Source organism: Lepisma saccharinum, chromosome 10 (assembly GCF_977018435.1).
Source record: "Lepisma saccharinum chromosome 10, izLepSacc3.1, whole genome shotgun sequence".
In the NCBI taxonomy this organism is placed as follows: Eukaryota; Metazoa; Arthropoda; class Insecta; order Zygentoma; family Lepismatidae; genus Lepisma; species Lepisma saccharinum.
Genome location: NC_139238.1, coordinates 87,824,969 through 87,969,147, shown reverse-complemented (window position 1 = coordinate 87,969,147; position 144,179 = coordinate 87,824,969). Strand labels below are relative to the sequence as shown.

Below are 144,179 nucleotides of genomic sequence, written 5' to 3'. Positions count from 1 at the left end.
CGTCGCCGACCTTCACACGCAGTTTACAGAGATGCGAAGGATCGTGAACGATCTTACCGAGAAGAGCTCGAAATTGAATCAAGTCGAGAACCTTCAGAACATTGTCGTCAACATCAGAGATCAAGTTGGAGTGCTGGAATCCACGCAGGAATCGACGCTGGCCTCTTTCGGTGCCAAGTTGCAAGAACTCAACGAAAACTACAAGCAGTTGAACGTGGAAGTGAAAATCAAACCGTCGTTTTCTGCCGTAACGGATACCATAATCGAGCATTTGCTGCCCATCGAAAATAAACTCGGACAAGTTCACAGTAATCTGCTCGGCGTCGACACTAAATTCGCTAAACTGCATTCTCTGCAAGCCATCGAAATCAACAGCGTACCCAATCAACAGAGAATCTCCACGTTCGTCGAAGGTAACAAACTGTACATGTTGCATCCTTATCATCCGTACTACAAGTTTCTCCTCGATGGCACGATTCAGATAAACGAATTTTCGTACTGGTCTCACGGTAGAAAAGCTAGCGTTCCCACCATGACTTTGATATCGAATCGTGGTGTCCAGAAAGCAGGAAACATTCCTCTGGCACGTTGGAACGAAACGCGCAACATATATGAAATACACGAAGACGAAGATCTTACCGTTTTCGACGTGAGTGCCGGCGATAAGCTGATCATTCAAAACACGAGCGAAGTGCCACCCTCTTTGAATCCCATCACGCTTGTGCTTCTCTTGAAACGTAATCTCTAAAAAAAATGTCTAGGCAAGCCATCGTCGAAGAATTGCATAAACCTGCACGCCGTAACTACGAACGTTTGGCTGTGGTAACCAAGGGCATCGACGACCTCTGGCAAGGCGACCTCGTGGAGACGAGTAGCGGCAATTTGAAAAACGTACATAAATTGAACAAGGGCAACAAGTACCTCCTCACCGTCATAGACACATTTTCGAAATTCGCATGGGCTCTACCTTTGAAGGCGAAAACGGGAACATGCGTCACGGAAGCATTCAAATTAATTTTTCGCGAAAGTGGCGGCAGACAACCACGGTTTCTGCAAACGGACAACGGTAAAGAATTTTACAACGCCGTATTCCAAAAGTTTATTCAAAAACACAAGATTCAACATTATTCGACCTTCAGTCACATCAAAGCCAGCATCGTGGAAAGATTCAATCGAACCTTGAAAACACACATGTGGAAACGATTCACGCTTCGGGGAAATTACAAATGGGTCGACATCCTGCCGGAACTCGTCGACACCTATAATGATACGGTACACAGAACAATAGGCATGAAGCCAGCCGACGTTACCAAGTCCGACGAGCAGCGTTTAATTTCTACAGTTTACTGTCCAAAGTACACACCCACGACAAAAAAAGCTAAATACAAAATTGGAGACCAGGTGAGGATCAGCAAATTCAAACGCACCTTCGAGAAGGGATTCACAAAAAATTGGAGCACGGAACTCTTTACGGTGGTTCGAGTTCTACCCGGAAACCGACACACGTATATAATAAAAGATAGTAGCGGCGAGATTTTGAAAGGAAGATTTTACGAAGAGGAACTCTCTAAAACAAAACACCCCGACACGTACCTCATCGAGAAAGTATTGCGTAGGAAAGGTGACAAACTGTTTGTCAAATGGCTGGGACTTCCGGAAAAGAGTTGGATCGACGCGGACGAAGTGATCTTGTGAGTACGTGGAACGTGGTGAAGCGTCTACCGGATCCGGAAAGTCAAACGAGAAAAAAAAAGAACGGCAAGTTGCTTCCCGACAGCATCCGCTGTCTGATCGTAGGTCCTTCGGGGTGTGGGAAAACGACACTGCTCGTGGACAATTTTCTCCTCGCACCGAATTGGTTAGATTGGAAGGACAGGCACCTGTACGTGTTCTCGAAAAGTTTGGAGCAATCCAAATACCAGCAACTGATGAAACTGTACGATGGTCTGGACATTGCAACGTTCGCCTCGGAAATAAAGCCACTCGACGATTGTCGTGAAAATTCAGTCGTTGTGTTCGACGACGCCATCCTGGAAAATCAAAATGAAATTCGCAACTTTTTCACGCAAGGTCGTCACAAAGGAATGGATTGCTTCTACCTAGCTCAAACGTTTTCCAAAATTCCAAAACAGTTAGTACGCGACAACGCTAATTTCATATGTTTGTTTCGTCAAGATCACACCAACCTCAAGCACGCGTACGATGACTACGTAGGCGGAAACATGAACTACAATCAATTTTCGGAACGCTGCTGCTCTACTTGCTGGAACGGTGACGATTTCGGATTCGCGACGATTGACATGACGAGGAAACCCAACGACGGAAAATACAGAAACAAAATCAACGACTTTCTAAACGTTGCAACGTTGTGAGAAACGACGTGTATAAATAACGTCATGACGAAACGAAAAATCGAAGACGAAAATCTCAAGCTTCGCGATTACCTCGCGAAACGCTTCAAAGGTTGGAAATCCGAGAATCGCGGATTCTACGAAGAGAAGAAACGTCAGGATCAACCCGTGATCGATGCCATCAGCAGTCTAGGTAAAGAAATTAAAAGTGTCACGGAACAAAATAAAAATTTGATCAACGAACTCGTACCGCTCGCAGCTAAAAGTTACGCCGTACCCACGCCTATTTCGAGCATTCCTTCGACGCCGTTCGAACTGAAGGATGCACCGGCACGACGTCGAGCCATAGGCAGCACGTCTTCGGATAAAATCGAGTTGGGACCTTTGGCACGAGACTACCTGAGCACGGGGAAATTCGACAAGGATGAAGTGTTCGGATTGTATCCCAGCATGGAAACCAGCGAAGGCGGCGGTGTGGTGTGGAAGATTGGGAAATCGAAGGTGACCTTCGAAGGCAACGACATTAAAGTCAATTTAGGCGACAAGGATAGTTGGAACAGGTATCCGGGTACGGTGGGACTGTGGGAACTCGTTGCCAAAAAGCAGCCGAAAGATTACACCGACGAAGATTACCAAAGTTACAAGGAAATTCTGATCATGACGGATGCTTTGTACCAGAACAACGACGCCTCGCAGAATAGGGTGAAATCGAGCAGCGGCGAGAAGTACAGGAATCTCATCAAACCGATTTGGAACCAAGTCAAAACAGTCAAACGCTACAACACGTTACCCAAAGAATTCGTTTGGGTGGACGACGTTAGGAAACTCGTGGACCGATTGTTGGTGATAGCCGGCGAAGAGAATGCAGGCAATCGTAATTTCTACAACGAGAAGGTTGGCATCGTGGACATGATCAGCACGAAACTTTCCAACTTCATCGTGAACGACGACAAGGGCATAGGTTACCTGATCAAAATCATCAACACGCTGCCTCCGAAATTTTGGAACGTGGCCGAAGGAAAGGGACTCGTGAACGACATCATCAACAAGTTACCTTTCGAGATGCATCTACCTGGCTACCAGTACTGCGGACCGGGTACCAAACTCGAGAAAAGATTGGAGAGAGGAGACAAGGGTGTGAATCCGTTGGACGCGGCATGCAAAGATCACGACATCGCCTACAACACCACGCAGACGGATCTGGACGCACGTCACGAAGCAGACAAAAAATTGGAACATGCAGCTTTCGAAAGGTTCGTGAGCAGAGACGCATCGCTGGGTGAACGGGTCGCCGCACTGGGTACCACCATCGCCATGAACACGAAACAAAAATTGGGGTGGGGTATATAAATAACATACCGTAAAAAAACTACACAAGAAAAAATCTCAGAATATATATATAAATAACATACCGTTAAAATAACACATAGAGCATCAACATGAAGCCCAAGGGTGTCGTGTACCAGATACCATACTCCAATCTAAAAAATCTAGGTGCTCTCGATGGGTTACTCACCAAGAAACAACGCGAGAAGAAACGTTCTTGCTTGTCGAAAGGACACGGAATGAAATTATTGCTCAGCACACCTCAATTGAAAAGATTGCAGCGTTCGCGGAAACAGCAAAAGATCGGAGGTTTCATATTCAGCATCCCCGCCATCCTGGCAGCATTGGGGGCCGTGGGAAGTTTGGCCGGCGGAAGTGCCGCCATCGCGAAAACCGTCATCGACTCGAAGAAGAACAAAGCGGAATTGGAAGAACAGAAACGTCACAACCTGGCCATGGAGAAGAAAGGGGGGAAGGGCGTGATGAAGAAGTTTAAAAAAAAAGAAACAACAGCACTCACCAACCGAGACATTGAATCTCTGATCGGACCGTTACGAATCAAACACTTCAGAGGAGTTTTCATGTCCGACTCGTTACCTTCAAGCGTTAAAAGAAGAGAATGCGGAGTAGTCAACTTGGACGGTCAAGAAAATCCAGGCACGCATTGGATATGTTACCACAAAAATGATGATAAAGCATTCGTTTTCGATTCTTTCGGAGGTGTTCCACCTACAAATTTAATTTATTATCTGAAAACGAACAAAACCTCTATATACTACAACGACGAACGCATTCAAAATTTCGGAGACGTGAACTGCGGCCATCTCTGCCTCTCCGTGCTCGCGTTTCTCTCTAAAATAAATAACCCTACGATCGAGGATTTCCAGAAAGCATTGTGGAACCTCAAACAGCATCACTAGGATGGGCGTGTTCCATCTCACGAGCGAATCTTCAATCTTGAAACTCACGCTGCACGACGACATCGTCTATCCTAAATCCGTGGCTCTGCGTGCATTCTACAGCATGTACCTTATACCTAACGTCACGCAGCACAACAACAAAATTAGCGTCGGAAGCGAACACATCGTCGTCACGCCAGGACAATACAATCTTTCCACTTTGCAAGCTCAATTACCCAAAGGCACATACCTTTCTCAAAATTCGGTCACGCAAAGAGTGGAAATCCTATCCGCGACGGAGACCGTGGACCTGGGCACCATGGGAGAACTTTTAGGTTTCGAGAACAACCACCCAAAACTCGAAGCTGGCATCAAGCACGTAGCAACCAACATTCCTAAATTCTTGGCCATAGAGACTCTGAACGTACACTGCAACGTGGCGGAAGGTATGATCACGAAATCTTCGGACGGATTATTAGGAAGTCACAAGCAGACGGGAATCATAGCCACTTTCAAACCAAGTTCCGAGTTCATGGAACCGATCATCTACACGCCCTCTTCGCCGATCTATTTTCCAGTATGTCGCAACCGCATAGACGACATAGAGTTGGTGGTGACGAACGAGAAAGGAGACGTGGTGGATTTCGCAGGTGCCACTACGACGGCCATCGTGGAGATCAACGTATAATAAATAACACACATAGTGAAATGGAGCAAATCGAAAGTTACGAATTGCAATCTTTCCCTCCCAACCGTCGCACGTTCGCCAATCTGAACGAAGTGAACAGGGAGATCGAATACGACGTGGACGTAGGCGACGGGTTCATTCATCCTCACAGAGCGGACCTCTACCTTCAATTCGACGTGGTGAAGAAGGAAAGCGGAGACGCGTTTCCTGCAGCAGCAAACTTGATACTCGTGGACAACTTCGTGCCTCACCTGTTCTCGCAGGTGGAGGTGAGGAAACACAACACCGTCATCGACAGAATAGATTATCCAGGCATCACGTCGACGGCAGTGGGAACGTTGAAATTATCCAAAACGGACGCAGCGTACTACCAGGCCGGGGGATTCGAAGCCGGGACCAAAATATCGACGAGAAGTCACACGGTGCTCTTTCCCATGCGTCTGCTGCCTGGTTTCTTCTCGGACTACAAGGAGATCATGTGGAAGGGAGGACTGAGGGTCACGTTTCGAAGAGCGGCCAACGACAACGACGCACTAATGCGATACGCTACTTTGGGTCCGGACGGCACCACGCCGATAGCCAACACTTTACCCGAAGCAGCGAAATGCGTCATCCGGAGCATGGAATTGAGAATGCCGGTGGTGGAATACGAAACGAACTACGCCCTCAAGTACAAAGCGGAGATCTTGAAAAGTCCGCAGGTGCCGATTCACTTTCACGGTTACCAGTGCGTGCAGAAGATGGCGTCGGGAAGTCACATGGAATTCGACGTGACGACACAGTTCAACAACATACAGTTCGACATGCCAGATTTCGTCGTAGTGCTTTTTCAGACCGGACGCGATAACGATCAGGAAAAAGATTCCAGCAAGTTCGACGACTGCAAGATCAAGAACGTTTATCTGAAGAACGGTAGGAACGAAGTGTTCCCGCGCGAGAATTACAACCTCGACATGACCAAAGACGATTACCTCAAACTTTACGAAGCTTACACGGCTTACAAACGCGTGACCGAAGGAAGCGTGGACGTGTACTACACGCCCAGCGAATTCAAAGCACGGAGACCCATGACCGTCATCAACACCACGAAAAGAAAGCAAGTGGTGGTCAACGATCGTACCAACATCAAAATTGTATGCGAGTTCCACGATGCCTTGCCTGCAGATACTCTGTGCAGTGTCATTCTTATTGCAGAGAAAACATTTGTGTATGACGTCAAGAATGAAAGAGTGACTGAACAGTTTTAAATAAATAAAAAAAAAAAAATAGCACACAATAAGAAATGTGGAATTTTATATATATAAGTACAAATTGCAATTAGCAGTTTCCAGAAGTTTAATTTTGCTGTGCCATGCATGCATGTAATCGAGGAAGTGGAAGTAAATTAAAATTGTTTTTTTTTCGCATTGCCTATTACTTTTTGTTGCACTCTGGGCAGGTCTTACTAGTTTGGAGGCGATAGTGGCCCCACGGAAGTGTATGGACCCCACATTCAAGAATACACCTCTTGTCGTCGTGTGCATCCAGAGCAACTTTCCTGACAATATTAGTTGTAAGCACATGATCGACGCTTTGGATACGATGCTCTTTTTGTAGAATGGGCGATTTTGTTCTGAGGCACTCGAGGTAATCCTCAATCTTGAGGTGCTCCCGAACCACTTGCCTGCTTACACCCTTTGCCTTTTTTGTTACAGAACCCTCAGCCCGGATCGCATAGGCTTTGGCACGAAGTCCAGCAAACTCCACAATCACATCCCCGTCTTTCTCGTCCTTGAGTTTGCCGGGTATTTTTTTGTTCCGGGGCAGAATTCCATACCGGTTTAGCTGGGGATAGCCCGATGTGTCGAAGAGCTTGACAAGAGCTGGAACTTTGGCTATATCACCATACGCATCGGCCGTGCGAACATGGTACACCAAGCTGTCTGTGTCTGTGTAGAGGAGCGAGATATTGTGGTTGTAGTGTGCACGTAGTATACCGTAATATGTCTCGAACATGCACAACTTGCTCAGATCCAAAACTGCAGCTCCCACATAGATGGGCTTGTTGAGTAGCACCTTGCCCCGGTTCATGTGAATCAGAGACATCTGTTCGTTGTAAATTGTTCGAGACCTGAACAGCGGGCTTGCAACAAGTCGACGACACTGTGTTTTCTTCGTCACCAACCTCACATCAACGCGATTTCGCACATTCTCCATGGTCTTCCCAAATACCGCATTGTTCATTAATTTGAAAAAATCGCGATCAAGTTCCGAAGTGGCATCAGTGCGATGTTTGGTGTTCAGTTCGATGTACGGCTTCAACCATGGAGACTGCCTGAACAAGAGCACGTGGTAAACTGCTTTGACCGAGACCCCTTGCTGCATTAACCACTGGAGGTTCCGGTAGTGTAGCACATAACGCTTTTTGGGCTCCAAGTCCATGACGAGCTTCGGTTGATCCGAGCCAGGTGGACACTTGACTTCCGGAGCAGGCGAAAGGTCACAGAATGTATCCTGCAGCTTCTCGGGGAAGTCAAGGTCCACCTCGGCAAAAAACCCAAACTCGTCGCACTCTTTTTCGATGTCGTGGTATAAAGCATCAACCAACTTAAACTGTCCTGTTGGGAGTGGCTGCATCATGGAGTGCCCGTAAAGATTATTCACATCAGTGTACATGATGTAGCTTGATGGTTGGGAGGGGTCGTAACCAGTGGCCATGTGGTGATTGTTGGCGTGTGCGAAGCGTTGCGACACTTGGACCATGCCGCCCCGGATAGCTCTCTCGATGAAAAGCATGATATCATTATCGGAGATAAGTGAAAGTTTAACTTTAGTCAGCAGGAGCATGGCCGACCATGCCAGTCCAGGAAGGCTGTAAAAATATACAGGGTCCAGGTTGTAAATTTTTATCGCAGTTGCCCGAAACGCCTGGAACACATCGGCAAGAAGCGTCACATCAAGCTTCAGGTATGCATCGTGGTAATCACCGAAAGTTCGGCAACCCAACTTGACCCACATAGACTGAGCATGCTTGTACTCCTCGTCGGTAATACCTGAACCTCTCAGTTGGCTGTAGAACTTATCCTGGGGAGGCAGCAACTCTTCTTCGAACTTGGAAGGGTCGGTGACGTATTCGTAGGGGTAGACCCCTTTACGTCTGATGAGTGCGACATCTAAGTTCGGGAAACTTGATGTGGTAATGGCTAGTTGGTCGTCTCTGAGCTTCCCAGCAAGAGCATCGAGGCTTGCCTGGAGGAACCTCAGAGAGTCGAGGAACCGAAGCTCGATGCTGCTGCTTGAGTCGGGGATCGGCACCCACTTGCTGATGCTAATATAACGTTCCTCGTTCTGTGCCAGGACATTGATTCTCGCATTGTCGTACCCTAGATGTGTAACCAAGTGATGGAAATCATATCCCGAGCCATTGTGAAAAAAGACCGGTATGAAGCGCGGGTCCCTGGCTCTCAAGTTACATCTGTTGCACCACGGGCCAATGTAGCTTCCGCTCCCATAATGGTCATGGTGGTGGACCTTTTTGTTATCGTCAGTGAAGACCGAGTTGCAAACAGGACAATTTAGAGCCATTTCGTGCTGATGCTTGTCTTCCGGAGACAGAGGCAGCATGGGCTTGGGGGCCAACAGCACCTTCCCTATCTTGATGCCTTCCTGTTGCATTCTCTCCAGGAAGTGTTTGACCGGGTCGGGACCGCGATACACATAGGGCTCGGAGGCAATATGTTGGTCTCGCCACACCACAACATAGGAGTAACTCCAGGCCTCGTGGATTTGGAAAGGAATGGTAGAGGATGTTTCGGGGTTGGGCTCGCAGTTAGACAGAGGTTGAAGAAAGGCCTCGAAGTCTGCTACAATATAGGCAGGATGCTTCACCATAGCACTGTGCATGCGAAAACACTCTACTGCACCAGGTTCGGGCAGGATAGTTCGTGCAGGCTTGTTGGTACCACAGTAGAACATGTGGCGAGCTAGCTTCTCAGCAGCAATGTTGGGTCCTCTGATGCGCCGGTAATCCTGCTGTTCTCGATTATGAAATATAGCCAAGCACCTGCGACACACCTCGACGTGGCGACTATCACTGCTCCGTTGGGTCGAAACAAGCCGAGAGAGGGAACGGATAAGGGTGTAATGGTGATGGGTTTCGTCCTTGATGAGCAGGAGGTTGATTTCTCGTACCTCGTTGTTGTTGCCCACGTTGCTCACCCGGATGGGGTGGACCTCATTTTTGTTCTCGGTGAGACCGTAAACATTGATGGCTAATTGTAGGCCCAACAAGTCACGAGCACGAACCTCAAACTTGCGAATATGCGAGACTTCTACAGGGTAGGCAATCCCGGCCATTGCATCCTCCAGTTCCGACTCATACTGCTTGTAGTGTGCAACATAGCGTGGACTGTTTTCCCTAGGTATAGGGTGTAATGCTGCCAGCACCGACCAGAGGAAGCATTTGGTGTCTTTGTTCTGAATATTGAGAACAGCTTTTCTTGCTTCAACCTCGGGTGGCAGGGCAATATAGCTAGACCCTGCCAGTGGCAGGGACTTGCTAAGTTTCAGACAAAGTTCGTGGGGGTCGCCACACAGCGAACCGCCCGAGCCTTTAGCCTGATGCTCCTCGTGCTTTGCCACAAACTCCTCGACAAACTTGTCGTAGATGCTGTCGAGGTCAGTGATATCTGCCTGATGCAGTGTTTTTGCTTTTGTGGCATGGAAGAATTTATATATTTCATCAGACGGTTTCTTATACTTGCAGCATAGCACAGCATAGAATTTAGTGGAGTATGTAGCCAATGCATCGTTGAGGATGGATATTATCTTAGCTCGCTCGCTCTCCAGAAAACTACGCACATCGCAGAAGCTGTCTGATGTTATGTTAAAGTCTTCTAATAAATGCTCAAACGCAAATCGGTCTGCTTTCTTCGCCAGCTTGACGCGTTTGGCAGGTGGCGATGCATCGAGGGAGGTTACTTCTACCTTTCGCTTGGAAGGTTGCGGTAGAGATGTTCCAGTGCTCTTGCAAGTAAGCTGGTGACGCTTGAAGTTGGCAATAGAAAAATTTTTTCCACACTTAGAGCACAGTTTGGTTGCACATATTCGCTTTCCCGGCACACAAGTACGACAGTGTCTTTGAAAATTTTTACTTGACATAGCAATTTGGCACGTAGGGCAATTTTTTTCAGAACGCATAATGCAGAGATTTTTTGGGGGTATGTTATTTAATACCTAATGCTGTGCAATGCAAAATATAATTGTTATTTTTTTTTTAACTATTTTCTATGACCTTATTTGGGTTTTTTTCGCCAAATTATATGCTTCTAGTCTCCTATACAATACAATATACGAACAATATTGTCAACAGTATCATATTTGAGCAGGTCGCTTGTCACCTAAACACTACAGCTCACAGGTTGGCAAAATCTGACATGAAAGCAGATAATACGCTTAAGTCTTATTTATATATAATTTTCACGGACGTACAATATTGTCAACAGTATCATATTTGAGCAGGTCGTTTGTCACCTAAACACTACAGCTTACAGGTTGGTAAAATCTGACATGAAAGCAGATAATACGCTTAAGTCTTATTTATATATAATTTTCACGGACGTACAATATTGTCAACAGTATCATATTTCAGCAGGTCGCTTGTCACCTAAACACTACAGCTCACAGGTTGGCAAAATCTGACATGAAAGCAGATAATACGCTTAAGTCTTATTTATATGTAATTTTCACGGGCGTACAATATTGTCAACAGTATCATATTTGAGCAGGTCGCTTGTCACCTAAACACTACAGCTCACAGGTTGGCAAAATCTGACATGAAAGCAGATAATACGCTTAAGTCTTATTTATATGTAATTTTCACGGGCGTACAATATTGTCAACAGTATCATATTTGAGCAGGTCGCTTGTCACCTAAACACTACAGCTTACAGGTTGGTAAAATCTGACATGAAAGCAGATAATACGCTTAAGTCTTATTTATATGTAATTTTCACGGACGTACAATATTGTCAACAGTATCATATTTGAGCAGGTCGTTTGTCACCTAAACACTACAGCTCACAGGTTGGCAAAATCTGACATGAAAGCAGATAATACGCTTAAGTCTTATTTATATATAATTTTCACGGGCGTACAATATTGTCAACAGTATCATATTTGAGCAGGTCGTTTGTCACCTAAACACTACAGCTCACAGGTTGGCAAAATCTGACATGAAAGCAGATAATACGCTTAAGTCTTATTTATATGTAATTTTCACGGGCGTACAATATTGTCAACAGTATCATATTTGAGCAGGTCGTTTGTCACCTAAACACTACAGCTTACAGGTTGGTAAAATCTGACATGAAAGCAGATAATACACTTAAGTCTTATTTATATATAATTTTCACGGGCGTACAATATTGTCAACAGTATCATATTTGAGCAGGTCGTTTGTCACCTAAACACTACAGCTCACAGGTTGGCAAAATCTGACATGAAAGCAGATAATACGCTTAAGTCTTATTTATATATAATTTTCACGGGCGTACAATATTGTCAACAGTATCATATTTGAGCAGGTCGTTTGTCACCTAAACACTACAGCTCACAGGTTGGCAAAATCTGACATGAAAGCAGATAATACGCTTAAGTCTTATTTATATGTAATTTTCACGGGCGTACAATATTGTCAACAGTATCATATTTGAGCAGGTCGTTTGTCACCTAAACACTACAGCTTACAGGTTGGTAAAATCTGACATGAAAGCAGATAATACGCTTAAGTCTTATTTATATATAATTTTCACGGGCGTACAATATTGTCAACAGTATCATATTTGAGCAGGTCGCTTGTCACCTAAACACTACAGCTCACAGGTTGGCAAAATCTGACATGAAAGCAGATAATACGCTTAAGTCTTATTTATATGTAATTTTCACGGGCGTACAATATTGTCAACAGTATCATATTTGAGCAGGTCGCTTGTCACCTAAACACTACAGCTCACAGGTTGGCAAAATCTGACATGAAAGCAGATAATACGCTTAAGTCTTATTTATATGTAATTTTCACGGGCGTACAATATTGTCAACAGTATCATATTTGAGCAGGTCGCTTGTCACCTAAACACTACAGCTTACAGGTTGGTAAAATCTGACATGAAAGCAGATAATACGCTTAAGTCTTATTTATATATAATTTTCACGGGCGTACAATATTGTTAAGAGCGTCAGTTTCCGTAGAGCTCTCTTTTTCCATCTTCCCTCTATACAGTGAAGCTGTAGAAGACACAATTAGCTAACCTAGCATACAACATACTTTCCTAATTAATATGGATATTGTCACACATTCCTCTTATTTTATACTGTTGTAAATGGAAAAGATTATGTACGGTAAATGTTTTGTACATTATAGGGAAAAAATGCAAAATATCCCCCAACTTTAATTCGATCCACCTCTGAATCGAATTTTTACATATTTTCACGCCGGCACATATGTTGTTCTATTTTGCTTCTTTTACTTGCCTTGCTTAATTAACTCTCGCTAATTAGCATTTTTTTGGAAGAAGTCAACTAGAACAACATATGGCGGTATGAGAAATATGCAAATTAAAGAATATTTTAGTAATATAAGGGCCCTAGCAATTAGCTTCGTCGACTAAGAGTACTCTTTTAAACATCTTCAGCTATCGTATTACTACGTGAAGACGTTTAAAATGTTTGGGTGTTGAAAAAGTTTGACCTATTTTTTATTTCTATTGTTTGCTAATAGATGGCGCTAATAGTACCCCATCCCCTCCCTCTCCCCTCTTCTCCTCTGCTGTATGACAAATAGCACAAACATAAAAATCAAGATTTTGGAGAGCAAACCATAAAATTTGCATGCATCTGATGTCGAACTAGGAACTTTATCTTTCGGGGAGTCAACATTATTTTTTTACTCAGTCGTCATATAACATGAACACACGCAAACATTCACATGTGCTTTTTATTATTTCGTGTTCGGTAAGTACAAGTATATTCTTACATAAATTATTGTTTAATTTAATAAATTGTAAACTCGGAGCCTGCTATACTAACACTCCTTCTGTCTATTGAAAGCGAATGTTGCGTGCATACGGAAATAACACAGAAAAAAAAAGCGGATGGAAGCAATTTAAAATCAGTGGAGCAAGGTTAGTAAAAACATGTGCTTTCATTCAACTTCGAAAAATAAGAATAAATGTGTGCATACAGAACACATATGCTTTCTTTTCACAGTTGTAAAATCATATAAATTGTACATGAAGTAAGTTACGGGAAGGCTCTCTCTTTTATGTCTGTGTATATGTATGTTGTACAATTAGGTACAAGTATTGTACAATTAGATACAAATTGTTGTACAATTATTTTCCCCAGTTGTCCAGTTGGAGTTGGGGGCATAACACTGGTACTATTTGTAATCACAGTGCTTACTCATGTATTTTGTTTAATATTTTATTTCAAATTTACTGTCAGAAACTAGTGTTGCCAGTTCCTGGATGTAGGTTTACCTACTCTGTTGGTTGTCACTGTCAAGCTTCCAGTATTCGTACAGCATAAAAAGCTATAACCCCCCTCTCAAAATATATACATTGTATACGCCAAGATGCTCAATAGCCTAGCAACACATCATGAAAAAACATGCCAAGAGGACCCAGTGGGTTTATAAGTCAGTGCTGCCAACTCCTATTTGTAGGTTAGCTTAACCTGTAAAAAATCATATAGTAGAATTTTTGTAGAGTGGGTAGGCAACACCGACGAGCCTCAAATAATAATTCAAGACTCGTCGGTGTTGGCAATTTCTATTTGTAGGTTAGCTTAGCCAGTAAAAGATCATATAGTGGAATTTTCTTCGGATTGGTTGGTAAAACCCAAGCCTAAAAAAAAACATCCAATAGAGTTGCCAAATATAAAAAGAGGACAATAGCCCCCCCCCTCATAAAAGGCTACAGTAAAAACCCACAGTGTCGCCAACACTAGGCCCCCAACAGTGTTGCCAGACATAAAAAATACATGGACCCCTCAGACCCTTTAATAAAAATTTACAGTGAAAAAAACCCAGTAGGTTAACAACACTGTCAAAAAATCTACGGTAGTGTTGCCAGATGTAAACAGGGGGCAATAGACCCCCCCTCATAAAAGGTTACAGTAAAAACCCACAGTGTTGCCAACTCTGTGCCCTCAAAATATACATCATAAAAGGCTACGACGAGCCTCAAATAATGATTCGAGCCTCAAATGATTATTCAGTACCGGGCCACCTACACTACTAGTGGCATTATTTAAAATGAAAAGAACACACAAAACACACACTATTGCACGAAAGGGCTGTATTTAATTTTTTCACAAACTGTTCTTTGTGGCGCACGAGTGAACGATAAGCGAATACGTAATTTTACACCTGCCTTGCTACGAAAACGCTGAACTCAAACTGTGACCTAGACTTTCAATGTTCGAGAACGCCCAGGACAATGAAGAATCATTGTTTATATCGAGACGAATTTAACACCTACAGTTTTCTCTCTAGACACGACAACTCAGCTGCGTCAACACGGTAGCAACGAAAAAAACAGGCGGAAGGAAATGAAAGGTGATGTTTCTCTTGTTTCTTCAAGGAGCGATAACTCCGCCTGTAGGCGACGGAAATTTATGGGATTTGGACAGTCAGGTTCAAAACGTCTTTCCCCTTTTTCTGATGAACCTTAAAGTGGCGAGTTTTATGAAAACTTCTTGCGCGCAAGAAAACTACAGAACACGGCTTTTAACTTCCGCGCCGCAGTCTCCTAACTGTACAACGTTGCACTCCTGCAATTGGATGATAGCCACGCACACCCTCTGAGTGGCCCCGCCCGATATCGCTTCTAAAAGCGTACGTCGTTTTTTTATATAGCTACGTCACTTTTCTGATGGCCGCGGTGGCTCAGTCGGTAACGCGTCTGACTACCATGCTCAAGGTCCCGGGTTCGATCCCCGGAACTTTTCTAACGATGGAAGCGGCCCCGGCGCCCACCCAGCGTCGAATATCATGGGTACCTGGGGGAAACCCTGGGGGGGGGGGGGTAAAGGCGGTCAGGGGCGTGATGCTGATCACATCACCCCCACTCACTCATATAATAACCTGCCTCCAAATGTGGACATATTCTTGCCAGAACAAAGTTTTAGACAATTGTTAACGAAGTATGTATAATTTTCATTTGTTTTCAGTGCCATCTTGTACTCTAATTTGTTGTTGTTATTGTTATTTTCCTGCTGTTACTGTTTCAGTGTAAAATGGTTATTCAGTACTGTATCTGAAACTTTAGGTAAAATAAATAAATAAATATACAGTGGGATGCATAAGTATTACCAAGCAAATGTTCCATGATTATTCACTTTCTTCTATGCAATAAGAACTTACAAACTCTGCACAGAAATACGTAAAAATCAATTCCTTCAAATTAGTAAGATGTAAGATTAAAAATTAGTGAAAATAGTATTGGACAATTTGCTGAGCAATATTTTGTGCATCCCACTTTACATTCGCACTCACACGTGCATACTTTACGTAATCTGAGAACGTGATCTACAATAAGCCTTGTAATGTAATCAACAGAACCAAAATTGAACTATTGTACAAAATGTGGGGTGAGTATTGTAAAACTGCTGAGAGTGTTGTGGAAGTGTGTGGATACTGGATATATTCCTTTTAAACTCTATTCCGTAAAAGCATGTACGACGTAAAACCCACTCCATATAAGCACGTAAGATGTAAAACCATACCGTATAAGTACATAGTAGGGCTACGTAAACTACTTCCATTCAAGCACGTAAGACGTAAAGTCATCTCGTGTAAGCACAGATGACGTAAACTCATTCCATGGAAGCACGTAAAACGATCCTGTGTATGCGCACACCATCTAAAATCATTCCGTACAATCACATAAGATGTAAAACCATTCTGTGCAAGCACATAGTACGTGAAAACAGCCCACATGAACACGTTAAGACTCATAAACCACCCGACGTAAGTCAGTGCTGCAGCTTGGGTTGGTGCGGGGCCATTAACTTAAAATTTTACGGGTTTAATTAAATCAACGATTTTCGTTCCTTATTCTGAAGTACAGTGTCCTTACATCATTATAATTAATTATCAATTAATTGATATATTTCGTATTAGTACGTAAGAGCAGTAAGCAGGCAGGCGTGCGCAGACCATCTGATTAGGGGGGGGCAAAGCATTGATGAAAGTTCAGTCGGGAAAGAAGAACCTCATTTTATCTCACCGTTTTAGTTTCATTGTATTTAAGGTATATATATATACCTTAAATACAATGAAACTTTATATATATATATATATATAAATTCAGCAACATATGCGTACCATAACGAATAAATAAATTGTTTCTGAAATGTGCCGCGCTCCTTTTCCTCCAAACAATTATGTCCATGCATTTAAGACAAAATTGTTTAGCAGCAAGAGTCTGAAAGTAGTTAGAACTTCTCTCTCTGGTAATTTAGAATGCATTACAGAAAACGAAATTGCGAGCGAAGCGACCACGAAATTTTTTAGATCCAAATTTTTGAAAACTAAAAATGATATTGATTTAATAGGAAAAAATTCATGGGGCGCCATGGCATTCACTTTAACATTTTTTTTTCATTTAGATCGTTCGGCTCCCAGGGCCAACTCGGGCCGCTCCCTAGCTACGGGTTTGAACTTGACATTTTACGAAATGTATTATTATTTGTATAAAATTTGATATAGAGTGGGGGCAATTTACCTTCCTGTCACCCTGCAGGTGCTCTTGACCGTCTGGAAGAAATAATGCAAGAAAGACGTGGAAACTAATTCCATCTTGAGTATCCTTTTGTCCTGCTACTCTTAGATTATACTAGCCTTGCTTTCTTTTACCTCAATGATTGATTTCCGTCCAAGGTTGGCACGGCTCATTGCCCTCCTGTGGTTGCGCCACTGTCCCCAGTCCCCTTTCCCCCGTAGTTGCTTTGAATTTTAATCGGCTTGAAAATACATTGTTTTCTTTAAGAGTATAATATCGTTTAATAACAGCGATAAGATTCCTCTACACTAAATTTCTAGGTGAAAGTATAATAATGTAGGGACATGGACGTCTGGAAGGGGGAGCAAGGATAGCCACACCTCTCCCATAGAAATCGAATGTCAACCTAAAAGTATATATATTTCACACGAATAATTTGATTTCAGTCATAGTAATTTACATTAATGCGATAATTTAAAATTCAAGTGGTGTTTTTTGAGGAGGCAATATACACCATGGAAAAATACCTTGTTTGTCCCTCCGTTGAAAAACCTGCGGACGTCCATGATTAGGGGGCAATTGCCCGCGGTGGCTCAGTCGGTAACGCGTCTGACTACCATGCTAAAGGTCCCGGGTTCGATCCCCGGCCGGTTCAAATCCGGGAACTTTTCTAACGATGGAAGCGGCCCCGGCGCCCACCCAGCGTCGAATAACATGGGTACCTGGGGGAAACCCTGGGGGGTAAAGGCGGTGATGCTGATCACATCACCCCCACTCAAGACCGGATCAAGAAAGTGTGGGGCGTTACCCCCACACCCCCTATACGCCTTCATGGCGTGGTGCTATGCACAGGGGTGAACTTTACCTTTTTTTACCCCACGTGCGCACGCCTATGTAAGCAGAACATGTTGAAGGTTGAAACAAAGAATTATGGGAGGCTAATAAAAGTTTATAAATTATTGATTTGATCCAATATCAAACTATTATCTCATGTTTCAAAGTGGCACTTTTTAATCATAGCCAATGACATTTTCTATCATAATTCTCTGTTGTTTACTTTTCATTGAATTTACATTGTTTCATATGAAAGACTATTTCACTTCCTGATTTCATTCTATAATTAAACCAATAGTGTATGCTAACTATTTTAAGATTGAAATATTTGAACACGATTTTATGTATTTATTCGTCTAGAACATAATTTCAATAATTTTGAATATTTTAAGGTAAGGTACCTGAACCCAATATGGCCCTGTACCCAATATGGCTTTGCTGTTCCCAAGTAGTTACAGTGTTAATTCAACAGATGACGCTAGTGTCATTTAGACTGTCCGAATGACGTGATTGATCCTGTTGGCTGTACCTATAGCGCAGTAACTTGAGGACAAAGAAGAGAAATAGCTGGACCTCGAGATTGTGTTCTACATGATCTAATATTGCACATGGAAGTTATTATTTACTGCATCTTCCAAGTGATACGTATTTATATCTCTAGTACATACTATGATAGCTCATAATTTGCACTTTACAACTATGTACTGAGTTTAGACTTTAATCTAAAGTTGTGTTTATAACGAAGGAAAAAATAACACTATGGAAGGTGTACTCAATATGGCCTACATAGGAATATATCGTGAAAGGCATGAGCAAATGTGACATTTGTTACTCTTTATGTTCACTTAGAGAGTGTGGTACTTACTATGATGATAAAGGACCTTTCATTTGCCCAGACACTGATGTGTAATCAATGGTCTTCAGGTAACAACTTGTGACATGTCACTCCCTTATTTATTGGTTTGTTAACAATGTTATGCCTTTCTGCAAATCTCATATATCATTATGTAAATAAAGTGTAAGTGTATCAATATAATCGTACATATCTACCTATAAAAACAACATAGTTGTACTTTCTATACAATTTCTGTTGCATATTTTGACGAGAAAGAAGAAGATATACGACTAGGCCATATTGGATACATATGTACCCAATATGGCCTAAACGTAACTTTTTAATAAAATCTTCTTTACATCTATGTTAATATTTTGAAATTGGCTCCAATTTTCAGTAAATGCCCAGAAATGTTCCCTCCCTTGAATCTTGCCACTAGTTTTACCTTTCTGACTTTGTACACCATTAGGAACAATCGCAAACCTTAAGTAGGCCATATTGGGTTCAGGTACCTTATATCAAAACAATCCATGAAGTCAGGGAAAATCAGATTTGTTGCTTAATTGGGAGCACAAGCATCGTACAAACTCGTAACAAACTGTACAAAAACAATTATTTTCATTTGGAGCCCCATGAAGCTCTGGCCTCTGGCGAGTGTCCGAATACCTTCTCCTTATACCGCGTTTGTTACAACCTGTCCCGGTTCCCGCGCTAGCTGGTCGCTGGCTTTTCTCCGTGCTGGGGAAAGTCAAAGCCAGGCAGCCAATTAAAATACGCAACGTCTCAACAGCGTCTACGTAAGCGCCTCTCTTCTGGCTTCCATTCGCTCCTCGCTGCCCAGCAGACGATTTTTTCCTCGTTTCTCATTGGCACCGAAACTGTCGAGCGATCGCTAACGCGGGAAACGGGACAGGTTCTAACAAACGCGGTATAATGCAGGCTCTGGATTCACATACATTTGAACTTGACTGTACGTACAAAGAGCTACGACATACCTGAGGAAAACTTCGCTTCCGTGGCGCAACATATACCCCATGCCCCTTCATTATTAGCGATAAACTGGTTAGGGCAAAGAGTCTTGTGACGTAATCGCTTAGAAAAGCGACATCTGGACTCCAAGGTAATTTGCGGTCAGCTCGAAGCACTAGCAACATACAAGACAATGTGTTGATGCACTTTCTCTTCGGAAAGGTAAGTTATGGAAAATTGCTACTCTATACTAATTAGCTGTAGGCGTAGGCATCTGTTGTTAAAGGTCCAGGTCTATTAGGTTCCTGCAACAGGACCGGAACATTTCTTCTCGCACAATTGAAATTCGGTCCAAATCGCGTATTGTTTCATTTTTTAAAAAAAAGGACCTGGACCGTATATAAATTGATCCGAAAAAAAAAGGTTACTGGACAGTATCGTATCATACCCTTAGGTATGAGGGATCTTATTGGGAATGTAGTTCACTTAATCATTCATCCTTGACGGTAGAGCAACTTGCTGCTCAGAGTGAGCTTGATGGTAAGGTGCAAGAAGTACAAATGCAACAAGATACACTAATAAATAACTAGATATGGCAAACAGTTAACACTTAGATTTCAAAACCTTCGAACCTGAATCATACATGGTAAGGGTAGGTTAATTACCTGTCTAGCGTGAGGTCTGATTATCGAATCCAAGAACGAAGTGTAAGCCTGTACTGAAGGCTTGCTTGTCAGGCTAAGTCAGTAATAATGACTCTGTTCGAAGACAAAACCGAAGAGAGCTGTTGACTATTCCAAATCAATCCAACGAGTGTCATTCTCCTCTGTCCCTGGGCCTCCCCGATGGCGCAGTGGTAGCGTCGTCGCCTTGTAATCAAGGGGTCCCGGGTTCGATACCCGGTGGAGGCACAAGAGGTTCGGATCCCACTTTAAACTGTAGGTCCAGTCCCGATTAGCCTTACTGTGCATAAAGTGGACTTAAAACACCAAATCAATCCAATCCAATCCTCTGTCCCTGGTGCAGTGGAGACCTGCTCCATGCCAATGACTTCCAATTCTCTTAGCAAAATTACTGCCTGTTTACCTGTGAGCTGTGAGCTGTTTACTACATCAGTACTCAAGCAAGTCTGTTTATACTTGACTTTGCATATTTGACATACCCAAGAGGAGCAACTGGATGATAGAATAAGTGAATGATCCATGGTCAGGTTGAAGCTTCTTAGAAAATGTACAGGCTCACGCTTCGTGATTCCTGGATCGTATTGAAATTGATCTGGAAAAAAGGTTCCTGGACCGAATTGAAATACTTTACAGATAAAAAGGTTCTTTACGGTCCAGAACCCATTTACGCTTGCTGATTTTCTCTCCTGGACCGAAATTGAATTTATTTAAAATTCTTGGACCTTTAAGAACCCTTGTAGGCACCGACGGCGGCTCCCATAGCGGAGTGGTTAGCACATTGCGCTACGACGCCAGGGGTCCCGGGTTCGAATCCCAGCCTGGGCATGGGTGTTTGTAAGTGTCCATTCATCAATATCATCATATCATCACTCATCCTCATCTTCGCAATAGCCAAAAGTGGCAGAAAAAGCAAAGTAAAATAAACTAAATTAATAAATTAATCAATTGTAGGCACCGACCTTGTTCGCGTGGGGACAAGACACATTCTAGCCCCAAATATTTTTCACGAAGGACGAAGGACGCAGATGTAAAATATTTTTCATGCAAAAGTATACTCAACAAACCCATAAGGCTTTTTTCAGTTTTTACGAAAATGTAAATTGCTTTTTCCATAGGTGACGAACCCTGGCAGGACTACGCTGTTCACCAAAGTCACCCGCAGGATTTTGTCTAGGGGAAAAGGGGAGGGGGCAGAATTAGATTTCATATCTTTCCCGCCGATCATAGAATCTTATAATTTTACTTTTACTGTTGTTGTTCTTGTTATTATTTTTATTTGGGGAATTATATAATCGAAATTGAATTATTGAAAATACTTTGGCGTTGCTGTCAAGTTCAGACTTGAGTCTAATATTTAAATAAACATCTATCACTTTCTTGATGAACAGTTCTTGTCTTCTTGTATTTTTTCACGATGCATGTACACTGCTCGCCATTAAAATTCCAACACCCAGAAGGAAATGAGATAGAAACACGAAACTTGGCAAATATGTAGTTCATAATAAGATAAGAAAATGATTACAGTTAGAGCTCGGTGGTGTGACATGTGACACCTAGAACATGGTTGCATAACCCCAAGGAGCTAGTAGCGTGTACAGCCTCCACGGGCGGCAATAACTGCTGCAACACGAATGAATCTATCGATGTCTGCTTGCGGTATGGCGTCCCAAGCGGCTTCCACACGGTGCCAGAGGTCTTCAACATTACGTGCCGGAAACCTGAGTTGGGCCAGCCGGCGACCCACCATGGACCAGACATGTTCAATTGGCGACATATCCGGCGAACGTGCTGGCCAAGGAAGCAGGGGCACGTGGTTAGCTTCCATAAATGCGAGGACATTCCTTGCAACATGGGGGCGCGCGTTATCCTGTTGAAAAGTGGCATTACGCAGTGCATGGATTAATGGGACAGCAACAGGGGCGAGAACCTGTGTGATGTACCGTTGGCTGTTCAATGTCCCTTGAATGCGTACGAGACGCGAACGAACACCTATGGCGATGGCACCCCATATCATGATACCCAATGAAGGCCCTGTGTGATGATGCATGATGCAGGCGTCATGAAGCCTAGTGCCACGGTGCTGCCACCCGCGTGTACGTCCATCATGATGTTGTATACAGAAGCGGGATTCATCAGAGAACACTACAGCATTCCACTCCGCCATCCATGCACGACGGTCTTGGCACCATCTCAGACGCAAACGCCTATGCTCTAGCGTCAGAGGAATCCGCAACAGTGGGCGCCGGGAAAAAAATCCCCGGTTCGCCAAACGACGACGCACGGTTCGTGGGGACACTGGACGTTGTAACACATCCCGTACTTCATGCGCAATCCTCGTTGCCGTGGCCGTTCTGTCTGTAAGGGCCATGCGTATCAGACGTCTGTCCTCTCGTTCCGTCGTCCGACGCGACGTTGTGAACCTCTACGTCGCTCTACAGTGCCTTCCTGGACCCACTGGTTCCATACACGGATCACTGTGGATGCATTCCATCCTACACGGGCACCGATCTCACGGTAGGATAATCCGCATTCACGGTATGCAACAATTCGGCCGCGATCGAACTGGGAAACCTGCTGGAATCGCTGCCGTATTCGACGACGTGGCATTGCTGACCGATTTTAACACACTACACTCACGACCATGCACTTTCACTGCTCTTCTGAACCTATCTGACCTGCTACAGGTACCACTTACCAGATGGCGTGGCAGGCGCACATGACGTATAGTGTTGCCCACGAGACGAGACTTTGGCCTGTCTCGTCTCGTGGAGTCTCGTGGAAATGCTGTCCCGTCTCGAAAATATTCGTTTGTCTTATGACACATGATCAATCTCGTCTCGTCTCGAATTTTTAAAAGCCTGTCCCGTCTCGTCCCGTGGGCAACACTTGACGCATGACGGCCTTGAACACCTAATCAGTTCCTTCTGCACCTCTCCTCTACAAACTGTGCACATTTCGTCCGATTCCGATTACTCCTTCTGGGTGTTGCATTTTTAATGGCGAGCAATTTATACCCTTCATGGCACGTCTGATCCATGTTTTTACGTGCCGAAGGGAACTGTATATATAAAAAAAATTGCTGCGAGTAAGGTAAGATCCGAACTTAGGAAAATGATTTCCTGACTTTTTTTTTTAGTGTCGAACGTCGGGATTATATATTTTTTCCCCTTCCCAATTCCGTCTCGACCAAAATTTTTCGTTCAACACAACACACTTCTAGTTACGACAGCCAACACGGTTATAATATATATTATTATTATATAATTATATATATATATATTATAATGTCCTAGATCACTGGCTACCAAAGTGTTGATTTGATTTGGTGTTTTAAGTCGACTTGATACACAGTAAATCTAATCGGGACTGGACCTACAGTTTAAAATTGGATCCGAACCACTGTGCAAAGTGGCTCCACCAGGTATCGAACCCGGGACCCCTTGATTACAAGGCGACGACGCTACCACTGCGCCATCGGGGAGGCCGGTTCCCAAAGTGTGTTCAACTAATTACAGTTGTTAATTCAATCAATGATATGATTGTTCCAAATATGTGCATATTTAGTACTTTCTACATATAAAATGTTTCTGAATTTGAAATTAGTGTTAATTTTTAATTTGAAAGAAGCAACCTAATCACACTAACTGAGCGTTGCAAGTGTTTGATAGGCCTAAATTCTGACTTGGGCACCGAGGAAAAACCTTGAAACACTAAGGGCGCCGTGAAACGAAAAAGTTGGGGAACCCCTGGCCTAGAAGGTTAATCCTGGTGCCGCGGCTCGAGCCGGCCGACTAACCGGTGCGCGCCATTTCATATACTTTGTCATCACTCGGTACCTTCCATAGGATCGCAGGACATGACCCTAAAAAAAAAAAAAAAAAGGACTGTCCTGCGAAAATCAGGACGTCTGGTCACCCAAATTTTGCCGGGAGCTACAGTAATTTACGTGTTAAAAACAGAATTACTTAGAACCGAGTTACGTATAAAGCAGTTTCAACTGTATTTAAAAAAAGGCTATTATTATTTTTCTTTTTTAAAACCGTTAATATGTAACATGGTCAATGTGTGGGAGTGGAAAGTAGGCTGGGGAGATGGGGCGAAAAATTCACCTCGCCTGGGCGAAAATTGTATCTTAGGCCGCCCCTGGTGAGAGGGGGTGTCTAAATCGAGAGAGAAAGGAGTACGGTTGCGCTTTGTGTGATATCACACGGTTTTGTTCAGCAAAATACTCGCTGGTTATCTGCTCGTTAGTTCAAGAACAGGAAAACTCGCCCAGTTGTTTCACCGGAAAAAGAAGTACTTCTCAAGGCCTTGCAGTTTTGAATCAGAAAAGATAAGGCTTACTTGTCGCAGGGTTTGAGTATTTCGGTGATGCAAAGAATTCAATCCAGATTCCAGAATAACATTTGGAAGGCCGGCGGCGGAATTTTTTCTCAGGGGGGGGGGGCAGCAGTGCTCAAAGTGGAGGGAACATGGGGGATGTCTCCCCAGCTAAGAAAGTATCATAAAGGATCCCCCACTACAATAATTTTCGTAGGCATCCCCCCCACTGGGCTTTATTCATGTAGATTTACACAAGCATCACCCCTACGGACGAGACGCCACTGTCAAAACGTATATATCACTCACTCAATACACTAAATAAAATCTATGCAGTGAGGTACGTAATTTTCTTAAACTTCCTTCAACGTGGTCAGCCACTCTCTCTGTCATAAACAATTCAGATGAGGGGTTCAAAACTTTCTTACCATTGTAAAGCGTGGTTGGTTGAAGTTCAGGGCTGCCTCTCGCTTCTGCATGCGTTCAATGGGGCAGTGTTGGCCCATAGGAAAAAACTTTGACACCCTTTTCCCATTCCTGAGAAAAATCCCACGCGGTTAGCGAATTGGCATCGTACCTCCGTGGTAAAATGAAGACTTGCCTGTCCAGTGCTTGGCCGTAGAAGCTACTACAAAAACTTCATCGATTGCCTCCAGACGCTGGTCGGGGAAGAATCTAAAACAAGACTGGCCCATGTAGTCTACTATCGTTTTCTCCCGCGGTCGTTATTTGAGAGTGAAACATCAGTCATATTTCCTAACTAACTAACTCCCTAGCCTTCTTAAACCCGAAGGTTCATGGCTGCAGCAACACAGGCCTTCCATCTTTCGCTATCTTGAGCAAAAGATCTATATACTCTTTTCCATCCCTACCGATTTCCCTTACGTCCATCTCAACGTTGTCCCTCCATCTTCGTCTTGGCCTTCCTACAGGTCTCTTACCATCAGGTTTCCCAACAAGAATCCTGTAAACTCCTCTTTCCTCTCCCATTCGTGCCACGTGGCCTGCCCACCTAAGTCTTCTTGATTTAATTATTCTAATAATATCTGGACATGAATACAAATTATGTAGTTCTAAATTATGTAACCTTCTCCACTCACCTGTCTCCTCATCCCTTTTAGGTCCAAAGATTTTCCTAAGGATCTTATTTTCAAATACTCTCAATTTATGTTCCTCTTTCAATGTAAGGGACCAAGTTTCACATCCATATAATACTACGGGCAAAATTACTGTTTTGTATATTTTAACTTTTAGTTTCTTAGATATTAAACGAGAAGATAAAAGTTTATGAAGAGAGAAGTAACATGCATTTCCTGAATTAAGCCTACTTTTTATTTCCTCTTTAATATAATTTTCATTTGTTAATATTACTCCTAAGTATTTGAATTTGGAAACTGGTTCAAACGAGATGTTATCAATAATTAGATTTTGATTATTACCTAACACTTGGTTTCGGCCTGTAAGCATATATTTAGTTTTCTCTTTGTTAACTTCCAAACCTATCTCTTTAGCAGTTTTGAAAAATATTTTAGCATTATTCTTAATTGTATTCACATCATCCCCCAGTAAGTCTACATCATCTGCATATGCTAACAACTGAGTCGCACCATTTAATTTTAGTCCTTCTTTAGTTTCTTTTACCTTCCTAACAGCATATTCTAAGGCAAAATTAAAGAGCAATGGAGATAATGCATCTCCTTGTTTTAACCCATCATGAATTGTAAATTTGTCAGACATATTAATACCCACACGAATTTTACTTTCTGTTTCACTGGTGCATATTTTTATCATACTAACAAGCTTCTTAGGTATTCCAAACTCTACTAATATATTATATAATTTATCTCTTTCGACCGAATCATATGCTTTTTTGAAATCAATGAATAGCTGATGGACATTTTGATTATATTCCCACTTTTTTTCAAGTGTGTGTCTGATGTGAAAAATTTGATCATATTTCCTAGTCGATTATATTCTATATCTAGCCTGGACTTCAGAGATAGCCTAGCTAACCTAGAATATACGCTGCTGGTTACAACCAAAGTAATTATTAGCTGTGAATTCGCCTCTCAGGTGAAAGCCTTCTTTTGACAAGGACAATTTCCAGTGCGTAAAAAATTCAAAGGTCGTTTCAAGAAAAGAAAATACCGGTTACTTGCTGTTGAAATAAATGAGAATACGATCTGGAGAGAATTGAATTTTAAACGCAAGGAAACAGACATGTATTGTTCACGTTTGCTGATAATATAGAAGAATACATACGCATTTTCGTATTTTCATGAATAAGATTCATTCGGCGGTATAATTCACAATGCAAAATTAGAAACACTAAGCTCACAATCGTCCACACAGATCGTGAAATACAAATGAGCGTTATAAACTCCCCAAGTGTCTGATGCTTAAGACAGTGGAGTTGGAAACGGTGGAAAGAATGGCCCATAAGCAGCAACCTGGACAATAGGAGGGTTTTCATTAAATGTGACCACCGGTTGAAATCTCGGGGAAAAATTAACGCTTACACGCAAGAGACTCGAACCCGCGGTTGTCACGTAGCCCTACTCAAAAGCATGACTCAAAAACCTTGACGTCTTAGACCGTACGGCCACTGTGAGCGAATATACTACCCTCTACTTCGCGGCTCAACTGAAAGTGTTTAATGCGATTTCTAGAAAAGAGGATCCTTCAAGTCACGTCCTTAGACAGGCATTGTCAAGAACAGTCTCAAAGGATCAAAGCTATGCCCAGTTTGGGATATGAGTTGGCGATTGACATTTTGTGAATCTATTTTCATGTGATCAGCACTTCCTGCCCCCGCCCTTCCACACACACACACACACTTGAAAAATCTTCAATAGGTACAAGGGTTGAGTAAAATCTTAATTGTCTTTTGTTATCCTTCTCTTCTTGCCTCTGCCAAATGTAAGTTTCTCCATCGCATTTTTTTTAAGGGGGCTGTGCCGTGTATGTTGTCCAAGGCTTCAGCCCTCCTAGCCTACCCCTCGCTACAGGCCTGTGCCAGCAAAATCCACACTTGTACTACCAGTCAAAAACAATTACAAGACAACTGAATTTGTTCTACTCTTTGATATTTTTAGAATTATTAATTCGTGGTTTACAAGACCACTGTTTTGTTTTGAACTGTTGAATATATGTCCCTATTTTGCTTTATTTGCAGATATTACTTGCAAAAACAAAACGAAAAAAGAAAATATGAAAGATGGAAGAAAGATCTAAGCAAAATCCTAGAGAAGATGCTAACGTATTGTCAGTGCTGTTGTACTGGTAAGAACTATGATTTAATTTACTTTGTGTTTTTAATGTATATTAATTTTACAGCAGTACACATTCCTATGTATTGCTTTCACTCTACATTAATAAATCATGTAACTTCTTAGCAGTAATGTTAGAAACCGCCGGATCCAGAAATTTTGGGCTCCACGTGACAAATATTTGCAGTTGCCACTAACATTTGTTTCTGTCAGAGAGCGAAAAAAAATTGTATGATAGGGATAGACTACATGTGTGCATAATGCAAACAATTCAAATAGCCTACGAAAAGCAACATATGTGTGTGGGGTTGATAGATGAGGGTTCACACCCATTTTGCAAAGTCCCTGACTTTTCCAGGTATTTTACATAACTGTGTAATGATTTAACATGCTAAAAATAAGAGTTACACTTCAACTTTGTAAGATAATCAAATGAATCACGTTTGTTGAACATTTTTGAAACTAAATGAAAGAACCTTTTTATAAGCAATATTACCCAAAAAGGAAGATTGTTGGGAAGATAAAACTCAACGTGTTTCTGGTTACGAATTCTGCCAAACAAAATCTTTTAATTCCCTGACTTTTCCAGGTTTTGAAAGCTTTTTTTTTTAAAAAAAAAAATAATTTTTTTGCAATTACCTCAGTTCTAGCCTTGTTTTCGTGACTCCTCCAGTTGTCCAGGACTTTGGAGTCTGTGCGAACCCTGTAAATAAATTATCTGAAGGAACGGCTAAGTAACTTCACCCTGGCAGTGTGTCTGCTGGCATAATATTGTTTCTATGGTGTATTTTCGCTTTTAGAATCTTATTCGACAGTAAAAATAAATGCCAGTGGCAACCAAGAAGCTATTAAATGGGGATGCATACATGTGGGATAGAAAATGGCATTATCAACGGCTCGTAGCATCGGATTTTTTGGCCTTGATGTCTTCTGCACACTGTGAGAGTTGTCTGTTGAACGGTCACACCACTGTGTATTTATGTTCAAGACAATTACAAGTAGAAAAGAAGAAAAGTCGCAGTAAAACAAATTCCGATTGACAGAATTTTCGAAAATAAAAATGTACTTAATTTTTTAAGCGTTTTAGACAAATAAAATATATGTTAAAAGTACTTCAGGCACTTTTTTGCCCCAAAAATCTAGCAACGATTCTGCTGTGAAGTGGATTCTCCTATTTACATAATAATATCGGAGAAAAAGTTTTTTTATCCTTCTGTGCAGTGGTGACGAAAAGGGATCACAGACCTTGTGGTGTGGGTAAAGAGCTAAATGCCTCTTATATGGTTGGTTTTGTATTGCAGTCATTGAGGAACCTTCTTCCATAATGTAAAGATTATAGAAAATTCCCCTCTATTCTAATTACATGCAAACATTTGTGACTGAGCCGAAGTGAAAAGTTCGGGACATGGATTAAAAGGAATGGACTGTCCCGACTAAATCGGAACGTCTGATAGCCTTGCATCAATGGTTATAGAACAAAAATAGCCAAATATTGCAGACTGCAGACTTCTATAGCCTGCCTCTGTCCAGAAACAACCTATTTATTTGTGCAAGGACAAAATCGAAATTCATGCATAATTTGAAAAACCATCAAGGTAATTTTTGTAGGTTTTTATACGTTCAAATTGAAATGTTTCATGGCTCGAAGGGGGGCCCATGGCCTCCTTGGCCCCCCCTTGGATACGGGTCTGTCTGAACCTATCAGAAAATTGCAGACATTTGGTCTGCAGTCCCAACTGGTGTGTAGAATTTCGTAATTTCTTCCCATCCGTATCCCGTACTATACGTCTCGAATTTAGGAGAAATAAATAAGTCGGAAGATTTTTTTTATGAACAAGAGGATAGAATAGGTAATCTGGTAATTTTGTTGAACCCTAAGGGGGGGGGGGGTTGGACACGTTCATCCCCCCCTTAAATACGCCCTTGGCTGCAGCCAAAGTCTCTCCAGAACTTCAAAACAAAAATGTCTCTACCTCATGATAAGACATCTACCCTTGAAGTTTGAAGAGATCTTTTTCTACTTGTCTACAAGTATTCATTCCAACAGTGATATTCTTGGCCCAGAGGGGAAGTTCCTTGCCACATGCACATGCCACCCTTTCTTCTTTTTGTGTATTTTTTTTTGCTCCAAAATTCCCTGTTCCTAAGGAAAATTCTATGCTGAGAACAATGAGTTTGCAACACTGATAGGGATTTGTGCAAAGACTGACTGTGTTTAACGCATACATCCACTTCGACATGTTACCATGCCTTTGGAATGCATCAATGAAAGTACGTAAAACTGTCAACTCCTTAGAAATCAAGTTGCCAACTCCTATTAAATAAGGTTGCCAACTTCTGAAGCACCATAGCCTCTGGTTTTGCAGGTAGCCTAGATTGCTTAGAATGTATACCCCTTGTTTCAGCATATATATGTGATAAATTTACCTATATTTGTTCTGAGCAGGATTGTCCTTCCTGGCCAGAACTCCCAATTACCAGTTTGCAATGTATGCTTTTGTTAATCAGTTCAACTCCTATTTTACTCTAGGTGGCTTTTACCATTATGCAAGAAAGCATACAAGGAGAAAGAACTAGATACAGAAGACATATATGATGTGCTGCAGGACCATTCCTGTGAAGTGCTGGGAGACAGACTAGAACGGCAGGTGAAGCTTTTAAATTTTACATCATAAGTGAATCAGTGGCGGCTGCTTAATACGTGCTACCGTGCTATAGCACGTTACTCAATTTACTAAAATGAAAAGAAAGAAAGGGACACATTTCATAGATTGAAGAAGTTTAATAAAACATTGCAGTGAAATGAAACTTCTCACGTTAAGAGGCTCAAAAATTTGCACCGCGCTATGTATTTTCCGCACGCTGTTAAGCTACAACGAATATCGTGCTATTGGCTTCATAGCACGTTTTCGCCACCTCGCGGCGTTCCGAATCTGGCCGAATGCTCCTCGGTTCTACGGGGAGGTAGGGTTTGAGCCAATCAGCTCGCGAAATCCGTCTGCTAGCGTGCTACAGAGATCCACAGCACGGTAAGTGTTGTCATCTCAGTATAAGAAGAAAGTTTGCGGATAGCTTTACAGAATCAGACACGAATTTTTCTCGCGCGGTTCGTGGTCATGCGCGTGGCATATGGAGCAGTCATTGTAAAGGACAGTTGTGCTCTGTTGTTCCAATCAGTGGCGTACACACAAAATCGAATGAAACGCCCCCCCTTACGGTTATGCAACCCGTAATTTTATATCATCTAGTTTCGCCAGGAAGAGCAGCTCGCGAGAAGCGTAGTGTTTCCAACTCTTGAATAGCTACAGATTCACGCGAATGGGTGGAGATCTTGCTTTCCTCTTGATTTGATTTCAAAGGACAACAAGTTTATTTTGAGAATGTCTCTTGTAATAATATCAAGTGTTATTAACTTTTGTGCTTGAGTTTTTTATTATTCTTTTACCACTTCCGAACGAATATGTGAAGATTTTTTTTTTTTCATTTTGCAATAACGCTTTCGGCATTTTTCCTTCAGTTATTCCTTTTGTTTTTAAATTTTTGGCGACATCTGATTTGGAAGAAGTTCTACGAAGTTTGTTTTAAATGTAAATGCATCTGGACATACAGTGTAGAGTGGGATTCGAACAACAAATATGAGCTTCCGTCGCGAATTGAACCAGCGCTCCTTTCATTATGTTTTCTTTCCACGTTTATTAAAATTTGCTTCCTTCAGCCTACTTCCGATTGTCGTATATTTCAATTCGTATTAGTTCTTTTCCCGTTTTTTTTTAATTTGCATTGTTCGAGCCGTGATAACTTTCTCTGTTAATCTGGTTATTCGAATACTTTTATACTTTTTTTATTCCTTTTCTCGATTTTCCCTTCGCACTCATTACAGATTTCGGTATCGTGCTTTTCCATATTTTCAGTAATTTAATTCTCTTGTGTATAATTCCTTTGACTATTTAATTTGCCCTTAGTTCGAATCAAGAAAATATGTTAGGAAATGTTTCCCGTGTAAATCTTATTGTATGGTGGTGTAAAATTGATGCCAGCTTTTTCTTGGGATAAGGGTTTTGAAAGTGCAAGGGTCTCATTTATTAACCATGATGGGAAGGGGGGGGGGGCTGAGGGGTGCCAGAAACCTTCCAGACGGAATATGCCTGAAACGAAAAGTATAGATCGACCACAAGGGAAAAAATCCTTGGGACGAAAAGTCCCCGCGCAGATTTCCCTTCTTCCCTTCAGCTCGGACCATAAGGAAGCATGGTCCACTCTCCCCCGCCCCTCCTCGCGGGAGTACGGTGAACAGGAGTCGTGGGTCTGCGCAGGTTGTTTTGCTTGTGGTTCCACTCTTCCATCAGCAGGTGGGGTGCTGAGAAGGCTAGGCTATCTGCGAGCGAGGGGGAGGGCAAGGAATATAGAAGTATTTTAGGAAGAGCATTCCGAGACACGGAGCTCTCCCATTGGCCAGAAGCCGCAACGAGCTCTGACGTGACCAAGGGGATCTGTCAAGGGGCGGGGCTCGCGTAGCAATGGAAGCTTACGGGAAATATTTTCATTTTTAATTGTCCATATCTTGGTTCTATTAACCATTTGAGGCAGAATAATAAGCAAAACGCAAGGAATAAGACCTAGGCAATAATATGAAGAACTTTACAGCACGCAATTACAATAAATGGCGTTATACAAATCAAACAAAAAGTAATCACGACTATCCTCTTATATCGCCCCTACATTGAACTCTGAAGTTGCGTATGGGTAAATAAATACAATTTTACGTATTAAATATTTCGCTACCACACCAATACTTATTATCCTTCATACCTTCAAATTTTCACAGATGTTTGTTATTAATAATTTGTTCATTATAATTTTTAGTATACATAGGATGTCGCTGTTGTTATATGACGTCGCTTTTCTACGTATTTAGGGTAACCGCAACAATAAAAATGAATGATGAAATGATAAATTTGATGGGAGCGTAGGCTAGATGAGTGTGGCAAGCACTGGCGTACGCAGGGGGGCGTAAGGGGCTGCAGCCCGCCGAAATTCTTAGAAAATAAACAAATCAAATGAAGACAGTAATGAATTATAACACCAGTAATGAAGTAAAAAAACAACTTTAAAATGACCCCCAATAACTATTTTTGTGTTTGAATAACTTTTAAAACGAAGGATTAAAATGGTAATTGGAGCTCGTATCTAATGAAAATAGAACAACGACAACGGGATATCAGCGAAATTGATTTTCGGCGATACATTCTATGAAACAATCTCATTCTGTTCAGTAAAGGTTAGATTCATGGCACTGAACCCGCGTACAATTTGAATTGAATTAACATAATCCTTGAGTGAGGTGGAAATGGGTTTTGGATATATATTTTTTTTTTTTGTAGATGTGAAAATCTTTAACTAGTGATGCACACATGTTTTCGCTTACATTAAAGTTTACACTATGGTAAAATTGAAGAAATATTCTACCTAAACTGATTTGTGTTTAAAAAACCGTAACATCAAAATATGTTTTTTAGAACTTAATAAATAAATAATAAATGGATAAAATGCAATGTCGTGGGAAAGCGTAATCCCTTAATAAATTCAAGAAAACTCGTGCCAGCTCGATGGCGAATCTGGTCAACCGCGTGTTCGACTTTGAATCACATCACTGAAGTTCCCGACTTGGAGACACGTCGAGGGCATTGATGTTCTTTGTGCCTGCCCTTTCATCAATTTTATGTGATCAACACTCATCGCCGCGATTAAATATCAGTAAGAATAAAAAATTCATTACAACTTACCCTTCCTGGAGTATTATGATTTTGAAGACGATGCTACCCACTGTCGTCTTTTTCTCGCTGCACTTGCTTCCATGGACTTGAGTTTCATTAGTTTATTCAAAGAATTCTAATAAAAGTTCTTGTTCTGACATACAGGAAAATAATCTTTTCGTTAACTTCAGGAAATTTTTACTGAAGTACTGTCTTTAGAGTGTCCATAACTTTATGTTGCTTGGAAACAGTTGACCCATGGAAGGATGCAAACACAATCTCAAATTGAATAACTTTTTCCATATCCGAACCACTACGTGCCTCCACCGGGTACCGAACCGGAATACCTCGATTATAAGGCGATGACGCCACCACTACGCCATCGGGGAGGCCCTCAAAATAGAAATAGATGTGGTGCCAGATTCCTTAAAGCCCCAATTGGTACACTCTGCAACAGCACAAGAATGTTTACCTTTGGCACGCTTATTCATGGTACAGACACCGAATAAACGTAATACGACCTAAAATTACTCGCTTTAATATTCAAGACAAACAGCACAAGCACTTCTGTAAACGAATACCTGATCGCTACTACTGGACCTGCAGATATTTCTGACATCTGGGAGAAATCTGTGCCTCGAAGTTGGCTTATGCCGAACAATGAAAGCCATGTCGCTTTCGGAAACTGGAAGAAATTACTTTCCATTTGAATGTTCCCAACTGCAGGTATGAACCCCCTCGGTGTACGTCAAATCGTCTATCGTATATCCCTTACCTGGAGGAATCGCTAGCGTAACGCTCTATTAACTCAGAAGCGAACCTTGGTTGAGGCATGGGTGTGTATCATTGTGTGTCTTATCTATTTCATCTTTCATTTTCATTTCATTGCCCTAGTTTGCTCTATATGTCAAAAAGCGACGTGAAATAATAAAACAGATTGATTGAATTGGCGTTTTAAGTCCAGTTTGTGTACATTGAGGCTAATTGTACCTACAGTTTAAAGTGGGATCCGAACCACTACGTGCCTCCACCGGGTACCGAACACGGGATCCCTCGATTATAAGGTGATGACGCCACCACTACGCCATCCGGGAGGCCCTCAAAATAGAAATAGATGAGAACGTTAATTGGTTCAGTAACGATCTCGCTACCCAGCGAAGGTTTAAGGCTCGAGTCCCGCCTGGACATTGTGGTCCCTTTGCGGGTGTCCATCAATTTCATCTTTTCGTTACTCATCCTCGCCTTCCAATTAGGTAAAAGTTACAGGAAAGCAACCCAAAAATAAGAAAAAAATATTTGCCTCGTAATGACGCAATTTGACAAGGACGACCGCAATATTTTTTCACAGGAGAGGCAGCAGTGCTCAAAGAGGGAAAGGTTTTGGAATGCTATCTCTCTAGTTAAGAAAATCCTCTTAAAGAAAATTCCCCCACTAGGATAAATTGCATAGACATCCTCCACCCACTGCATTTTGTCTATGATTTTGCAATATACTCGTACTTATTATGTTATGCAGCAGTAACTTCAATTAATTCTTGTCAACAATAAGTCGCCCCTGCAAAGAAGTTGCTGAAATTCTACTGCTGGAAATTTTTAAAATACAACACTACCTGAATATATGTACAATATATTGACATAATTTGATGCATGTTTCTTCCGTATAAAAAAAAAACAAAAAAACTACGTGTTAAATAAAAGTTAAATAAGAAGGATACTGTTATAGACATTCGTATTATTGAAACTGATGGCAATATTTGCATTCATACGGCTTAGACGTTTATTATTGCGTAACTGTAACCTTATAATAATAATAGTTTTACTCACACGCACACAACACCGAAATTTTGGAGCTTCCCGTGGATGCAACTCGACAGGACTCATACCACTGCATTTTACATACTAGTGACTAGCGAGGCTCTGGCGTCTGGACTCGTGGCCATTATAATCCTTGGTGGGGCTCGTATTGTGTTGTCCTTACATGTTTATGATTGTCCCTTCATCCGCCTCATCTTCACGATTAGCCAGAAGTAGCAGAAAAACGAAATAATAACAAATCAATATGCATGTATGTGTCGTTCATTTAAAGACGAATTTCTATTGGGTTGATCGTTACTATGAGGATGAATGATGAACTAATGAGTGGAGAATGAGACAAACATTGCTATATGCCTTACTATGGTTCAAACTGGGGCCTCTGGCTTCCTAAAGCGTTATGCTGTCATGGAGACCCGTTATATACATGTAGAGGGACTTACTTAATCCTTTCCGTTCAATCTTGTTGCAGTTATGTCCACGCTATAATTAATTAAGTTAGTAAACTATTTGCATGAAAATATGCGCACGAGACACTACTCCCACCCCCCTCCAGCACACACAGGCATTTCAAATTGTTTCACTTTACGATTTTTCGGGTGTTCTCTATTGTGCTCGTCTCAAGATGAGACTCTCATCTAATAATCATTTAACTTCATTGCTGTGTCTCGTAATCAAGGGGTCCCGGGGTCGATACCCGGTGAAGGCACATGGTGGTTCGGATTCTACTTTAACATGTAGGTCCAGTCCCGATTAGCCTTACTGTGCATAAAGTGGACTTAAAACACCAAATCAACCAACCAACCAACTTTATTGCTGCGTGTAGAAGTGTAGTCAAATAGTGTTAAAGAACCAAAGACATTGATTCCCTTTTTGCTGAATTCAGCATGAATGTGTTCGTTTGCCATCCTCAGTTAACTTGAGAAGGTACGGGAAAGCAGTGAAGAAGAACTACATGTTATAAACATTGCTTCCCAAGAGTTATATTCGCCTCTATGAGGCGATAAACTTGTATGATTTTACATGTTATTAAGCGGCCCGCAGCTGAGGGATCCCCTTTTTGACGTCACTCTAGCAGAAGACCTTCACGTGCCGCCGTAGCGCGGGAAGCCGGAATAGCACCCCCTGGGGGAGGGGGTGAAGAGCAACACTGCCACAGCGAGTCGCTGTAAATGATTTCATCGTCTGTGCTGGGTGAAACCGGTTCTTGGTGCTCCTATACTTTTCCGATACATTTCTGCCAGCCTTTTTAGCGAAGCGAGGTCATATGTTCCAGATTCGAACTCTGGTCAGGCATGAATGTATCACTGAGTTTGTCCCGTCACAATTTTATAAATTGATATTCCATCCGTATTATCGCGATTAACTCAAGAGGCAGAAGAGTGATGTAAAATAACCGAAATAGAAATTGATGCATTTGTGCCTGGTGCTAGTGGAACGATGAAGTTAACTCTTTATAAATGATGAAATAGGTAGCCCTTGCGCTCAAATACACTTATACCTTGGCAAAAAAACAAACAAAAAAAACTACTACTTTTACTACATTTGGAATACAGCCAAGAGCGATGTAAGGCAATGCAATTACATTGTGAATGTTTCACATCTTGTAATCTTTCTTTTTCTCGTAGCGGGGGCGGGGGTTCATTCATTACAAATATCTAGGAAAGGATTTAGCAGCAATCCGTGATATACTTAAATATCATAACACGCTGCGTAGCCAGGGTTCTTGGGTCCTAGCCTTTTCGTTGTTTCTTCAATCTTCATCAATTTCCCTGAAGCATCATCCATCCTCTGTCGCCATTGGCTATATGTAAAACTTGACATAAAATGAGTAAATTTCGAAAAGAAAACACAAGGATCTACTTTTCTCATAGCTCGCCAAACATGCACATTTCCGTATTTTATACTTTCAGCGCTATCATTATTCTTGGCAGGCAATGGAATTGAAGCAACTCTCACAATTAACGTAAACTACATGTCACTCAGGCATGACAATTCTCGCGGGCAAAGTGGATTTTTTTTTTGGCACATGGTAGCGCAATAACTATCTTCTGGCCTCCTAGATTTAAATACTTACTTTTTATTCCAGTTGAGTGATTGACTCACAATTTCGCCATTGAAGGTTTGGGTTGTATTTGGGTTATACGTATTGTGTTTTTGGTGCGGTAGGAAAAAGCAATCCCAAAGGTTTGCACTGAACAGAAAATTGTGTGCTTTCCCTCTCTCTCTCTTCTATTTAGGTAAACTGTTGTTAGAAACATATTTTCCGAAGAATATCCACATTGAAAATAATATTCCACAATTGTTTTGATAGGGCATTTCTATTGCTCTGAACGAATTATCTCCGTAAGAGGACTAGGGCCTCCCCGATGGCGCAGTCGTAGAGTCGTTACCTTTTAATCAAGGGGTCCCGGGTTCGATACCCGGTGGAGGAACATAGTGGTTCGGAACCCACTATAAACTGTAGGTCCAGTCCCAATTAGCCTTTCTGTGCACAAAATGGACTTAAAAAACAACAATTCAATTCAATTCAATTGAATCATCTTATCAATATTTTTAAATCTGCATGCACCTGCTTAATTAAATAGATTATACATTTATATTCATTGCGGGAAGAAATGTGAGAGAAAACATTGCATTTTTTTCAGGGAATGCATGAGTCAATAATAATGTATATTTTACTGTATATACTCTTTTATATTGCATTGATTCATTAGTATCCTTATTTCCTAAAGCAAGCGTGAGTTTCTTTGCACACACCACGCAAGCCCTGCTTGACGTAAATATCAGATGCAGTAACTTCGCGGTTGCCTTTTGCCACCACGCTTTGGCTTTAATTCGAGCCCCGGTAGGTGCTTCGTTCGAGATCCTGCACCAGTTTTACTCGTATCTATGCCTTGAGCATGTCACTTGCAACGGAACCAATAAAATGAAACTTTCTGCACCGGAATGGGCGTGAAACTCTACATGCACCAATGATAAGTTGTTTTCAAGAGGCATGTGCAAAGTGCAGCATGTTCCTTCGGTCCGAATGTTCCCTTCTCCGCGGGTCTCAGCTGGTCCCATAACATTCTATGTGATTCATGCAGGAAAGCATAATTTCAGGGGCGCGTTCGCCCAAAATGGACACAGTGAGCCCGCCTTCACACAGTGATGCCAACCCTAGCGTAATTGTGCTAAACGTAGTACAATTTGAACTTTGTTGGCACCTAGCACCCTGTGTTTGGGATAATGGTAAAATATCGCATCCCTGGGAGACAGATAAATTGAATTCAGAGGAGCCCGACCCTGTGGCCGAGAGGTTAGCACATCGCCCTGCGACGCCAAGGGTCCCGGGTTCGAATCCCGGTCGGGCTTGGTTGTTTGTGAATGTCCATTCATCAATTTCATCATTTCATCACTCATCTCCATCTTCGCAAATTAGCCAAGAGGCACAAAACGCGAAGTAAAATAAACTGAATCAATCAATCACTCAATGAATTCAGAGGATTATATTTTGAAAAAAATAAATTGAAAATGATTTTATTTGATCATTTGATCTGATTATTATCAGATCTTATTTGTTTCAAACAAAAGGTAGCAAGCCGATCCAGCTACATCTGGTCCACAGTCTTCTTTTCATCTCTTCTTTATCTTTCCTTACTTAGCTCACGAGGAACATTTTATTGAAGGAAATTGCTAGAAAGTAGGGATCACAGATAAAACAAGCCGCTGCCTTTTGTAGTCGTCGAATTTTTTCAAACTTTTTCAAGCGATTGAACGAATTATATTGGTTAAACCATTGCAATTAATTTAAAGGGGGAAATTACCAATATTGTGTAACTAATCAACAACGCATGTTCGCATCACAATCGCCCCCAAAGTAGATGCATTTAAGACCTAAGTCATCCGAGCATTGGCGAAGCGTAGAGTTCCTAGCAGGGTAGGCACAGAAGTGCGATAATTTCCATGTTGCTTAAATCTGTAAAAAGAAAGGGAGGGGGGGGAGCTATGTCATGGAGAGTGGTTCAATGTCTCTCCAGACCGCTTCTTTACTTGCCAGTGGCGTGACGTTTTCAACAGTGTTGTTACCGGCCATCAGTATGATAATTATGTCTTAGACGTTCTCCTCCCACGCACCAGATGTCATCGATCTAAATTTTTGTTCACTTCTGTTTTTTTATTTGTTTGTATTTTTTCAACCCCTGATTTATGCACACACCTCCAGAAAGAACTACCAATCATGAGACATCGCGAAAATCCAACGAATAGTGCTCGAGCCCTGTTGTCAATTCTTCCATCACTTTTTTCTAAATGTATTTATTTATTTTGCAATTTTCGGGTCAGTCTGACGTTTGTGCCGTGAGCAGACGACAGAATTCCGCACTTTCAGCGACTGTCAGTTTAGTATGTTCTATTGCTGCCAACTTACTTTTTTTTAGCAAGACTTCCTCGCACCGAGGAAAACACTATTATTATCTGTTGTCTAACTAAAGGAATGGTTGTAGTTAATTCCAGTCTTGGCGTTCTAGATAAATGAATTTCTGACACCTGTATGTGCAAGTAAACAAAATCTAAATTTTGAAGATTTTCGTCTCATTTGTTCTGCTCTATGCTAATCGTGACGATGTGAATGTATGGAGAATGAATTAAAGATTATCAGGAAACATTGACATGACCACAATTAGGTCACCTGACTTCGTAACGTGTTAGGATGACGACTACGGGGCTTTCAAGAAAAAACATAAGTAAAGGTGACCTCTCTCATTCAGTGTGTATACTTCGCATCCTAGTTTGTTCTACCCCTTGTGTTAGTAGACACCTTTACGTGATAATAGAACATAGGATCCTTGTTTGGGACCCGGCAACACGACAGGTTACTATGTAACATATAAACAGGTTGTAATAAATGTAGTTGCTTGAGAGAATAGAATCCCAATTTTTAGGCGCAATGTAGCTCTTTTCTGCCAATCCAATGTGACAACACTGGCCTGTTCCGCCAGACCTGAAACAGACATGGCCCGTCCAATAACCCCATAACACTCTTTGTCCTAAACCCCCAAAAAAAGTCTTCCCTTGCATTGTACTCTAATTCCCCGCCCTCTTCTCTTGTTATCCCTTCAGGGTAAACAAAACTGCCTACCTCTTCGCTTGTGTCGGCTGCATAAAAAAATGTCTGCTTGTAATATCTATTCGACGACAGTGTTAACGCATTAAATAACGTTTCAACAACTTTTAATATTTTTTTTTTTAATATTTTGCTGTCACTTGCCACTGCTACTTGCAAAGGAAAATATAGTTGAAAACATTTTAGAAATGATTGTTATAAGAAGGAAACGTGAAAGACCAAAAGTGGGTCCTACCTTACCGATGATTACATCTTCACTTAATTAAGAACTCGATTGTTCTTGCATTTCAGTCCGGCACTTCTTGCATAAATTTTATCGCTGCACAAGACACAAATCACAAACAAAGCTCTACCATCGCGAACCTCGCGCTCCGAGCCACGCTCCCTTGTAGCGTCCTCAGCAGGAGGCAAGTTTTCACGGAGAGGGAACGAGCGGGGAAATCCCCGTTCACGATAAAAGTAAATTATTCTATTTCCAGTGAAAGTAAAACTACTTTGTAAATATAAGGCGTAACTATCATTTTAATTTACGTAATTTGGTTTGAAGACTTACTTTACAAATATAAGTTCTTTAGACTTTCTGTTTACACTACGGTGTTGGGTGAATCGACAAGACCATGAGCACTCTGACCAGAAAACGAAGTCAGAACTGCAGTACTCCGTAATTTTCAATTTCACTTACACTTGTCGATGAAAGGAAGGAAAACCTAAGTTTCGTACAAAATATGGAGAATGTACAATGAAATAGAAGTCTCTCTGCACGAACACAGGCTAATGTTTATAAAAAATGCTGGTACACCACAAATTTCCAACCCTGGCGGAAATGCAGTGTTGCTGATATTCTGTTCGTCCTAGTGGGCAACACCGCGAGGCCGGCCTCAGGAGCACGTTATAAGCATACGTACATTACTCGTAAGATTAGACTTCCCGCAAATAAGACCGTAGGACGGAATGTGAAGAGAAGAGGCCCCAGCAAATGTGCCTCACTCCGTGGAAAGTTCGTATACTGGACAGGGTTAGAATTTTTTTGTAATTATCATAAATGAAGATTCCAAACTTTTCCATTGCATTACATGTGTTTTGACGAAATAAGTAAATACACCTTTAAAAGAGCAATGGCGTGGGTAGGCCCGGCCTCCTGGCCTCATAGGACGCTTCGCCACTGCATCCGAGCACAATTTAGTTGCATTTAGCAAAATTTAAGAGTTCAATCAGCACACTTTTCCTGTTTGGAGGTTGGCAACGCTGGACACACGGTACAAGCTGGGCTTCACATCTGTTTCTTGTCCTGCGCGGGGTGTCCAACGAGGGGAAAGGGAAGGTGAGGGTAGAAAGGAAAGACAACTTTTTCCGAGGGCGAAAGAAATGTTTTGTTCAGTGTTCTGCGTTTTGGTTAGGTTCTCGATTTACTCCTGTTGCGTTGTTGTTTTATTGTTATATTTTATCTTGTTTTTCTTTTCATTTCGTTCATTTATTTTTTTATTGTTCTTTGATTGATTTCCTTTAATTTCCTTCGCTTTTTATGCCACTTTTGGCTAATTTGCGAAGACGGAGAAGTGTGTTCATATGATCAAATTGACGAATGGACACTCAGATATATCCATGCCCAGGACGAGATTCGAACCCAGGGCACCTGGCGTCGTAGCGCGATGTGCTAACCACTGCGCCACGGGGGGCGGCTTTCATTGTTGTTAGCGTGAAGTGAGCAAGGGGAATAATGACTTGTATTACTCTGGAATTCTACAAAAACAAGCATGAAAACCTATTACCGGGCATAGGAAGAAAGAAGGCGCATCGGAACATTGAGGACTGCCACTCGAATGACATCTAAAGCATCAATTTACAATAAAATGAAGAAATACGATTTACGAGTTAGCACACATCAAGAGTTATTATTCAGGTACGTTGATAGATGCAATAATATGTTGTTACAATTTCAAAAATAACTTTAAAAAGGTTATATTTTTTTATATTTTAAAAAACTCGTACCCATAACAACATGAACTCACATGCTTGTGACTACCCTTCCAGTGAAACCACGCTTCGCCACTGGTTGTTAAATGTGTTATTATTTACCTTTGTTTCCTTCCTAGATATATATTATGTATGTTCATGGACGTCCACAGGATTTTTTCCAGGGGGCACACAAGGCACATTCTCCCCAATAATAGTCTTGTTCCTTTAAAAAACATTGCTTAAATTTGAATTTATCATGTTCGTGCAATAATTAACACATATTATTGTGGCTGAAATGAAATTATATGTCTGAAATATATAATTTTTGGTTGACTCAATTTCCAGGGGGGGGGGCACGGCCCCCCTTGCCCCCCCTTTCAGACGTCCATGTGTATGTTACATTTTGTGTAAATTTTCTCACATTTATGATTTTCTTTCTGTAACAGTTTTTTGAAAGTAATATATATATATAACATTGTAAAAAAGTTACTGAAAACATATTTTCAATAGGCAGTGTAGAATTAATTCAGGAAAATAACCTAAAAACTTTCTATTGGGATCAAAATCATCACTGACTGCAAACTCTGATGTGGATTCATTATAAATAATTTCCACAAACTGGATATAAATTATTCAATGCTATTCTTAAGAGTATAAACAAAAGTGCAACTTAATTCAACATGAACATAAGTAAAATTCAGCAACAAAGAAAACATGACATTTAGAGTTGGAAGATGAGAGAGGTGGTTACAACGCATGTGTACAAGAGAGACAGTGCAATTACAGCTCGTCCTACAATAGAATTTCATGGTGAACAATGGACTATGCCAGTCGGCCAATTGTACAATGAGATATGCCCGTCGCTCATCGGAAATGTTCTAAATTAATGGTGCATAAAGTCCATTGGGTAAGATATCTGGTTACTATGCAGGAAACTTGGATTTGATTCCTGAAATAGATTATCTCAGGTTTTCATTAGTTTGCCAGCATAAGTTGCTTTGGTTATGTTCCTCAGATGAGCCTTAAACGTAACCTTGAAAATATTAATAGCAATAGTATTTGTTCTAATACCTCATGCAACAAGGTATGTCAATGCAGTTTCTTTTCCTTCAGGGAGTGGACATCAGAACTCCTGCGGGCAATGGATGAAGGGAGGAAGCCACGACTCTTCAACGCCTTCTGGAAGTGCTTTGGGCCTTCTTTTATGCTCCTGGTGGTGATACGGGTCCTAACAGATGGCTGTTTGTGAGTAGATGTGTTTGGGGAAAGAATATAAGGTTTTCTTTGGCGAGAATAATCTAGAAAGTTCTATGAATCATTGAAGCTCTTTTAAGGGGTCATCATCTTAAAGTTAGTTTTTTTTTTTTCTTTTCTTTTCTTCAGAACTTGAACTTGGAACTTTCAGTGGTGGGATTGTGAGTGTTTGACCATCAAGCAGGCCCATATTTATACATATGAAGGTCAAGGGCTCACATCATTGTCAGGTCACCATGTACCATTTTTGATGGTTAGCTTACTTTTTTATGGTTTATACCACAGTTCAAATATCTCATTTCTTTTATTTTGTGGACCTTTTTAAAGCAATTTTTCACCAGTGGAAACCCTCTGTAGCTGGTTTGATGATACCAATAGATTTGGTTTATTTTACTTTGCTTTCTGCCACATTGGCTAATTGCGAAGATGAGGATGAGTGATGATATGATGAAATTGATGAAAGGACACTCACAAAGAACACCCATGTCCAGGCCCGTAGCCAGGATTTCTTTGTAGGGGGGCGAAGTCAATCCTAGAGGGGGTAAATTTTTAATATATTGTGTTGCATTGGTAGATATAGCAGGGTACACAGAGGCAATTGCCCCCTCCCGCAAAAGAGATAAGTAACAGAAAAGGGATGATATTTTGATTGAACAACGAACAAAAAAAAACTTCGGGCAACATCAAATAGCAATATTTCGATAATGACCTTTCCGGATTGCCAAAGAATATAAAGTTTAACATAAATAGGCTAATAGGGATTGTATCTACTTGATAATTACAGGTCGATAATGTTAATAGACGATTAATATGTACCAACAGCTTTGAGCCTCTCTGCAGAGCTGATTAAGGGAGCCCTTTATAAATCATGCTTCATAATGATTCCCTCTAATTTCCTGTATGCAATATTTTTATGCACAAAGGAATCTAACGAGAATCCAACAACACCAATGTGTTGTATTATGCAAGAAAAATCGAATGAATTAAATAATATTGGTTACACATTATCTACACTTTGATGAATTGTGTAAAAATTTGTAATACATTTTTTTGTACTTGCTAAAACATTAAAACATGGGTCCCTTAGTCCACTACGGACTCTATTTCCTTCAAAGGAATGTTTGCCTACTGGTTACGTTAATCATTTTGCAAAATATTGTGTGAATTGTATTATATTATAGTTGAAATACACGTGTTTGACACCTGGCAAACAAATAGGAATCCCTTGATTGACCAATGACTTCTTGGATTACAGTGTCATCATTAACATTTCATATTAATTTTCATAGAAAGAAATTGTTTTAATACAGTGCAAATAATTTTACGAGGCACCATGGCATTCACTTTAACTTTTTTTTTCTTTTTTCATATAGATCATTTGGCTCCTAGAGCCGACTCCCACCAGTCCATAGCTATGGCTCTGAACCTGAACTATAAGAGTAGCAGAGATTGCGAGTGAAGCGAGCAAGAAAATTTTACGAAATGTATTTTTATTTGTATAAAATTTGAAATCGAGGGAGGGGGGGCAATTGTCCCTCTGTGCCCCTTGCAAGTGCCCTTGGCCATCTGGAAGAAAAATGCAAGGAACATGTAAAAGCTAATTCCATCATGAGTATCCAATTGTCCTGCTATTCTTAGATTCTCCTAGTCTTATTTTTTTACTTCAATGTTTGCTTCCCTTACAATGGACTTCTGTCCAAGGTCAGGGAGGGGGGAGCAATGTCATCTGCCCCCCCCCCCTGTGGTTGCGGCACTGTTTATAAGTGTCTCTTCTACAATTTCACGTCATCACTCATTGTTGCAATTAGCTAGAAGTGGCAGAAAAGCAATGCTAAGTAACAGAAATCAAATATCCACTCCCTCTCTCTACCACATGAATCACTATTACTAAAAGGTAGACTAGGGAAACAAAACTTTAAGCAGTTCCAAGTTCATAGCAACACATCCAAACATCAGAACACATTAGGCACCTTTAATACAAGAATACTCAAAATGTCACAACTGTTCTAGATACTGAATATTGCAAAATCATTTCCCGAAGTCTGAATCTGGAAGAGAATTTTTCCCCCCAATCCTGATACGACATTATACAGATTCCCATACACCTTAATAAATCACAAAATCAATGAGTGCCTTTGTTATGTTGCTAGAGTAACACATGATATAGTGAGAATTCCAGGTAGGAATATGTTCTGTATTTTTCACAGGGGGAGCAAAGCAACTGCCCCTGTCCCCCCTCTAGCTACGGGCTTGATGCCCAGGCTGGGATTCGATTGAACTTGGGACCCCTGGCATCATAGAGCACTGTGCTAACCACTCTGCCATGGAGATCGGTCTTTTGAATAAATATTGATCACATACCTGTGCTTGATATCAAAGTTGTAATTCCAGGAATACCAAAAGAGAATGCCATCACATGCTATGTCTCCGTTGCAGGATAGGCCAGGCTGTGCTTGTGCAGAAACTAGTTGAAGGGATGGAGTACCCATGGATGGTGAAGGCAAAGCACCAGATTTATGTTCTTGGAATAGGTATCTGCTGCTGTTCAGCTCTTCATGTCTTCCTGCACCAAGGATGGACAACGTCTGCAGTTTCACTTGGGATGAAAATGGCTGTTGCTGGAAACTCTGTCCTGTACAGAAAGGCCAGTAGAAATGAAGTTACTTGCATAAATTATGATTTGAATGAACCTAACCTATGAATATTTAATTTCAACATTCATTATGTAAAATTTGTTATTTTATATTGCTCTTCTGCTTCTGGCTAAATACGATGATGATGTGAAGGATGATTTGATGAAATTGATGATGTGACACACAGAGAAATATTCATGCCTAGGCTGGGACTTGAACTTGGTGAGATAACACCTGGAGCTAGGAGTTTTGAGTTTGAGTTTTGATATTAAGTCTACTTTTTGCACAGTAAGGCTAATCCGGACTGCACCTACAGTTTCAAGTGAGATCTGAACCAATTGTGCCTCCACCGGGTATTGAACCTGGAAACTCTTGATTACAAGGTAGACAGACTGTTATATATTTCTCTCATGATAATCTAATGTTAACATTAATTTTCACTCAATTATAATAAGTCCCTTACGTTTAAACAGAAAAAAAGATAGAGGCAATAAAATTTGCATCCAAAACATTTACTTGCAACATGTTTGAACGAAGATTAAAAAATATTGCTTGGAACTTTATTTAGTGAAACATAATTTTGTTCATTACTGTTGAAATGTGCAGAAAGGTAACTGTAAAAGTAAGCCTTAATTTTGTTACTCTTTACCTGTAAAAGTTGCAGAGTTACAGTTAAGTTACTCATTTTAAGAAGTAACTAGTTAGAGTTACCATTACTTTAAAAAATGAACTGTTACTTGGAACTGTATTAGAAGTATTTATTGATTTGGTCTACTTTACTTAGCTTTTCTGCCACTTTCGGCTAATTGCAAAGACGAGGATAAGTGATGATATGATGAAATTGATGAAGAGACACTCACAAAGAATGCCCATGTCCAGGCCAGGATTAGAATCTGGGATATCTAGTGTTGGAGCATGCTGTGCTAACCACTCTACCATGGTAGCTGGCTCTATTAGAAGTAATTGTTGCTTCCAACGACTGGCAAGTAACATGTTTTCTTTCCCTGCAGTGTCTGAAACTGAGGAAGGAGACACAGATGGAACAGAGGCTGACGGGAATTATGGAGGATTTACTTCTGTTTGACAAAACAGTGATGCAGATGGTGTACGTGCTGGTAGGCCCTTTGGAAGCAGCTGTAGTCACTTATGTCCTGTGGAGCTTCCTCGAGGCATCGTCCCTTGCAGGCATGGCCTTCCTTCTCTTCCTCATCCCATTGCAGAGTGAGTCATTAATTTATTGATAACTTGTGGAGATTGGGGATTGACCAGCAGTTAAACCTTGATGTTTGGCATTTTGTGTCAATGACTAAATGCAGGGCCATGAAATTAGGTAGGTGGCAGAAGTTTGTGCTGTTGCAACGTCGGAGCATAACCCCGTGTATTCGGAACTTTAAGAGAATGAAAGATCTCGTTGTAGAGTTGGTATTTGTATCCATGTGATACAAACTGACAGTATTTGCTCGAAACGTCAGGGATGACACAAAAGTGTCCCAGAGAGAGGTCGGTCTGATGCTCAAACTAGGCAACGCAGCCCGGTTGGCATTGCCACACAGTGCACGGGAACCAGCGACTTTTGTCCTGCTCTCGCTTTGCTCTCTCTATATGTGCCATCAGCACAATTCTGCCAAGCCACCTATTTTCATGGCCATGCGTTTAAACTTTCTAGCATTTCTTTAAGTTTTTATGTCTCTTCCTGGGAGATTGCAACAATTTACCACTGAACATGCACATTTCTAAAAACATGTTTTATTTATGATTTGTTTGGATGTAAAATTACCATTATACACTTCCTAAACTACTACTTTGGTCTTCCCGATGGTGTAGTGGTAATGTCATCAACTTGGATCCAGGGTTCAATACCCATTGGAGGCATATAGTGGTTCAATTCTCACTTTAAACTGTAGATCTTGCCCCAATTAGTCTTTCTGTGCATAATGTGGACTTAAAACAAAAACTCTAACTCTAAAATACTCCCCTTATCTCTAAGCTCTGGATAAAATGTGATTGACCAGTTCCAGATGCTGAAATATCTGGTCCCAGTAAGGACAGATATAGGTATCCAATTTCCAGGTACTACTTAGAAGGCTTCAAGAATATATTTTATTGAACCATGATAAAGGGGCCTCCTCAATGGTGCAGTGGTAATGCTGTTGCCTTGTAAATCAAGGGGTCTTAGGTTCGATTCTCAGTGGAGGCACATTGCATAGTGATTTGGATACCACTTTAAACTGTCAGTCCATATATATCTGAGTGCAAAGTGAACTTAAGAAGTACTTTGGATCATGTTAAAATAAAAAAGAAAGGCAGGGTTGCATAAAATATTGCAGGTGCTACCTTGGTGTGAATAATACACCATGTCCCAATATGATTATCAAGGTTTCGAGTAGTTGGTATATTGGAACAGATGAAAGTGAATGTTTATTTTGTACATGTATGTTAAGAACGGCTGTGGAAGTTGGCTACCCTGAGTGCTTATCACTTGTTTCCCATCAGTCACATCAGCATAGGTGTATTACAAGATGGCAACTCCCGTGCAGAAGTCCTTTTGTGTCGTTCAATTTGCAAGGTATGGTTCTGCTGTTTCAGTTCAGCCTTAACGATCCCCTGACCTCACATCTTCTGACTTCTTCTTGTGAGGCTATGTGAAGGATAAAGTGAAACAGGATTGTTGCAGCTGTTTAATCTATCACTCCAGACATGCTGACCTGTGTTTGGTAAAAATTGGACTATCCTATGAATGTGTGCCGTGTCACGAAAGGTGCTCACATTGAACATGTATAACGTACACTATCACTATGTAAAATTATTGAGTTGTTGTTTAATCCTACATAAGCCCACATGTAAGGGAAATTAAATGACTATGAAATCCCAATAATCAATTTTGGACACACTGTACATAGACTATTATTAATGCAATCTCATTTCATTATAGTTGCAGCATCAAGAAAAATTTCCCAGCTGGAGCAAAAGACCGCAGAATCAGCACAGGAGCGAGTGAGAGTGACAAAAGAGGTCCTTACTGGAATTATCCAGATCAAGCAGTGGGCGTGGGAAGAAATCTTCCACAATAAGCTGAAGAAATCACTAAGGTTGGATTATCACTGAAGCATGTTGTGCTTTAGAAATATAAGTTAATGTGTAAATGTTTTTCAATGGGCAGTTGGCCTCTCTGTGATGGTAATGTTGTCACCTTGTAATCAAGGGATTCCAGGTTTGGTAATCAGGTCCACAATGATTTGAATTCCATTGTAAATAATAGATAAACAGTATCATGATTTGAACAAATGTTCTCAGGTTACCAGCCACATTAAGTCGATGTTAGCTTCGCTACCTCCAAACTCACATATATATTTAACTTTGCACTGGTCTCCAATTCAACATACTTTGCACCGGTCTCCAATTCAACATACTCTGATGATGAGAGCAATGTATGTGTTCGAAATGTTGGATGCTAACATCGACTTAACCTGGCTGATAACCCAAGAACACTTGTTTAAACAAGTGTTATGTTTCACTTGGAAACTAGCCTTCAGAAATAAAAGCAACCTTTCGTAATGAAGTTACAGAAGTTGCACATGTCACTTGTCATTTGTCACCACCTTGGAGTGTTGGTTGCACAAGCACAGTGAATGTTTTCCTTGTCACTTCAGTTTGAAACCTTTATGTTGCATGTCTCTTGTCACTCGTTGCCTGTTGCTTTGGTCTAAAAGCTGCCCAATATATTGGAATAAAGTATTTACTGTAAAACTGATTTAACAAAGTCCATGGACAATTCATAACACTGAATTTTAAAAATATACATACATACATACATACATACATACATACATACACACACATACATACACACACATACATATATATATATATATATATATATATATGCTAGAAGAGGGTGGATAAAAAACATGATTCTTATTTTAAAACATCATTTTTGATGATTTTTTTATTTAAATATTTTTTTTAAAAAAAAAGACGCTCGAAATTGCTTGTATGGTTTTTGGCACAATACATAGATATAATTTTTTTACGGAAAGGCTTTTTGTAGTAAACAGCCCTGTAAAATATTTGAACAGTTTGATTAAAGCAAATATGAAATTATATGTAAATATACATTTTTTTCTGTTTTTGATACTGTATATATGAACCTACTATGGAAATGTCTGTTGGGTGTGTTACTGAAACTATAATAATTTCAGTAACTTTTCTTCCAGTGAAAATAAAACATTCTGTATGTACTCTATAATTGTAATTTAAAATACTTTTATTGTCTTTGTACTTGAATTTTTGGCAATTTTTTAATTATAGTTTGCAAAATATCAGCTGCCATATTTATTTAGAGTATAATGATAATGACACAATTTTATGATTTAACATGATTAGTACTTTGTATATTTTTCTACACAAATTGTTTTCTATTTTTGCTTATAAAAATTAATGAATTTTTAATCAAGATGAATTTAAGTGTGATTACAGTTTACATATTATATTTCCTTTCGCATGAGTTACCCCATCAGTACATATATTTTGTTTCCTTTCTTTTTGTTTCTTAGAGCCTAATAAACACCATTAAATGATTAAAAGGTCAATGTACTTCCACCAAAAGTGATTTTGATATGTACAACATCCTTATGTACATGATTCTATTAATTATTTATTTAAACCTCATTTAAATCAACGCACCTTGTGCCAGAACAATTATGGTAAAATCCAAATTACTTAACCAGGAAATTAAAAGACACAGCACAAAACACATTATAAACTCAATTTCAAGCCTTCAAGTATCTCAGAGTCATCATGGAGGAAAACTAGCAGGTTGAGAGAGATTTTCTAGGTATACGACAAAGCACATTTCACCATAATAAATCCTTCACATTGATAACAACATAGCAACAAAAAATATAAAGTTAAACCAACATGCTTGAAAACCAAAGTCAGCTATTAATTTTTTCCTTCATTTTCACAAAAGTTTTAATCTTTTGCCATTGTGTTCTTTCAAATTGTTTATGTTACTACACTAATTAATTTGTAATTAATTACAAAGTAAAACTGTTGTTCAGATGGAGACACAATCAATGTTTTAATTCATTCAACTACTGCATTCATCTGCATTAAAGATAAAACTGAGAGCGGAAGGTGATATCTTTAACATAAAACATAGTGCTCTTTGATGTTCCGTCAATTTCCATCGCAAACTTTTCTCAACTTTATAACTTTCAAATCTTCTTTTAATGTTGATATTGTAGATACTACAATTACCATTTCAAGCACATTTTACCTTTGTAATTCCTCAATTTAGTGGCTAGTTTTTTATTGATAAATTTCCATTTCTTAAAATTGTTATTATGTATATTTGCAGATTGGAAATGAGGGCTGTGAGGATATCGACTTTGCTGAATGTTCTGATGTCTATCTTTCACTCTCAAGGCTCAAGAATAATGACAATCCTTACAATAACAACATTTGTATTACTTGGAAATTCCTTCGTCACAAGTAATGTATGTATTATAATGCTATAGTAATTCAATGAAACTATCTTCTACATGTTCAACCCTGTTTGTCTTACTTGTATATAACCAGGAATGTAAAAAGGCACATCATGCATGTACAGGGTGTGACATAAATAGTTATACTATAATGGTTTCAATCTACCATATAATTCATGTGAAATCGCATGAGAGATGATACCTCATTCATTAATCCATTCTATCCTCATATCTCTGCACTTTAATCCCTGAAGATGAGAGTGACGTTGGCTCTCCAAAGCTCGGAAGCCTATCCCAGGAAATCTTCATAGTTTAATTCTGTTCAGGTGGGCTTTTGCCATTCTGTGTGTGAGCATGTGGAAGTACAACTTCAAACTTGCATTGATGCCAAGGGCGATATCCATAGCCTTTATTATTACCGGAACCCATGGATTTTGTTTTTCTCAGTGGCAGATTAATGACCTTATCTCATGGGGACAAATAACATCTTTCTAGCTCTCACCCACAAGTTTTGTTTTATTTTTGGACATTCTTCTCCAGGGATGGTCTCTTTTTTTTTAGACAACAAAGGGGCGATGGTTGTCACTTACTCTCCTGTTAGTTGTAGATTTATTGTTAAATTTTAAACATCAAAAAGGGATGATAGCTACTTACTTGTGAAAATTAATAATGTTAATTTTGGACATCTGAAGGGGGTGTATACATGCCCGTTATACATGTGAACTTACATGATACCAAATTTACATAAGAAAAGGTAAAATGTCATGCCATGTGTCATTAATATCACAAAAATGTAAAAGACACTTGTTTAGATACATACCTTTCAATTTTCCAAATTTCCGAACCCACGTAGGTTCTTCTTCAGGGAAGGACAATAGTCTAGACAACAAATTTTATTAGCAGATCACACATAGTTATGTGAACCGTAGCCCAAATATGGAATGTAAGAATTTAAGTGCAATATTAAGATTTTGAAATGTTGTTATAGAGAATTACATACAATCTTCCTATCATTAATTGAAATGACTTCTCTGTCTGTTTTTACTAACATTCATGTACTGACCACGTGAATACATGTTAAATAACATATTTTATTATTGTTTTTCAATAATTTATATTGCTCATTTGTTTTTTTCAGGCATTTCTAACTATCTGTGCTCTGCAAACACTTCGTATTCCATTGTGTGTTGGTCTGCCTCTTGGAACTAGTCTTATAAAGAAACTACTGACTACTATCAATAAGCTACAGGTGGGAAACAATAATAAGTTGATATCTTAGTGCAATAGATACTGATGAATCATAAAGTAAATTTAATAATAGCTTGACACCATCAAATTACTACTTTTTACCAAGAGTATCAACAAAATAGTGCGCTAAAATGCAGGAAAGCTGAGTGGAGAGAGTCGTATGCTACCAAGTAACATGATCTAGTCTTAGACTTCTTATAACATCCTCTGTTTCCCCCATTCAAGATAAAACCATAGCTGTAGTCATATATCTTTGAATGTAGTATACACTGACAAAGGAAGGCTAGTGCAGAGTTGCCAAGCCTCTTGCAACTCTCATTAAACATGATAGAAAACAGGCCATAGGTGGATGTTTTCTGCTGGTTCTTTTTCACTTTTGATGTCTTCTGAAACCCCCTGTGTTCGCTGGGCATTGCTGTTAGATTAATATATATGACTAAATATTGTTTTAAATATTTTGTGACCTGCATGGGGGGAAAAAACACCTTTCTTGTTGTGCAAGACAGTACACGATTACAGCCTCTGAAGTCTTAATGTAAAACATAATAGTTGTTCATGTTGAGGGGAATAAACAACGTGCTTGATAATATAAGACGTAAGCGAGTTACTAAAGATATATCCACAAAACTTCCTTGTAAATGTTCTATTAATTTGGTATGATAACCAAAAGACATGTTTTCATCAAAATGTATGCCTAGAAATTTTATTGTCGTGGTTTTTTGTATGATTTTTGAGTCTATTTCGAGTGTTGGGCAATCTTTGATTTTCTGTTGTGTCGTGTTGAAGGCTATGTTGCTAGTCTTTGTTGGATTTAGTATTAGTCTGTTTTCCTTGCACCATCCATTTCATTTTTTTAAAGTGTTATTTGAATTTTGCTGAAGAGAGTTCATTTTACAATCTACAATACTTAGGGAGGTGCCATCTGCATAGAGTTGTGTAGTTGATGCAGGCACAGCAGATGGGAGATCATTTATATATAGCAGAAACAACAGGGGACCTAGTACACTTCCTTGGGGCACACATAGATTATTTGTATTGGTATTCGAAATGTGCTTGGTAATGTTGCCATAGTTATCTTCATGTGATACAAGGTGTGGCTAGAAAGAAACTGGATTGATATTGCTGTCGACAAATGGCAAGTGTGTCACGGTCAAGCGGTACATGAGTGTATAACATGATATCCTGCCTATCGACTGTGTGATTGCCCAGGGTGCGCGACGCTCAGTTCCGCTGTAGCTTGTGGACGAAGTGAACCATACATCTGTGCTCCGTCGGATAAAAGTTAAGTGTGAAAGTGGAACAGCGTATCAATGTGAAGTTTCTTATGAAACTTGGAAAATCCACCACAGAGACTTATGGTTTGTTGAAGAAAGTGTACGGAGATGAGTGTTTATCACGCACAGAAGTGTTTCAGTGGTTTCAAAGGTTTAAAGGTGCACCAGAAGTGACCACGGGTGACTCGCATCCTAGACGGCCTTGCACGTCAAAAACTGAATCCAACATTGCAAATGTCGGTGAATTGATTTGAATTGGGTACCCGCCGAAGGTCAAACTGTCAACCAACATTATTTCATTACTGTGTTGACGAGACTTCGTGAGCGAATTAGAAGATGACGACCTGATTTGTGGAAAAGCAAGCCATGGATTCTTCTTCAGGACAATGCTCCTGTCCACACGGCATTGTCAGTCAAGGCTTTTTTGGCCAAGTGTCGAATCCCAGTGTTAGAACATCCATCCTATTTGCCGGATCTTGCTCCGTGCGACTTTTTTTATTCCCAAAGGTCACATCAGCAGTGAAAGGAACCAGATTTACGACCGTAGAATCTGTGAAAACAAAAGCGATGGAGGTCATAAACATGGTTTCAGAAAATGATTTCCAGCACTGCTTCCAGCAATGGAAGATTCGTTTGGAGCGGTGTATCGATAGTGCAGGGGAGTACTTTGAAGGGGATAATGTTCGTATTTTACAAAATAACCAATAAAAGATTTTGTAGCAACAGTCCGGTTTTTTTCTAGCCACACCTCGTATTTCTACAATTTGCTTTCTGTTTGTCATGTAAGATTTTAACCAACTTAGAGGAATTCCTCTAATCCCATATATTTCTAGTTTTTTAAAGAGTATATCATGGTCTATGGTATCGAAAGCTTTACTTAAGTCACAGAAAATTGTTGTGTTTAGTAGTTTCCTTTCCATGTGGAGAAGTACATTTTCTGTGAATTCAAGAAGCCCTGTAGTTGTACTATTGTCTCTTAGAAAACCATGTTGGGTTGGTGTTATAAATTGGCACGTATTACAAACATTCCTTAGTCGTTTCTCAACTGCATGCTCGATTATTTTAGAGAACACTGATAGTAGTGCAATTGGCCTGTAGTTTTTTACATAATTTTTTCACCTTTTTTATAGATTGGTATTATTTTGGCTGTTTTTAGTTCTTCTGGAAAAATTACACTTGAAAAGGAGTGGTTTATAATATGTACAAGGGGTTTCACAATTTGTAAATGGCATGCTTTTATCATGTGGTCTGTTATTTCATCAAGTCCTGCTGTCTTCTTGTTTTTTAGTTTCCCGATAATTTGAATAATTTCTGAATCATCTATTGGTTCCATAAAAAAAATGTTTTTGGGTTCCTGTTGATTGTCAGTGATGATGATTTGTTTTGGGGGGTGAGGTTTTTTGGGTATAAGTTTCTAACTTTCTATGAAATGATTATTAAAAACATTTGAGATTTTTTGGGGGTTGTGAATGTTATTTTGTCTTAGCTTTAGGCTTATGTTTTGGTGGTTCTTTGGTGCAGAGTTGGTTTCTTTATTATATTCCACATTGTTTTTGTTTTGTTTGTTGCGTTGCTTATCTCTTTGTCATACTGCTGTTTTTTTGCAACTTTTAGAACTTTTCTGTAAATGTTTTTGTATGTTGCATAGCTGTTCCAGAAGGTGGGAGTGTTATTGGTTTTGCTCTCTCTGTGAAGTGATTTCAATTTTTTCCTTGAGATAGTAATTCAATTTGTAATCCAGCTTTTGTATTCTTTATTCTTAAGTTTTCTACATTTTTCAGGAAAGGTTTCTTTATATAGAGATTTAATAATATTAATAAAGGTGTTATATTTTTCATTTGTGCTGTTGGCTTCATGGATTTCTGTCCATTTCTCGTTTCATAATTTCTGTTTAAAACATAGTACATTGTTTGGGTTATAATCACCCTTTTCTGCAGTGTTGGTATATTTTGTATTTTTATTGCAGCTTGTGTCTATTGTGAGTAGCTGAGCATCATGGTCTGAGAAGTAAATGTCAATTATTTTACATGCTGTTTTATTTAGGTTATAATTTGACATAATTTGGTCTAGGAAAGTCAACATGAGGTGTCAAGCCATAGCTACATATTAGATGTTTTAGTTTTGTTTTCTGGGTGGAGTCTTTTACAAAATCAATGTTTAAATCACAACAGACCACTATGTTGGATTTGAAACAAAATATGTGTTTAAGCAGGGAATTGAGATTGTTTAGAAATTCTTCAAAATCACCATCTGGTGTTCTATATACATATTACGATTAGTTGCATTTCTTATATCATTGCTGTTGAGAATTCAAAATTTTTCTCTACTTTTTTAATATTAATTTGTAATTGATCCACCTTTATGTTTGACTTGGTAAAAATACATGTACCATCACACATTTGTATTCTTCTCTGGAGTAGCTATTTACTAGATTGTACCCTGGCAAGTTTATATGTTTGCATTTATCACTTTGGAGCCAATGCTCGGTGATACATATTATGCTTGCCTGATTTGTATCTTGAATTATCATCTCTAAATCAATTTCTTTTCCTTCGAGCCTTTGTATATTTAGGTGAAGAATATTCAGATTTGTTATTGCATTTGTATTATGGTCTTTTCCTTTCTTGTTTTTATTTACGTTAGCCTTTTCCCTGATTTTTGGAGATTCTTTTTTGGATGAGTCACTAGTCTTTACCATAAAAAATCATCTTTTAGTTTTTTTGGGATGCACTTTTTCCGACTTGAGATACGGGTATTGTTATCAGTAGTTTGATCACATACGTGTGAAGCTACATGCGTACATGAGATGTCTTTTTTTGGAGTGGCCGTTGGTTATACCTACTTCTGAATGTTTTTTACCTGAAGTTTTTGAAGGACTTTTTTTCCACCATTTTTTCTTCATTATCTTTGCATTCACTTTTGCTTTCTTTTGGTAAACTATGTGGGTGTAACAGTTCCCATTCTTAAAGTCTACAGGAGGATCTGCAGGTTTCTACCGCACACAAATATAAAATCATTTTACACTGAATAATAACAAAGAAAGAAGAAAAAACACTAATTATACACATTGTTCACTGCACAACCTCCACCTCCTTCAGTGGTGGCGCCAAATTTCTAGATGCCATCAAAGATTTAGGTGTGCCATATCTTCAAATAAAACTGTATGTTAATATTTATCTATAGATATTCATTATATTTTGATCGTAAAATTTGTCCATTTTATTTTGATAGAGTAGAGAGCTTGATATTAAATGACCCACTCTTGATACCTCAATCATCTGTGTGAACAATTAAGAACAGGCACACAAGTTTCCGTTTCCATGTTTCATTTGTTTTCTTTCCAGGAGATTTTAATGTTTAGCGAGTGGAATGATGTGGAACTGGAGCTACAGCCGAGGCATCAGGAAAGCCCCATCTACTCTCGCCTCATTCTTATGGACGTGACTGCCACGTGGGACAACAACTGCTCGACACCCATTCCCCAAATCAACAGGATCAACATGGGAGTCCAGCAGGGAGAACTGCTTGTTGTTGTAGGACCAAGCAATTCGGGAAAGGTCAGAATGCTCTATATCATTTAGAAGTGGTCATGTAATGATATTAGAAGTACAATATAAAAATATATATATACTATGAAATACTTACATTTCGTGAGTATCTGTTTTGCGAAAAAACACAATGTTTCGGGATCCTACTGTTCCCTTCTTCAGGTTTTCATCTAGGCCAGTATGATCTCTACATAACTGCGTCAATTAAGGCAAGGATTGAGGTAGCAGGTAAAACAGGGCCACCACTTGAGGGCCGCCACTGAGTTGGCGCCGCACTGGGGAAAACAACCAAAAAGGTATAGTGGGAAAACTCCTTCCCACTAAGACGGTAGATAAGAAATAGTAATCGCTTTTTAACTTCATTCATTTACATATAATCACATATGCTGCACATGTTGATCATTTCTTTATCTCGCCTTTATCCATCTCCATTGTTTATCTCAGTTCATAAATTTATGTAAGCACAATTTCAGTTGACTAAACACTTTCATTCAATTCGCGTGCACATTGTTACTATAATCTGCGATCCTAATATTTCTTCCACGTGCTGCCATCTATGATTCCTTATTTCAATCATTGGCCATAAGGTTTACATGTGTGGGTATGTAACAAAAGGCATTTAATAATATATATACACACATTGTGGAAATTTCTCATTATGATTCTGCTTCAGATATTGTAGTTAGCGATGATTTTGATCCTAATAGAAAGTTTTTACATTATTTTCGTGAATTCATTTTATATTCCCTATTCAAAATATCTGTGTTGTATGTAGATTTATATAAAAAAAGTTAAATAATTACACACTTAACAACATATGTTCTATGATTTTCTGAAAAACAGAAAAGAAACAGTCTCCTGGGGAAAATTCAATATTCTAAATGCGGTCCGTAAAGGGTTAAAGCTAAGCCATGTCTATCAAGAAAAAGTAAACTGTCCTCACCCCCACCCCATTAGTTGCCATTACTGTTTGAATATTATCTTCAATTCCATTGAACTTTCCTGTATGTAAAACTTTAGTGTTATCAAATGCATGTAGTTTGATTGATGATAATTGATATTTACAGAGTTCGCTACTGCAGATCCTTCTAGGCGAGCTTGCCCCCTGCAGTGGTATTGTGAATGTGAATGGGAAGATCTCTTACTGTCCCCAGGATTCTTGGATCTTTCCTGCAACTGTCAGAAGCAACATCACTTTGGGAGCAGAGCACAATAAATTCAAGTACCGCCAGGTGATACAGACATGCTGCCTGGATTCTGACATAAACCTTCTTCCGCTCGGGGATCTGACTACAATAGGAGAGGATGATCAACTGATCAGGAGCAGTTTCAAAGCAAAGATCACCTTGGCAAGGTATGCGAGATTTCGTCCTCACCGTCAAGTTAAGCACAATATGTCATGTTTATGATCAGAAGTGAGAGATGCTCAAGAGGGACACGTGAAGGACTTCCTATCTAGGAGGGGTGTAAAAATACATTTTGGGGATAGTGTAAATCCAGATAGCACAGTAAGCTTTCTTCAAGCTTGAAACAACCTTTTCATGTAAAGTGAACAAGCTTGCATCAAGCATATAATGGCAAGCCTTAAGCATGCTTGAATCAAGTCAACTAGTTACCACATGTCAAGCTTGTGAAGAAAACTGCATGCTTGATACAACCTTGTCAAAGACAACTGCCAGTTTGATTTGATTTTGTCTTTTTGAGAAGCTACAAGCAAGCTTGCCACAAGCTTTTGTGCTATGTGCGAATGTTTTAGAGGAGATGGGGAGTGCCATGTAATTTTTTGACAGGCTTCTTTTTAAGATTTAATTATAAATTCACTTTGTGCACAGATAGGCTAATTGGGACTAGGCATACAGTTTAATGTGGGGTCCTCCTCAATGGTGCAGTGGTAGCGTTGTAATCAAGGGGTCCCGGGTTTGATACCCGGTGGAGGCACGTAGTGGTTTGGATCCCACTTTAAACTGTAGGTCCAGTCCCGATTATCCTTACTGTGCATAAAGTGGACTTAAAACACCAACTCAAACCAAACCAAACCAAGTTTAATGTGGGATCCAAACCACTATGTGCCTCCACTGGGTATCACACAAGGAAATGACATTACCACTACGTTATTGGGGAGGCCTCTTTTTACAGATCCGTGTGTGTGTTTTTGGATAAAATATTATCTGCCAAATGCCATCCAATACAGTTTCAGAGGTATGCAAAATGTAGGGCAATGGCAAACACTTCCTTTGAAAGAGAAGAAGTGAGAACTCACTTAACCCTTCATGTATCAAGTATTCTTTGTATTGTGCCAGCATGTATAACACTTCTATTTTCACACTATACTGACAAAAATATTCAATACCAACTGATTGGTTGGTTGATTTGGTGTTTTAAGTCCACTTTATGCACAGTAAGGCTAATCGGGACTGGACCTACAGTTTAAAGTGGGATCCGAACCACTTGTGCCTCCACCGGGTATCGAACCCGGGACCCCTTAATACCAACTGATAACCCACCCCCTAGATAGGGGTAGTGTACACTACCCCTGGGTATGTTAAGTGTCCGGCACTATGTAGGTCATTTGTTAAATTTAGTGGCATGGCAAATTATTTGATCTGATTTGACTTTTTGTTATCTAGCATAGCTTTCTGCCACATCTGGCTAATGGTGATGAGTGATGATATGATGAAACTGATGAAGGGACACTCAAAAAGAACACCCATGCGCAGGCTGAGATTCCAACCTGGGATCCCTGGCATCGTAGCATGCTGTGCTAACTGCTCTGCCACAGAGGCTGCCCAAGATACTTGTTACGCATCTTACTATAATATTATAAGGGGAGTGATGGGTCAGTTAAAATCATCCATGATGGCAGGGATGCTTTGGTCTGGTTGGGGAGACACCCCTTCACCCCCCATTAATTTATGCTTATTTTGATTTCCAGAATGACAAATAATCTTTTACAGGGCCATCTATAGGGAAGCAGACATATATCTCCTTGATCAACCATTCTATCACCTGGATAGGAACACAGTAAAGCTCGTATTTAATAGATGCATAAGGGATTTCTTAAAATACAAGACACAACTACTGGTTACATCACGACTACAACTTTTAGAAGCTTACAACCATGTAATGGTAATGAAGAATGTAAGTATTGCATCCACATCATGTACTTATTAATAAGATATATGTGGTTTATTATAATATGTTTGAATTTTTAACATGGAATATACCATTGTGGCTGTCAACTGGAACGAGCTTCAACCAGTACGAACAATGGAGGCATGTAAACACAATCTTTAACATATTACATTGTAGCAAATTAACTTGGTTTTAGCAAATTGCAGGACAGACAGACAGACAGACAGACGGACACACACACACACACACACACACACACACACACACACACAGAGAGAGAGAGAGAAAGAGAGAAAGAGAGAGAGTGAGAGAGAGAGAGAGAGAGTGAGTGAGTGAGTGTGAGTGTGTGTGTTAACTAAAGTTAGTTAGTTAGTTAGTTTTCTGCCATGCCTGCAGTAATCAAGATGGACGATAATTTAAATTTATTCACTATTTTGACTTTAATTATAAAGAGAACTGAATCAATGCTCATTACTGCAAAAAAAACAGAAAAAGTATGTTGTATACTAAATTATAGTGGATGAAAGAAGGCTTATATAGTGGTGAACAAGGTTGTCAAATATCTTAACTATTGTCCGAATGCTCTGCCTGGTCACTGAAATTTTAGGGGGGATCCCCCCCACTGAGTTCATCACTGGTTGGGTTGATAGTGCATGACCAAACTTATAAATTCCATAGGGACTTACAAAATAGGTGTATTAAAGAATCTTTCGTTTCAGGGAGAAATGGAGGCTTGTGGAACATATGAAGACCTACTGGAGAACGGCATAGATTTCGAGGATGCCTATCACGAGGGAACCTTGCATAGGAAAGGAGAAGAAGATGGCGAGACGAACATGTCAGAAAGCGAGGAAGAAGCAATTAAAGCATGTTACGACTACTGCAGAAAAGCCTCCCGACCTGTAAGTGTCTGACAATATCATAGGATATGCTGATATGATCTTCTTACTTGAACAGTCAAGGACACTTCTGGTTTGCAATGACCCCATTGAAAGTCAATGCGGATGTTACAACCTAGAAGCGTTTGTGACTGAACTTGCATAAAATTTACAGGTGCTGACAAGTTTTCTACTATAAAATGGCAACATTTCATAAATCGTATGTTGTTGTTGTTGTTGTTGTTGTTGTTCTATTACTACTTACTACTACTACAACAACAACAAAATGAGTGGAGAGGCCTAAGGGGAACAGGAATATTTTATGGGGGCAGTCATTGCTCGAAGTGAGGGGGATGCAGGGAGATATCCCTCCCAGCTAGCAAAATTTTCATAAAGCATCCCCCACGTATCTCATTGTCCCCATGTTAAACCATAGGAGCATCCTCCCCAGCTAGCTCCAAGGCTCAAGCAAACATTCCCCCAGCTAAGGCTTTCCACTTTGAGAGCTGGGGGCAGTCCTATTTAATATACCTCTATTTATCATACATATACTGTGCATTTGAACTGAAAGAGTAGCTGTATTTATGCATATAGTTATTCTTGATTGCTAGAGATGGTAAGGTAGGTGGACTGGTCGATTTAAGGGATGCTTGTCCCCTGCTCAACCTGTAGTGCTTTCATTATGATTAGCCGATAGAAGCAGAAAAGGCATAAAATGTGAAAAATACTGCACACAAATACATTAATTCGTATTTTCAATAAATTAAAAATACAAAACTTTGTTACTTACATGAAATGAGTATCTATTTTATACACAAATACAATTGGCTCATTTACCACTGAAACTTAACATAAAGACAGATGTTCCAATGTCAAGATAACTAAGTATATCATTATGAAACAAACAGTATGCAAGCATTCTGCTATAAATACATCCTTAGTGAAAATGACCTGATGCATTTTGCCCCAGAAAAAGTAAATAGTATGACTAAAAAGTGCAAGAACAACAACAACTCCTACTACAATGCTGCAGCAACAGAAGCAACAACGTACAGTCTCACAACTCTGGTAAGTTCAACTCAAAACTTAAAAAAATCTCTAAATTCATAACAAAATGTCCATTACATTTTATGTGTCACTTAAAAAACCTACTGACCTATTACATCTTAAAGCCAGCCTCTTTGTCAGAGTAGTTAGTGTAGCATGCAATGATGCCAGAGGTTCTAGGTTCAAATCCTGCTAATAATGCATGAATTACAAAAACGCTGACAGAAAAATGTGAGCGGGGACATAGAGGCAGGCATATTTTCTGAGGGGGCAGCCATATTAATATAACATAATTATAATAAAAAGAGCATTTAGTTTATCTACTTTGCTGGGTGGGGTGAGGGACACCAGTGTATTGAGGTAGGGGGTTAACTCCTGGACCCCTCTCGTATCATCACTGGTGCTCTCTGATCTTTATAATTCATCCTTAATACTGCAATTAACTTAGGGGGTGTAAAACAATTAAAAATAACTAAAACACAAATTACCCCCACACCCCCTATACGCCTTCATGGCATGGTGCTATGCACAGGGGAGCACTTTACCTTTTTTTTTTTTTTTTTTACCTTTTTAAAACACAAATAGCATTGTTTATGAATGATCTTACTTATTTTCTACAGGTAAGAATAAAATATGGGCACCAACATTTGAGCCATTATTCAAGGATAATAATTGTGCATGGTGCAACTGCCCTTGAGGAACAAGACCTACTGACCGACTGCCAGCCTCACGCCCACATGCCTGAACAGAGGTGGGAGATCATCCCAACAGTTACAGGGTGTCGTGTGGTCAGCATGATGAACTCCCAGTTGTTGTTGCAGGTTTACTATGACTGGGTTATGCTACTCATTCATAGCTCCCACATTTCTCATGATGGTGGGTAGCCTCTTGTCCCATACACTGGCCAAAACGTCAGGCAAAAAATTGTTACACTTTCTCCCAGGAAACTCGAACCATCATGCATCCCATAACCAAAGCTTAGCACCTTAGACCACATGGCCATCCCAAGTAACCAAAAGTAGTTGGCCCAACATTGGACCAATCGTACTGAAAATGATTGACCAAATATACAAACATACCATTTGGCAACAGTAATTTTGGCTGTGGTTCCAACATTGGCAGGTTTACGTTGGGTCAATGTACAGAAAACTAAAGTGTAGGTAGGTTTGTGTTCTGATATACATAATTCATTGCGAGGTCAAATATAAACTATGTACAAATTATTTATGTAAAATACAAAAAATACACAGCACTTTATCATTCATTCATCATTGTTTTCAAGGTACCTTCAAGTGGTCGTACTTAGTTTTCCATCTTTCATGGAATTTACTCTGCACTTAACATTGTTTAACCACCTTCACAAGAATACCTGTAAGAATGTTCTTGTTCTGCTACAGCTAAAGAGACAGACAATATGCAATTCCCAACACATCTTTCATCCATGGTGTCTGACAAGATTAGTGACTACAAACTAAGAATAGCTTCCATTTTCATTAGAAAAATATAATATTTCCAGTATGTGATGTGACTGAAATATTTGAAAAGAAACACTGTTGCATGTCCTTTCTTTTACACTCTAGAATTTACAGCATACTCTTGAAAGTTGTCTTAACACGAGAAAGTAGTTTTTAAAACTGATATTGACTAACTTTTCCATGGTTGGGTAAACATTAGCAACAACTGTTGCCCAACATAAGACCAACTTAAATTTGCGAAACAACGTAAACCAAATCTTTCCCACTTAAAAACTGACGTTGGCTCAATGGTTGTGGTTATTTGGGATGGCAGAGGACATTCAAAGATTTATATTTGGAATAAGAATTCATTCCTTACATTAGGTAACAAGGGTTTTAGATAACATTTCCTTCATATGTGAATAGTGCAAATGTAACTTTTGTGAAATACAAATGCATCTTTCAATTAAGACATACCAAGGTGAGTCTATGAGTTATTCAGAATATTGATGACTATTAATTAACAGTTTTCTATTTTCAGGCAAAGCTGAAGCAGACTTCTGCATCATCGGACCATCAAGGACCAAGAATCACAAGCACGAAAGCACTCTTTGACTTTGTTAAAGGTTGTGGAAAGTTTATTGCAGCAACTGTACTTGTGCCTTTCATCATAGCTCAAACATTGACATGTACGTGGGACTACTGCTTCATGGTGTGGTAAGTTATTAACATAAGCTTGCACTGATAGAATGCTATTAGCCCTGTCTAGCTTGCTACTCTTTGTGATAGGCCTCCTGGATGGTGTAGTGATAATGCCATCACCTTGTAATCAAGAGGTCCTGGGTTCGATACCTGGTGGAGGCACATAGTGCTTCGGATCCCACTTTAAACTGTAGGTCCAGTCCCATTAGCCTTAATGTTCATAAAGTGGACTTAAAACGAACTCCAAGTCAAGCTACACTTTTTGACACAAGGTGTAGTGCAGGTGCATCTCAGTATCATCAGGTGCATCAAGTAGGCGATAAGTTGTTTACAAATCCAAAGGATTCAACAAATGTCTGTTTGCTGCTTTCATTGTTCATTTGATTGGTCAGCACATATCACATGACTAAACACCACACTATACACTACTCCAGAACATGGTCAAACAGCACAGACACCAAATACACTACATGACACCAAACCAACAAAGTAGACATCTCGGTGTTGCACTTTGTAACCAACTAGATGTGCGAGTGCAAAGAGAGTTATATACTTCAGCAAACTAGACAGTACCATTCATATTGTATGCATTAGTTTTCTCAGATCGCTTTCTCAAAGATGCCTATGTTACCTCCAAGACTGTGGATACAGCATCCTGGAATGATTCTAACACCCAAAAAAATTGGCTTGAATAAATCATAAACTGTGTAAATATCAAAATTGAGCTTGGGTAATTTAAGGGTGTGGATGGAGAGGGTGAGACTTAAAAAAGTCATCAATTAAAAGAGTAATTAATAATCAATCCTCTCACTTGGCCGCGGTGGCTCAGTCGGTGTAGTTCCTCGGTGGACGCTGTGGGTGTTGGACATGCTGATATCGTTCTCTGATAGTGTGTTCCCCGAGTGTAGCTAGTGAGTCAACTACGTCTGAAAAATTGGACTTGTAACATAAGAGACAAACCGATAAACTTGTAAGTACTATAGTGGCAAGTAAGAATAACGAAATGAATAGGTTAAATACGATAAAGATAAGCTTTCCAGTGGATGCTCCTAAACCGAGGGCAACGGATATACATGAATTTATTCACGGACAATTCCGTCTGCATGTTGACGAATTGATGGGAATACAACTCCCCACAATTTTGCGTTGTGTGTATGTTAAATTTGTGAGAGAAGCGACAATGAGAAAACTATTAGAACAACATGGGCCTGACATGGAGTTTCGTTATGCTGATGGCAATAGTGTGAAAGTGTCATTAGAAGATGCGGGAAGGGAAGTGAAATTTGTGCGTGTCTTTAACTCCCATTGGAAATGGACGATGATAGCGTGAAAGAAAAACTGCGAGAATTTGGAACTGTCGATAGTGTAGACAAAGAAGAATGTTCGGGGAACTTTCGATACCCAGTGTATAATGGAGTGCGAGTGGCTAAAATGGAAGTCACAAAACCAATACCTTCGTTTCTAGTAATACGCTCATTTCAGTGTCACGTTATCTATGATGGACAGCAACGGACGTGCCAGATTTGTCACCAGCCTGGGCACGAACGTAGGATGTGCGACCTTCGTCAACCCACTGTCCTGAGAGTTCCGCTCAGGCAAGGAAGAAACTACAGTCAAGTGGCGCAACAACGAGAAGGACCATACCAAGAAGTTCCATCCAGTGAAACACCTTCTACTAGCCTTGAGAATCAGCTGGAATCAACTGAAATACATACAGAAAGACACCCTAACCCCCAGAAGGATGGAACACCTACCAACCCCGTAGAAGACAATACGAAAGAAGCAGAAGTGGCAGTGGCGGCTTCGAAGATCCCAGAGGAAGATGGTACACCATGCTTGGTAACTAAGGAAGAAAACTCCAAACCGGAATCAGTGAGATAAGTAGTCGTAGAGGATGGCGTGGTACGCACCAATGACATTAAGGAACAGAAGACAGCAGAAAGACAGGAAGAACAACAAAACGAAATGGGAGACGATATGGATAGTGAGTTGATTACTGATGAAGATAGTGAGAGTAGTAGTGTAAATATGAAAATGGTAGTGGAAAATGTAACTGGTACAAAAAAAACGGACTAAAAGTGTGGCGAAAGTGAGCGACATGAACTTAGCGAAAAGAAGATCTAGGCGAAGGGTAGGTGATTTAAGTAAATCAAAACAATAATTTAACAAATAGTTTGGCCTTGATAATTGGTGTGAAATATTGCATATATAGCCAAAATAAGATTAAGGTAAAATGAACTGGAAAAAAGTATTTTCTTATAATTCTATATATATTTATATATATATATATACATGTAATCCTTATTTTTCATTATACATTCATAATATGTTGACCTATACAGTAGCTACTATTAATTATAATAAGTCGTGTAGTAAAATTAAGCAGGAAGCTTTACTAGACTTCCTTAAAAAAGCATATGTGGATATAGCCTTTTTGCAAGAAATTGGAACTCCATATTTAGAAGACGGTAACATATATGATGAGTATAATAATTTTACTCCACAAAATCATGGTACAGCTCTCTATATTCGTAAAGGAATACCAATACAACAGGTACAATGTTACTATTCAGGAAGAATAATAACAGCAATATTAAATGGAATAAAACTTTGTAATATTTATGCACCTTCTGGTTCACAAAACAGAACACAGCGGAACCACTTCTTTCTAGAAGACGTGGCGGCGGAATTAAGTGGTAATATTACATCTATCATCTTAGGAGGTGATTTTAATTCAGTTCTAAGAAACATTGACCAAAAACCAGGTTACAACTACTCCCCAACTTTAAAGGCATTAATAGATGGATTACAATTAGTTACATGGAATATGTTAAAGGAAATGAAGAAGGTTATACGTACATCAAACCAAATCATGCCTCGCGCATTGATAGAATTTATGTATCTAATAATATTAAGCACCATGTTTCTAATGTGCAAACTTTCCCAATTTGCTTTACAGACCATTTTGCATATATCGTTAGGATCAAAATAGATTCAGATAATATTTGTAGAGGGCCAGGTTTCTGGCATTTAAATAATGCATTGATTCAAGACAAGGAATTCATAGTACGTTTTCAAGAAAAATGGAAGACGTGGTCAACAAAAACTACTTATAAGACAAATCTTGTGGAGTGGTGGGAGAGTTGCTTTAAAGTAGAATTCCAAAAACTTTGTAAAAACTATGGAAAACAAAAATATCAAGACAGAAATAGTATGTACAATTTTTACTTTAGTGTTTTGCATGAATTAAAATATCAAGTATTGCAAGGTATTTCAGTACAAGATAAAATTAAGTATGTTCAGGCGATATTATTAGGATTGCATAGAAATAAAATAAAAGGTATTCAAGTAAGAAGTAAGGTACAGCCCTTTGATCACGGAGAAACAACCACATTATATCATATAAAACAAGAACGAAATAGAGGTCAGAGAAAAATTATAAACAAAATTAAAAACAAACATGAGAAAGAAATTATAATGCAATCTGAAATTCAACAAGTAATAAAGGAACATTTTCAACAAAAATTTGAAACAGAAACGATAGACATAATAGAGGGCAACATAATAATAAATAATATATCCACAATTCTTCAGGATGAAGATAGAAATATATTAGAAAAAGAGTTTACTCAGGAGGAAATAACTAAAGCGGTTTTCAGTTTACGTGGAAATGTATCACCAGGTATCGATGGTATTACAAGCGAAGGTTATAAAAAGATATGGCCTACTATAGGATCCACAGTAACTAAGTGGGTTCAAGAGGCATTTCACAAAATTAAGATAGGAAAAAATTGTAGTACTGGAGTGACTGTTTTAATACCTAAGGTAAAGAAACTGATAACAATTAATGAATACAGACCAATTAATCTAATGAATGTTGAGTATAAAATCTTAACAAAAATAATATCCAATAGGTTAAAACCATATATGTCATTGTTAGTAGGTAACACACAATATGGAATGCCAAGTGTTGGCACCATACACCAAGCATTAATGATAACTAGAGATATAATAGCAACATATGAAGAGAAGAATGACACTGACGCAGCTATTTTCACGCTTGACTTTGCATCTGCATATGATTATGTTAGCCATAAATATTTAAAATTAGTTTTACAAAAACTTGGATTTGGTGACAAATTTATTAGTTGGGTACAACTATTAACTAGAAATATATATATTAAGGTTCTTGTTAATGTGTTCCTAACAGGTGAAAAGGGGAGTCTTACAAGGATCCCCGTTAAGTTCATATCTGTTCATGTTATCGTCATAACCTTTTCTGAACATAATTCAAACAAAATTGTCATCTCTGAGATATTGTGAAAATAACTTACATGTATGTGGGTATATGGACGATGTAACAGCCTTCATTAACTCGAAGACTGATTATGAGGAAGTTATAGTCTGTCTAAATGAATACATGCAAATATCAGGTGCAAAAATTATTTATAAAAAATAGTATTTGTTGCCACTGGGAAAGCAAACAAACTTAACATATGGACGTGAAATTGTAACTAAAGATAAAGTAAGAATATTGGGGATAGTTTTTCAGAATAAATTACAATCAACGATCAATATAAATTTTGAAACAATAATAAATAACATACAAGGTTTGATTAAAACCAATGTGTTAAGAAATTTATCGCTTATATCACGAGTGCATTATTTAACCAGATACATATTCGCAAAAGTTTGGTTTGTTGCAGCACTCTTCCCTTTGTCAAGAATTTTTGCAACACGTTTACGATCGCTAGCTACGTATTTCTTGTGGCAAGGTCAGGTTTTCAGAGTGGCTTATAACACTGCAGTGCAACAGCGAACGGCAAATGGATTGGGACTAATGCATGTGGAATGGAAAGCAGCGGCATTGTTCAACACGTGTAACCTACAGATGCTTATACAACAACCAGATAGCTACACAGCGATAGTGCTACGATCGATCCTCGATAAAATTCCCTTGACCTTGCCAATGCACAGAGCAGCTATCCCGAAAAACTTTGCTTATCTTTTACCTTCTATTGCAGAATGTGTGTACAGACTGGGAGCAGGAAGTACGATAGCGAACCTACAAGTCAATGACTTGTATTGTCAGGAACTTGACCTAAATACGCAGTCAACAAAAGTAGAACAACAAACTCCCAATAAGGAATGGAACTTAGTATGGACGAATGTTTGGGTGAAACATTTAACTAACAAGGTTCAATCCTTATGGTACATATTAGTACATGATAAATATGATACCAAAAGTAAAAGACATCGACTTCAATTCAGTGACACGTCATTATGTAATGTGTGCAATGAGGAAGATACAATAGAACACAGAATATCTAAATGTCGTCACGCAAGTACCATGTGGCAACAATTACGAAACATGTTAAGTAGAATATGTCGTACATCAACAGCTAACTATGCAACACAGACTGTAATAATACCAGATTTTAAGTATTATCCTAAAACCAAATGGAATGCAGTACAATGGCTTATTACTATACTTTAAACTGCACAAATATTAAGTACGCATGCAATTTTAAAGATTGCTTACAACAAGAATTAATGCAAAACACTATTGTTTATAATAGAAAGAATTATGCAAATTTCCTAAAGGTTGTATATGAATAAAAAGAAGGTATCTTATTTTTAACCATGTTCATATAAAATGTAATTTGTAATAAGAGTAATAAAAAAAAAGTCTGTAACGTGTCTGACTACCATGCTAAAGGTCCCGGGTTCGATCCCCGGCCGGTTCAAATCCGGGAACTTTTCTAACGTTGGAAGCGGCCCCGGCACCCACCCAGTGTCGAATAACATGGGTACCTGGGGGAAACCCTGGGGGGTAAAGGCAGTCAGGGGCGTGATGCTGATCACATCACCCCCACTCACGACCAGATCAAGAAAGTGTGGGGCATTACCCCCACACCCCCTATACGCCTTCATGGCGTGGTGCTATGCACAGGGGAGCACTTTACCTTTTTTTACCTTTACTCACTTTGACATCAAAAAGGAAGTGATTATCCCAAGGATGTCCAAGACTAATTCTTAATTATGAAATAAAAGGTGAGGAACCAGAAATTATCTTACCTCTTAAAATTTGAAATCAACTAACATCCATCAAGATTTCTAAAACTTGACTATCATTTACCAAGTAACGTAAGAGTAGGCAGCAACCTCTTTTAGAGGTCTAAAATGCAATATCACTTCATTGATAGTTAAAATTGTGATCACCCACTTCCCACAAATATATCAAACTAACTATGAATCATCTGTTAATATAAGAGTAATTTGTGCCTCCCCTAGATATCTAAAATTAATTGTTTACCTTTAGAATGTAATTGTAACACTTACCATAAACTTCAAATAAACCCTGTGACTGGCACTTAGAAATAGCTCATCTGCCTTCCTGATAGTTACTTGTATATCAACATTAATTGAGTTACTTTGTTTTTAAACAAGGTTTTTGGTTGATTGATTTATTTAGTTTATTTTACTTAATTTTTGTGCTACTTTTGGCTAATTGTAAAGATCAGAAGAGTGATGAAATGATGAAATTGATGAAGTGACACTTGAAAATAATGTCCATGCTCAGGCTGGGATTTGAACCTGGGATGCCTGGTGTTGCAGCATGGTGTGTTAACCACTTTGCCACAGAGGTCGGTTTTTAAACAAAGTAGCTAGCTGCAAATACTAAAGATTGATATTTAGGAGAACCATGACTAGAATGCCAAATGAGTGTGGTTAGGAGTGGTTAAAATTTTCATAACTTTTCAGAGATATAATACAAAGAGAATATTATGAATAAGAGCCACGCCAGGTCTTGATAGGTTTCTTTGCTTTTGAGAGTTAATATCACTCTCATATTTAGGGACTGAGGGACTGAAGTGCTGATATGTGAATAAATCCGGTTTTTATATATGTTGTGTTGGATGTGTCTAGGTGTAGGTGATGGGCAAATTGGGTGCACTGTTTTCTATTTTCACATTCTTGGTCCACTATTGTAGCCAGGCCTGAGCCTGTTGATGTCCCATGACCTTGTTGAGATCTGCTTTTCCCACGGATAGCTATTGTCCCCTTGATGGTGTAGTTCCAGTTGTGATGATTTATGTTGTAGTGAAATCAGTTCTCTAGCCACATAATGTTTTTGGAAGTACAATTTTTCTGTATGGAAATAACATCCAATGCTAATTGGACATTATCCATTGTCTAGTGTTTTTAACTATCCTTATTCTAACGCTACATTCACCCTGTGCTTTGCACCATGCCATGAAGGCACACAGGGGGTGTAGAGTTAGGGCCCCACACTTTCTTGATCACTGCCGAAGATGGGGGTGGTGTGATCAGCTCCACACTCCTGGCAGCCTTTACCCCCCAGAGTTTCCTCCATGTACGCACTTTATATGATGCTGGGTGGGTACCGGAGCCACTTGAACAGGTGGAAAAGATCCTAGTGCTCCCCCACCGGGGATCGAACCTAGGTCTCTCGCATGGTAGTCAGATGCGCTAACGACTGAGCTACCTTGTCTTCAGGTAAACACATTTCAATTTTGCTAGTATAGGGGATCAAACTTACAATTGGTTAGTGCATTGTATTGTAGTAAAATCACAATCTGCCATAGGTTTCATCCCCAACATTAGCAAAATAATTTTTTTGACCTGAAGACAAGATAGAGGTGCTCTCTCAAAACACAATGTTAGAATGAATATAGTTAAAAGCACTAGACAATGGATAATGTCTAATTAACATTGCATGCTAATGTAAAACCATTGTTATTAACATTCAGAGAATAGAAATTCTTAATATCTTTCATCCATCTTCAAATTCAAGTTCAGTCTGTGGCTGTTCTAGCAAGAATTCCCTCTGTAGCATTGCTCACTAGTCCTTCTTGTTTGTGCAACGTAGGATTTACCACAGGTAATATGACACTGATAATCCCAGATGTCTTCAGTCCTAGATATTAAACAAAGTTTATAATAGACTCTGCATTTATGGTAGCAATTTGTTGTAGATGGCAATGTTGCGGTGTGTTGAAAAGTGTCCAGTATCTTCTTGTGATCTTGATTTCCAGGAGTGCCCAGGTTTGTTTGTATGCTAATTCTGCTGCTCATGACTCTATCTAGTGTTTTGCTGATGCTGCCTTCTTAGCAGTCATTCTGCCTAAAAGCTGTACATAAGTAATGCATCATAATGCATTCTTCATTGGTGTTGAAATAAATTCACTTTTAACCTAACTTCTTCTTTTCTTTGTGACAGGACCTATTATGTGGACTACGAGAGGACACCGAACATATCAATGAATGGAACTGTGTCTAATCTCGTGATAAGTGCCACAGGTGGCCAATCAGAGGGCTTTATTCTGTGGATGCTACTCTTGGTCATTTTCCTCATCTTTCTTGGAGGCTACGTCTACCTGGTCTCGGCATGCCTCATCTCCAGTCGTCGCATGCACAACTCGCTTCTGTGCACAATACTCAAGTCTTCCGTGAATGCTTTGGATGCGTCAACATCAGGCGAGTTCTATTATTAATAATTTGATGTATTTAATGGTTATCATAGGTGTGTGCAGACCCTCTGATTGAGGAATGAGGGGGAAGTCATGATGAAAATTCAGTGGGGAGAGAAAAATCTCATTTCATCTCACTGCTTTATTGTATTGATGTGTACAAAACAGGGGCGTATATAGTGTGTGTCCTGACCCACCAAAAAAAAAACCTTATTGAATGTATCAACATAGAGCGAGCATACCTGACAAATAACACATGCAGGAGTGTTAATAACAAGAAATTTGCAAAAGAACGAAGCGCGATAGTTCAATTACATAGGAAATAATGAACCCCTCGCCCGTGATACATTCAAGCCTGTATTATCATACTATTAAACGTATTATTATATTTATTAATAATAACTTAATAATAATCAGCGGTGAATGATGAGACTCGGCGAAGTACACTAACTCCTCTCAGGTACAGGGATACAATACAATATAGGCAAATACAATATTCACAGCACAGAGAAATAAGACCACATTGCTGCAGTAGATAAAGTAAAAGGTTTTATTCTTTATTTATGGCAACTATAATGCGAATATACAAGAGACGAAGGCGAGGATTTCGTTTTGTCGATGAATTGACTCAACTAAAAATGCATAAACTCAATGCGTAGCTATCGGCAAGCCTATGATCACATAGACCTAGCTTGCGCCCCGAACTACCACACCAAGAGATATGCAATAATTACTGAGCCAATATTTGCTCTTTAGCCTTTTATTTAAAAATTAATCCTTAGGCTAGCTTTATTATTTAACGTAGAATGGTTACAGTATTGTGCATAGCATCAATGCATGGCTATTGGTGTACCTATGATCACATACGCCTAGCTTGCACCCTGAACTACCATACCAGGATGTATGCAGAACACCGAGGAGTTCTTTTTAAGTTTAAAAGCTTCGTCGATCCATGGTGAAAGTGTGTTATTTCTTACGCGATATCCTCGCTTTTATACTATTTCGAGTACACAGATTCAAGTACAGATGAATCACTCACTATTTACAAAAAGATGCTACCAACAACACTGACATCTATGCATGTTTAGAAATACAAATTCGTATAGTGGACTCTCTCAAACAAAGATACATTAAATTACCCATAATGTAGCATAAAATACAATAAACAATAAATAAAAGATATACATTACAAACAAGGTGCATTATTACATATAATAACAAAGAAATTACGCTTTCTTTCACAAAAATAAATACATTAGTGACATATCTTCTACTGGTGACGTCACATAAAAATATGGATCATATCGCCCGTAGTTGCTTGGAACTTTCATCGGTTTGAAAATACTTCATTTTCTTAAAGAGTATACTATTGTTTAATAATCTACACTAAATTTTTAGGTGAAAGAATTAAAATATAGGGGTATGGACATCTGGAAAGAGGAGGGGGGTAAGGATGACCACACCTCTCTCTTGGAAAATTAATGTTAACCTAAAAGGATATATTTCACACATATAATTTGATTTCAGTCACAGTAATTTACATAAATTGAGTTGCAGTAGCTCAGTCGTTAGGGCATCTGACTATCATGTGAGAGACATGGGTTCGATCCCCGGTGGGGGAGAACCAGAATTTTTTGCACCTGTTCAAGTGGCTCTGGCGACCACCCAGCGTTGTATAAATTGGGTATCTGGAGGAAACTCTGGGGGTAAAGGCAGCCAGGGGCATGGTGCTGATCACGTCACTCTCATCTTCGGTCGTGATCAAGAAAGTGTGGGGCCCTAACTCCACACCCCCTATACGCCTTCAGGGCATGGTGCAAAGCACAGGGGAGCACTTTACTTTTTATACTTTTAGTCATTTACATTAATTATTATAATGGGGATGCAGGAACATGATAATTTCAAACTCAAGGGGAGTTTTTCGAGGAGGCAACACATTTTATGGGGGTAATATGCCTCGTTTACTCCCCTCCTTGGAAAAAATACCTTGTACATCTAAAAATCTGCGAACGTCCATGATTAGGGATGGACAATTACCCCCCGTACTCATGCGTATGGTGGTTATAGTTTTAAGAGTCATAGCAGGAGACCTGGATTCGATTCCTAGGGTGGGTGATCTCAGGTGGGAATTTTTTCATCAATGTCCCTGTATGGAGCAGCTCTGACGTTCACCCACCCTCTAATAAATTGGTACCTGGTGGCAAGCCTGGCCAATAAAGGTAACGGAAGCATGGTGCTGATTACATAATCTTCACAAATAGCCGAAATGTGGTTCCTTCATTGTATGTTGCAATGTTCATGGGGTAGCTTTACCTTTTTTATCTCATGAAGGACATCCACAGAGGGTGGCCAGGGGGTCACTTGCTCCCCCTGAGATATCTGAAAAGACTTCATATAATTCAAACTGTGAAATTGTAGTGTAAACACCTGGATGAGGGGTACCATAAAGAACAGCAGAGTAAGTGGTCTCTGATATATAGGTGCATCGTGAAAAGTACACAAAGAACTGTTCAACAACAAAGTTATAGATGTTTATGGAAAGAAAGCAAGTTGAATCCAGTTTCTATTTAAATAGTGGACTCAAGTCTGAATTTCATAACGCTTTGATATATTCAATTGGATCTCAATTTTTATGGGTTGTAAAACAATAATAATAAGTATAGTATGAGTTTGTATGACTCAAGGGCATAATATGAAATTTTACTCTGACTACAGGGCTAGAAGTGGAAATTCCTAGCAGGAAGGGGGAAGGGGAGATACTTTGCATAGTCGAGGGAAAGGTGGGGGATGCATTAAGCAAAAATTATTTTAGGCACTATAAAACTTCATCAGTTCTTGCATTTTTTAATGAAACACTGACGTAACTTGTTATTTAACACATACCTGCATAGGAAAAAAATAGGTTAAAAACTTAAACTCCAATATCTAGTTATGATTCGCCAAATTATGAATCTTTTCGTTAATTATGATGGTGAACACTTGAGTGTGTAGGATTTTTTTCTGGGATAGCTGGAATTGTAAGGGTGAATACATTACATAACTAAATCATAGGGGGTGGGTTACACAGTAAAATATTTTGTAATTATCATTTTTAATCTTTGTTTTAAAAGTTATTCAAAGACTGATTGATTGATTGATTGAGTTGGTGTTTTATGTCCACTTTATGCACAATAAGGCTAACTTGGAACTGGACCTATAGTTTAAAATGGGATCCGAACCACTGTGTGCCTCCAGCAGGTATGAAACCTGGGACCTCTTGATTACAAGGCAATGATGCCATTGAGGAGGCCAGTAGTTCAAAGACGAAAATTGTAATTGGGGACCAATATAATGGAATATTATTTTCCTGTAGTTTACGGTTATTACAAGCATAAGAAAACAGTTTTTCTTTGTGACGTTTCAGGAGAACACACGCTCCTTTCATCAGACATTTATTTTCATTTTGACTAAAGATACAGTTATAACAATGGTTAGTAATTTTTTTAAACAAAAAGAATCTGTTATATAATGGATGTTGTCAATGTTAAATTGTTGTAATATAGCAACTTAACTGTGAAAAAAGCAGTCTGTTTTATTTTTATTTCAGATTTTTTTTTAAATTATGAATCCCAAACATCATCAGGTAATTCAAATTCATCATTGTTTTCACTAAGTCTATTGATGTTTTCTCTTACATTAAATTTTAAAGATGGTGGCGTACTCCATTTGTGAAAAGAAAACTCCATACTGGATCTATATTACCATTTTCATTATTTAATTTATTCCAGTGTTCTTCTGCAATGAACGAAGCTTCCCAGACATTCAACTCTGTGTTTCCCGTTAATCTTTTCAAAACCCTTCTCTTTTTAATCAAATGAAAATGGTAACAGTATGGAGTTTTCTGGAGGGATTTTTGAGGAGTATGTTCCAATAGTGCTCCAATGTCATCTACTTTCCCCTCAGTCAGCACACGAAGTTTCACCATTCACTTCTTTTCAAGAACAAACCCTGTTTCCCTATTTTTGTTCACATGTTTTCGAACACTGTCTTGTGTGGAACAGGAACATCTGGGAATTGTGCTGCAAAACACTTCTAACTTCCTTACAAGAATTAGTAATGATGACGTAAGAGTCGTACATAAAAATTCATGCTTTTAAATTGTACGTATAGCGTGGCATTATTAGACTGCAGAGAAGCACCAGAAACACAAAATAAAACACTTGTTAACACCTTAACGCTTCACAAACACCAGCTATCTGCATACTGAATCACTGACATGTCCAGAGAGAATGAGGGTATGCCAAGGACAAGCATAAAGCTGTGAGTCTAAATGCCAGTCAGACTGCTGGGCATGCTCCACGGGTGACTTGACTGGGAAAAGCACTGTAGTTACAATGGAAAACTTGTGTAATATTTTTTTGTAGATACGTGAACTGTTTTGATTGATTGATTGATTGATGTTTATATGCAAAGGCTGTCGCAGAGAAGGTGAGACAATTTTTTCCTAGCTTGGTAACACTGCCTTTGGTTTCGGCACTAGTTGCGTCGTGTAGGATGACTCATTCTGTTTCCATAGCAAGTTGTCACATGTTGCGAAACCACATTAGTGAACAGCTGTGTTGATTTACGTGGAACGTGTTTCGATTACCTCTTCAGGTTTTTGTGTGTAACATTGCTTTTCGCAATGAGTATTCAAGATGAACAGCGACATGCCATAAAATTTTGTTGGCGTTTAGGGAAAGTGCTGCGGAAACATATGCAATGTTTCAACAAGCATATGCCGATCAAGACAGACTGAGTAGAGCCACAGTATTACCAAGGAGTCATTGAGACTCTGCGCTAGCATGTAGCAAAAAAAGAGACTGCATTTGAAGAACTTCTTCATATTGCACCATGATAATGCAAAATAGAAATTTTCCCACATCCAGCATACAGCCTGGACCTTGCACCCTGAAACTTTTGGCTATTTCCACTTTTAAAGGCCGCTTTACATGGTCGTCATTTCATGATGAACAAAGAAGTGATCACCGCAGTGCAAGTTTTCTTCAGTTCGGTACCTGACAATGAATTTTCAAAGACATTCACAAAGTGGCAGGAGCGTATGGATGCTTTCTTAGCTGTCAATGGTGCCTATTTTTAAAAAGATGTACGTCTACTCGATATGGCTGATTCTGAATAAAAAAATTGTGGTTTGTAATTTTTTTGTTTCATTTTAATGATTCTTGGAGGGCTCCATGTACATGCTTGTTTTTTAACTGCTACGCAGTCACGACTTTTTGACCTATTGCGCTCATTTTGGTCTCACTTGGCAGCTAATGAACCAAATTTTCACCCTAGTACATTTGCTAGAGCCAATGGAGATCGCTGTTTTCCTATATAGGAATTAGTCTCACCTTCTCTGCGACAGCCTTTGTATGTCATGGGTATATCAGCACATAGGCTATTTTTGCCCATTATGCAATATGGGGATAAGTCTCTTAACCAAAACAAAATTGACAGACCCCTAAAAAGAAATTTAAAAAATGTATCTTAAAAACTCTCTCACTTAATTTTTAAACTAGTTAATTCATTCATAACTTAAAAAGAAACTAAAACTACATTGTTTCCGAGGATAAAATCTCCTTGCACGTTAAAAGCTGAGGCTGCAAAGGGGGCACTCAGCTCATATAAGGGCCAACACACGGGCCAACACAGCCCTATGGAGGATTATACTGGCTGTGGATCTGGGCGCCAGAGCCTCGTTGGTCTACAGGAAGCAGTTACTGGGGTTTACTACAGGGAAGTGAGTTTGACTTTTGTGCCTTACCAGAAGATCACCCTGTATTTCTCTTGAACTGTTTTGAATTGTTACAATTTTCAAGTATAGGCAATAGGATCGGTGGGAATCCATAATCATAACAAGACTGGTATTTGTTCGAAGTGGTATCAGCTTAGCTCTAATGATGACACTTTAATTAAAAATTTGTTTTTTAGCCTGTATGGCAGAATGGGTAACATGTATACTGTGAAACCAGGGGTTTTAGATTCCAATCTTTGATAAGCTTGAATATTTCACTGTCCTTATTTGTTCCTACAGCTAATTTCATCAATTCACTATTCACCCTTATCCTCACGATTAACTTATAATGTAGAAAACTGAATCCAATAAGAAAATACAATGCTACAATACAATTCAATATAAATGTCTGTTTATTTGTTTTAATAGAGAAAATTCTGAGTGTCTCCAAACAACACATGAAAGTTATGCAAGAAATTCTACCAGCTACTTTGCTAGGAGCTACTCAGGTACTTTACTGATTATTTCTGTTTTTTGTAACACTATAACATCCTTCTTTACTTTGAATTTAAGATATATGTTGTCTCATTATAATAAAACGTAAGAACCATAACAATATTTAATGTCAGATAATACTCTAGAGTGAACACTATCATATGGGGTGACTAAAAACTCACTTCTGATTTAATTGTTAATAACTGAACTGAGAATTTCTATGCAAATGCAGGTTTTTAATCAAGAAGTGCAATAGTTTTCTAATTCTTTTCACAATTTGAAGTTCATGGAAAATTTTGTGTATTGTGAACATCAATTATTGTTGTAATAAATGCATATTTAATTTCATTTTTCAATATAAAGTGCATATTTAACTTAATTTGTGAAAATCGTTACTACTTTTGGTCAAATATAAGGCTGTATACAGGGTGGACCAAAAGTCGCAATACATAGGAAAAATAAATATGTTGTGATAAGAAACAATGTATTCATATAATATGCTCTACGTGGTTACCATTGGTTTGCAATACATTTCTCACACTCTTGATGAACATGCATTAGAAAGGAACACGTTAATAAATAAATAAATATGGTAAAAACAAAATTTTATTTTCCTATGTATTGCGACTTTTGGTCCACCCTGTAGATTCGAAACTAGGTTGTTTATATTCAAGACACGCTGACTTAATTAATTTCTAGCAACAATCATGTGGATATTTTAGAGTTACTGAGTCACACTTTTCTACACATGAGAAGGGGCAGGATGCCTATGTTCCTGTGCTATACAACAGATGAATCTTTTAATATTGTAATATTTAAAAGTGTTATTACAGTCACAGAACATCTTTTAGTTTCAGTTTTATTTTTTAAAAAGCCATTGCAACAAAATAGGATAATTTTTTTGATCGATTTGGTTTCTTTTACTTCTGCCCCTTTTGGATGATATGATGAAATTAATGAAGGGACACTTAGGAAGAACACCTACACCAAGGCTGGGATTCGAACCGAGGACCCCTGGTGTCATAGTGCACCATGCTAACCACCCCACCATGGAGGTCGGCTAGGAGAAATTTAAGCACATTAACTGGTTGATTTTTGATCTCGCCACTGAAGTTCCCAGACTTGAATTCTGACATCGCCATGGATGTAATTTATGAGCGTTCCTTCATCAATTTCATTTTAACGTCACTCACCATCATTGCTGCGATTAGCCAAAAGTGGCAGGAAAACGACGATAAATGTTTAATATTTATTTAACAAAAATTAATTGTCACTTTACCATTATCTCCAGTATGTCTTCATGATTCTGGGTTGCTTGCTCTTGATTGTCATCTCCAATTACTGGAACATTCTTGCGACGGTCGTCCTGCTGGCCTTCTCATGCACCATTGGATACTTTTGCCTTCCAACGACCAGAGCCCTCAAGAGGCTGGAAATATTAAGTGAGTTCCTTACCACTTGAATGTAACTTTGCCTGATATTGTTTTACTAATATATATATATATATATTAATTATTTACCCTGTAGCCAGTGGTGTATTCTGAAAATATGGCCTGGTTTACTGCAATAATTCTTATTTATTACATATATTTGTTATATATTAATTAGATATAATAGAAATAAAACACCAATGGAGGCATGCAAATAAAACAGAAACAGAAGTCCAACAACTCCAAAATTTCCAGCAATTTCTACATATGTGAAAAAGTTGTTTTATCAGCAGTAAACCAGGTAACATAGGAGAATAGCCCATTGCCTGTAAAACAAAATCACAAGACACCTTAGTTTTAACTTTTGATAAAAAAAAAAATGCACACCTTCAAAATCTTTGAGTGAACTACTTTTAATTCACACTCAAAACTTTTATTTCCACCATCGACTTGTATTTACAGCCACAAGGGAGAATAAACACCCATGCTGGTCAACTTACTAACAGAGGTTCTGTGTTTGAGTCTTAGCCTAGGCATGGGTTATTTCTTTTTAAGTGCAGCGGAAGCTGTTGGGCTCAAATTAGGTGAAGAGCTATACTAAACACAACTCCAACTGGCAGCTGGGAAACAGCGAATCGGCGATCAGTTGAATTTTCTTTGACAGATCGGGAATTTTCGAGTCACAAGGTACCGAGCGTTGTTCGTGGGATGAAACAAATGAGCGTTGGGTTCACCACATGTTGCCAAACATACTGTAAAGGGAGAAAGGTGGACACACAGTCATATAAAGGCAACTGGCAAAAACAGAAGTATGCTTGGCAACGTTGCTTCGGGAGAGTGATCTGATCCCTTCAGGTTTTACTTCACAACTGAGTTTGCTGACGCCCATTAGACCACACACCCCCAAAAGTGATTGGGGGACAGGACACGCCAGAAACAACCATCAAGGTCAACCGCCAGTTGGAGTTTCCATTCAGTATAGGAGGAAAAAAATTGGGTAATAGTAAAAATTAGATAAATAGTTACACATAATACTTATTATAAAATGGGGTTTCTATTAAGTATTCCTATTCATCTAATTTCCTCTATTACCCTATTTTCTTCCTACTAGCTCTTCACCTAATTTGGATAGTTTAGTTTAGTTTAGTTTAGTTTATTTGCATCCAAGGACTACCAGTGTGTACAAATTACAGTACAAGGTAATATAGGACATGTCAATACTTACATTACAATACAATAATACATTAATAGATTTTACAAATACAAAATATATAGCCAAAAATTGTAAAAAATTGGGTCTTACTCTGGTATTATATCAAAATCACAGAAAAAAATATAACATGAGAAGATATAGAACATTGCAGCCTACTTCTAGGTGATACTAATTATCCACTTTCATTTGACATTTAATTTTACAAGAATAATATGTGATTATACTGCATTATGTACATTTGTCTTATGTAAAAGTCGCTTCCATGTATTCAGATATAGAATAAAAAACATGCTTCAGAAGCATTGATTTTATCTTGTGCTTGAATATCATCAATTTTGGTTCTTTCCTCAAATCTTGTGGTAGTTTATTGTAGAGATCTATGGAAGAGTTTAAGGGACCTTTCTTACATAAGTTAAGGTGGCAGTGTTTTATGTGAAGTTTGTCTTTATTTCTTGTGTTTAGGCCATGTATTTCCTCATTTGTGGCAAAGTTGGAAATATTTTGCTTAACATAAATTAAGCATTCATAAATGTATATGCAGGAAAGAGTTAACACATTAAGTTTACGGAAAAGAGTTCTACATGAATAAGTTTTCTTTACTCCAGCTATGATTCTTATAGCTCTTTTTTGAAGCATAAAAAGGACATTGGAGTGGCCCTTGTTACCCCAAACCATAATACCGTATCTTAGTAAAGCATCAAAGTTTGCCATATAAAGGCACTTTACAGTTTGGGTGCTTGGGATGTCTACCATTTCTCGAAGGGCATAGCACACACTACTTAATTTTGATTGTAGCATGTTTGTGTGTTCTGTATAGCTAAGATGTTCATCCAGAATGATACCCAGAAATTCTGAATTTTTTTTAGGCTCTAGTTGTGTATTCCCAGATATTAGATTGAGGCTTATTTGGTTTCTGGTTTGGATTGTAGAAAATGTAATGTAATTTGTTTTTTTGCTGTTGAGGAGTAGATTATTATTTAAAAACCAGTCATCTAATTTGTTTAATACGTTATTAGCCTTAGATTGTAGAGCATCTTTGGAAGTGTCTGTTACTATAATATTTGTATCATCAGCATATAATATTGCATTTGCCTCGGGTATAACATTTGGTAAATCATTTATGTACATAAGAAACAAAAGAGGGCCAAGAATACTTCCCTGAGGCACCCCACATGTTACACTTTTCATGGTGGAGTGCTGATGTGTTACATATCCTTTTGCTGTGGTGTGAGCGATTTCTATAATTTGCTTTCTATTGGTAAGGTAAGATTGAAACCACTTTTGTGGTAGTCCACGAATACCAAGTTTTTGAAGTTTCCACAGCAATATCTCGTGATTTACAGAATCGAAAGCTTTTGATAGGTCACAAAAGACTCCTACCGTGTGATTACAATTATTCAGCGATTGTGTGACACATTCTACTAAGTCTGCTAATGCTGTTTTCGTGCTTCGTTCGGACCTAAAACCATGCTGCGACAAGCTTAAGATTGAGTGTTTACTACAGAAATTTTCTACTCTCATCATTATTGCATGTTCAATAATTTTTGAGAAGACTGAGAGTTGCGAAATGGGCCTGTAATTTGATAAATCCTTTTAGTCATTTTTCTTCAGTAATGGTTTAACAACAGCTATCTTTAGCCTGTCTGGGAAAATACCCTGTTCAATGGAATTGTTTATTATATGTAGTAATGGTTGACATAGGGAACTATAACATTTCTTAATTAGGAAGTCTGGTATTTCATCAATGCCGGAAGATCGTTTGTTTTTTATACGCCTGAAGATTATCTTTAATTCCTGTTCAGTAATGGGGAAAATGAACAAGGACTTGTCATTTACTGTTATGTGTGTAGAACATTCTTCTGGAGCAGCCATAAGCCCATTCCTTCTATTTGGAACTGCATTTACAAAATACTCATTGAAAGTATTAGCAACATTAGGGGGATGTTGGACTTCTGTGTAAGTGTCCCTCCCTTCATTATTTTCATTACTCTTTCATATAAATATGGCCATAACACATTTATTTCATTTATACTTCTCAGCAGACCCATAGCCAGGATTTTATTTCGGAAGGGGCTAATCCCTCATCAGCAGTCACCATCTAAAGGCGAAACAAGGGGGGGGGGGTAGAAGCTCTGAAGAAGAATTTCTCAGTATATTACAAATTATTATGCAAGATGTTTAATTCTGCTAAGGAAGCAAATTAATTACCACTATACACTATTTATTAAATTAGATATTTGTAGGATTTTGGAGAGGGCTTACGCTCCCTTAGCCATCCCCCTGGCTATGTGCCTGCTCCTCAGAGCGTGGAATTACATATTCAATTTCTGGATTCTTTAACATTAGGACAGCATTAATCAACACAATTCCACTAGCACTAGCAAATATGAGTATTAAAATATTACTTTTTATTTTCAAAGCACGAAGCCCTGTTAGTGCACATTTGAAGTCTACCCTGCAGGGAATCATCTCCATCAGAGCATTGGAGGGCCAGGCATTCTTCCAGGAGCAGTTTGAACACCATCAGGTTTGTTGCTCATGTCAACGTTTCATGCTTATAATTATGTTGATTTAAGAAGACTTTCATGCCACACACACAGGAGATATATTTCTTGCCTTAATAATTAATTGTCTAAAATTCGACAAAAGTAAAAATTACCACTGCACAATACATCACACACTAAAACAATGAGAATCTCTGTCTCCTTCTCAGCATAGCAACTCTTTTTTACCTGTCCTGTGGTTTTAACTTGATGACGTATGAATGTTATGCGAAGCATTGTTTTAGTATGTGATGTGTTGTGAAGTTTCTGTTTTTAATTTTGTCTAATTTTAGACAATTCTTAAGGTAACATATTATTATATGTGTGCTTTAATTTCAATTTTGTGTGTGTGTGTGGGGGGGGGAGAGGATCTACTAAAGGAAACAGTAGTTCAGAATACCTTCTACACCTCATTGAAAAGATCATTTTGCAAAGTTTTTCCTTCATTCTTTGTAAGCTACCGTTCATCAATTTCATCTAATCATCGCTAATTCTCATCAACATGATTATCTGAAAGTGACAGTAAAGCAATGTTTAATAACAAGAATGTGGTGAAAAGGTATGCAAAAAAATTGATTCATTCAGAGATCAAACTTCAATTTCTACATAATTTTTTGTAAGTTATTACATATCCTCTGTATACCTTATTATTTCATATCAATAGCAAGGACGTATTTAGGGGGGGGGGTCCAGGGGATCCGGACCCCCCAAAAGATTTATCAAATATTAAAATTAAATAATGAAAAATTTATTCGTTTAGCCATTGTTATATAATTTCCTCCGAATTTATTGTAAGACAAGGATTATATTGGGATCACACGGCTTTGAATGGCATTACAAAGAAGATTTATGTACAGTGGGATCCATGAGTATTAAGGTGCAAATTGTCCATGACTATTTTCACTAATTTTCTCTTACATCCTGTGTGTTTTTAAGCGATGGATTTTTATGTATGCTGGTGCAGAAATTGTCAACAGCTTATTTTGAGTTTCCTTTAAATTCTTGAAGCTCTTACTGGGTGAAATAAAGTGCACGAACAAGTTGATGGACAATTTGCATGGTAATACTCATGGATCCCACTGTACACTACTACTAAAAATAATGTGCATAAGATATTAATCAGAAACTTACTTTTCTCCAACTACATGTAACATCATTTTTGTTATTCGATAAATATTCACTTATTCATCTATTTGACATTAATTCATTACCAGGGCACTTATTTTTATGTATATTATTCCGATCTTAACTACAGGTAAGCTACGTAATGAATATGCGCTGTTATATCTATATTCTTATATAGTCTTTTTACCTATTCGTGTAATAATAATATAATATTAATTTGTGTATTGTAATTAGTATTAATTTGATTTAATATAATTATTTTAATTTAAACATTATTATTATTATTGTTATTATCATTATTATTATAATAATTATTATTATTCCTGAGACACTTGGTTCAGACCCCCCCTCCACCCGAAACATATTTCTAGATACGTTCCTGATCAATAGTGCAGTTGAGATAACGTACTTCTAACATTTATTTCAACTTTTATTTACATGAAATTTGTGTAACTGTGTCTGTTACTAATTTTTCAGAACTTGCATACATCAGCCTGGTTCCTATTTGCTAGTGCCACACACGGTCTGGGATTGTGGTTGGGCTTATTAAGTGTTTTGTACACAATATGCGTTATTTTTGGATTTTTACTTCTTGGAGATGGTGAGTTGAATGACAAATACTGTTGTTTTATTATGCTTTACACAAACAAAGCACTGTATGTGCACTCCATTACTGAAGTTGCAATTGTTGTTCACTTAATAAAGTTGATTAGTAACAAAATGCAAATAACACATAACTTGGTCATTAGTAACACATTACCAAAATTACACAGGTAATTGTAATTGTACTTTATTAATTTGCATTGCTTTACTTACATTACATTGAATAATTTATACCGATGCTTTATTTGCCAGCATGAAACATTCTTTGTTGTGATTTTTTAAACTGTGTATGTAAAGTTACATTGGAAAAACATGCGCCATAGAGAAAAGGTATGATACTTGAGTTTGTTTTTAAGTTCACTTTATACACAGACATACTAATTGGGACTGGACCTAAAGTGGGATCTGAACCAGGTATTGAACCTATAGGACACCTTGATTACACAATGACAACAAGGATGTGATACTTGAGTGTAAACAGTTATATACTCTTGTCATACAACAAAGCAATGTGTTACTTTCAGAGCATAGTAACATATTACTTTCTAAGCAAAGTAATGGTAATGTGTTGCGTTTGGAGGCAGAGTAATGTTTACATGTAACTTTTTTAAGTAACTTGTTAAACTCTGCTCTTAATCCAACAAGTGCCTGAGCACACCCTTCTCAGTACCTATCCAGTAACCCCTTCCGACAGTCAGAACTTTGAATTAGCTGTGAGACTTTGTTAGTTCCACTCGTAGGGCCATAGAAAAACTGCCTGGGTAAATTTCACCCATACAGACAGTCATACATTTCAGTTTGGTATTTAAAATGTTCTTTATTTTCTCATTTTTATCAGTTGCATAATAAATAAAAATGTTGAAACTTAATAAAATTATTGTGTATATGAACTTTTACATACACAATAGAAACTGTGTTTTCCGTATACATCATGAATTAATAAAATTAGTTTAATCAATGAAGGTATTCTTGTTTACCTGCTTTAAAACAATTCAGGCGCGGCTCGTGCATTATTTACCCGGGGGTTCACTGAAGTGATGTGACATATATTCACTTTCCGCAAAATATACTTCCTTCGCCCAACAAAAGGATGGGGGAGGGTTTAAAAGCTTTGTCAAGAATTCTTTTTATCTGGGAGTATAAGGTTTTGTTGTAGGGGTGTGCGAATAAATTTAGGGCTGAAACTACAATAAATTGTGCCTTTATGAAAAAAGTTGAGTTTTGTTGGAATATCATGGACATCCTCAAGTAGGGGCAAGTAATATATTTTTTCCCCACGAGGAGCAAAAAACACTCCTTCAGTCTAAAGTTACTGCAACGCTTTTATAATAATTACCAAAAATTACTGTGACTGAAATTAAATTATATGCGTGTAATATATAATTTTTGGTTTACATTCAATTTCCATGGGGGGCGGCCCCCTTTTCCCCTTCCGGACGTCCATGCTGACTAATCAGAACTGGTCCTACATTTGTTAAAGGGAAATGGCAACTAATGGCATGCGCATACTAGAAATCGAACCTGAGACCCTTTCATTTATACGCGACAGGTTTGTTCAAATTTGGGGCTGGTCGACCAGCACACGCTTTTTTTCAGTGGACAAGGAAGTTTGTTTACGTTAATTATGTGCATTTCTATCGGTCATTTCTTACCTGCGCGGACAGCAACGCCTACACTGCATCAAATGACATAACCTAGGTAAAGTCCATCCCTCGTTTCACTCGCAGCATCACTTAATACTTTCCAACAAGTATCCAAGCACTTCAAAAACTAAAAAACTTGAGACTTTGACACCGAGCGACAGCGAGTCACGTCTTCGCGCCATTCTTTCTCTTTCGCGAACCCGAAGTGTTTCCACCTTTAAGGAAAAACCTCTGAATGCATGCACAAGGTATTTTGGTAATGTATCTCCTTTATTTTAATTCATCGCATCTAATTCCAGCTTCTATTTGTTTCCACTCATCCATCTCTGACACAATCTTGCATTTATTCCAAGAAGTTCGGTGCAAAAATGATAAAAGGGAAGATTGAATATGTAATGTGTGCGCTTCAAACTTGAACCGCACGCAGCAACACTGGAAGGGAGGAAGCAGCGAGAAAGGAGCCTTGTCCCGCGCCTTCTGCGAGAGAACGAACTGCGCATGACCGTTGGGTTGAACATAGGTTCTGCAAATCTCATCTCCCATGTATTTTGTCCTATACCCTCCTCGCGCTTCTGCTTCCGCACGAAGCTTTCACAATGGCACGAGCTGTCCTGTGGGGGTTCAACTGAGGGTCTGTATCAGGGCGGCCGATTCGCGGTTTCTTCTTCTCAGCAAGAGAGTTCGCCGTGTTACGGGCACAAATACATGACTTATTGTGTAGAATTTTTAGCGAAATAATGTGAAAATTTAAAGACATTGTTCGTTGTTCATTCTCGAGGTGATTATCGTATATTACTGGGGGTTCACTGATCCTGTGCGCTATAGGGCCAACCGCGCCTGAAACAATTATAATTTGCTTCTGGGTAAAAATTACCCAGTGTGCATCCTTGTATCATGGCTGAGAGTGCATATCTTGCTGGGTTAAGAATAGGAAATCTTGTGGATGCACAAAGTTTATATTTTGTTTTAAGATAGTCTATACTTTGCAAGTATCATACTAAAATAGAACACTTCCCAACGTAATATGACAAATTGTATAAGTTTTTTTTTATGTCACATTTAAGTAAATAATCTGCACCTTTTATTCAAAACAGATTCTGCCCCTGGAGATGTAGGACTTGCAACATACTGCTGCATTTTCCTAAGTGATATTGTCCCCTCCACTGTCGGCCATTTTGCAGACCTTTCAACCCACCTCACATCTGTGATAAGCAGTTTGGAGCTCCAACACGTCCAGCAAGAGATGGATATTGTTACAGAAACAAGAAAAGGTATCGTTTACTCTTTCTAGAGTGCATGTCACTAAGAAGATGAAGAAGCCTTCTGTCAATCTGTTGCCAAAGTAATGGTCACAATATTCTGATGTCTGCTAAATATTGCTTTGAATGTTCGCTTCTTCTCTGCATGCTCTTACAAGGCTCTTTCTACCATTATTCTTTTTGGTGTGTGTGTGTGTGTGTGTGTGTGTGTATGTATGTATGTGTGGTGCACAATTTGTATCTTACTTTGATATTATATTTTGCAAGGGCAATAGTTTGTAAATATAATATTAATAACTATTTCAAAGCTTAGTGTGTACAATTGTATATCACATACGTAATGTGAATGTAGATATATTTGGTTTGAGTTGCTGTTTTAAGTCCACTTTATGCACAGTAAGGCTAATCGGGACTGGACCTACAGTTTAAAGTGGGATCCGAACCACCATGTGCCTCCACCGGGTATCAAACCCGGGACCCCTTGATTACAAGGCAATGACATTACCACTGCGCCATGGGGGAGGTCCTGAATGTAGATGTATAAGTATGTATATCACATAGATATATATTACATATTGATGTGTTACAAAATGTATGAGTGTATTTAGATTTTTATTAGCACGATTTTTTATGTTAAAATATATATGAGGTTAATTATAATTTAATGAAAGTTACTGTCAATTACCGGATGGTCATCAGTGGAAGAAAAAGATATCGCAGATGCAATTTGTAATGAAAAATTGTAAGAGTTATGTATTATATAAAACAAAAGTAATTATAAAAGTAACTCTTTACTTGTTAAAGTAACTGTAACTGAGCTACTTCCTGATCATGTTTGGGGACAGTTTTGTTCGAGTGTTCAATATTTCTATATCATTGAATATTTGTTCTAAAATCTACTTCATGGAAAATAAAATTTAGAAGTTCACTTTTTCCTCACTTCTTATTTTCAGATGTTACATTAGCTGCAAGATGGCCTTTGAAGGGTGAAATCCAATTTGAGAAAGTATCTTTGCAATATTACAAAGATGATCCTTGGATACTGCAGAATTTAAGTTTTCAAGTAAAACCAGGAGAAAAGGTAAGCATTTGGAAATAAAATTTACAGATGGAACATATTAATCAATACCATGTTATTATCTGCTATTTTGTAGGCATAACATAAGTTATACAGTGGAACCTTGATTTTACGTTTTTCATGGGACCAAGCTGGAAAAATGCAGGAAAATTTAAATCGAGGAAAATTTTATAGCATTTTGTTATGTTGGAATCATCAAGGTTGAATGTAGATTATGGGAAAATGAAAAATCTGGGAATGCACTTTGGTGTGTAAGTGTAAAGTGAGTAAAATGTTTTCTTTAGATGATGAGGCAAACATTATCAAGTAACATTGAGCATGTTTTTTCTCAAGCAGATGTTCGTTCAGTGAACTTAAGATATAATGAACAACTTATCTGAATCTGTGAGGGTTCATTATAAGCAGAGTTGGCTTTACCATTACATAAATATGATAAACATAACTGATTACTTTTTGGATTTAGTAACTGTAATTTAGTTACTCTTTTCAAGTAACTGGTAAAGAAATTAATAATTACTTTCATTTATATTTTGAATAGAAGACATTTTCTTTTGGCACAATTTATGCAATATCTTGAACGGAATAATCGCCCAAAGATTATTAAAAATGTGTGAGAAATATTATTGACAATTTGTCCCTGCATGTGGCATGACACATGAGTAACTTGACAAATCAAAATATCGTGAGAAATGTGCATCTAACGAAAAAATGTTCCATATGAAAGTATACAGAAGGTCGTTCGATATCTCTGAGGACAATGTTGGAAGGGTGATAAGTTCATGAAAACCCATGTCGCCACCAACGTTCATGCTCAATTGGAAAACCAGCATTCCGTGCTATAGCCCGACAAAGTAATTTCCATTGCAACAGACTTTTCCGAAGAGTTATCATGTCCAACTTTTCCCACTCCTCCTGAGAGGCTTTCCAGAGGCCATTGAGAGTGTGTGGACGTCTCTTTCCTAAGGCCCGTTTTAGGAGTCCAAATGCACAGAAGTCCATGGGTGACCCATCTGGCGCCTTCGCTGGGATGCCGCTGTAAGGAATTGCACGGATGCCAGTTTCCACCTCCATTCGCTGTAAGAACAGACGAGTCGAACGGGAGGCATGGCTGGATGCTTTATCTTGGTGCACCCAGACCTGGTTTTTGGCTCCCCCATACAGTGCCAGGATATCTATGTTATAAATGGGTGTTAAAACCTCATCCTGATAGTACGTGGAGTTCACCTTCACATTATTAGCTACACGACGAATTGCTAGCTTGCCATTATAGCAGTATCCAGATATTATCATGAAACTTGGAAAACTTTCCTGGCATTCTCGATACAATGTTTGATAATTGTTTTTGTCGCGAGGGCGGTAGTAAATCGCGCGGGGTTTGTAACAGTCACTAAGGTAGACATATGCTTCGTCTAATGTCACCACATTTTTCCATCTCTCCCCTGCAAGATAGGTCTCATAGAGCTTTCTAGTGTTCGTGCGACGTTCCACAATGTGACGAGGCAACAGCTTGTGAACTCGCCGCTTATGCCGCATTTCTAGTTGCAGGTCCTTCTTGATTATGGTGTTCACTGTTGACACAGACATTCCCAACTTACGTGCGATACTCCTTTGGGGGGCAGGGTTACCACCTGACACAAGGGCCTTCACTTTTCTCACTATGTCCGGTGTACGACTCGTAGCTGCTCGTGGATTTGCCTGTTTCTTCCCCTGTGGAATTAGGCCCAGTCGGCCTTTGCCTTTTTTGTTCAATACCGCACCGATCCCGTTCTTTGATATCACAAAACCACGCTTCTTGCACATTCCTTTGATTGCCGAATAGCTATATTTAGCATCGGAAAGGGCTGTTATGTAGCCCTCCCAGTATGGTTCAATTTTCTTCGGCATGTTGTAGGTAAATGGCACAACACTCTGCACACGCGTTCTCGGTACTGACGTGACTCAACATGCACCGTTTGGACAGACTGACGTTGATAACAGCGCCGCCAGCGGCTTTCAAAATCGTCACCAGAGATCCCGAACAACCTTCTGTAATAGTACTGTGGGGGCAAGTGGCCTCCTACAATACAATGAACCCACCCTGCCACCCTGGGGGGGAGTGGCAGGGGGCAACCTTGATATGTTAAAAGGGAACCCCTATTTTGTATTGCAGATTCAATTTCTACATCCGAAAACACTAAAGTTTTGTCCAACACATTTTGTTCCATTCGTGATAGCGCAACGTGTTGTTTGTGTCTCGCAAATGCAGTGGCTGGCAAGTGTGGGAGGAGGGATACTGTGGCCTAGAAGCATTGTGCTTGAGCTCTCGTTAGTCAGTGATTGTAATGGTCGGTGCAGTATGACCACAAAGAGTCGAATGAGTTAAGTGGGGTATTCAACATCATGGATTCTCTATCCGTAGAAGAAAGAAATGAAATGATCCATCCTTGTTTATGGGGAATGTAGAAGGAACATCGACGATGCTGTGATCCTTTATGTGGAACGTTTTCCTGACAGGCTACGATCGCGTTCTTCATTTGTTTGAGTTTTAAAGAGTTTCGTGCTGAAGGAAGTGCACAACCTAAAAAAAGTGTTCGTAGAGCAACTGACACTGGAGAGAATAATCAAATTGCAGTCCTAGCTGCAGTGGCTCATAATCACCAGGCGAGTATGTGAGTAATATCATCACAGTCAGGAATTTCCTGCAATGGTGTTTGGAGAATATTGAAACTTCACAAATTTCATCCCTATCATGTGTCCATGCATCAAGAACTTCATGGCGATGATTTTCACAATCGAGTGGTGTTTTGTGAATGGCCATGCGAACAAATACTAGTTGACCAGCAGGTATTTCGTAGAGTACTTTTCTCCGACGAGTCAACATTCACAAACCACGATCAGGTTAATCGTCACAATATGCATTATTGGAGTGTGGGAAACCCACAGTGGTTGCGTGAAGTTGAACGTCAACGTCCTTGGTCGGTTAACATGTGGTGTGAAATCAAAGGCGACAAACTGATTAGTCCCTATGTTATTGATGGTACATTGGACAGGCACAAATATCAAACATTTTTGCATGAGGAATTACGGACATTGTTTGACGACGTAAACCTTGCAGTGTGACAACACATGTGGTACAAACATGATGGTTGTCCAGCACATAATGCAATAGTAGCATCTGAAAATTGACCTTCAAAGTGGAATCTGAACCACTGTACAATGTACCTCCAACAGGAAATGAACTCTTTGATTATACGGTGATAGAATTAGTAAAGTTTTGTGAAATAGCAGTAGTTCTACATTATTTGTTTTAACAATGATTCCAAAAAGAAATATATAAGATTGAAAATTCATTTCCTCTGCCCAAACAGTCACAAATGTGGGAAATATTTCATGTAGAATCCTCTTGCTTTGTATTTTGTATTTATCAGTTAACAATTTTGCCTACTAACAGGATACAGATTTGAATTCTGGTGTCAACTTATTTAAATGTCTATTAAATATAGTCCCGCTTAATGCATTTGACTGAACTTTGTTTAATTCTTTTACTATCTCGTAAAGGATTATTCGAGCATTTTTGATTTATTGTGATATAAAACAATAAATCATTCCCTTTTGGAGGGGCTCATGTCCCTCATGCTAAATCGGTCAATGGCTATTTATGATTTAGTGGCTGGAATCAATCAATCAATCTGAAATAAGTATCTGTAACTGAGCTACTTTTTGATTGAAGTAAGTGTTAACTTAGTCTTAGTTATTTTTAGAAAAGTAATTTTCCGAACACTGTTATGTAGATATGTGTAAATATCATTGAGACACACCTTGAAAGCATGCTTGAAATTCTGAGATTTGTTGTGACCTTCTCATACTTTCAGGTCGGTATAGTTGGAAGAGTAGGGGCTGGAAAGTCGTCTCTTGTGGTGGCACTTTTCAGAATGTTTGAACCTTGTGGCCTCATCAAAATTGATGGAGTTGACATTAAAGATCTTCCGGTGTCTGCTTTGAGGAGTCGTCTGTCCATTGTCCCTAGGTATCCGGTCCTATTCTCTGGAATGCTGAGGGACAATCTGGACCCAAACAGCGAATATTCAGATGCTGCTTTATGGGACGCCCTTGAAAAGGTATGCAATTATTTCCATTTTGTGGCAAAAATCAGGTTTCACAATACAATATGGTAGCGGAACATTGTGAGGGCAGGAGAATATTATTGATGTTATGGAATCATTAAAATATACACTAAAATTTCTGTAATTAATATGGCTCTTTTAGTAGATATGTCAGGTAATGGTGAAAGTCAAGCAGCAGTAAATGTTAAAAGCTTCTTTTTCAGAATGTGGTACAAATTTAAGTATGTTTTCTTTCAATAAGTCCACAAGAATGGCAATTTTCTTCTGACCATACAGGGTGATTCTCTTACTACAGGTATCAAACTTTCTTCAATAACTGTTGTTTCTTTATGTTCTCCTATGAAAATTAGGAATCACAGTGGTCTACTTGGTAGGGCATCTACAGTAACTGCAACACAGGAGTCAGTTTTTATTCCCAGAACGGGTGATGTAAAGTCAGAATTTTCTGGTCTTGTCCCTTCGTAAAAGCAGCTCTGGGGAGCTCAAATAGCTTTGGGAGTGGAAATGAGGCTGAAATTTTTGGACAAGAACCACATGAAGGTACCCCTTTTTAATATTCTTGCGACTCAAAATATTTTCCAACACTTTTTATAATTATTATAATTTAACTATGAGCAATACACAAAATACAATTTAAGTCCACTTTTCGCTCAGATGCACAAGGTACAAGAGAGGGAGGGATGATTCTGTTCTTCTCAATAATCAAAAATATATTTGTTGATCATAAAGAAAAATAATGTGTGGTACATAATCGATCTTCGGTGGAGATTCATACCACTGTGCAATGTATCTCCACCGAAGATCGATTATGTACCACACATTATTTTTCTTTATGAACAACAAATATATTTTTGATTATTGAGAGCAGAATCATCCCTCCCTCTCTTGTACCTTGTGCATCTGATGCCTGCGGTAGGAAGACTGGGTACTCATGCATCATTAAAAAAAACATGACACCATTTGATTACACAATAATAAAAAATCTATGATTTTTTTGCAGTCAGATCTGCGTGCTGTTGTACAAAGTTTACCTTCCGGACTCCAGACAGAATCATTGGACTGGAATAAGTATTTCAATCACCATCAGAAGCAACTCTTCTGCCTTGCAAAAGCCATCCTACTAAACAACACAATCCTGGTGGTAGATGTTGCCTCAGAAAATCAGGATCCCATGTGAGTAGATTACATATAGAAATCAAACACTCAACCTCACTTCCACATAGTACACCCTGGACTGCAGACTAACGAGGCTCTGGCGACTGGCCTCATGGCCAGTATAATTTTGTTTGTGTTGTCCTGTGTTTTGTCCTTATTTGTGCCGAGTGCTCCTTTACAGCCTCAGCTTTTAACGAAAGTCAGAAGATTTTAATATTTATGATTTTAGTTCTGCAACGTTAGAGTTGTTATGTATAATGATAAGGGGCTGCACCCCATATAATGTGACGGGTGCAAAATAGCCTTAGTGCTGACACACCCAAAATTTTAAATTCAAATTCAAATTCAAATAGAAATCCAACACATCTTAGAACTATATAATGCTCAAACAATTCGCTTTTGAGGGTAAAGTAATAAATTTTACTTGCCTACAGCTTCACTATAGTTTGCATTACTTAGATCTATTCAAACGTTCTGTCCACTCTAGGCATATTGCTGCTTCAAGTTACCATTGTCTACTTATGGCCATGGAGCAACTAATGCCATCTACCTATAGTTGAGAAAGCTAAATCAAACTGAAATGGCTATTGGTACATAGAGATTTATAATAACTTTCTGAAATGAAAACTATGGCACAGTTATGGAATAAACCTGGTTTCCATGCATTCCTTGACAATGCTATTCAACTCTGCCGCTGTTTAGATTCTCCAGGTTATATCTAACTCATTATGTTTCTTAGGTAGCTCAAATGGGACAGTGCTGAAACAAAGAGCAGGATTCCAGGTTTGATCCCTAGTTGAACTAATTATAAGATTTTTCATTAACTTTTAATAATAAAGAAAGAGATTAAAGGTGCAGATGGAGGGCATTAACTTGCTGCAATGCTACTGAACATATAATTCTTGAGAAGATCATGGACGTCAGCAGGATTTTTTCCAGGGGGGGGACAACAAGGCACATTTTCCCCCAAAATAGTGTTGTTCCCTAAAAAACATTGCTTAAATTTGATTTAATGGTGTTCATGCAATAATTAACACACATTATTGTGGCTAAAATAAAATTATATGTGTGAAATACATAATTTTTGGTTTACTTTCATTTTCCAGGGGGGCCTTGGCCCCCTTGCCCCCCTTCCAGACGCCCATGGAGAAGATGCGAAAAAAGGCACAAGATAAAACTTGATTGCCATTTTATTTGTACGAGGGCTATCCAGAAAGTAACTCGCGTTAATGAATACAAAGAAGACAAGTGAAAGTAGACATTTCTTATTATATACATTTTAAAGCGACACTCTTATACTCCTTTTTGACATAGTCACCATACAAGTTTAGGCACTTATCATAGCGATGAACAAGCTTCTTGTAAAAAGTTGGCACCTGTGACTTCAACCATTTCTGCACACCAGCCTGAAGGTCTGCGTCATCATCAAAGCACTGCGTTGCTAGCCAGGTCTTCATGTGAGGAAACAAGTGGTAGTCACTTGGTGCAAGATCTGGGCTATATGGCAGATGGTCGAAAACCTGCCAATGAAAGGCCTGTAAAAGTTCCGGTTGGCCGAGTGTGGGTGGGCATTGTCATGAAACGGCGATTTTCACGAATCTTGTCATTGATTTTTGAGACCAGTTCATCTGTCACAATGCTCGGTCGCCCACTTCAGTCTTCATCGTGAACGTTTGTGCGGCCATCTTTAAACATGAGGCACCAACGCCTCACTCCACTTTCGCTCATCATATCTTTACCGTAAACTTCACACAGTTGTCGATGAATGTCAATCAGTTTAGTGTCTTTCGCCAACAAAAATCATATGAACGACCTCACTTCACAACTGGCGTGATTTTCACTTGAAGCACTCATGTTAACAATGTATTGTGAATAGAGCAGAAGCGACACAAACTTCACACATGCAACGCTGGATGTGTACTGAACGGCGGAAGTCCCTGCACAAAATGGCGGTGCTGGCCCCGCCCCTAGCCGCACCTCGCTGAAACGTGAGTGACTTTCTGGATAGCCCTCGTATTTGGTTATTTAATGTTGCTTTTCTAATTTATATCATACTCGCTAAAACACAAAAACAATACAAGTGAAAATAATTTGAGTCATCCATGTGGTTACTGACTATCAAGTTGCCTTGCAGATGCCTGGGTCTCTGGCATACCATGCCATTGCTCTACAAACTGAGCTACCGGAGCAACCCTCGTGTCACCTGATTTTTGCTGTCATGGTAGATAATCTACTCTCTGAGCTATATCCTCCTGCTGGTGGGTGACGTGAACTGTGATTTCTTAAAACACGAAACAAGACACTGTGTAATTAAAAGCAACCTTTGACACATTTGGCCTGACTCAAATAATTGATAAATCTACCCAAATCACAGCAGTTAGTAACAACTAGTGCTGGACAATATATCGTCCAGATGACATATCATGACGTTGAAATAATATCATCCAGGCAACATCAAGTAGATGATATATCATCATGATATATATCATGTCGGTGATATATTGTCACAATATTTGGCAATATATATCATGTTGGCAGTATATCATCATGATATTTTAGCAATATATATCATGTCAGCGATATATAATCACAATATTTGATAATATATATCATGGAGATGATATATCAGTGATATCACATGGCAAAAATATCATATCGTCTGTGATGATATTTTCTTTACAATATATCGCAAAATCAAATTTCTGATATCATTCATCCCTAGTACCAACCCTCTTAGACTTCATAGCCATAGATAATACTAAACTTGAATGTTGGTAACCCTGTAGGTACCTTTGACCACTGTCTTACATATGGGTTTATTAGAAGCCCACAAAGAAGATGAAATATGTTACATATCGTGACTTTTCTAAATTTGATAGTGATATATTCGATAAAGATATGAAATCTGTAGATTTGGAATTTGCTGAAATCTATCCATAAAACATTTAATCATTTATATCCTGACTGCGTTTGAACTGACAATGTGAGTGATTATTCTGCAGCAGTGATCATGGCAGCAATAGTGAAAGGCAGTAATATTTCTCATCTAACAAGTGCATAATGTAATTATCTTAAATTATTCTATGTTATAGGTCAGAAGAAGCTATGCAAAGGATAGTTAACAGATATCTGCCACAGAAAACTGTCCTTACAGTTTCTCACAGGCTGAGTTCCATCATGAGTTCAGAAAGGGTGCTTGTCATTGAGAATGGAAGAATGGCTGTAAGTGTTCAGAAAATTACTTTTTAAAAGTAACTCAGTTACAGTTACTGGTACGTGAATACTAACTGTTACTTTTACAGTTCTATTTCTGCTAAAAGTTTTCTCTCAAACAAATTACATGCAATCAATGATCATTAATTGTAATAAAAATAAATACATGTCTCTCGTACATGACATAATGTCTTATATAGTCAAGTCTTTCAGTGCAATTAGAAATGACAAATTGCAACAAGGTGGAATATTGCATGAAAGTGTGGCTGTTCCACATGTAGCAAGCAATAAAGGATATCTTAAAAAAATCCTTTCACCTTGGTATCCAGAAAAGAGACATAGTTGAAAACAGTTGCCAAAATTTAGCTCTTCCCAAATATTTCAAATTTTTATGTTAACAATTTAAGTGTTGCAAAGTAATTGTAAAAGTAACTTTTGATATTGTTACTTTTATTGCAAAAAGTAACTGCTGAAGTTAAAATTCCAAAAAAACTAGCTGTTACTTGTAACTACATTACAACGAATAATTTCTTCAAAATATTGAGTTGTAAATTTCTTCATGGACATGAATGGTTCATAATAGTTTATTGCAATGGGATTTGCCTGTGCAAAAGAAACTGTGTATTCATATTTTTCCTTTCCAAATTCATTGTTCATTAATTGTATGGTTATATTCATAAAAATTATAACACAGCAAAGCATTAAATTGAAGGGTACTTATAAATGTATCGGGTCAGGTAAGATATATTGGAAACTTTATTTCTGAACCATTGCTCCATTATGGGTAAATTGGGAAATACCAATAGAGTACTGATTAAGAATGAGTTTTGTTTTAAGCCCACTATATGCACAGATAGGTTAATCGAGACTGGACCTAAAGTTAAAGTGGGATGGATCTTAACCACTATGTGACTCTATAGGGTATGAATCCCAGGGCTTCTTGATTACAAGGTGACAGAGTATGCCCATACCATGGACACATGCTTTCATTTCTACCCCTGGAATTCTAAGCTAAAAAATAACTATATACAACATTTTTCATCCCTGATTCGATTATTTCCAGGAATTTGGCCATCCATACTTGTTGCTGCAGAATGAATACAGCCATTTCTACAAGCTGGTCCATGAAACAGGAGCTGGTGTTAAGGAACGTCTCGTACAGATTGCAAAAGAGGTTTGATATATATTTGCTTAGGTACATGTTGAACTAAAAAGACTAATTATTTCATTTTAACTATGTCAGGAATTTTTTTTTTCAAATTGCTAACGTTTATTATAGTTTAATGACAAATTGGTCATTTTGGTTCTGGCGTAGCAAAATGATTCTCTCTCTTACCCTTGGTGCAAGTGGTCCCAGGTTCGATTCCCAGTAGGAGCTTCAAAATTTTGATATTGACCCAGCGTTCTATGTATGACAGCTCTGGTCACAAAAGCTAGAAAACAGCAGAGATGGAACTCGATGCACTGACCACGAGCTACCTCAGTTCAGTTGTTTTAATGGTAATTGCAGATACTCACACCAGTTAAAAATACAGCCTGTTTTTGGTTCATTCGTGAAAGATTCCACGAGTTGTATCTTATCTAAGATAAACCAAGTGTTACTTTTTAAAGCAAGAGTAACTCTAAAAGAATTAATTTCAAAATCAATATAATACAAAACTTACAGAATGTATTGCAAGAATGAATACGAAAGCAGCTAATTTTTGTAATGCTGTTACAATCTAAAATTTACATTCAATTTCTAATATTAATATTCTAATGAATACTATAACTATTTATGAGCAAAACTCTGCTGCATTGATGTCACAGTTGCAACTTGTTGGTTCAGTGGCTGAGCACATTAAGTGAAAAACTCTCAGACTTGCCACCAAAGTTCCTCATTTCCCACAAGTATTATTTGAGTGCCCCTTCATCAATTATCTAATCTTTATCTAATCATCACCCATCCTTATCATGGTGATTAGTCAAAAGTGGCAGAAGAGTGAGGTTAAATAACCGAAATATAAATACCATTACGTTCTACTATATATAACTATTTTGAAGAGCTTTTAATTGCTTGAGTGGCATGTATCCATATTAGAATTGGCAGTAAATTGATAACAGCATAACCTTGGAAGTTATTGGTTCAGAACTTTAATTTCAATCACGTGGCCACACTTTCATTTCATTCCATTCCATTTCTAAATATTGGGGGAAATATGTGTCACTGACATTTCTGCCTTCATTTCTATGAATCTGCTCATTTTCATTATTTAATCTTTTGTTGTTGTTGTTCCAGGCGTACATTGGTTCTAGTCAATCCAGTCTTATGGAAGATATGTCCAACAAAGTATTTGTTCACTGATCCAAGAAAGGAAAATACTGTTCTTGAATTGGTCAAGAGTTTGTATAAATATTCAGTTAAATACAGTGGAACCCAGAATATAATCATTCTTTAGACAATATGGGCAAAGAACGTAAAATTCACAAAAATTTAAAATCTGGGAAATAATTCAAATATTTTGTTCTATTGGGATCAGGTAGGTTAAACATATAATGGTGAAAAATGATGAATCCTCTCCAAAACTATAGCAAAAGAAAGCATTCAAAGCAGGGTCATAAATGTTTAAAAAAGGTTGAACAGGTTCACTTCCAGTGCTTACATCAGAGGTGACAGTCACCGCCAAAGACTTGCCTTTCTTAGATGTAACATGTCTCCCTGCAGTAATGCAGGTGGTCATGCTGGTTCCAGAGTTTTTGGTGGCATCCAGTACAAATCTGGTGGCATTCATATCCAAATTAGTTACCTGAATTCTTACCAAACTATTCAAATGAGGAAACATGTAAAACCTGGAATAATTATATACTATCCAAATCATGTCTCAAATATTTTCAATGTTTAAATCATAGGTTCAGGATTCACCATCCAAACCCTGAATCACAACACACAATCTGAATCCATGATTCACAGTCCAATTTCTGAATCCACAATTCAATATCCAATTTCTGAATCCATGATTTGCTTTCAAAATCCTGAATCCATGATTTGCTTTCAAAATCCTGAATCCATGATTTGCTATCAAAATCCCGAATCCATGATTTGCTCTCGAAATCCCGAATCCATGATTTGCTCTCGAAATCCCGAATCCATGATTTGCTCTCGAAATCCCGAATCCATGATTTGCTCTCGAAATCCCGAATCCATGATTTGCTATCCAAATCCCGAATCCATGATTTGCTATCGAAATCCCGAATCCAAGATTTGCTATCGAAATCCCGAATCCATGATTTGCTATCGAAATCCCGAATCCATGATTTGCTATCGAAATCCCAAATCCATGATTTGCTATCGAAATCCCAAATCCATGATTTGCTATCCAAATCCCGAATCCATGATTTGCTATCCAAATCCCGAATCCATGATTTGCTATCCAAATCCCGAATCCAAGATTTGCTATCCAAATCCTGAATCCATGATTTGCTATCCAAATCCTGAATCCATGATTTGCTATCCAAATCCTGAATCCATGATTTGCTATCAAAATCCTGAATCCACGATTTGCTATCAAAATCCTGAATCCACAATTCAATATCCAATAACTGAATCCACAATTCATTATGCAATTACTTAATTCAAAATTCATTATCCCATTACTTAATTCAAAATTCATTATCAAATTACTGAATTCAAAATTCATTATCGAATTCCTCAATCCATGATTCGATATCCAATTTCTGAATCCACAATTCATTATGTAAATCCACAATTCATTGTCCAAATCCTGAATCCACAATTCATAATGTATATCCACAATTCATTATCCAATTCCTGAATCCACAATTCATTATCCAATTCCTGGATCCACAATTAATTTTCCAATTCCTGAATCCACATTTCATTATCCAAATTCTGAATCCACAATTCATTATCCAAATCCTGAATTCACAATTTGCTTTCAAAATCCTGAATCTACAATTATCCAATTACTGAATCCACAATTCATTATCCAAATCCTGAATCCACAATTCATTCTCCAATTCCAGAATCTACAATTCATTATCCAAATTCTGAATCCACAATTAATTTTACAATTCCTGAATCCACTATTAATTTTACATTTTCTGAATCCACAATTCATTATCCAAATCCTGAATTCAGAATATGCTAGCCAAACACTGAATCTAGAACCACTATGCAAATCTTGAATTCTTTATCAACATTTGTATCCCGAAATTGCTACCAAAATCTTGAATCCAGATGTTATAGGCCAAATGTTTGAACCAAAGGGAATGAAAGGAAAAATGCAGTTCTACAAAACTTAGAAATTTAGATTCATTTCTACAATACATCACAAGAAACATTCACAGTCATCACAATATTATGAAACTGAATTCAACAATGAGAATAAAATATGCAATAACTCTTTTACATTACATTATGCTAATACTACCTATTTTGATATAAATAAATGCATCATATCCTTTTCCATATATTGTTCCTATTGTCACTTTTTAATCATTCGATATTAAATCTACACACATAATGTCAATAGATTTTTTAAAGCTTTCAAATCATTTTACAAACCTACAATGTTTCATTTGAATCTTTACCAAAGAAATTGTTTAACTTGTGTCAGTAGCTCTCAACCTGTAATTGCAGTGCTAAAATTACATATTCAATATGTACTGTATTTGATGCATGATAGCATATCTTTTATTAATTTTAATGAAAATATTGTATAGTTAAAAATACATTATGCAGTAGTAAAATATTGATTTGATATAAAGCTTTGCACATTGCTAAAGTAAAATACAGACTTCATGTCTCCATATCCATACAAGTATATAAATATCTCTCATTTGGAATTTAGATAATACATTCATACTATCCATACAGAGAAATTGTCTGCATATTTAAGTTGAAATTATTATTCTATTATTTTGAACCATCATTTTGTTTTAGTCTCCATAATTATATGGAGCATTTACAATTAATTCTTCAACTTATGACACATTCACTGAACAAAAATTTCAACACTAAATATGCAGTCACAGCCAGTTTTGTTATGTATGCATGTCAAATATAATAAAGAACATTACTCATTCATGTAAAAACCTTTACATATTAACATCAACATTTACGAATGCCTTCTGGAGTGAAATATATGCCTATTACTTGATCAATGAACAGTTTAATGAGTGTTAAGCTCTGTATTTACTGTGCATAGCGAATGAATCTGTAGGAATAAAAGCAAAAATGCTAGAAAGATAAATCTTCCAGCCCATAATGTTAAGACATTACCAAGAAAGGAAATAAGTTTTAAAATTTATTTTTTTAAAATAAAAATTGACAGCTAATTTAACATGTCCTAAAATAATAACAATTTATAAAAGAGTTATTAATCATTGATGTTGAACAACACACTATTTTTTGGAATATCACAAGCATTTTACTCTTAAGTAAGAAAATTGGCACATGGAATGTTTAAATTCGTGTTTTACCTTAAATTCCCACAATAGCATCAGGGATGGGCTAAGATTAACTTAGCATTTTTTTTCTTGCACAGAAATTTGGGAAGAATATCATGTGCTTGAATACTGATAATATACCTCATTATTTGATTGAGAAATATATTTGGTACGGTCAATAAATAACCGGATTAATGCCATGAAAAAGTGAAATAAAGTGACAGAGTGATGAAACTTAGGGGATATGTAGGCCAGGCTGGGGTATGCCACATGTCTGCGAGACGAGTTCCTGACCGCGTCGTTAGGTGGCAGCACTTGCAGGGAAGGGAGGTTGTGTGTGTGTGCAATTTGCCTCCAGGCACCAGTCAGTCATTCAGTGAGGTGAGGTGAGTCATGGCGTTCACAGTGTCAGGTGCCACAAAGGAGGTTCAGCGATCCGTGATACAGTTTTTGATGGCAGAAGGCTGCCCCGTTGGTAACGCATCTGACTACCATGCCCAAGGTCCCAGGTTCGATCCCTGGCCAGTTCAAATCCGGGAACTTTTCTAACGTTGTAAGCGGCCCCGGTGCCCACCCAGCATCGAATGACATGGGTACCTGGGTAAAAGCAGTCAGGGGCGTGATGCTGATCACATCACCCCCACTCATGACCGGATCAAGAAAGTGTGGTTTACCTTTTTTTTTATTTTTAAGAAGGCAACACACCAGGGAACATTTACGAGCGTATGATTGCTGTGTATGGTGGTGAGTGCATGTCCCGAACAAAAGTGTATGAGTGGGCAGGTCAGTTTCGAGCAGGACACACAAGTGTCTGATGCGGCACGTAGTGGGCGCCCTAAATGTGCCATTAGGGATGAGTCCATTTCTGCCGTTGATGACCTCATACAGGAGTGTCAGGGGATTAGTCTGAACCAGATTGCAACCAAACTTGGCATTAGTCATGGTACAGCATACACTATTGTTCATGAACACCTTCAATACTGGAAGGTGTGTGCAGCCTGGGTGCCAAAGACGCTCATAGAGGAGCAAAAGACTACAAGGATGGGGAAGTCTCATGCATCTCCTGCGGTACTCGATAGAGGGCGAGAGTTTTCTGGAGCACATTGTGGCAATGGACAAGATATTGATCAGCTGCTCTATACTCTGACATCTTGCGAAATGAGGTGAGACCTGCAATCAGGCGCAAACGGCATGGCATGGCTTCTTGTCATGAGGTGTCACCCTACTGCAAGACAATGCACGTTCGCATGTTGCTGGACACACTATGGACATGATTGCACAAATGGGTTGGGAATGCTTAGATCATCCCTCCTACAGTCCTAACCTATCCACTGAAAGGCACCCTACGTGGAATCCCCTTTGCCTCGGATGCACAACTGCAGGAGGTGGTCTTCCATTGGTGCTCACAGCAGCCACAAGACTTCTGGGACACCGACCAGTATTAAAAGGTAAGTCTGTGCAACATTCATTCCCGTTATTTATTGACCGTACCAAATACTAATTATATCTTCCAGGTAGAAATTTTGGTACAGAAAATTTCATTTTTGAGAGCCTTGTCAATTTCAGAAATTCCTTCACTCTCAAAGGATGGTAACATTTTACCTTTCTATTCTCTAAAGATAAATTTCGCAAATGTCAAATAGCAATAGTACTATCAGATTGACATCCAGTGGTTGGAATCAGTTACTTTTCTTTGCAACTGGTTACTTTTTAAAATGAACTTTTCTCAGGTAACAGTAATTTTTTGTACATTTCAACATTGATGACAAAATTACGGCTTGCCAAAAATATTGTTCTAATCTTCATACATACATTTGTTATGAGCAAATGTTCTGTATCACATAATCTTTTCGAGGTTAAGGGTTCACTTTAAATCGTTTTACTGCTGTATTTCCACATATAAATATGTTTAACCTTTAAAGTCCTGTGGCGCTTGTGCAGTTTTTACCTCTGTCCCAGGCCATTTAAACGAGTATTGAAAGGTTTAGCAAAAATTGTTATAGCTTCCTTCCTATGGAAGATAATTTAGTGAAACAAGAAACACTTTACTAAGAATAAAATGTACTTTGACATAGAGAAGACGAAGTGTTACTATCTGTATGTATTTGTTATTATTCTTGGCTTCAAATGTGAAAATTGAAAGAAAGAAGACAAAATTTTGCCCCTCTCCCCTCCCTGTTGAGATATGGGACAGGAACAAATTCTATGTCCTATTTGCAACCACATGTCTACATTATGATTCAATATTTATTTTGATCCTAATGCCTTTTGCCATCCAAAGAAAAAATGAAAAAGAAACGAAGTGCACGAGTTATTTTCAACAAGGGTTGGCAACTCCTCATTGCTTTCCAATTCCCCATTTGTGTCAAAACCATCTATAGAGCGACTACAAGGAAAAAAAAAAACCTTGGACGAAAAATCCCCAATGCAGCTTTCCCTTCATCCGTTCAGCTCAGGCCATAAGAAAGCATTGTCCACTCTCCCCCTCCCCACCTCACGGGAAAACGGTGCACAGGAGTCACAGGTCTGGGCAGGTTTCTTTGCTTGTGGTTCCAGTATAGTATATTGTTTACCTCCTGCTCCAAATCCTCTAGCCGTATAGCCGAACTCATGTTCGCACAACACACGCACGCACACACACAAAAAGTAAAAAATGCCTCTCACTACACTCCCACGATGATCAAAACACGAAAAAATATCTCACTCCACTCGCAAACATGAGAAAACTATGTGCACAACATTACTGCAATGCCTCTGTGAACTCAAATGAAGCATCCTTTTCAAAATAAAAGGGACAGTCAGCTGGAAAAATGACAAGAGTTATTTTTAGCCCTGATCCTACCTCATACTCCCCCCCCCTATCATTTTCCTTCCGAAGAAGGAGTGGTTGTCTTCTGAAGCAAGCATTGTGCAAAGTCCATTTCACCCGCTGAAAAGTTATCGCCGTAAACACTTTTGACAACAATGCCCTCTCCCCCTCCGACCCCTTGAGAAGGAAAACAATAGACAAACGTTTTTCCTCATATGTCCTTTCCTGCAAGGCATGCGGTTGTAAATAACCATTGTAAACAAGCATTTACAATGGCGCCAACTCGCTTTTGTGAGCTTTGTCATACGATGCCTCTTTTAATGCGATGCCTCTTTTAATGCGCCGACAAAGAGGAGGTGTAAATTTAGCAACTGCTGCTGACGTCATAGGGAGTTGAAGAGCACCAGCATTGCTGTCCATGCATATCGACTCTTGGTTTCAAGTTCCACACACTTCGAGTCATGGACATAGAAAATGAACAGGGTTGCAAGGTGACGAAAAAAAGTTCTGTTTCATCGGTCAAGGTATGAGCGACCGGGACTGTGGCCAAAAATGCCATCGGTCAGCACATGACCAATCGGGACTTAAAAGGTTAATAATTGTTTGTCTATTGTGCCATAAACAGCCAGATAACAGCACATTGTTAAAGTACAATAGCCATAATAATTAAATGCAGATTATTATAATTTAATGAAAGTTGGCACAAGATGATCATTAGTAGAAAAAAGAACAGTCTAGTTGCAGTTCATACATGTGACATGTTTTAGGAGTTATAAATATCTAGAATAAAATAACTGCAAACGTAACTTACTAACTTTCAAAGTAACAATAACAGGGTTACTTTTGAAGAAAGTAACTGCAACTCAATTACTTTCCAACCACATCAGTGAAGCAAGTCTATTCACAAAGTGCAATTGAAAAGTCCACATTGATTTTCAAACTAACATCATTGTTCAGAGCACTATTACAGTGATAGGTCTACAGTAACTGCATTCAATAAACAATGTTCAAGTATCACATATGCACAAGCTCATTACTTTCATTATCATGACTTAAAAAGTGGAAACAAAACAAAACATATACCAGATAGACAATAATACCAGATAGACAATAATTGGAAGTATAAAGTGTTTCCTGCACTTAAAAGTTCCATATTCCTGAGATAACTTCTGCAGTTAGGAGTAGAACATTAACTTTATCTATTGAAATCTTAGAAACAAAAAAATCATCATAATCGTAGCTTCAAAATGGATTCTGTAAGCTGGTGCAATTATTGCTAAAGAACAGCATTGCTGGCTACTTCTAAATATTGCTTGCAATAGTTTTTAATTTATATTACACAATTTATGGAGTGGAGGGGTCAGCATAATGAGCTGCAAAGTCAGAGGGTGCAGGTTCGAAGCCTAGTCAGGCATCATTGTGATTAATGAAAGAGGTAGAAATTCATGTAAAACACATGTCCAGGATTTTTGTAAGGGAGGATATGACCATAGAGGGGTGGGGTGGGGGTCAGGTTCTGTTTTCTTAGAGGTCAGTCTTTCATTTTGTCATTTTTCAGCATTTCATTTCTAAGGGTGTCAGGCAAGAGATGGAGGGGAGGTGACCCCTACCACTACCCTTGGACATGGCATTACTAATCAGTGTTTGAAGTACAGTGCAGGATGGTATCCCCCAAGGTAGTAAAATTTTCACAAAGCATCCCCTGCTGTCTTATTTTCACCATGTTAAACCATGGGAGCATCCCCCAAAGGCTTCAACAAACATCCCCCAGCTAGCAATTTCCACTTCAAGCGTTGGCATACACCAGCTCAAAAACCAGAAATCCATAATAAGCCACTTCAAAAACAACTCTGACACTACCGACATGAATGTCGGTAGAATCACCTGTCCTGGAATACAAATGACATGTTATTTATACTATTTCCGGCACAGGAGTTAGTTTTCCAGGAAGGTGCTGCTCCGAAGGTGCATTTTTAGGATGTACTTGCTCCAGTTTTCGATTCAACACAAAACAAATGAATGTTGAAACAGATGCCGAGAGCTGAGCTGCTGCAGCAAAGAGAAAAGCTCCCAGGTACGATTCTGTAGAATCCACCAGATATCCTGGAAAAAAATATTTATTTTTAAGAATGCACACTACTAGTTTTGCTCATGTAATGTTCCATCTAAATTAGGATAGAGCTGATGCCACTTTGAGCTGATACCCATAGATACCGATACAGATTCTTGAAAATTGTAATATTTAAAAGTTTTTCAAAATATTAATATTAGTGTGTAAGAATTGAACTTGAATTAATGCATTGATTTGTCATATTTTTACTTTAAAATATTCAAGAACTACATCAGAATATTAAATTACATGTTATGTAATCACAAAATTCAGTGTTACACACAAAACTTTTGCAAATTAAAAATAAACTTTGAATTTTGCATAATTTCCAAGATATTTAGACTATGTGAAAGTGTTGAACTGCATTTTGCGTAGCCTGTGAAAGACGAAAGAAAAAAAAGAACCAATACTATCTGATAACATAGTCTAAATGTCCAGTCCGTCCTCATGCTAAGACAAAATCATATAATGTAGTATGAAATGTTATTTTAAAGACCTCACGACATATATGCCCAATACAGGGTGTCAAAAGTCTCTGACCGCCCCTTGTAAAATGAAAGGGATTGTAGATTGCAGCAATGGTAGTAATAATTTAGGCCTACGGGGAAACGTTTAGGAGCATGTCATGACAACTTCCGCCATCTTGGATCCAACTTCATTTCTTTGAAATGGGAAGGGGGGCATGTAGGGTATGGTTTTGGGCTAGAATTTTACCAGGAATTAAGTGGTGAAGTCAGATTTATGAAAACTTTAATGATAAGAAAGTTATGGGCATATGAAAGTGATAATTACGTATCATTTGCAGGTGCTGAATCATGCCATTGACCAAGAACGAGATCATCAAGCTGGGGGGGGTAACCATGCTGTAGCTCGTGACTTCAACGAATGGAACCCAGTGTCCCAATTGCTGACCAGGTTCGAAGAGAGCGGTACAGTCCAGGACAAGCCATGATCTGGTAGGCCCAGAACTGCCACTGACGAAGGAACAGCTACGACAATGCTAGCATCGTTTGCCAAGTCTCCGCACACGTAGAATGTCTGTGCAATGTGGTGTCAGTCAGAGTTAAAGATGGTTAAGTGGCACCCGTGCAAGCTGCAGCTGCAGCACCATCTCTCTGAGGACGACCTGGATAAGAGAATGCAGTTTTGTGAATGGGCTGTGGAGCAAATTCACCAGGACCCATACATTGTACTGCATATTCTGCATTCTCATGAAGCAAATTTTATGTGAATGGGGAAGTGAATAAACAGAACATGCGGTATTGGTCCTCCGAGAACCGTTGTGGAGAGATCCGAGGAATATGGTTGGTGCTGGGAAGGTTATCATGTGGGCCGGGATCTGGGGGACACATATCATTGGCCCATTCTTCATTCATGACAATTTAATTGCAGAGGGCTACTTGCAGTTGTTACAAGAACACATTTCTCCATCAGTTTTGACTGAGGATGGCAGCTTCCCCTCATATTTTCAGCAGGATGGGGCACCACCTCATTATGGGCAACATGTTCATCACTATCTGGACCTCCAGTTCCATGGTCAATGGATTGGTCAATGTGGGCCAGTGGAATGGCCTCCCTGATCTCCAGATTTGTGCCCCAATCGATTTTTACCTGTGGTGTCATATGCAGTCAATCATGTAACAGTTGGGCTGAAAAGTTCGTAGGCTAACATAGTAAAAAATATTTTTTTGACAAAATTCGATTTTATTATTCAATATAGTTGCCTTCGAGGGCGTTACAACGATTATAGCGGTCATACAATTTTTCGATGCCATTTTTATAGTACGATTTCTCTTTAGCCTCAAAATAGGCCTCAGTTTCGGCGATTACCTCTTCATCAGTGCTAAATTTCTTTCCAGCGAGCATTCTTTTAAGGTCTGCAAACAGGAAAAAGTCACTGGGGGCCAGATCTGGAGAATATGGTGGATGGGGAATTCATATAATTTTGCCATCGTTTTCATTGATTTGTGACACGGTGCATTGTCTTGATGAAACAGCACTTTTTTCTTCTTCAAATGGGGCCGTTTTTTCGTGATTTCATCCTTTAAACGCTCCAACAACGCTATGTAATAATCGCTGTGGATGGTCTGGCCCTTTTTGAGGTAATCGATGAATATAATACCATGCGCATCCCAGAATACTGATGCCATAACCTTGCCAGCCGACTGTTGCGTCTTTCCACGCTTTGGATTCGGTTCATCACGTGCAGTCCAGTCGGCTGACTGTCGATTGGACTCTGGAGTGTAGTTATGGAGCCCTGTTTCATCCATTGTAATATATCGACGGAAAAATTCGTGTTTATTACGGTTGAATATCGCTAAACATTGCTCCGAATCATCAAAACGTTGTTGCTCCGAATCATCAAAACGTTGTTGCTTTTGATCGATTGTGAGCATGCGCGGCACCCATTTTGCACACAGCTTTCGCATGTTCAAATATTCATGCACAATATGTCCAACACGTTCCTTTGATATTTTTAAAGTCTCAGCTATCTCGATCAACTTCACTTTACGATCATTTAAAATTATTTTGTGGACTTTTTTATGTTTTCGTCGGTAACAGCCTCTTTGGGGCGTCCACTGCGTGCATCGCCTTCGATGCTCATTTCGCCTCCTTTAAATTTAGCAAACCACTTCTCAACGGTTGATTTTCCTGGTGCAGAGTCCGAATAATGTTTATCAAGCCAAGCCTTGGCTTCAACAGTATTTTTTTTCACCAAAAAGCAATGCTTTATTAACACATGAAATTCTTTTTTATCCATTTTTTCACAATAACAAAAGCTGCTTTACTCACAATGCTATATCTCACGAACTAATTATCCGGTAGCTGTGAAATTTATACACGTATCTTTTGAAGGTTAGTACTAAGTAAAAATCACATGGATTTAATTCTAGTAACGCCATCTATGAGTCAGCCTACGAACTTTTCAGCCCAACTGTTATGCCGAAAAGATTGGGGATGTGGGTCACTTGGAGCAACGGATACTGGATGCCTGTGCACAAATCACACCTGAGATATTGCTCCATGTCCACAGAGCATGGGAGAACCGTCTCAACATGTGCATAGCACAAGGAGGACAGTATATTGAACACATTTATTTATTTATTTATTTGAGAAAATTCCAGATACAGCACAGGTGGCCATTTTACACTGAAATTGTCAACAATGAGAAAGCAATAATTATAATAAGCATAAAGATAAAAAATAAAATAAAATAAATAAATAAAAATAAATAAGAAATAATTAAGAGTAACAAAACAACATAAAAATGAATAGCAAATGAACAAAAAAATAAGTAAGAGATGGCACTATGTGATATTAATTACAAGTATTTCTTCTGATAGAAGACCGAAAGGCAAACTCTGAGGAAAATATATCAATACTTGAGGGGAGATCATTGTATTGTGCTGCAAGTCTATAAAAGAGAGATCTTTTTTGAATTTCTAGTCTAGGTTTTTTAGTATAAAATAACCTTGTATTGCGAGTTGTGCGCATAGGTACTCTAAAGTGGAATTCCTCAAGGAGTGTGTTGCAGCGGATTTTGCCATTCACAATTTTGTGTAAGTAACTGAAATCATTCTGCAAACGTCGCTGATAAGCAGTTTGTAAGTTTAGAAAAGACAAGAGATGCGGAGATGAAAAATTGCGTAATGAGGGAACCCTGTGACGGACTATAGCTAGGAAGAAGTTAAAGACTGAATCGATTCTGGAGAGGTGAGTGGGACATGCCATGGACCAGACGGGAGAGCAGTATTCTATTATTGGGGAGATGAATGATTTGAAGTACAAAGTGAGGGCTGAGATGTCACTGATTTCAGTGAAACGGTAGAGTAAACCTAAGAGACGCATGGCCTTTTTTGTGGTGCATAAAATATGTTCCTCAAATGTGAGCTTTTGGTCGAAAACAATGCCTAGGTCCTTATGAGAGGATACTGCTTTGATGTTATTGCCAGAGATGGAGTAAGATGACTTTAACAGATTCTTCTTGAGAGAGATAGTGAGAGTAGAACACTTGTCAGGATGTAATGTAAGGTCCCATGTCAGGCACCAGGAAGTAAATGTTGCTATGTCATTCTGAAGAAGATGAGTATCGTCGGAAGTGGAGATTTCCCTGAAAATTTTACAGTCATCTGCGAAAAGAAGGTAATTGCTAGAGGGAGCTGTGAGATGGTCGGCAAGGTCATCGACGAATAATATGAACAAGAGAGGTCCTAGAACACTACCCTGTGGAACTCCAGAGAGGACAGGAAGAAAGTTAGAAACAGTTCCAGGAAGAACGACACGTTGTTGGCGATCGCTAAGGTAATCTGTGAGAAGGGTGAGAAATTTGCCATGAATGTTGAATCTATTGCATAATTTGTGAATCAGAAGACGATGACTAACAGTATCAAAGGCTTTGGCCAGATCAAAGTATATTACATCTAATTGTGAATTATTTGAAATGCATTTCATAGCATGTGAGAGTAAAACAGACAGGTTTGTAAGACAGGAGCTACCAGGAAGAAAACCATGTTGCTTAGAGCTTAAGTACGGAGAAACAAATTTGTACAGTCTGTCTTTGATTACTTTTTCACAGATGATGGACAGAGGAGAGAGTAAGGAGATTGGTCTGTAAGATGAAACAAAATTTTTGTTACCACTTTTGTGAATCGGTGTGATGTTAGCTTGTTTCCAAGCGTGAGGAAAGATGCCTTCCGAAAAACATCTGTTCAAGAGAATGGAGAGGGGATAGCACAGGGATTGCACAGTTTTCCTGAGGAACATGGTGTTGATATCGTCCGGTCCTAGGGCACGGTGAACTGAAAGAGACGACAATAGATCCTTCACCTCATCAGGTGTAGTGACAAGCGTTGTTAGGGAGGAGGAACAGACTGGTCTTACATTTGGCAACGCTGCATGGGAAGATGGGGGGCAGAAGTTACCATGAAAATAAGCGTTGAAGAGTTCTGCCCTTCGGTCCCCTATCGCACTTTCACTATCATGCGTAATTTCAGCTGGAATCCTACTGTTATTTTTCCTCGAGTTTATTAGATTAAAAAAGTTTTTTGGGTTTTCCGGGATTGTTGCAGTGATATTGTCTATATGTTCCTTATATTTTTTTCGAAGGAGATACTTTGAGTGTCGTCGCAGAGCAGCAAAGGTATTGTGCGTGTGTTCACTCGGGAAGCCCTTCCAAAGTTGCCATGCTCGTGTCTTGTTGGCCAGTACATCCCGCACTTCGGAGTCGAACCAACACGGAAATCTACGAGAAGATATTTTCCCTGTAGGCACGTGGTCCGTCACTGCTGCTTGAATGACACCCGTAAATAGGTCAGCTGCCTCGTCGACCGTCCCGTCTTCCAAGATGCTCCAGGGGAAGGAGTCGAGGGAAAGTCTTATCTCCTCCCACGGCGCTCGGTTCCACAGGTAGCGTTTGTTCTGGATGGAGGGGCGATGACCTCTTCTAGGGGGTGGGGGGATGAGAATAGAAACATCCAAACTGTCGTGGTCGGAGGTCAGGAGGTTCTTACGTGGCGTGATACTAATATCGTTTAGGGTGGACAGAACATAATCCAGGTTGCTGTCCTTCCTGGTGTTGAACAAATTATGTTGTTTCAGGTTTAAACCACAAATGAAAGTTTCAATAAACCATGCGTCGTTCGTACATTTTGCCGTTCCATTCACAGGGTCTTGCCAGTCAATCGAGAGGTTGAAGTCGCCGAAAAGCGCAACGTCTCCCAGGGCAACTGCCGCAAGCAAAGAATCTCGACATTCTTCGAGGAGGAACAAAGGACTGTTTTTATGTGGCCTATAGTAAGAGCCAAGGAGAAGCTTCTTGGCACCGGTCACCGAAACTTCCACCCACAGTATTTCACAGTTCCGTTTTAAGTCGTGGCGTACTTTGCTTGGCCATTTTGAGTTAACACAGATCATAACGCCCCCACCACGAGTCGCACGATCGTTCCGATATATGGTGAAATGGCTTGCGAATGGTAGCTCACTATCACAAACGTTTTTTGTCAACCACGTTTCAGTAAAAATTAGGCAGTCATATGCCATGAGTTCACACGCAAAAATTGCACAGTCGCCAAGCTTATTCTTAATGCTCTGTGTATTTTGGTAATACACAGAGAAATTTGCCACCGTTTTCACAGGCCCCGGATTCACATGTATGTCCCCGCAGATCAAGGCCATGCACAGGAGGTGAAAGTACCGGACCGGGGTCCCCTTACCTGCCGAGCGTTGTTCCCTGCTCCTGGGCGAAGCCATGGCGGACACACGCACACGTGTCGCCGCGAGTGCCGGAAAAGAAAATCTCCTCTGAGCACATCTCCACCACAATAGTTCATCAGAATCCTTTGACACAGCGGAAGGAATGCTACACTGAAGCCACGAGTACACTATGATTAAACACAGGCCGAGAAAAACCACTGAAAACTCTCGAAACACAGGACGACGATCAGCACCACTACTACAACTTGCCGCCATCTTGTACTTGTGTAACTTTCATTATGTAACTTTCACATGCCCATAACGTCCTTAGCATTAAAGTTTTCATAAATCTGACTTCACCACTGAATTCGTGGTGAAATTCTAGCCCAAAACCATACTCTACATGCCCCCCTTCTCATTTAAAGAAATGAAGTTGAATCCAAGATGGCGGTCACCAAGATACAATATGCCTTCTACTGGTAATTAGCCATAATGCGACACTAGCAATCCTGGTGGAGCATTGGCTAAGCAGAATAAGCCCGCTAAGTGGGAATAAAACTTCCAGAGTATTTCTTTATATTGAGGCCTTGTCTGATTTTCTATCATAAATCGTAACGTCATAACTGTGTAAAGTTGCACCATTCATTTTGAATTACCCTGTATAAGGGTCAGTCAGTAGAAAACAGAGCACCTTGTATATCTTGATGTGTAGATGCCGCAGCTCCACGAAACTTTTCCCACTGAAAAAGGGTTCCGTTGTCGCCCAGTAGATTTCAGTCGCATCAGAGGCTTGTGTGAAGCAGTGCGAGTGTGAGTCATGTGAAGTGCAGGGACTTGCCGTCTGGCATATCATTAAGGCCAGTAGGAAGAACAGCAAGCAGTCATGCATTTCCTGGTGGCAGAAGGCATTAATAGGCGAGACATTCACCATCGAATGGCGACAGTGTATTGGTAAGATTGTTTATTTCTGCCGTGGGTGATGGAGTGGAGTCGGAGGTTTCGTGAAGGAAGAACGTCACTGCAGGACGATCCACGACCTGGACCATCTGTCACTGTCACAAAAGATGACCTCATATAATTTGTGACATAGCACTTTCCACAACTAGGAAATGCAAGACTGCTCGCTGCTTTTCCTTACTGGCCTCAATGATATGCCAGACGGCAAGTTCCTGCACATCTGCACTTCATAGAGCTCACACTCGCACTGCTTCACACAAGACTGTGATGCAACTGAATTCTAACGGGCGACAATGGAACCACCCCTTTCCAGTTACAGGAGTTTCGTGGAGCTGCAGCATCTACACGTCGAGATATATGAGGTTTTCCACTGACTGACCCTTATATTTTTCCATTTACTAAATCTTCATTTGCATATGGTTCAATAGAAGATGTGAATTCAACTTTCTATTGCTTGTGTTCCTTAGCAGATATTAATGAAACATTACTAGATAGTGTAACTCTTACTATATTTGCATTTTGAACAAACTCATATCATGCAGTGGAATCTGGATTTTATATTTTCACCCTTTATACATGATCCAAAGAAGGCCATATGTTATAAAAATATCAAGGAATTTACATTTTCATGCATTTCTATTTTTGTCCCCTGAAAAACATAAAATCGAGGTTCCACTGTATTTCCCACAGCAAGATGTACTATGGTTACCCAACCTAAAAATACACCATTGTGCCTATTTATTAGAAATAATTCTTTACATAATACAACTAACCTGCAAAAGGTGCACCACTCAATGTTCCAACACCAGCGAAGAAGAGAACATAGCCAAGGACCAGTGTGAGGCTTCGAGGTCCAAACACTTCCACTGGAGCCACGGCAAACAGAACATTCTGGAAGCCAGAAATGAAGCTGAACAAAACTCCAGCAGAGACAAACAAGATTGGCGTGTTAGCTCCATACAGGGCCAAGATCAGCAGGCTGCAGCCGACCTGACATGTGGAGTAGAAGAGCAAAGGGCTGACTCGGGGGTTGGACGAGATGAAGCCGCAAGACAGCCGTCCAAGCATGTCTCCGACACCCATCCCGGAAAGGACATACGACGACGTTTCTCCCATGCCTTTGGAAACGGCAAAGTCTTTTAGCAAGATGTAGATGGTTAGGCAGCTCATCATCCAAGTACACGAAGAATACATGAGAGGCCAGAAGCGAATGTCTCTTGCCAAATCGCACACGGTCTGTGGACCATCATGCACCTCTTCTTCAATAACTGGCAATGGCTTCTTCTCCACTGCAGCCATTTTGCTATCAGAAGACCACAAATACTTGTTCACCATTTCGTTTGTAAACACTTTTTGCAAACTCGGCCTTTTTCTGACGCATCCACAAAATATTTCCAAATCTCTTATGTTATGTCTAACCAATCGTCTCAGGAATTCCAGTGGTTTACCATCCTCCGGAAGGGCAGGAATCTTCCCAACTTCGTCAAGGTGTACAGAAGCTGTTCCGTCTGTTCCCTGGATCTCTACAATGGTCCCCACACTGTTCCCCCATCTGCATGCACTCCTCTCTGCCAAGCTGTTCATGGAGTGCGATATGTAGCTGCTGGTGCCACACAGGTTCAAGGTGGACACGGATCTTCCTATATCTTTTCTAGGAGACACCAAAGGTTCGTCTGGAGCAAAACTTTGTTCCGTTTCCAAATTGTCTTGTCTCACTTTAGTTGGTTTCAGTGGGAATATAAGGGCTCCGTACACACAGAACTGGAGCGTCAAGCCTGCATTGATGAAGAAAGACCCTCGCCATCCAAACTCACCAATGCTGTACGTCAAAAATGGAACAAAGAAAAATATACCAACTCCAACTCCAGACATTGCTATGGCGGTGGCTACGTAGTGTAATCGGTGGAAGTAAGACCCCAGGGCTACAACCCATGCAGAGTAGTTGAGACAACAGCCAAGTGCTGAAAGAGAAAATTTTGAGGTTTTAGAATTCTTGTAGATTTAGATACGAGAGAGATTCTGAAAATAAGATTTGCAAGTTTTTTTATTCACAAAACTTTTTATTCAGAAAAAAAGACATTACCTTTTCTACTTTTCCACATACATTCCGCCAACAATGAGACACTTATTGCACCCTTGCACTTTATTTATTTATTTATTTACAACTTTGTTTACATGGTGAAGTGAAGGCATTGTTTTTGGAAAAGCTGTCTGCATAAACTCTGTACTCTTCTTACGGACAAAAGGTGCTAATGTCATGTTCCACATGTGCATCATTATTGCTGGCATAATGGAATGAATGAATGAATTAATTAAAATTTTGGGGTTTGTTGGCACATATGGCCATTTTGCACTCTTCAAAGTGTATGAGGAAATGCAGTCTATCTAAAACCCTTACCTTGTAGTTAAAAAGGGTTGTTAAGAGCCTCTTAAGAGACTGTAAAGGGACTTGTACAGGATGAACACAATACATTAAAATGGGAAGGATAGACTAAACATTTCCTCAAAAACAGTGTAAGACGCTCACTCTTCTCAAAAAGCTAAGCCCGGACAACTCCATTTTAAAGCTAGGAACAAATGGAAGTCATTGGGTGCAAGATTAGGGATATAAGGGGAATGTTCTAAACATTCTCAACTGAACCTCTCCGGAAAGTCTCCTGTTGTCGCTGCTGTGTGGGGTCTCAGAGAGAAGTGAGCACAGCTGGCCTCTGTGTTGAATGGAGTTTCTAATCTCTCATGTCACCATTTGACCATGTCTGTAACTCTTGTGTTTGTTCTCCATCATGACTCAAGCAAGCACTTATAAACTGGGCATACTCACTATGGAAATTGTTCTCTTTCCTTCAACTCCTGCACAGGCTACGGAGGCCACATGACACTCAGCGAGTATATCTGCAGACAGTATAATTTATATGCATGTACTTTGTACATGAAAATACTGCTACATGAAATTTGTTTTCAGAATCACCCACATACTTTTAAAGTAGTTTTTAAAAAAATTACTGTCAAGCATACTTTACAATAAATTTATCTACAAAGCTTTTCATTGACTTCTGACTGCTTTACTGCCAGGCTCACAGATCGAGATCCAGTGTATAGAGCCATTGGTTAGTATTAAGTACATGTTTCTATCTACTTAATTTTACATTTCTATCTTTAATTGTTTCTGATAAATCAGTATGTATTGATTGGTTTCATTACTGACCATTGGCGATCCACAGTTACAATAATGGGTTTCACAGTTTCATTTTTATCAATTGTTATCCCTTACAGCCAAATATATGGGTTGAACAAGTTGGTTTTTGTTTGATTGAGATATTATTATTTAGATATACAGTCCATCAAATTTTGTATTTATAGCTCTTGTACTTTCCAAGATACTGATAGTTGGATGGACAGACAGACTACCATCACATAAAGGTACTTTTTCAGATTTTTCCGAGTACAACCTTAAAACATAAATGATCTAATGTCTGAACTTCAAATAAATGACATGGCTATTTTGTAACAAAAGATAAAATGAAATATATGGGTCCTTGTTACCTGATATAACTCCATACGTGAGATACAGTGTTTGTAAATTTCCAGCAAATGAACTAGCAACAAGTCCGCCTGTTGAAATGACACCTGCTAACATCACAGTAACTCGACATCCATGCTTTTGTATAAATGCTGATGCCACAGGCCCTAAAACAGATATCAATGAAATATATTCAGTGAAGCATATATGGATAACAGCTAAGAAAAAAATAATTTTGAAAACAGTCATGAATATGTGTACTCATTTTGGTATCACTATTTTATTTTCCATTATATTATACAATTATATATGTATTCAATATATGTAATTATTGCACAAGTCTTTGTTTTTGTATGGTGAAAGAAAAGTGAAAGATTCCGATTGGTTAATTTGATTATTTGAGATTATATAATTGATTACTTGTATTATCAGTTCATGTATGTTTGTATACATGCTAATTGTATTGGCTCTGTTTACATTTTTTTCTGTATAAACCAATATATGTGTATATTTATCTGCCATCTGTAATTGGAGGTGTTTACCTCTGTTGAGGGCAGAAAATAAATAAATATAAATATGAAATGTGAGGAGCACTGGTAAAAGGTGTAAAATTTTACCCAGCATGCAAATGATAGTGGAACCTGGGTATCACTCCCTTCTTCCCCAATGCAACTAAAACCTCCAAGCAGTGGCGGCGCCAGGATTAATCATCTAGGGGTGCTGAGAGGGTGCGGAAAGAAATTTAGGGGGTGTGATGCTGAAAATAAGGAAAACATGAAACATGCATGCAACCTTTCAAAATGGGGGGGGGGAGGACAGTTTACTTTCCCTTGGTAAGGTTTAGCATAGTGTAGGGCCAAAAATAGCAAAATGCAGGGGTTAACTGCACCCTACTCGCCACCACTGATTAACATAAATTACTGACTGAAATGAAGTCATGTGTGTGAAATATAATAACTTGAGATTGACATTCATTTTTCAGGGAGCCTGTGCCCACCTTGCCCTCCCCCTGGATGTCCATGATGATATGTATTAAGTCTTATACTCGAAGAAAGTGGTTGTACAGTGTAAACATTCAGATACATGTTGCAGTCTTATTGAACTATGTAGTGAAATACAAAATTAATCCTTGTCTTTAAAAACACAATTTTGAACCTTTTCAATGTAACCCATGGAGGTACAAAATATATAGACACTTCAGGACAAAACACAAAGTGCACAGCAATTTCATCTTCATTAATATACCTTCTACTGCACTATCCCCAACAACGAACTGTAAAATTTCTTCATGAACATTGGGCCTCTTCCTAACTGGTTTTGAAAAAGCCTGAAATGGTACATTTACTTGGAACAAATACACAGAACTACCCTTCTCTTTACAACTCACAATAAATAATTTCCCAAGCACAACTTGGCGATACCTTGAAAGCAGCTGAATTTTTTGCTCCAGTGTGAGGAAGAACATGCAGGCAGGAAAGAAACCGTTTATCAACGATGCAAAAAAGAAAAAGGAAAACTAACTAATATTAAGCTGTAGGCTGTTGCATACAATAATAATGCTCTTACTTCAGTACTTAACATTTGGCACTCAAATGACGACATGACATAATATGACACTCAAGGGTTAGGGCCTCCCCATGGCGCAGTGGTAGCGTCATTGCCTTGTAATCAAGGGGTCCCGGATTCGATACCCGGTGGAGGCACAAGTGGTTCGGATCCCACTTTAAACTGTAGGTCCAGTCCCAATTAGCCTTACTGTGCATAAAGTGGACTTAAAACAGCAAATCAAACAAACCAGACACTCAAGGGTTAGTGTTTTCAGTTGAACGTAGGGGGTGCTGAAGGGCATGTGGAAGAAACTTAAGGGGCATCCAAGCACCCCCTCGCATTCCCCTGGCGCCGCCCCTGCCAACAAGTCACCAATTAAATAAATAAATATTCATCATCACCTCCCCTTCTTTGGTCAGCCAAAAACGTGATCACAATCTCCTTTGTGTCTAAATTTAAGTGAAATTAAGTAAATTCTGCTTGTGTCATCTAAACCTAACAATAAACAGTGTCTGAAAGTAAGGAGTTACTTGTAAAAAATTAGTAACTGTAACTCAGTTACATTGTCAAGTAACTAGTAATTACTTTAAAAAAAAGAGTTACTTTTCTTAATGTTTTCACATGGGGGTAAAAATTTTCTTCAGCAAAATTTTGCATTATCTCAGAACTAATGCTTGACTGACTGAATGTCCGAGTTGATGATTATTTAAAATTGCAATACTAATGTTATACTTCAATCACCAACACTGCAACTGCACTAACGCTCCTAGCATAATTATTCTAGGACATAAAAATATATCATCTTTCACAATCATTCTCGACATGCAGCAAATTCTTAGTTCAACAGTAATTAACAATAAATTAATCAATAACATGTTATTTTTCATACAGGTTTACTTTTAATAGATTACTCTAGATGAAGTTAATTATAATTTAATGAAAATAATTAAAATTGCAAATCATGCATGGTTATGTTATCTTGAATAAAGTATATGTAAAGTAAATCGTTACTTTTATAAAGTAATCATAACTGAGTTAGTTTCTCAAAAGAATAACTGTAACTGAAGAAATAACTTTCCAAACACTGACAATAAATAATCAATTAACGAAAGTAAATGGGTTTACTAGTGATCTAAAATTTTATGATTGTACCAGAGACATCCAAAATTAACAATAATGATTCAACCAATTCACAAGTAATTTGTGATTGTTGTTGCAGAAATATGGCAAGATGGAATAGAGAGCATGGTACTGTACAGATATGTAAGGCTTCGAAGAAGAACATGGACATCTGCAGATTATTTTCCAGGAAGGGGCAAGCAAGGTATATTTTTTCCAAGGGGGGGGGGAGGCTAATGAGGTGTACTTCCCACCTTAAAAATGTTTTCCCCAAGAAACACTTCTTCAGATTCCAATAATTAACATAAATTACTGTGACTGAAGTGAACTATATGTATGTAATACATAAGTTTATGGGAACATCCATTATCCGGGGGGGGGGGGAATGGCTCCCCCTTCCGGATGCCAATCAAGAACAACATGCAAAATTAAAATGTAAAAAAATATGTGTAGAGGAAGATCGCAAAATTAGATGAAAAGAACAAATTGTGAAAGAAGTGGAAGAAAGAAGTATGGTGGATTAAGGAAAAATAAAAGATACTTGATTGCATGGGAGGATGTAAACAAACATAAAAGGGGGGAGGAAGGAGAAATGGGAAGAAGATAGATATAAAAATAAAAATATTAATATGCAAGATTGACCAAAACAGTCAATTTCGATTTTTCTTATGTATCACATTCTTCTGATCATAAAGATACGGATGAATAATGATTATGTGAAAATTAATAAAGGGAAGAATTTAGAACTCTATTTCAGTAGGGGGTCCGAACGAAGTGTTTCGCATGTAATAATAATAATAATAATAATAATGGTAGTATAGTAGTAAAAAGTTGGTAATTAGTAAGTGAACTAGATTACTACGTCTATTAATAACATATTTTATTAAACAGATCAATAAATAAAATTATTATTGTTATCATTACATGAACAGTTTAAAAAATTATATAAAATAGTAGGGATATAAGCACATATTTATTACCTGGCTCATGTCTAGTTAAGATCATAAAAATTTGTGTAAAAGCAGCTGTCCTTCCAAAGAAATTGTCAAAAAAAAAAAAAATGAAATGAAAGGTTGTTAGGGCAAATGATGAAAAGTACAGTCCCTGATCACTGTTTTCATGCATATTATAGTGGTGGTATGCATAAATTTTCGAGGCAAAGCTGTATAATCACAATGTAATCATCATCTTTATGTAAGTTCTGTTGAAATAAATCAACTTCATATTATTTAATTTTGAACTTAGTAATTTTTCCCAGGGGGAGTGTGGTAAAAGAAAGTAAAAAAAAAAAATTTAAAATAAATGTCCAAGTGCAGGCTGAAACTTGAACCTGGAATGTTTGGTGGAAAGATTGTAACTTCTGAGGTGATTGTATAGAAGGAATGCACTCACCTCCCAGCATGAAGAAAGCAGTGTTGAGGGATCCAACCCATGCTGTGGCAGACCTTGTATCCTTAAATACATCGAGGAATACAACATAATACATGCTGAATGTGTAGAAGAGTCCTGGGAAATATAATAGAATAAAATAATTAACAACACTTTTCAGCTATAACTACCAATCATTGACAATGAAAATGCTAAATTAATGATTGTTAATAATAGATATTACTACCATAACAATTTCAAATGAATCTATGATAAATCTATATCACTGAGTAGTAAGAAATAATTATTTCTAAATTTAATTTTCTTTCAATTTTAGAACCCCTTCACCATACCCTATAGATCTTACTTCAATAATAAGCTGCAATTTTATTCATTTTTTTTATTCAATCTTCACATTATTGTGGTTGCTGGAACATTTATCCAAGTGTTTGGTTTGAATCCAGTGCATATAAAACGTGCATAAAGAAGTGAATACTTAAGGATTTTGATAAACTTCAAATTGTCTCAAATGTATGATGACTGGAGCCAGTGAGAGTCCATTTATATTAGTTGAAAGGTAATTATGTGGTGGTTGTTATCACTGTTTTCTATGCATACAAGTAGCTTTGGAAGGATGAAAAATGTACACATGCATGTATGTAGGTGTAATCCTCTCTACAGGGGATAATCATTAGGGAAAAAAATCAAATTTGGATCCAGGATTTCAGATTTAGAAATTGAATACTAAAGACCCAGACACCGGATCCACAATTCAAGATTTGGATGTCAAATAATGAAGATTCAGATATTGGATCCAGAATTTAAGATTTGCATACCATGCACAAAATTAAAAATTGGGGAATCAGATCCTGGATTAAAAAAATTCAGATTTAAGAAAAACGAACCTCATACTTCAGATATTGTAGAACACAAAGGAGTTAAAAATTTCATTGGCCTTGAACTAAAATCGAATAGGAGCTTGACTCTACATATTTTGAAAATGTAACTTTCCTTCATATCACACTATCTGTGTATTGGGCAGAAAAATCTGTTATATAATGCATACAACTATCACATTTATAGGTTTGACTTGACCTTGGCTCTCTTTCAGTAATGCCTCATTTTAAAAAAAATATCTGTTGTTTTGGACATGCTGACATTTTAAAATAAAAAATAAAAATCCTCCTAGATCATTTAGTAGGATTTTCTTGTGATTTCATTTGCTGTTGTTTCTTATTTTCCATAGCAAAAATAACTAAAGTGATATGAAACAGTTACCAATATCCAGACAACAGAAAACACGACTAGAATGAAGATTCTCAGGAATAAGGAGCAATTCTAAACATATACACTTCTCCAGAATTCACATTATCAACACAGTTCTTCAAAATTAGAAACAAAATTTGAACAATTCATGTTGCTGTTAAATATCACATGAAAGTTTCTAGTATCTATTTTGCTTTGTTTTTTATTCACGTTGTATATATTAAATTTTAAGGCTTGTTGCTGTCATTGGCTAAGTTGCCTTGGAGGCAGGCTGAATTGCATCAAAGACACCATAGACAATGAAGTCAGCGTGGCTTTGAAATTAAAAGATACCATGTATGTAAAATAAAGCAACATAGACCCTAGAAAGTTTTGTGTGGTGTTTGAATTTGTTGTTGCTGACAAATGGTAAGGTCTACTGCAATTTAAAACTTGAATGCCTTCATTCATACCACATAACGAATCAGTAATTGCAATTGAAACCCGATTTTACATTGTTCGTGTTATCAAAGTTTCATTGCATAAACTCCAATGGTGTAAATAGCAACTGTAGATTTATTCTAAAGCAAATGTAACTTTATTCTAAGATAGGAATGCGTCTCTCGAAAGCCAAACTTGTGACATGTAAAAGACACATTGAACAATTCATTGGTAATGAATGTCTAGTAACTTTGAGGTATTAAATCACTGTACAGAAAAGGTTTGAAAACCTATACAAAAACTGTAGTATTTATTATGTTCATCAGTGAGATAGATAAATGCAAAATTTTTCACATACTAGAATGAAATTACAATGAATGAAAGAATTTATATAAATAACATGTGGAAAGTAGGTTGAAATGTTGTGAATTCATAAGTATATGTGTGAAATGTACTAACCTCATAAAGAATGATATTATTGTAAATATATTTTGTACAAAGTTCAGTGAAAATGTACATTAAAATGTTTGTGGAAGAAATTCCAAAGAGAACTGCACAATATTGTTCTTCTGAGAAGAAAATTCAATATCTATTATAACTTATAAATTGCATATTCATATTGTTTTTTCCTTGAAATATATGCCATTACTTTAAACTAAGTGCATATATTTCAATTAGTTAACTAACAATAAGCTATTGAATAGTAATCAAATCATTCAGCTAAGCATAAAATGCTCAAAAATAAACATAATATCTACAGATGTAATTGCAAGTAATAAGATCTGACTGTATGCCAACATATAGTACACAGCACTTCTCTTGAGAGATAAAACTTTGAGATGTGTGTATGCTGCAAATATAGCTGCATTTGTACTCTAAATAAGTGAATAAGCAGCAATGAAGTTTAGACTGGAAGTTGTCTATTTGAATCATAATTAGGCATGATAGGCATGTTTCTTCTGAAACATTCAACCAAGTCACTTCACTCACCACAGAGATGCTGCAATGGAGGGCCATCCTGAAAGAGAATGGGGTCCCTTGGACAGATAGGAATGCAGGGGGATAGTGAGGTCATTATGTGAGGTAACCACAAAAAGTACTTACCAAATACTGAAGTCTGTGACTGGAAGATTGAAGTATGTGACTGCTGATTTAAAGTAAAGAAAATGTAGAGAAAAAGTGTGATGTGGAAGTTAAAATTAATATTTTGAGGTTGCTTGATTTGTTTTATTCTACTTCCCTTTTCTGCCACTTTTGGCTAATTGTGCAGATGAGGATGAGTGGTTATGATGAAATTGATGATGTACAAGTCAGGATTCAAATCTGTGACCAAACCACATATCATAACATCCCCTGTCCGATAACGAATAAGAACCTGCCAGGACTTGTCAGGATTTGCTCCTAGAATTTTGCTGAATAAAGAGCTTTACACAGGAAGCGGCAAGGACGTTTACCTTTGGGGAGGAAGTGAAGGTCGGTGAAAGGAACAAAAGAAGGCGAGGGGAGTAGCAAGGAGTATTTGATTGGGAATTGTCTGGAGGATCAAGGGCTGGAACTGTAGAGTGATTCATTACCGAATGGGCTAAGTTACTCCTTCACCCTAATCTGCCATTCTCATTGCTCAGTCAGAAGTGTTTACAACTAAAACATGTTTTACATTTATTACTTAATGCTCAGTTAGGTATTCACACCTGGCCCTTTAGGGCTGTCTCTACCATAAAGTACTACAATTGGTGGGGGTGAGCAACATCCCTTGGTTCCATTCCCATGTTCTACAAGGTGGAACACTACGATATGTCATAATTCATCCTCTTCTTGCATGCAATCAGCCGAAAGTGACAGAAAAGCAAAATAAAATAAATCAGTTAATTTTCATGATTTACTGCATCTTAATTTTGGGGGCATTTTTTTGGCATGCCCTTCATAAATATCTATTATCCAACTTTCCAGACAGCACAATGAAATGTCGGAACACTTTTAACAACGGTTGGTTTCTAAACATGTGTAACTTTTCTGTGAAACATTTTTTTAGAGCTTTTTCTACCAATTGTAATGGCCTCTGTCATTATCCATATTGGAAGTTGAAGGTTTTAGTTAAAACATCAAAAAATCTTACCAAATGTGAGAATTACTGCCTTTAGTTTACTTTAGTATGTACAGTGTGGTTCCTTAATATAATACTCACAATTTCAATCTTTCAGAAAGATCTGAAGGCAGGTGTAAAAATATAAAATAATTTGTAATAAAAAAATAAGGAAGAACGTGCTCAGAAAAAGTTAAAAGTCTTCAACTTAAGAATTTTAACATTAAATAATTCTAATGTTAAAGAATTGTAATGTTATTCTTAGCACATCATTCTCATCTTTGATTGCACATTATTTTAACCACAAGGATATCCACCACCACAACCTTGTCTAAAACACTAATGCAATATTAACTGTAAATATGTTTGAATGATTAGGAATAGAAATTCAAAAAGCAAAAAGTTGAATTTGGATATAGTTATTTTGAAATTTTTATTTTAAATTCTGTTACTTCCAAATCAGCAGTCTCAAACAGAATCTCCGAGTTACATGTTGGACGTGGTTCTCGGAACCAGTCTGGCACTTACCAGCAGCTAATCTTTTGTACTCGCTGACTCAGACTGTCTACCCTGCGCTCTGCATTTAACTGGACCGTCTATTTATCGGCCTGGACATCGTCTTCTACGCATACAGCTGAAAATTGAGGAGGATGACGGTATCTGCGTTACAGCTCCCTGCTTCGGAAGGTTCCTTCTCAAGTTACAAAAGATCTTGGAAGTAGCTTACACGGAAGACTACGATTTTCTGCTGAAAGAAAAGTGTTCCACAGATGAATTAATTATTGTTTATTCCCTCTTGTTTTCTAAGCACACAGACAGGAAGGAGAATAATGATGATGCTGAAAGCGAGAAATGAAAAAGCTCTTACAATTATACAGAAGCAATAAGACAAACACTTCAGCTTGAAAATGTGAGATGAACTTTACCTGATGCAGTAGCAAATGCAAAAAATGCAGCAACGAGGACGACCCAAGCCCAACCGCCATCGATGTCATGACTGGGTCCATAGATGTCAGCACCTGTTTCCTGACTTGTCACCTCTTGATTCTGGTTCTTCAGTGTTGAAGGAACTTCAGATACAAAGGCCTTCAGAGAGGCTACCGTTGGTGATTCTGCGATTGTTACAAATGGTGCTTCCTCTTCTTCTTCTTCACACACATTGACAATGATGTTTACTTCGTTTTGGGGCTCCATTTGTTGAGAATTATCACTCGCATCACCTGGTGCATCTTCACATTCCACCATTTCTTCAGAGTGAAATTGAAACTCCAACCTAAATCCAGCTGAAATATGAATTATATGATAGCATTAAGTAGCGTTGCTCATTAACAGGGAACGGATTTATATTTAGCAAAATTGTGCTAAATATGTAAATGCATATTTAGTTATTTTCACCAAAATATGGATTTAAATATGGACTTAAAATTGTAAAAAAAATACCTTTTTAATAATATAAGACACTACATACATAACCAATTTTAAAACGATTGTGTTGCTCTCGGCATTGTAACTATTACAGTGACTGCCTTGAAGAGAAAACAGAAGTGAACCCCGTACGTGTGTCACACGGGCATGCAACTATTAGCAAGGGTGGAGTTAGCAATGGGCAGCTGCATAAAATGTACAAATATAATAATAATAAAAACAGTTGTGCCTCATATTCACAATTTTGATGGATACAGTAGAAAAATCTCCAAGGATATAAGAACAGCAATAATAATAATAATAATACATTTGGAATAAATTAGTTTATTATTATGAAATTTAAATTCTTATTATATATAATTATTATTGTTATTATTTCTATTATTCAAATTTCTTGCGACGCACATGGGAACAGTTATGAGTGAACGAACCCCCCCAACCCCGATTTTTTTTCCTGCCTACGGCCATGGTATGCGTGCATGTTTGTTCCTGCATAATTCTCGAACGCCTGAAGCGATTTCAACCAAACTTGGTACACATATGACTTGCAATCTGGAAAGAAATACTGTGGGGGCAAGACACTCCTGGCACCCCTGTGGGTGGGGTGGGAAGGGGGTGACATGTAAAACGACCGATATTAATGTGGAATTTATAATTTTACAGGGTCGCTAAGGTGAATAGTGACACTTCCAATGCCGTTCAACTCCAAGACACCCCTGGCACCCCTAGTGGTGGGGTGGGAAGGGGTGACATGTAAAACGACCACTATTAATGTGGAATCCATAGTTTTCGGGGTCGCTAAAAAGAAGAGTGACACTCCAAATGCCGTTCAACTCCAAGATCATATTACACTATAGTTAGAATTCATTATTTTTGTGTCTATTAGAAGATTGGGTGAAATAAATACCCGGGCAACGTAGGGCAATCAGCTAGTGCTTAATAAAGTAGACTGGAACTCAAAACTAATTGCTCATGTTTTGTTGTTACAACAAAAACTCCTCCCCTGGAAACTTTTGGAGTGTATTGGGGGAAGGGGGATTTTTGAGGTCAAGATTGTTCATGGGGGAAATCCCCTCACCCACCAGAATTGCGCGCCCTGCAAGCATCCCTAGGGTGACCAGACACATACATGTAAAAAAGAGGACAGACCATGGTGAAAAAGGAGGAGTAAGTCATAAAAAAGAGGACACCGCAAAAAAATGGCAACTCATTTGCCATTACTCATCATTAGGGGCGTGAAGTCTTAGTTTTATTTTCAACTGAATTTCGATGCAATTCGGTATTATTTTTTTCGCGGATTTGGGCAAAATTCGGTGTTATTAATTTAAAATCGGTTATTTTTACATGCATACTTACTCTTCTTTCTTTGATTAAGATTTTCACATTGCTTTAGTTCTGAAAAATTTAGGCAAATTTTAGTTTTGATGAAGAAAAAAAAATTAAAGGCTTACCTTTGTTAGGAATTACCAAACTTCTTCCATTTGGAAAACTATTTCGTCTCATCAGCGAGTAAATATGAAATCTTTATTGACTGATATCACCCAAATCTTTGAAAATAGTCATACATATAACTTTCTCCAACAATGCTAGGAAAATCCCTCTGCGACCTCAAATTAGACGTTTTGTGTTGGCACACTCGCATACACAACCTCTCCCACTCCCCTCCCCCCCCCCCCCGAGACACAAAAGGTGCTTCTCCCTGAAAATTTTCCCGTTCCTAATCAATTTCCCTTCTGGGAAGATCCCCCCCGCCCCGAGCAAATTCTATTTCAGGAAGAGGTTAAACAGCCTACTGTCAGTCATATCTGCGCCAAACTGCAATAATGAAGGGTGACAATTTCGATTTATTCGAACTTTCACCAGACTAGAAACGACAGATCAAATAGCACTCCAGTTAGTACTTTTTGAACAAAAGAAGTGTAATCCCTAGTTTATATCGCATATTTCGCGACGTCTTTCGTGTTAAAGTGAAAAATTCGGTTTTATTCTGAAAAATGGCATAATTTGAGTTATTTCGCAATTCCGCAACACCGAAAACTTTCCTCCTTAATTTACCCAAATCCATTTTAGACACTTTATTGTGTTTTCTTCAAGTATTCGGTGTTATTGTTAAAACGAAAACTTCACGTCCCTACTCATAATTTAATCAATATAAATCGGATGATTTTTAAATAATTTCCTATTACCTTTAAGCAACGAAAGCAATCTCCTAATCGTATTATTTAGCAGAGGACAATCATAATTAAGAATATCTATAGTTTGAAGCACAGAATTTTACTCTTTTTACAATTCTTGGATATTAGACTGCAATATCACCATAAGTGAATGCAAATGTGACAAGTAAGCCTCGCTTTAACTTATTTCCAAAAACAGAATTTAAATTTTAGGTAGTTTAGATTGTGTCAGGAAATATGATTTTAATGCCACGAACATTTTTGCACTCTTTCAACATGAGGGGAAAGTGACAGTCACCTTAAACTTGACCTCATATTCGTTTCTTCCATCCTTTAAAAGCTGGATATTTTCTTGCAAGATCATTGATGAATTTACACTTTCGCTTCGTTATTTCATAAAAGTAAATATGACTTAATAATTAAAATTCTTACTACGCGTTTCTGTATCGTGTATGTATGACTCAAAAATGAACTGCCCAACCTCTGTGGCGGAGTGGTTAGCACACCGCGCCACAACTCCAGAGGTCCCGGGTTCGAATTCCAGCCTGGGCATGGGTTTTGTTTGTGAGTGTCCCTTCATCAAAATCATCATATCATCGATCATCCTCATCTTCGCGATTAGCAAAACTAACAGAAAAGGGAATTAAAATAAACCATATCAGTCAATCAAAAAGGAACTGCTCAAATTACGTGTTTCACAAGACTCAGATTGTCAAGCAACGAGTTACAATAATACATACTAATGACTAGGGGTGTGCTGGACAGAACATTTTTTGGTCGGGACGGGGAATTGTTTTTAAATCCCGACATTAGGGACGGGTAAAATCCGCAATTTCCCGAGAAATTTTCAGGAACGGGTAATGATAAAAAAAATTCCTGACACTCTGGAAATCGCGAATTTGACGAAATTTCCCTTTCTTTCGATTTCTGAAATAAAAACTAACAATTTCAGAGAACTGTCAAGACACTTATAACGCAGAAAACATCAAGAATTAACCACTTTTTAAAACGACCATTTGGAAGTTTCGAACTGCTCGGGATCTCGAAATGTCTGGAAATCATTTCCTGAAGTCGGGATCGGGACGGGAATTTTTTTAACCCACTTTTCTGGATCCCGCACACTCCTACTAATGACTCAGTCGGGAAAGTGATCATGTTCAGCTCCCCGATGTTAGGTAAGTATTGCTCTCATATTTAACGCGCCCCAAGTGATATAAATATCATTATGTGTGGAAGCATTCTCTATGCAGAATATTTGCTACGGTCGATGCTATACTCTTTCTAAAAAAGGAGGACATTTACCGATTTCTAAAAAATCCGCCCGGACGCCGGACAGACACCTAAAAAGGAGGACATGTCCGGATAAAAGAGGACGTCTGGTCACCCTAAGCATCCCTCCCATACCAAAATTCGAGCAAGCATATCCTCAGCTAGAATTTCCACTTGGAGCGCTAGGCCTAACCTCAGATGAAATTCTATGTTGAAAAATTACGAGAGGAAAATTGTACAGAAATAATATTTCTCAGTACTACTTTTACCAGAATGTTATCGAAAACATTAAACTCTCATAGCGGAACATTTTCAATTTTTGCGGCGTTCTTTACAGAAAAGCTCTTCGATATCTGGTAGAGGAACATAGTGGTTCGGATTACACTTTAAAAACTGAGGTCCAGTCCCGCTTAGCCTATCTATGTACAAAATGGACTTACACTTATTTTACCGAATATATGTCAAACGTATGTTGAAATTTGATAGAAACACTAAGTATCCTGTACAGTGGGATCCATGAATATTACCGTGCAAATTGTCCATCACCATGTTCGTGCACTTTATTTGGCCCAACAAGAGCTCCAAGAATTAAAAGAAATCTCAAAACAAGCTGTTGACAACTTCTGCACCAGCATACATAAAAGTCCATCGCTTAATTTAACATATGTAAGAGAAAAATTAATGAAAATAGTCATGGACAATTTCCACGGTAATACTCATGGATCCCACTGTACATTACAAGTTTACTACATTTGGATAATTTTCCTATGGAATTGTGTTTAGCATTTCATTTTTTCATTCGGACAACGAGTAAAGTATTTTGCCTTCATTGCGATTTCAAAGAATAAGGTCCGTGTAGGGCACACAATAAATTTGTGTGTAGTTAGTTTCAACTACATTTCCCTGCACAATATGAAAGCACGATTCAATACAGTAAAATCTTACATGGACTCCACTATAGTGAGATAGCCCAAGTCTTGTATTTCTATTGCGCTACGACGCCAGGGGTCTCGGGTTCGAATCCCTGCCTGAGCATGGATATTTGTGAGTGTCCATTCATCAATTTCATCATATCATTACTCATCCCCATATTCGCAATTACCCAAAAGTGGCAGAAAAAGCGAAGTAAAATAAAGCAAATCAATCAATAAAGCATTGTATTTCTATGTTTGTAATTTTACTTCGCCTTTTCCGTAACTTTTGGCTAATCGCGACTAGTTCATTTCGTTTATTGTAATTTGCTTTTCTGCCACTTCTGGCTAATCGCGAAGATGAGGATGAGTGATTACCGATTAGCAGGGCCTGGATTTTAATGACCTCAAAATATAAAAAATGATATAGAAAATGACCTATAAATAGGGGACATCACAAGAATGTCAGGTTACGCCCCCCCCTTCCCTGAACAATCGTTTAGGCCTAATTATAAAATAATTGTCATTATTAACGAATTAATATTAAATAATAATACATTAATAATAACAATTGTTAACTTATTCTTTTATAATATTAATTATAAAATAACAATTATTTTATAATTAATAATTTAATAAATTTCATTACAGTATGGATCACATAAATGATTCATCATAAACATTAAATGAAATATTGTCCCCTGTTTTCAAAATATATTAATTATTATAATCTCAGTATGGCTTACATAATGTTTCTGCTCCCTTCTGATCAACCTTTGACGTTAGTCCTACGCTGAAGTTGAGGAGTGCCAGAACAGCTACATTCTCCACCAACCGTTCAGAAAACTCCACACAAACACATCTGACGCACGACGATTTGTCTTTGAGTTTGTGTCAAGGACTTAGGAATTTAAATTCTTGTTGCAGATCAGTATTGAAACTACATGTATGTTCCATGGCCATGCTTATTCGTTGTTATACAAAGAAAGGAGAACACATAAGAAATACAACCCGCCATGCGAGCTGACTTTAGCCCGAATCACACGCAACTGGATTTCCAGTAGGAATGCCCTAGTTGGAGCTGGACTGGCTACCCATTTACTAGTTTTCGCCTCGCACGACACTTGTTTCCGTACTTGTCGATACTTTTGTTCCCATAAGACATTGCGCAGAGCAGACAATCTGTAAAGATGGACGAGCAATTTGAAGAATGTTGTAGAAGAATTACTGCTTTCATTAAAAATGAAAAAAGAAAATTATAAACTAGAGATTGGCTCGAAAAAAATATGATAATCAATGCGTACCGAACAAGCTTTTTAACTTGGGTTTGCATTATTCATACATGAGATTCGCAGGATTCACTCACAGATTTTTTTAAAAATCAAACATTTAATTTAATACACTTGTAATAATAAGGATTTTCATTTTCAGCTAATCATATATGTCACGTACACATCTCATCGCTTTGCATATATACCTAAATATTAATGAACTGAACACGATGCACTGCAAGTCATCTCTTTCCCCCCTTTTTTTTATCGAGAAACTAACAAAAACAGAAAACACTCGGTAACCACAGACAAAAACCTCCCCTTTGCAAACTCACAGATTATCTTCACATGGTCAACCTTTGCTCTGATTGGCTGTTCCACAGAATCCAGTCGAGGAAAGCCAGTAGCAATTAGAACATGTCCTATTCCTCCAAACCTGTCAAGCAGCCATCCAGGCAGCCAATCACACCCGGGAAGGTAGCCAGTTCAGCGCCAACCAACTGGATATCCAGTTCCGTGTGATTCGGCCTTAAAACAGTAAACTGCTGTCTGCTCGAAAGTTCTCCACGATACTAGAACATTTTCATTGTTATGAAGTGCTTGAAAAGCAGACACAATTCCATCAACTTTTTTCAGCATGAAATGTCTCTCAAATGTAGACTTGGTATTCAAGATAACTCCAAACTTTTATAAAATGGTGACAAATGGTGCTTTTAAATAATATCGACGGGACGACAGGGACACGGCTCTGAAACGGGACTGTCCCGGTCAAAACGGGTCGCATGTTCACCCTACCTATAAATGTCAATAAAATGACCCAAAAATGACAAATTGCCTAAAAAATGACTAAAATGTTGTCTTTATTTCAGGGTATGACACAGTTCTTACTTCTGTAACGTTAGAACTGAAATTACAAGGTGCATGTTGAAGTTTAGGTAATTTTGCAATTTGCAATTACATAAAAAAGACTAGAAAAGGACGTAAAACACGAAAATTGACCAAAAAATTACGTATAACTTCGAAAAATTACCTAAAACTTTAAAAATGAAAAATATGACGAAAATTGCACAATCAAATTTAAATTTTTATAACCAGAGGTTCGTATTCAGGATTTTAATACTTAAGAGCAATGCATAGGCTAAGGTTGCTGAGATACATTATTTCACCGTAACATACCTCTCCGATCTAAAAACAACAGAAAAAGTTCATAAACCATACCAAAATTTTCAACTTTCTAGCAGATTTGCTATACAATTCCTGTATGCAACAAAAATTTATCCAGATTCTGTGGGCTTATAAACGTAAACATAAAAAAGCAGCATTTTCTACAACACTATATTAGCTTTTTACGAGTCTAAACAGAACAGAAATTTGAAGGAACCAAAGTTTTGTACCAGACTGAGAATCATAAGAATGAGAGGAACAAGTCTTTGAACTGAATCATTTTGGGGAGTGGAATCACAAGAATCGAATCCGGAAGTGGAAATGGACCACTTGTTCATTTTGCAACGTTTTCTCTTGCAGACTTCACAATATACAAAATTCTGTGACCTTTGCCCAGGCCGGGATTCGAACCTGAAATACCTGGCATCGTAGCGTGCTGTGATAACCATTACGTCACTCCACGGAGGTCAGCAGCTAATCGCTACAATGAGAATGAAATGAGGATGAAATTGATGCAAGGACAATCACAAACATAGAAGGGCAGGAGTAAACCAGAATCCCATAGAGTTGCAGCCGCCAGTCTAGTTAATCTGGAAGATTGTAGCAGAGGAACCAAGGTTGACTTACGGGTGTCTTCAGCCAAGGTCACGGATGACATGGAACTGGGCCTCCCCGATGGCGCAGCAAGACTCAAGAGGGTCCCGTCAGTGGTGCAACCACAGGGGGGGAATGCTCCCCAACCTTGGACGAAAATCGAATCTAGGGAGGGGGAACATTGACGGCCAAGGGCACCTGCAGGGGCCACAGAGGAGCAATTTGCACCTCTCGATTTCGAATTTTATGCAAATAAAAATGAATTTCGTAAAATTTTCTATTCTTAGTCTTACCAAGTTCAGAGCCGTAGCTAAGGGGCGGAAGGAGTCGGCCCTGGGCGCCAAATTATCTAAATGAAAAAAGTTGTAAAAGAGAGAATGCCATGGCGCTCCGTGAGATAATTTGCGACCCATTAAATCAATGTTGCTTTCAGTTTGCAAAATAATTGGATCTAGAAAAGTTCTTGCTCGTTTCGCTCGCAACATATGATTGCTTCCTGGAATGCAAATTGATTTTGTCTTAAATGCATGAACAATTATTTTTAGGTCAAGGAGCCCGAACATTTTACAGACAAACTGTTGGTTTATTATGAGCTGGACGAATTCATTATGTAATATATTTAAATAATATGTATATGTATTAAAGAAAATTTGAATACGTACACAATTTAGTGTTGGCATGTTGCATATGTATTTTCTTATTTTACGTCGCTCCATGTTTCTTTCAAAAATACAGTCTGTGCGCTTGTTTTCCATTGAAATTGAACGTTTTGAAAAAAAAAATCCAAATCCTTTGCTCCAACACAAATGCTTTAGCACCGACTTCACCCCCTTTTTCTGCATAATTTACGAGTATTATTAAGTCTTTGATACTACTACTACTACCAATAATAATAATAATAATAATTATTATTATTATTATTATTTATTATTATTATTACTATTACGTACATTTATCCTGGTACAGTGGAATCCATGAGTATTACCGTCCAAATTGTCCATCACCATATTCGTGCACTTTATTTGACCCAATAAGAGCTTCAAGAATTAAAAGAAAACTCAAAACAAGCTGTTGACAACTTCTGCACCAGCATACATAAAAATGTATCTCTTAAAAACACATAGGATGTAAGAAAAAAATTAATAAAAAAAGTCATGGACAATTTGCAGGGTAATACTCATGGATCCCATTGTACTTGCCCCCTCCACCCAGACATATATTCGTGGTTGCGCCTCTGCTCCGAATTCGACAGCCGGTGGAGACACAATGGTTCGGATCCCACTTAACTGTAGACACAGTCCCGATTATCCAATTTGTGCATAAAATGGACTTAAAAATACAAACAAACATGACACTAATGGAAGGATACTCACGAAGAACACCAATTAAGTTGTTCTTGTTGAGTACACTTTATGCACAGATAGGCTAATCAGGACTCGACCTACAGTTTTAAAGTGGAATCCGAACTACTACGCCGGGTATCGAACCCGGAACCCCATGATTGTAAGGCGACGTACACCACCGGGGAGGCCCCAAAAAACACGTATGCCCAGGTAGGGACTCGAACACGGAAACTTAGGCGGCGAATCGGAAATCGACCACTTAACGCGCTTTTTTATACTGTGTTGGAGCCCAAGGCCATTTTCACAGGCCCTTGGTGCCCGAGCCGATTTTTAGCAAAATGCAGGGTTTCAATTAAATGAGTGTAGATCGGGGGCTAATTCCCCTAGAGAGATTAACCGTTGTACGCGGAATGAACCAGAGATTCAGACTATATAAAACCTATGCAAATTCGACGTATATGTGGCGGGGGGAAGGGGAGAACCCCCAAAATTCCAAATTTCGGAAAAGGATGGGGATTTCCCCCCTCTCTCCAAGAAAAAAGTACGACAGTATCGACATGCACATGGAAATTATCGCTGGCATGTAAGGAATACAAAAATATTTGCATTATTATCGTATGCCCAATGTAACGCGAGATGTATCCCCAAAAGGAATGGTCAGCACTCCACTGATTCAAGCTTCAAAATGCAACGGTACCTTGAAATGACTGTAACTCAGAAGCTAACTGCCCTAGAGAGAAGAATGATATACCGTTGTACGCGGAATGAATCACAGATTCAGACGATATAAATATGCATATTCGGCGTATGGGGAGGGGGAACGAACAAAAAAACATTTTTTAAAAAACAAATTGGGGTTTTACCCCCAGCCCCCCGAAAAAAAGGACATGAGAAGGTCAACATGCACATATAAATTATCGCTGGCATGTAAGAAACGGAAATCGCAAGTTTTCTATTCTTAGCTTTTTTGTTCATATGTATTTCTAACATTTTAGTGAAAAACGTAACGTGTGTACGCGAGTGTGTATGTGTAATTAGACTATATACAGTATTGCTTTTTATGATTTTTTAAATATATACAAGATGCCATTTTAATGTTGTCCACGGATCACAGAAACGTATAGAGGACGTTAAAATAAACAACTTTCCTCAGTAACACGTGCGTCGTTTAGGTGGGACAAACGTTACAAAAAAAAACCGTCTTGCCGCCTGTATGTTGGCAACACAACACAACATTTAATCGGGTCTGTGACATATCTTCCTGTCGTGAAACGCCGCAGATTCAAATATTTACAAATTGTGCAGCAGGATGAGCGTTGCGTCTGCGGGTACCGATAAACAAACTTCCTTCGAATGCAGTTTCCAGGGGTGAGGGAAACGCATTGCTTTAGAACGACAAAGCCGGCCTTCCTTTGTCGGCAAAATTTTTCCCTTGAAAAAGTAGCAAAAAAAAAAGAAGTCGCCTTTTCCAGTCATTTTCATGAAAAAAAGTGCAACAATCATTTCTGTTAAATACATGTGTTAACAACAATATGAAAAAAAAAAAATCGGAAATCTAGCCAAAAATAGCGAAGTTATCATGTAAAAACTATGACCTTGACAAAGCGTCTCGATCGAGACGATCGGGCACCAAAAGGTTAAAGGAAACACGCAAGCGGTTTCCCGTCAATATCTTTCTTCAATTCTCTCACACGCCAGTTTTGCACAATTAATTCTCTGTATCTTCAGATTCAGGACAATTCCAAATACCCACGCCTTACCCGGTATTCGAACAGGGAACCTTGGCGTCGCATCGCGCTGTGATAACCTTTCCGCCACGTGCCCTCGTCTTGAGCTCAGCATACGCCACTGGCCGCCCTTAACCTTGAGGTAGAAATGGGTCAACGTACGGCCGTCTTAACTTTGAAATCGCCTCAGTCGAGTCTGTTCTAAATGCAGATAAACTGTCTACCACTCACTCACCCGTTCTCTTTCGGCGAATGTCTGTTGTTATGGAGACGAGTTTGTCGTCAGAGGAAGAGCACGAGCTGCAATGCGGAGTCGGCTCGACCAGCGAGAAAACCGTCGAGACGTCAATGCTCGCCGACCGGCGCGCGCTCTGGTGTCATTCGCTGAAAACTCCGCCCCCTGTGACCTGCACCACTGCTGCATGCATGGCGCGTGGTTCTGTTTCTAGTTGTTACGTCAGACCTGTTGCGGATCTTTATTAAGAGAGGGGAGGGGGGGGGGTTGAGGATGATAACTGCAGAGGTTTACTTACAGATTTCTGCGAACCGGAGCGAGAATAGAATTTCGGCTCACTCATCATTCCTTCTGCTTCAGACACATATTCTTATCATAATAAATAATAATACCTTTATTCAGCGAGTGCGGTTCAGCATATCCTGTTCTCCCAACTAACCCTTGCCAGGAGGGGTGCCTACGGGGGGAGAGGGATTATGGCGCAGACTGCGCCATCGAGATTTTTTTGCAGGATTTCCTTCCCCTTCAAATAATATGAAATTCAACATTTATATATTTTTCTAAACTATGTGTGAAAAATGTACACCTTAAATTCACATTATTTATTTATTTATTTATTTATTTATTGATAGAGCTCAACAGGCTGAGCCCAATTATAGTGCTCTAATTACATAATATTACTACAATAGATTCAGTGCTCCAGTAATAGTATTTTTAAAATTGTATAAACTCATTTCAAAAATATCAATTGTGTTATTTACACATGAAATTGTGTTTAAAGAGTTGCATGCTCTCCACACCGGAGAGGTAGAAAGAATTGATGTTTTCGCTCTCTGGCAATGAAAGATTTTGTGCTTGGGATGTGTTTTGGAACTGGGAACATTAAATTATACGGCTGATAATAAGTTGGAATCGTCTATTACACCGGTAATTACTTTATACAGAAATAGCAGGTCATTTACGTCGTCGGAGTGCTAGTTTGCTGAAGTTGGTCTCTGAGACTAGATTATCGTATAATCGAATCCATTAGATTAAGAAAACAAAATATTTAGGGACAGGGATGTCCACGACGCACGATCTGTCACCCAACTTAAGGAAGGGAGTTATGATGGAAATTTGGACACAAGTTGAATTACGTTATCAATTATCCATTGCTGCTATATAAATAGCAATTTGTAGACTTCCAAGGGAATTGTAAACGACAGGGATATATCCAACCCATACAGATTCTGGGGGGATTGAGAATTAAACGTTGCGAGGGACAATATCAAACTCTTGACTATCAATGTTAAGTCTTAGATTATAATGGAGGTTATTTTAGTTAATTGAGCATTAAATTGGAGTGGGGTATTCAATTCTTGTGTATTAGTATTGTCTTAGACTGTTCCGAAAATTCTGGTGTGGGGACAGGATAATTTGTTTTGGAGAAGGCAATATCCACTCTTCAATATGAACAGTAAGTCTAAAATGTGCATGGAAATTTTGGTGGGAGGATCGAGTATTAAATTTAAGGGGGAGATATGAAGCTATTGATAATGTGTTAAATTTTAGATTGTCAATGGATTTTTGTAGGGGGGGAGAGTTCGAATATCATATTTTGTGGCTATATTTAGCAATATGGTACCAACACAATTTCGCCGCCGAACGTGCGAAAAGAAAAGTTGGAAAATAATTAATATCGCAGGATCCTAAGAAATATTGACACCCCATTAAATTATGGATGTCAAAATTTTCTTGCACGCTTCGCTCGCAATTCTACTATGTTACGAAAATGTGTGTTTTACGTTTTGCTGAGTTGCATGTAAAGTTTTACATGTCTTGCCTTGTTCATAAATCGTATTCTCCACTCACAAACACGGTTTAAGTGCATATTTACATAATTTAAATTATTACATTTAACCAATCAATGTGATAGCTTTTCGTTATTTCGAAAATTGAAAAAAAATATATGGACAGTTTGACATGATATTGTACTCCATTAAACATAAATTATTACGTATTCTTCCAAACTATTTTGGGGGATTATGATGAACGATTTTTTTTTTGAGGGGGGAATACATCCACGGTCTTGGATTAATGGTCACCTCTGTTCAGGGAGGAGGGGCAGATCAAGTATAGTGCTCAGTAAAGCTTAGCAAAAAGTTACTTTCATTAGATACGCTGTAGTAATTAAATACTTTATGGGGATTATGATATAACGAATAACATGATTTAGGGGGGACGCATGACATGATTTGGGGGATGCGGCATTGGCATTGGGGGGATGAGCACCCCTGTTGGCCAGATTACAAATTACATATATTTACTACAGATAGAATATAAAATACGATTAATAAAATTAAAACAATACTATGAAAAACAAAATTAGTTTATAATTCGCATCATTTGCCTCGTGCACAGTCTTTTTTGACACTCGCGTATCACCCAGGAATTTTCAATGGGAGGGTTCAACCAAATGAAAAAATGTTCCAAGTAAAAGAAAACCGAGTCTTTCTTATTCTCGCGCTACAGTTTTGGTACGGGATGAATTGAAAGTCTTACAAAAGGGTGCAACGATTGATAAATGCTGCCGTGTCGTTCCAAACAGCGATCCTGTTATTAGAAAACAACAGAAGAATGGGAAATTTTCCACTATACAATTGTAAGAAAAAGTAATTTTCCGTGTAATATGATGGCTCATGAAGGGGAGAGGTCCTGACCGTCATACCCCCCCCCCCCTTCCGTGCGGCCATGATGAAAACCACTTCTTTTTCATTTATCTCTATTATTTATTTTCTATACATGATTTTCATCTTTTCTACATCTTTGTATCACATTTTTACTTTTACTAAATCGATAGATTATCTTCCAACAAATTAATATTATTTTTTCCTTGTGCTGCCACCTATTTTTCTTTTCCGAAACTACTGTCTATCCATCTCTTGTTATTGTTTCTCATATGAAATATCTGGTTTGTTAACAACTTTAAAAAAATATAGCCATGCTTACATAATCAAAATTAAGGTTTTGGGGCTATATTGGCAGCTGCCCCTGAGTAGTAGGCAAGAAGGCTGATACTAAAACTGGGAAAAAGACCAAGGAAAGTAGAAATGAAATGCAAGAAAGAAAAAATGAAAGATACGATAAAAGCCAGAAGGAAACAATATCCCCCCCCGCGCCATTGCTTATTCCAGGGATTGCCCTTGACCCTGACTGCAGGTACCCATGCCAAGGGATCTCCTCTTCATGTTCTGAAGGAGGGGGGATTCCAGACTGTTATGGAACACGAGACGACATCTAGTTTCCTGCTCGAACGCTACGAACTTTGCGTCAAACCCAGATCATAAAAAAATCAGGGTCCGCGCGGTCAAGGTCAGACCTGCAGCATGCAATTCGGTGCAGAGGGTGACGCTGTCTGTTTTTATCATGCAAGTTGGTAGTTTTCATGCATGACATGTTTGCCAGAAACCTCTGTGCGCGGGAGACGGGGGAGGGTACGACTACAATAAAAAGTAGGTCGTGCCCAATGGCGTATCCAAGGAGGCCGGAACCAGGGTTGTTAAAGACCAGGCATTGAGTAAATAAATTTAATTCAGGCCCGAGAGAAAAATAAAAAATCGAAAGCGTAAATGAGTTCAGCACCATAAAAAACTTCAAACCCCGGAAAATTTTTCCGGATCAATTTGAAACTGTCCAAGTTCGGTATTGAAATGAAACATTAGGCAACTTGGACCGAATTTAAATTGGTCAACAAAAAAGATCCCATCCCGGTCCTGTTACGGAACCCACTAGAACACATTACAATGTATGGGTCCATGGGCTTTTAACAATTCTGGCCGGAACTCCTCCAAAACTTACTGAGTTTCCCTCAAAGGTGTCAAGGTGTGCAATGACTATATGGATTTCAAGAAGGGCTT

General features: G+C 38.6%; 2 protein-coding genes across 2 annotated transcripts; one reads left to right on the top strand and one right to left on the bottom strand.

Moving 5' to 3' along the window:
• Positions 1-28,816: 28,816 nt before the first annotated feature.
• LOC145994177 (ATP-binding cassette sub-family C member 4-like) lies at positions 28,817-102,313 on the top strand. The gene is made up of 25 exons (XM_083130274.1): positions 28,817-28,875; positions 30,467-30,580; positions 43,678-43,809; positions 46,255-46,462; positions 47,462-47,672; positions 49,384-49,540; positions 51,811-51,949; positions 53,076-53,186; positions 57,804-58,016; positions 59,075-59,361; positions 60,962-61,145; positions 61,859-62,041; positions 65,060-65,235; positions 73,466-73,722; positions 79,900-79,979; positions 81,257-81,407; positions 85,029-85,135; positions 86,754-86,877; positions 89,617-89,793; positions 90,735-90,862; positions 94,711-94,956; positions 95,963-96,135; positions 99,210-99,339; positions 100,394-100,504; positions 101,609-102,313. Exons 1-25 carry the CDS (start codon positions 28,817-28,819, stop codon positions 101,672-101,674), a joined length of 3,924 nt encoding a protein of 1,307 aa, XP_082986400.1. The 3' UTR covers positions 101,675-102,313.
• Positions 102,314-103,626: 1,313 nt separating this feature from the next.
• On the bottom strand, positions 103,627-140,374 carry LOC145994010 (monocarboxylate transporter 12-like). The gene is made up of 6 exons (XM_083130080.1): positions 140,284-140,374; positions 129,097-129,453; positions 124,426-124,539; positions 120,390-120,533; positions 117,620-118,807; positions 103,627-109,690 (listed from the first exon to the last, which is right to left on the bottom strand). The coding sequence occupies exons 2-6, from the start codon at positions 129,413-129,415 to the stop codon at positions 109,500-109,502; spliced, it is 1,956 nt and encodes a 651-aa protein (XP_082986206.1). The 5' UTR covers positions 129,416-129,453; positions 140,284-140,374; the 3' UTR covers positions 103,627-109,499.
• Positions 140,375-144,179: the final 3,805 nt, after the last annotated feature.

Coding starts and splice junctions, on each gene's coding strand:
- LOC145994010 (XM_083130080.1), bottom strand. CDS start 129,415: ATGGTGGAATGTGAAGATGCACCAGGTGATGCGAGTGATAATTCTCAA. Junction 118,808..120,389: donor CACGTATGGAGTTATATCAG/GTAACAAGGACC, acceptor TTTCTCTTTCAG/CACTTGGCTGTTGTCTCAAC. Junction 109,691..117,619: donor GAGTGGTGCACCTTTTGCAG/GTTAGTTGTATT, acceptor ATTTTTTTCCAG/GATATCTGGTGGATTCTACA.
- LOC145994177 (XM_083130274.1), top strand. CDS start 28,817: ATGGCATTATCAACGGCTCGTAGCATCGGATTTTTTGGCCTTGATGTC. Junction 51,950..53,075: donor ATTCCTTCGTCACAAGTAAT/GTATGTATTATA, acceptor TGTTTTTTTCAG/GCATTTCTAACTATCTGTGC. Junction 99,340..100,393: donor TTGAGAATGGAAGAATGGCT/GTAAGTGTTCAG, acceptor GATTATTTCCAG/GAATTTGGCCATCCATACTT.